Source organism: Artemia sp. Qi Xiang Cuo, chromosome 21 (genome assembly GCF_049724085.1).
Source record: "Artemia sp. Qi Xiang Cuo chromosome 21, ASM4972408v1, whole genome shotgun sequence".
Classification (NCBI taxonomy): domain Eukaryota; kingdom Metazoa; phylum Arthropoda; class Branchiopoda; order Anostraca; family Artemiidae; genus Artemia; species Artemia sp. Qi Xiang Cuo.
The window spans coordinates 6,923,905-7,068,083 of NC_142814.1; the positions used below are offsets into that span (position 1 = coordinate 6,923,905).

General features: G+C 34.4%; 1 protein-coding gene and 2 pseudogenes across 1 annotated transcript; 2 read left to right on the forward strand and 1 right to left on the reverse strand.

The window, feature by feature from the left end:
• The first annotated feature begins 7,343 nt into the window (after positions 1-7,343).
• On the forward strand, positions 7,344-86,165 carry LOC148939199 (pH-sensitive chloride channel 2-like). The gene is made up of 9 exons (XM_089106584.1): positions 7,344-7,446; positions 16,402-16,576; positions 18,221-18,450; positions 25,309-25,391; positions 34,989-35,123; positions 37,492-37,647; positions 55,312-55,477; positions 81,303-81,423; positions 85,585-86,165. Exons 1-9 carry the CDS (start codon positions 7,391-7,393, stop codon positions 85,948-85,950), a joined length of 1,488 nt encoding a protein of 495 aa, XP_088962710.1. The 5' UTR covers positions 7,344-7,390; the 3' UTR covers positions 85,951-86,165.
• Positions 86,166-87,400: 1,235 nt separating this feature from the next.
• Positions 87,401-88,344, forward strand: LOC148939200 (dual specificity testis-specific protein kinase 2-like; annotated as a pseudogene).
• A 29,806-nt stretch (positions 88,345-118,150) lies between these two features.
• LOC148939201 (E3 ubiquitin-protein ligase MIB2 pseudogene) lies at positions 118,151-121,031 on the reverse strand (annotated as a pseudogene).
• Positions 121,032-144,179: the final 23,148 nt, after the last annotated feature.

Below are 144,179 nucleotides of genomic sequence, written 5' to 3' on the forward strand. Positions count from 1 at the left end.
CCCAGCATGTAAGCTAAGTCCCTATGCTTACGTTCAACCTTCCCATTAGCTGCTGCAAGGTAAGAAGAGGTAAACCGTCGTCTAACCCCCAGATATTCTGTAATTTCGTCTAATAATTTGGCTCTAAAACATGGCCCATTGTCGCTAAGTAAAACTCTAGGGAAAACCCCGTGTTCCAAAAATAGGCGATTGACCAAAACTTTCGCAATGGTTTTTGTCTTTTCATCTTTAATTGAAAAAGCGTATAAATATGAATTAAAAAGGTCTACTATGGTGAGTACACACCTGTTTCCTTTCCTGGAAACTGGTAAACTTCCCCCGGATCCCCAAACGTCTATTTACATTATTTCTCTTACCGCTGAAGGGGTGGGGTATTGACCTAATTCAGCCCTAGGGGTTTTTGGTGGAGACTTTTGTTTGGCGCACTCTTGGCAGCTTTGTATAACAGTTTTTACTTTTGAGTACATTTTTGGAAAATAAAAATCTCACGTCAGCCTACCCGTAGTTTTTGCTTCTCCCATTTCATAGCCAATCGTTTCATGTACTATCTGCAATACTTTTTTCATCCAGAGATTCTGGAATCATTGGATTAATTTTAAGTCATTTTTTCTATATTCTTGTTATGGTTTGTGGTATCTTACTAGAAAGTTTTTACTTTCGTCCAGATCAATATTATCTAAGTCCTTTAAAAACTGTTAAAAGTGCTCTGGCAGTTCTGTTCCTTTTGATAATAAAGATTTCATTGCTAAACAAAAATTGGCTTTATTTTGATGCTTTGAAAAATTTTCATCAGACACTATTTCTACACCATCTAGTTCGTTGTGGAAGGTTGTTGTCACATTTTCTTTCGTATCTTGATTCCATGATAAATATTGTGTAAAATATTTGTACGGCTCTTTATTTATTTTTGAGATTACGAGTATCATTGCAGACGTAGTATCAACCGTTTTAGCTGGGCTGTAGTATTTTGCATTGTATGTAGCCAAACTAATGATTTTTTGTTTGCCCTTAAAATAAATTTTTTTCCAAGCAAAAATTGTCGAAAATATTCTGCAAATACTACAAGTACTAAACACTCCCTTTCAACTGTCGAGTATTTCTTTTCTGTTTCCGTCAGTGACCTACTGGCGTATTGAACTATTGATTCTACTCCTTCAGAATTAATGTTTAATAATATGGCCCCTATACCGTACCCCGAAGCATCTGTTTGCAAACAGAAGTCTTGTGACAAATCTGGAAATTTAAGTATTGGTGCCAGTAATAATTGCTTTTTATTTCATTTAGCGCTTGTTTTGCGTCCTCTGGACATTCGAATTTACCTGATTTCTTTAAAAGGTTCGTCAAAGGTTGTGCTATTGTGGCATAATATTCAATATATCGTCTAAAATAGCTTAATAACCCACAAACTGATCTGCAGCTTTTTTGATCTTTAGGAGGCTGTAAATTTTCTATGACTTTAAATTTTTTCAGATTTGGTAAAATTGTACCTTGGTTTATCAGGTGTCCAAGAAATACTAAATTTGGTACCACCATTTTTAACTTTTATCGTTTGAATTTTATGCTTGATATTTCAAGCTTTTCCAGTATTTTTCTAAGTCCGATCATATAGTCTTACAAATTTTCATTAATCAGAAAAACATCACCAAAATAAGGTAATGCATCCTTTTTCCTTCCTGGTTTGTTATCTTTCAACAACAAATTCATTTGGCAAATAAAGCAATTCGGACTAAATAATAAGCCAAATGACCCATGTTCAATTTTTTACATCCTGCCATTGTCTAAGATTACTGTAGCCCTATGCTTAGTTTTTGCATCGAAAGCGATTTGCCAATATCCTGCTTTTAAATTAAAAATAGTGTAATATTTTGAATCCTATAACGAATATAAAATCGAACTAATTTTCGGTAGTTTAATCATATCTGTAACCGTAAAGACGCTTGGTGCTCTAAAGTCCACTCATAACCTAGAGTTACTATCTTTTTTTCTGACTATCATTTATTGAAGCAACAGTCACTACATCTTTTTTTACTTATACACCTATATTCCATTTCTTTTATTATTCTATCTAGACATGGATTTAAATGATGAGTTGTTTTCTACGTTGCATTCTTGATTTGAGGGCCCTCTGTTGATATTTTGTGCGTGATTACGTGAGTTAATTCGCAATTTTTTTTTTATCTTGCAAAACTCCATTTAAATTCCCAAAGAATATTGTCTACCCTAGTTTTTAAGCTTTCTAATAAATTTTTTAAATCAAATTGTTGGAAAAAATCCGTTGCTGATAGTTCATACTCTTTTTGTAGTATCGGTTTTAATGAGAATCTATGTTTGCGGCTAAAAGTGAAATTGACTTTTAATTCTGGACTGCTCAGGGATTTTATTTTTGAATTTTAAATTTTTCCTACTGATCCAAGCTCTACCTTGTTCAGTTTTATTTTATCATTATTTAGATTTTATAGTTTTGAGTATGATATAACATTTTCAATTTATATAACTTGATTTTCCACGAAAGTCACTGGGTATTCTTTTATGGTGTACCCCCTATCACGGCATCCATCGTTTTAACCTTTCCATTTTTTTCATTTAATTTAGCTAGGACTTGAGCTGTCGTTCCCCCATCTATTGTGATTTTTCCACTTATTTTTAGTTTGTAATTCGAATCTTTACTTTTGTCAATTGTTGTTACTCAAATTTGCCTATTAATTTCATTTGCCTGGTGTATTTTGATTGTATTGGATATGGGTTCCCATATAATCCCGTATTTTCTAATGACATCTACTCCTAGAATACAAGAAAATGGTAGCTGCTTGCATATTATTACGGTTTCTGTTATTTCTGTATCCCCTGCACTAAATTTGTGAGGACATTCTCCCAAAATTGTCAGCGTGTGCCCTGCCACTGATGTCAGAGTATTTTGGCATTTGCTCATTCGATTTTTGACACTTGGAGGAAGATTAATGAAGATTTTCTATCGAATTAATGATTTAAATTCACCTGTTTCTAGTAAACCTGTAAAATTTTGAAAATACTCGATTTTAGAACGACGCATAATCGGTAAATTATTATTATTTGCATTTGTATCACAACATTCTAAATTATATAGGGGTCTTTGTAAGGAAACAGCTGAATTGACCCTTACTGGCTGGTTTCTCTGATTAAATGCCCACTGTTTGACTAAAAATTTCTGGCATTATTATAGTTTTATTCTGCGCTACTAATTTGACCCAGGGTATCGTTAACTTTTTGCCTTCTAGGCCTAAATTAAGGAATATTATTAGGTGTTTTCTAAGTATTATTTGTTCCCTGTCTTCCTAAATTTCTCCTCCCCTGTGTTCTGAATTGGTATCTTGTTTTGTACGTCTGGCCTTCTTTGCTTATTCTATGCCAGCAATCTGCTGCAGACTGGTTTTTTTTGCTACAACAATAGCAATAAAATTTTCTCTTAATTTGTTTGCTTGTGCTCGTGTTATTTGTGAATATTTTTGATCGGTCCTTGTTGGTTCCCAAACTATCTGTCTTTGGTGGGGGAGGATGCCCATTTTTTATATAGTTATTAGTTGCTAATCTCTCAAGGTCATGGAATTTATCATCTATCTCCCTAGACGGTAACCTTCGGCCTCCGTCGTGCCTTTTTGGTTCATGATTCGGCTCTTCAAAGTTCACCCTTTTCTGTCCTCTTTCCTATATATATATATATATATATATATATATATATATATATATATATATATATATATATATATATATATATATATATATATATATATATATATATATATATATATATATATATATATATATATATATATATATATATATATATATATATATATATATATATATATATATATATATATATATATATATATATATATATATATATATATATATATATATATATATATAAATATATATATATATATATATATATATATATATATATATATATATATATATATATATATATATATATATATATATATATATATATATATATATATATATATATATATATATATATATATATATATATATATATATATATATATATATATATATATATATATATATAACACAAAAATATATATATATATTATTTCCATTATTTATAGAAATATATAAATATAATAAGTATATAAAAATATATAAAAATAGCAGAATTGCAAAATCTTTTACTGATCGTCATTGTTAGTATTCAGTCTTTTGAAGTAAGAAAAACATTTTAAAGTGTTTTAACTGAACTGGACTGAGTACTGAGTGTCCTAAAATTAAACTAAAAAGTATAATATCAGAAAAAGTTCAAGCCACTAAAACTAGTTGGAACATAAGTGGAGGAAGACATTTTTGAGAAATCATTGAAATCATAGTCTATGCTTCAAGCTTTTACTTCTTATCAGGAAAATAAAAATGTCGGGTCACAACAGAGATTCATGTGGAGACGAGACAGGTGATAAGCACAAAAATGGTTTACTTCATACAGGGGTGGACCCAGGATTTTTCAGGGGGGGGGGGGGGTTGCAAAATAGGTTGATTCGATAAACTTGCGTTAGGAGCAAATTTAATTAACGCAATTGTGGTAAAGCTTTCTAATTTAGTTTATTTTTAATTGAGTAAAAATATATTAAGACGCAAAAAAAAAGTTTCAAAATACCACTTTTTAAGATAAGGATACAAATCGTGGAATGTGTGGGCTTGAAGGGAACTTGCTCAATAACCAATTTCCTGGCTAAATGCGTCAATGTACCGGAAGGACGTGGTTAGGTTTTTCGTATATATACCCCGATTTTTGAGACTGAGGGTAGACCTTTTGACTTGCCGGGTGAACCTCTGCCCGTTTATTTTCTCATTAGAAATACCTTGGGATTTTGTCGGATCATTGTAAGCGTCGGATCAAAGCTAATACAAATTAGCTTTTCCCAATATTTCTAAATACTTTTGTCTATCAAACACAGTTTTTGAGAGTATTTGCTGTTTTTTCCAGACTACATTTTGAATAGCTAGCTTTTAAAGGTCTTGATTTAGAAGAAGTCCCATAGGAATACAGTACTGGAGGCCAGCAAGGTTTTAAGAGTAGGAATATATAAAAATATAAATATATAAATTATTTATAAAAATATTATAATATTTTATTAAAATTATTAAATATATTATTTATTATATAATATATATATATATATATATATATATATATATATATATATATATATATATATATATATATATATATATATATATATATATATATATATATATATATATATATATATATATATATATATATATATATATATATATATATATATATATATATATATATATATATATATATATATATATATATATATATATATATATATATATATATATATATATATATATATATATATATATATATATATATATATATATATATATATATATATATATATATATATATATATATATATATATATATATATATATATATATATATATATATATATATATATATATATATATATATATATATATATATATATATATATATATATATATATATATATATATATATATATATATATATATATATATATATATATATATATATATATATATATATATATATATATATATATATATATATATATATATATATATATATATATATATATATATATATATATATATATATATATATATATATACAATGAAGGTTTGGCTAGACTTGAACTTATTACATTGGAATCACGACGTCACATCCTTACCATGAACTTTGGTCTCAAGTGCCTTAATTCTGACTATCATCGACGTTTTCTCCTCCCTTTAAAGAAAATCCCCCAACCCTTCCTAATACAAGGCGCAATGCTCTTAGAGCTCCAAATACCCAACTGGACCTCTATCCTCAAATGTTGACCATGAGATACAAAAACTCTTTTGTCCCCTATTTTGTTTCCTATTTTAATAATTGGTATAACTTTTCCCCTGACATCTGTTTTATTATTGATTCAATTTTTTGTTTTATGTTTATCACATAACATTTGTTTTATCATGGTAATTCTGACGTGCTTATGCTAGCTTTTGTGCTATTTTAGCCAATAAATCATATTCTATTCTATATATATAAATATATATATATATATATATATATATATATATATATATATATATATATATATATATATATATATATATATATATATATATATATATATATATATATATATATATATATATATATATATATATATATATATATATATATATATATATATATATATATATATATATATATATATATATATATAAATTATATATATATATATAATAATTATATATATATATATATTTATATAATAAATAATATATTTAATAATTTAAATAAAAATATTATAATATTTTTATAAATAATTTTATTTATTTATATTTTTTATATATTCCTACTCTTAAAACCTTGCTGGCCTCCAGTACTGTATTCCTATGGGTCTGTATTCCTATATATATATATATATATATATATATATATATATATATATATATATATATATATATATATATATATATATATATATATATATATATATATATATATATATATATATATATATATATATATATATATATATATATATATATATATATATATATATATATATATATAAATATATATATATAATAATTATATATATATATATATATATATATATATTATATAATAAATAATATATTTAATAATTTAAATAAAATATAATAATATTTTTATAAATAATTTTATATATTTATATTTTTATATATTCCTACTCTTAAAACCTTGCTGGCCTCCAGTACTGTATTCCTATGGGACTTCTTCTAAATCAAGACCTTTAAAAGCTAGCTATTCAAAATGCAGTCTGGAAAAAACAGCGAATACTCTCAAAAACTGTGTTTGATAGACAAAAGTATTTAGAAATATTGGGAAAAGCTAATTTGTATTTAAATACAAGGAAAAAATAATTAAATACTTACTTAAATCACTTATTTAATTACGTTGAAAAGTAATTAAATATGTGTTTGAATACTTGTAATCAATTACTTGACATTAACAAATTTAAACTTTTGCTAAATCTCATTGTGAACAAGCCTTGACACAAATTTCTCAGTTTGGCCTTGACAACAACGTCCATCATTTTTCATATAATTATATATACTGAGAATAACTTAGCAAGCAAACTAACGAACCAAATAATTAAAATACAAGTTACGAGATATAAATATTTAATTATCCAATTGACATTCACGGGTTGGCTTCTTTCATAATAGCTGGCGCTATATGTATGGAATAAATATTCACTTCTACGTAATAAGACGTCCTGGCTCTTTTTGGCCGTTATTATTAGTATTTTTTGCTATCGCTAGTTAAATGAATTGAGTTAAAATGAGCACTTTGTTTATCTTTGCTCTTATTTTATTTTGTTTATATTCTTTTGCTGAGTAAGTAATTTAGCTCATTTCTTTTTGCCAGAATCCTATAGTTAAAACCGGCTATATACCCATGGTTCGGTGATAGGTTGGAAGAGGAGAAGTCTTACGAGCCCTAAAAATCTGAAAAATATATGCCCTTAACTTTCTTTAATCATATGATATACATTTTATGTTTTAGGGCACATATGATCAGTGGCGTATCCAGGGGGTGAGGGGGGCACGCGCCCCCTAACATAGTTTAAAGTAGTGTAATTTACTTCATTAACACAATTTTCCGTTAATTAAACTTGCTGCTAACGCAAGTTTATCGGATCAACCTATTTTGCACCCCCCCCCCCAAAAAAAAAGAATCCTGGATCCGCCCTTGCATATGATATATATACAAGTTTTATCAATCTCGATATTATTTTGTAGATAGAAAACAACACAAATTAGATCCCCTCACAATACCAGGATATGATATAAAAGACAAAACCCACAAAACGGTAGAGAATATTTACCTTGCACCTGAGAAGGGGCTTTAAAAAAAAATATGAATAAAAGGATATCTAAGACACACTTTAAATGTCAAAAAATACAAAAGGTTCAAAAAATCTGACATCATGAGGTTAATTCCTATGCTTACAAAAATATGTTTAAGTAAAATTTCAGTTCTGGAAAGATCTTAAGATTTTCTATAAGATTCTTTTGGTCATTAAATAAAAAAAACAAGTTTTTAACTGAAAGTAAGAAACGACATTAAAACTTAAAACGAACAGAAATTAGTCCGTATATGAAAGGAGCTGTCTCCTCCTCAACGCCTTACTCTTTACGCTAAACTTTTTTATTGTTTTTAAAAATAGAGTTGTGAGAAATTAAAACTTTAGCTTAAAGATAAAGGCGGGGAGGAGGGGACAGCCCCTTTCATATACGGAATAATTTCTGTGTCATTTTAAGTTTTCATGTCGCTCCTTACTTTCAGTTAAAAAAACTTGTTTTTTTTTATTTAATTTTTGAACACTTTTGAATAAATGCAGGTTTTTATCTTGGCTCACAGTACATGAATAATTAAAACAAAATTTTCATATTAATTTACTTTTATTTGCTTAAATGGCTTTCTCGAAACTTGTTTCATTTTATTTACGTTTTTATTAGTAATAAATATACATAACTTACGAATTAACTTACGTAACGAACTTCTATATTCATATATTTTTAATACGTATATTAGGGCGTTCGCCCCGTAGTCAATACCTTGCTCTTTAAGCGAAAGTTCGAATTTTGTTCCAATTCTTTAAAACTGACCGCTTAATCACAAAGGCCGTTAATTAGAATAAATAGCTCTTATGAAAGTACTAAAAAATCTCTGGCTTAAAGAGTGAGGTATTGAGTAGGGGGTGAACCCAATCATATATGTAATATTTTCTGTTCGTTTGAAGTTTTTATGTTGCTGCTGTTGCAGTTGAAAAACTTGTTTTTTTATATTTAATTTCTGATCTTTTTTTAAATAATGCTGGGAAGTCCGGCGTCCCCTTCATAGCAATGTCCCTTCCCCCATGAAAACTTCATTCATGGAAAGATCCTCCCAAATAACCCCCGAACCCCCCCCCCCACTACCAGGAAAAATCTCCCCTGAAAACGTCTGTACTGTATACTTACCAATAACCAATACAATATGTTAACATTGGGTAAAGTTCATAAATTTCAGCCCTCCTCCCGGGAACTTCGGGGGATTAAGTCATCTTAAAAGACATACTTATAATATTTTCGAACATGCTGAACAAAATGGCTATCTCAAAATTTTGATCAGATGACTTTGGGAAAAAAATGAGCGTGGGAGGGGGCCTAATTGCCCTCCATTTTTTTGTCACTTAAAAAGGGCACTAGAACTTTATATTTCCATTCCATAGAGCCCTCCCACGATATTCTAGGACCAATGGGTCGATACGATCACCCCTGGGAAAAAAAAACACAAATAAACAGGCACCCGTGATCTTCTGGCAAAAAATGCAAAATTCCACATTTTTGTAGATAGGAGCTTGAAACCTCTACAGTAGGGTTCTCTGATACGCAGAATATGATGGTGTGTTTTTTTATTAAGGTTCTATAGCTTTTAAAAGGTCTTTCCCCCTTTTTTCGAAAATCAGCCAAATTTTCTCAGGTAGGATTATTGACTTTTGATAGGTAGGATTAAACTTGATGAAACTTATATATTTGAAATCAGCATTAAAATTCGTTTCTTTTGATGTATCTATTTTTATAAAAATACCGTTTTCTAGAGTTTCGGTTACCATTGAGACAGGTCCCAATAACCAATACTATATGTTAACATTGGGTAAAGTTCATAACTTTCAGCCCTCCCCCTGGGGGCTTAAAGGGATTAAGTCATCCTAAAAGACATAGTTATAATATTTTCGTCCATGCTGAACAAAATAGCTATCTCAAAATTTTGATCGGGTGACTTTGGGAAAAAATGAGCGTGGGAGGGGGCCTAGTTGGCCTCCATTTTTTTGGTCACTTAAAAAGGGTACTAGAACTTTTAATTTCCGTTCCAATGAGCCCTCCCACGATATTCTAGGACCACTGGGTCGATACGATCACCCCTGGGAAAAAGAAAAAAAAAAAAAAAATAAATAAACATATATATTTGAAATCAGAATTAAAATTTGATTTTTTTTATGTATCTATTGGTATCAAAATTCCGTTTTTTAGAGTTTCGGTTACCATTGAGCCGGGTCCCTCCTTACTTACAGTTCGTTACCACGAACTGTTTGATATGGGTTTTGCGCCCAACTTATGTTAATTTCTGCTCGTTTTGAGTTTCACTCGGTTATTTATTGTAATTTCTGTTCGTTTTGGGTTTTATTTATTTACCGATGCTGATTTGTGGTAGTTTCACGCTTGGTAGATTATTTGATTTTACTTCTGCTCATTTTTTGTTTAATGGAATTCTTTACTTTTCTTTGAAAAACTTATTTTGTGGAAAAAGTTTTTTTAATTAATTTCTGTTCGTTTTATATTGACATAGTCTTTTAAGGGAAAAGAAAATAATACTTCAAATCTATTCGTTTTTTAAGCCTTTATAGTTTGGCCTACTATTTGTATACTGGAGAAAAATTTTCAGCAATTCTTAACAACATACACCCTTTTAAAAATCTGGACACAAATAGTACTGTTTAAATTAGTTTCATACCTCCTCGAGTTGACCTGAAATGGAAAACTTAATGCCATTCGCAAAACAATCTGTTTACTTTCTTTCATAGCTTGGATATAATTACGCTATTTGGATTTGATTAAGTTTTAAGAGCAGAAGTAGCCCCAAAAGTTTGTATATAATAGCCTCAGTCGTTCTTGGGATATTGCTGAGATGCCTTACTGGGAATTAGCTTTAGCACAGTGCATTTTGATTTAATCTTAAGGCAGCATTTAGTTTTTAAACATAATGAAAGAATGGGAGGGTGGGCGTGGGAAGGTGAGTGGAAGGGTGATTACTTGCCCTCCAATCACTTTTGACTATTAAAAAGGGCATCAAACTTTTCTATTTTCAATGGAATGAGCCCTTTTCGAAGTTCCCACGACAACTCCTTCGATACGAAGTGCTCTGGTCTAAACAACAACAACAACAATAAATATCACTAATCACTCTCGACTATTAAAAAGGCTACTAACCCTTTGAATTTTAAATTGAATGAGCCCCTTTTCAGGTTTCTACGACAAAGATTTCAATAAAACCTTATATGCCCCCAGGGTATAACTTATAACCCTTGCCCTGAGGGTTGTGGGGGAGTGTCCTTTTAAAAAATATATTTTCTATCTGGAAATCAACTACATTGAACAAAATGGCTATCTCAAAATTTTGATTGGATGTGTTTGGGGGGATGATGGGCGGGGGGGGGGGGCTAGTTGCCCTCCAATCACATTCGACTATGAAAAAGGGCACTAGGCCTTTGAATTTCCAATCGAATGAGCTTGTATTGAAGTTTCTACGACAACGCCTTCTATAAAATCCTTAGATACCCCCAGGGCATAGCTTAAAACCCTTTCCCTGAATGTTGCGAAGGGAGTATCCACCTCAAAAACATATTTTCTATCTGGAAATCAACTAGCCTACGCTGAACAAAATGGCTTTCTCAAAATTTTCATTGGATGTGTCTGGGGGAATGATGGGCAGGGGTGGGGGGGGGGGGCTAGTTGCCCTCCAATTACTTTCTACTATTAAAAAGGGCACCAGCCCTTTGAATTTCCAATCGAATGAGCCTGTATTTAAGTCTCTACGACAACGCCTTCTATAAAAACCTTATATACTCCGAGGGCATAACTTAAAACCCTTGCCTTGAGGGTTGTGGGGGAGTGTCCTCCTCAAAAACATATTTTCTATCTGGAAATCAACTAGCCTATGCTGAACAAAATGGCTATCTTAAAATTTTGATTGGATGTGTTTGGGGGAATGATGGGCGTGGGGGGGGCTAGGTGCCCTCCAATCACTTTTGACTATTAAAAAGGGCACTATCCCTTTGAATTTCCAATCAAATGAGCCTGTTTTGAAGTTTCTACGATAACACCTTCTATAAAATTCTTATATGGCCCCAGGGTATAACTTAAAACCCTTGCCCTGAGTGTCGTGGCGGAGTGTTCTCCTCAAAAACATATTTTCTACCTGGAAATCAGCTAAGCTGAACAAAATGGCAACATAAAAATTTTGATTGGATGCGTTTGGGGGAATGATGAACGTGGGGGGGCGGGGTGGCTAGTTGCCCTCCAATCAATTTAGACTATTAAAAGGGTACTAGCCCTTTGAATTTCCAATCGAATGTGCCCCTTTTGAAGTTTGTACAACAACACCTTCTATAAAAACCTTATATGGCCCCAGTACATAACTTAAAACCCTTGCCTTGAGGGTTGTAGGGGAGTGTCCTCCTCAAAAACATATTTTCTATCTGGAAATCAACTACGTTCAACATAATGGCTATCTCAAAATTTTGATCAGATGTATTTGGGGGAATGATGGGCATGGAGAGGGGGCTAGTTGCCCTCCAGTCACTTTCGACCGTTAAAAAGGGTACTAGCCCTTTGAATTTCCAATCGAATGAGCCTGTCTTGAAGTTTCTACGACTACGCCTTCTATAAAAAATTTATATGCACCCAGGGCATAACTTAAAACCCTTGCCTTGAGGGTTGTGGGAAAGTGTCCTCCTCAAAACATATTTTCTATTTGAAAATGAACTACGCTGAACAAAATGGCTATCTCAAAATTTTGATTGGATGTGTTTGAGAGAATGATGGGCGTGGGGGGGCTTTGTTGCCCTCCAATCACTTTCGACTATTAAAAAGGGCACTAGCCACTCCAATTTCCAATCGAATGAGCCATTTTCGAAGTTTCTACGACAACTCCTTCGAAACGAAATGCCCGGGTATGGAGGAAAAAAAACACATTGTACCCACATCGTTCTTTACTTAGGCAGCACTAGCACGCTGCCTATGACAAGGTTTATTTCCCTGCCAGGACTACATCTTCTCATTTTCATATGCCCGTATTCTTTTTTGTTCGGAGGGGGTGGGGGGGGGTCTGTATCACCCACCTTTGTTGCCAGACTAAGTTCAACTTTCAACTTAGCTCAGTCGCTCCCAATTAGGAAACTTAAAAAAAAGTCAGGGTCATTGGTGTTGACTGGATTCAAATTTAATTCACCTTCAAGCTAAGCTTAAGTAATCCTAACAGTGGCACATATTTATGAAAAATTAAGGAGGAGGATATCTTTTTTTTGTTGTTTCTTAATGAAAATAAAAACAAAAGTAATTTCAAATCTAGAGTAAAATTTCAAATTTTACGATTCCTCTGGCACTCCTGAATGGTAACCTTCTTCTCCTCAAAATTCTCAAGCAATTTTCAAACAGTTTATCTTCTATATTATCCATATGTCATGTCTCTATTTTTGTTCTTTTGAATTGCATTGCTAGGTGCCCAAAATACAATTCTTTAATTAGATTCCTTTTCAATTCAGACATATAGGTGCCATGTGGCATTGTACCCAGACTAACTTCTACCAAAAAGATGATGGGTATACCATCCGTCCCTGTCTATATTCATGCCTGCCTAATACCACACCATTTTTTACCTGAAAGGCCTTTTTTAAGGCCAAATTTTTGACGATTTGTCAGATCATTATGGAAGGGGCGTAGCCGTGGGAATGTTTCATTTGGAGGAATCCATTTGGAGTAAGAGTGCAGTATTCACACTAATGGGGATTATAGCTTTCCTCTTATTGAAGAAATTGTTTAGAGTGAATTAAAGTTCAAATTCATATGTTTTGATGAATTTAAAAAAGAAATAGAATTAGTTTCTATACCCCGGGGTGGTTCCCTCTTCTTTCGAAAATCAGGCAAATTTTCTTTGGCTCTTAGTCTTTGATGGGTAAGGCTAAAGTTAATAAAACTTAAACATTTGGAATCAAACAGTTTGTGGTAACAAACTGTAAGTAAAGAGCGACCCGGCTCAATAGTAACCGAAACTGTAAAAAACGGAGTTTTGGTACCAGTATATATATATCAAAAGAATCGAATTTTTAGACTGATTTCAAAAATGTAAATTTCGTTAAGTTTAGTTTTACCCATCAAAGGTTACGAGCCTTAAAAATTTATCTTTTTTCGAAAAAAGGGGAAAACCCCCCTAAAAGTCATTGAATCTTAATGATAATCACACCATCAGGCTCAGCGTATCAGAGAACCCGACTGTAGATATTTCAAGCTCATATCTGAATAAATAAGGATTTTTTTTTATTTTCTGGCAGAAGAAAGATTATGGATGCCTGTTTATTTGTTTTTTTTTCTTTTTTTTCAGGGGTAATCGTATCAATCTAGTGGTCCTAGAATATCTTGAGAGGGTCCATTCAAACGGAAATTCAAAGTTCTCGATCCCTTTTTAAGTGACCAAAATAATTGGAGGGCAACTAGGCCATCTCTCATGCCCCTTTTTTTCTCAAAATGGTCCGATCAAAATTTTGAGATAGGGATTTTGTTCAGCATAGTTGAAAGGCCAAATGACTATGCATTTTTAGATATCATGACCCCTCACACCCCGTGAAGAAAGGTCTTTAAGTTACAAAATGTGCCCATTGTTTACGTAATAGTATTTGCTATTGGGAAGTATGCATATATTTTTGGGGTGGGGTGAATTTTCTGCTGGTGGGATTTTTTACGGGAATAATTTTCCATAGAGAGGGAAGTTTCCAAAGGGTGAATTTTTCAGGGGAAATTTTAAACTAGGGGAATTTGCCAGAATTCCTATACGACATTCTTTTTATGTCTTGCTTTCTCATTGCCGGATAGAGGGAATCCTTGTATACAAAGAAATAACAAATAGAATTCTCTGTTACCAACCTGTATGAGTAAATAACCGTTCCGTCTTGATATACTTTTACAAGGGAATTGGATTGAGGTACTGTGATAATAGAGGAGCTGGCTTCATTTGTCACAATAAGGTATGGTCTCCAAATTTTTTTGGCAAAATCTTCTTCTCCCTTTAGCATAACTAAATCTTGCTATCTCATGTCTTGCTTTCTCGTTGCCGACTCAATTTTACACTCAATTTTACACGTAGAGGGTAAATGTACGGGATAAATTTTCACTAGGATTGAATTGTCTAGAGAATAAATCCGTGGGGAGTAGGGATTTATCCCTGGTGTAGCAAGATTTCCTGGCAACACTTAAGAAACGATCAGAAACTAAATAAAAAAACAAACAAGTTTTCTCAACTGAAAGTAAGGAGAAACGTTAATACTTAAAACGAACAGAAATTATTATGTATATGGAGGGGGGTTGCTCCTCCTCAACACCTTGCTCTTTAAGCTAAAGCTTGATTTCTGTCCTAATTCTTTGAGAACGACTCCCGAAACACTGTTTATTTTTTAATTAGAACAATATGAAGCTTTTGTAAAAGCACTAAAAAACAGTAGCATAAAGAGCGAGGTTTTGAGGAGGAACAACCCCGCTCATATACGCAATAATTTCTACCCGTGTTAAGTTTTAAAGTTGCTCCTTACATTCCGTTGAAAAAACTTGTTTTTTATTTAATCAGCATAAAAATACCGCTTTCTAGGTCTACAATGAAAGAAAGGTTGAGGTGGTTAGAGCATGTTGTGCGGATGAAGGATGACAGATTGCCGAAGATTGTTCTTTTCAGCCAACCATCCAAGGCTAAACGGAAAGCAGGTTGTCTCCATCTGGGCTGGGAGGAGGTCATAAAGACAGATTTAAATGAAATGGGAACTTTGTGGGCGGGTGTAAAAAGGGAAGCTTTGAATAGAGTGGGATAGAGGAGGAGCGTGTGTAGCTGTATTAGCCTCAGGCGGCTTGGTGATGCGGTGAGTTGTTAGTAGTAGTAGTAGTACTCCTTACTTATAGTCCATTACTATAAACTGTTTGATCCTGAATAAAAATGGATATTTTATTTAATTGATGCTTAAATAAAGGGTTAAATTTTAACACCACTTAACACCATGAACGGTTTGCAAATGTTTTTATTGTTCAGCACGGTTTACTCTTTACTGAGTGTTCACTAACGTGCCCATCCTGGTCAATAATTAGTCTTAAATATGAGTGTACTTTCAAAATCAAAATAATTTTTAAATATAAAATAAAAAAAAACCTTTAGTTTATTTTTCTATTTTAGTTCTATTTTTTCCATCTATTACACCAGTGGTGAGGAGTTTTCAAGGATCGTTACACGCAATCTTTTATGCTAAGGCGACATGCTTTCAAAATAAAAATCAGTGATTATAAAAAAAAAGTTTAAAGTTTATTTGGAGTATTGTAGAATGTTGTAATATGTGTGTATACTTGAAATTCCAATATCAATAATCGTGCTAGAGGTAATTTTGACCTTTCCAAATAATAAGTAAGTAACAAGTTAAAAATATAACTAGTAACCACTTTTTCTTACTTCCATTTATATTTTAATTTATTATTTTGTAATTAATTTGATTTTAGATCTCAAAACTCAACAGATACAAAGATAGAAAAATTGAGTAGGCTGCAGTTATTTGATGCAATCACGAATGCCAATGTTTACGAGAAAGACAATCCCCCTGAAAGTGATGGCACTCTTGAAGTTGAAGTCTCAATCATAGTTAACGCTTTTGGCAATATCAAAACTCGTGACACGGTAAGATTTTGTGGTAAGCTAGTAATGAGGCTGCATTTACCAGGTGAGGTCAAAGTCCTAATCTCGGAAACCAGTTTTATTCTTAGCATTTTATTTGGGGGCACAGGGTGAGAGGCAGCATAGCTAGAAATACAAAATAATACAATTTACAGGGGGGAAACGTAAGACAATTTTCAAAACTTTGTTGTGAAAGCGTGGATGGAAAAAATAATTGAAATAAATACTTTTTGAACAAATTTAAACCAAATCAGAAATCAAAACTTATCTTCAAACTGTTTAAAATTAAAAAGTTTTAGCATATTCAGCGTATAAAAGTAATGTATAGGAGTAAAATAGCTTGCAATAGCAATATACAGCTGAATTTTTATTCGTAATTATTATTTTCACAATTGCTTACCTCAAAACAAGTTGGTTTCGGTTATGTATACTTAGGAATACTCTTTCAGTATGGTATTTTTATTCGTTCTACTTAGCTTCTAGGTATTCTTCTTCTTCTTTTATTGTGTGTTTGCTCAAGAAGACTCTTAGAAGTAATGTTGAAATTATCCACATTCTTTACTTGAATTTGGCTAACTCTCATCACAATTGCAAACGAAGAAGTTCAAATTTTGTCACCAAAATTTTCCAATTTTCAGCCTGGCTAAAATATCATTTGGTACTTTTAGCAAAGTGAATTGGTTCGAAATTTAGTAGCCGAACTCGAGTTTATCGAGTGGATAAAAACTAGCCCCATCTGGAAACGCCCAATTTTTATTCAATCAATATTGAAACTAAGAAAAGACGACTTAATTAGCATAGGCAAGCAAAGGTGTCAGATGAAAATTTTCCAGGGGGAAGGGGGGTGAGAGGCAAGCCTGCAGGATTTTATTCAGAAAGGTAAAAGTTGCAGGAATTCCTAAATTTATTATGTAAACTGCAAAAATATTTATTGCGCCTGAGCAATAATTTTAATGTTTTAATTCAAACATGAAAAATACTTGAAAATTCTAAATTAGTTTGATTTCTTGTTGGATAAAAGTGACTTGCTACGTGGAACGTAACCAGTGAACACAACCAGTTGCATAATGTCAATAAGAAGGCCCAAAAAGCGGAAATACAAAAAACAAAAATACTTTAATGTTAAGCATAACCTGCGAATTCAAATTTTTCAATTCGTTGATTTTAACGTTCATTTAGTTGATAGTGATTAACTAACTATAAATGTATGTATTTTTGTCTATAGCTGTGACATGGTTGGCCTTACTCTCTTAATGAGAATCTTTTTTATAATTCAGGTTAGCACAACTTCTAGGCACCTGCCTAAAGTGATAGAAAACATGGCTTTGAATCTCACAGACTGCAGATATCTCATAAGAGGCTTCCGTTATACCAGTAAACTCATATTGTAATAATCCCCAAGCCAATCATTTCAAGTGTTATTTCATAATTTGTAGATTCTTTTTCCTTCTTGACTCAGATTGATTTGATGAACTTTCATTGTATGTGGTATTCCTTAACATTTTTTTTTTATAACAAACCTATTGTTTTATATGCCTAAAAAAAAAAAAATGTTTTTATACCTAAAAAAAGAATCGTGAAAAGTGACACAACAGACTAACTATTATTTTGTTTAGAAATGATTTTTAGAATTTTTTTTTTTAATAGAAATTTCAAAGTCAGCTTACCATTCAACAATCATGGAAGGACAAGAGATTATCATTCGTAAATTTTGCAACGGATTTAGTTATGCTAAAGGGAGAAGAAGATTTTGCCAAAAAAATTTGGAGACCAAGCATTATTGTGACAAATGAAGCCAGCTCCTCTATTATCACAGTACCTCAATCCAATTCCCTTGTAAAAGTATATCAAGACGGAACGGTTATTTACTCATACAGGTTTGTAACAGAGAATTCTATTTGTTATTTCTTTGTATACAAGGATTCCCTCTACCCTTAAAATTCTCAAAGTTTTAGAATTTAATCAATATTTAGCTATTTCTCTCTAAATTTGTATAATAGCTCAATTTATTATAATCAGTTTCTTATTTCATGCTGGGGACACAAATTGGAGGCAAGGGAGAGCAATTGACCTGTACAAATTTTTGCCTCCCCCCTATAGTTTGAAAATCAATGTCCGTTGTTTTAGTTTGAAAAATATCTTTTCGCCATTGAAAAAAAGTCCTCGCCCCTCCTCTAAATCCTTGTGAATTGGTGACCCTGTTTTTCCAACGTGAATTTTTGAATGAAAGACTTAGAAGAAATTTCGCTTTGAAATGTATCCCAAGGAATAGAAATACTACAATTACCACAAAGAAGTCACTGCAATGCCAAGTCACTTTCGGCCAACACACTGCAAACACTCCCCCTTCATCCCAATTTATTCTAAGCTTCACTTGTTTCTCTTTTTCGTGTATTTCCAATATCCTTTGAATCCTATACTTTGACCACTTTTGACTTTAATCCGGGAATTATAAGCTCTTAGTTAGACAAATGAAACTCAGAGAGGAGAGAAAGTAACAAAATGAAAAATAAAATCAAAAAGGGTGAAAAAACGAGGATTTTGTCAGCCAGTGGCGAATCATGAAAATGACAAAATATAAGCAAATATTTCGACAAGGACCTCCGCCAAGTCGTCCTCAGTGCTAAACAAAAATGAAAAAAACACAAAAAAAACACTAAAATCTAACCTTTCGAAAATCAACCTTTCATTTGTCATGTATAGCCAGTGTGGTCTAAGAATGTTTTTTTTTTCTTAGTTAGACCCCGGATGGATTACCATCTGGTAATCCATCCATCCAGTAATTCAAGCAAAATCCATCCGGTGATCCAAGCAAAATATTTGTCAATCTGTAATCCTTATCCTAAAGATATGGCAGAGTCATTTTAATGTTTCTATTATTATAGCCATAGAGAGCAAGATTGATTCATATTGTTCACAAGCTTCTTGCTTGAAATACGGTCATTTAACGAGCACCTTAGATTATCCTTAGGCAAAACCTCTGGGAAAATATTTAACAGAGCCTCCTCAACTTTTCGGGACACCCATGTTTCAATACTATCGCAGCCATTACCCTTGCTTCCTATGTTCTAATCTCAGTTTGCAAATGTATTTCCATGTTCTCCCAAACCATTTATAAATGTGCGAAATCTCCATGCACTTAGGCTATTCTACTTTTACAAATTCACTATATCCGCCATCCGCCATCTTTACTAATAATACTAATCAGGTAATCAGAACTATCTACTTGATCCATTTAATTGCTACTTACTGTTACCTCTTTACACTCATCTATTCTTAGTCTAAGTGACTTCGACTTTGTAACACTAATGGTTAAATCAGCTCTTGCATACTGAATTCTGGAAGCATCAACAAATTTCTTCATTCTGCAAAGATTTTTATCTAGAATAAAACAACCGTTAGCAAAGTTTATCGTTACGAGAATTTTAACAATCCATTTCACGTTGTATCCTCTCATAGACTGTCACTGTTTTTTGTTCTTTTTACTAATTTCATAGAAAAAAAATTTATATAAATGGCGATAGGACGCAACCATGCTTAATTCCTAATACCACATCCAATATACCAAAAATACTGTACTGCCTAAGTTAAGAAAAATATGGCTTCAATCTATTATTGTGCTGAAATGATACCTTCAATGTATTGAACAATATTATATTGTTCAATGTACTAAAAATAAATTACATATGAAACTGTTTTCTTAAAAAATATTAATAAATACGAACTAGTAGAGACTTCCAGGAATGAATTTCATTAGCTAATATGTTAAAATATCAGTCGACTTTCATTAGTTCTTTTCACTAATTTTGGTAGATTATCTTTCTGTTTTTGTTGATGTTATGACAAATAAAGATAATCTAGAGAAATGAGGACCAAAAGGGTATTCTGTTTCAGACACTTCTCAACTGTCAATCTAAAATGAAGATTAATTTGAAGCTTCCTCTTGCTTTCTAAAACCACACCGCTCCTATCTAATAACTTATGTAGCCTACGGCATCTTCAGTGTCGTAAGTATCATTATATTAAGTAGTTTGCTTTCTAGAAATACTAGGCTAATGCATTTTTAATAACTGCACTCAGTCTTATTACCTTTCTTTAAAAGAGGTATTTTCGAAGATCAAAGTCATAACACTCAGTAATTAATATCTAGTTTTGTAATCGCAAGGCGATGTCAACCACTAACTCACCAATGAATATCCAGTTGGGGACTGAAAGCATAGAGCAAGTCACCGACTTCCAATACCTTGGTAGCACCGTCCCGTTTAGTGGCGATTCTGAAAAAGAGCTGAGAACACGAATAGTCCTGGCAAGCTCGGTATTTCAACGAGTCCTTTTCAGAAGCAACGTCCTTTCGGTCTTGACGTACGCGATGGAATGTTTAAAACTCATATCTGAGCAGGAAAAATGACTCGCTGCACATGAAAAAAACTGTCTTCGACGTATCCTGAACATTAACTGGAAGGATAGGATAACAAACTTGGAAATTCGCCACTGCACAAACCAGCCTGATTTCGCTGATTTAGTCAGGCAACGAAGAAGGCACTATCTTGGCCATGTTATCCGTATGCCAAAATCGAGACTACCGAATATACTTCTCCAGCGGCAACCAGGTGACAATCGTTGACGAGGAAGGCCCAAAAACACGCTTTGCAGGATATATGAGCGGGACAGGAGAACTCTTCATGCATCCTTAATCCCAGAGTGGGAGGACATTTCCGCCGCAGCTCATTTGCGTGATGATTGGAGTCTGTTAACAGACGCCTTGTGTTCCTCTGAACGTACACGAGGAGCTAAGGTCTAAGGTAACGAATTTTTGTAATCACCATATTTCTAAACTCATTTACTACACCATCAGTACCCGACGCCTCACTATCATTGTATCCTTTTAAAATTGTCTCTAACAAGAATTAGAGACAATTTTAAAAGGACAATCTTACAAAATAAATCTTGTTTAATTGTAATTTTTTCCCCTTTTTCATGATCATTTCATACATCTATAGCAAGTTTTGACACAATCTCAAATTGTCAAGGTCCACGAATTGTGGTTCCATCCTTGTCTTTAACTGGGACAAATCCAGACTGACAACTTCCTCTCAATTAAAAACACGCCCATACAATATTTTATTATTATACCGTCTGGCTACATCTTCCTGATCATCGATAATTCTATCCTTGGCTTCAATTTCACATCTTCCTAATTCATACTTTTATGCTTCTAAACCTCACTTTCTTTCCTCTTATTCTTTGAATATCTATCACTCAGAAAGTATTTGTGCTAACCACTTTTCTCTTCTACCAAAATTAAAGCGTTTTTGCAAGTACTCCTAGCTCCGTTTTGAATTTTTGGTCCCAATGCATTTTCTAGTACTTCACCAACTATTTTCCGAAAATTATCCCATCTCTCTTCCTTACTGTCAAATCCTAACTCTTTAATTTGATATTCAACTGTTCTTGGAAAGTTCCATTCAAAATCTCTTCCGAAACTCAATCAGTGTCAATACTACCTAGATGGTACTTATCTTTCCTTAATTTCAACTTTAGATCAACTTTAAACCCCACTTAGATGAAGATCTTTACTTTTAACATCAATAATAGCACTCACATACACCCTAGTTTCTTGTTTCAATTCTTCAAGCATTGGATTTATCATACTAGTTAGCTATTTTTAATTGGATGTCAGTTTTATTAAAGTTTGCCATTCTACCACATGTGAGGACTGTATTAATTTACGGGCCACCTTATGACTAGTTATTGTGTTGGTTATATGTAGTTTATTGTGATTGTAGAACTACAGATGTAAATTATTGTTGTTATTTTCCTTTCCACTAATCTTGTAAAGCATAGATAGTGATAAATATGACCAATTTTAATTAGATTACAGGGTGGATGTACCGTTTTTTACATAGTTTAAAAGCTGGTCCGTACAGTACAAGATCTGTTAGTCATAATCAATGTGTTAGCAGTTGTGCCGCGGCTGTTAATTTTTTATGGACGTCAAAGTATTGCAATAAATGTGAGATCAAATAAATTCTTGTCTTATAAGATTGATTATGATTATACAATAGATTATAAAATAAAAAAAATTAAAGAAAATTATTGTTAAAATTCTAAGAAACCAAATTTAGACATTTAAAAAGTTGATTTTTCATTAAAAACCGACCCAAACGATGTAAGGGGTTCAGGTTATTACATATATGTTTATATTCACTCTTTCCTTCGATGCATATAATTGACTTTTGTTGACCTAGCAAAACGGTTTTTTCATGTAATGGTCCTATTGACGCCCATCACATATACTACCATGTTATCTACATTTATCTAAATGCTATCTAAATGTAACTACTTCAACGATCTTACTGAGCAACGAAATAATCAATAGTCATACCCGATCTTAGATACGTTCAAATTCTTGGGAACCACAATTAGCAGGTTGCTGTCCTCACTTAAAAACATAACAAAGCAATCGAGGTACCAAAGCACCACCCTTAATTTTACCATGACGAAAAAAATTACTTTGTTTCAACAATGAAGTTTAATTTGTTTCTGGGAAAAGTTGCATTCGCAATCTTTTACAAAATTTTTCTGGATACACCCAACTTTCATGTCAAACAGTTCGTGGTAACGAACTGTAAGTAAGGAGCGACCCGGCTCAATGGTAACCGAAACTCTAGAAAATGGGTTTTTGATACCCATAGATACATAAAAAGAATCAGATTTCAATGCTGATTTCAAATATATAACTTTCATCAAGTTTAGTACTATCCATCAAAAGTTACGCGCCTGAGAAAATTTGGCTGATTTTCAAAAAAAGGGGGAAAGACCCCATAAAAACTATAGAACCTTAATGAAAATCACACCGTCATATTCAACGTATCAGAGAACCCTACTGTAGAGGTTTCAAGCTCCTATCTACAAAAATGTGGAATTTTGCATTTTTTGCCAGAAGAAAGATCACAGATGCGTGTTTATTTGTTTGTTTGTTTGTTTTTTTTTTCCCCAGGGGTGATCGTATCGACCCACTGGTCCTCGAATATCGTGGGAGGGCTCATTGGAACAGAAATTAAAAGTTCTAGAGTCCTTTTTAAGTGGCCAAAAAAATGGAGGGCAACTAGGCCTCCTCCCACGCTCATTTTTTTCCCAAAGTCATCTGATCAGAATTTTAATATAGCCATTTTGTTCAGCATAGTTGGAAATATTATAAAAATGTCTTTTAGGATGACTTAATCCCCCCAAGTCCCCAGGGGGAGGGCTAAAAGTTATGAACTTTACCCAATTTTAATATATAGTATTGGTTATTGGGAAGTATACAGAAGTTTTCAGAAGGTTTTTTTCTGGTAGTGGGAGGGAAGGGTGGGTGGGGGGTTATGTTGGAGGATCTGTCCATGAAGGAAGTTTTCATGGGGGAAGGGAAATTGCCATGAAGGGGGTGCCGGACTTCCCAGCATTATTTATTGGTTATTGGGAAGTATGCAGACATTTTCAGGAAGGATTTTTTTCTGGAGGGGGGGGGCTAGAGGAGGGGGTTACTCTGTAGAATCTTTCCGTGGAGGATGTTTCTTTGGGGTAAGGGAAATTTCTATGAAGGGGGCGCCGGATTTCCAAGCATTATTTAAAAAACGATCAGAAATTAAATAAAAAAAAACAAGTTTTTTCAACTGAAAGTAAGAAGGAACACTAGAACTTAAAACGAACAGAAATTATAACGTATGTGAGGGGGTTCTCCCCCAAGTCAATGCCTCGCTCTTTACGCTACAGTTTTTTTAGTGCTTTCAAAAGAGCTATCTATTCTAATTAAACGGCCTTTGTGATTCAGGGGTTTGTGAATCAAAATTTGTTTTAACTTTTAACGTAAAGAGCGTGGTATTGACTAAAGAGAGAACCCCCTCATATACGTAATAACATATACGTAATAAAAAAAACAATAAAAAAACAAGCGATACGGATCAATATTAATCTAAACTTTTAAAAACGGAATTTTGATGTCAATAAATGTATCAAAAGAATGTGTTTATAATGCTGATTCTAAATACATAAATTTTATCAAGTTTAGTATTACTCATCAAAGGCTACGCGCCTGAGAAAATTTACTCGATTTTTTAAAGAGGGGGGAAACATCCCTTACAAGTGAAAGAATTTTAATGAAAATCACACCGTCAGATTCAGCGTATCAGAAAACACTATTACATAGGTTTCAAGCTCATATCTGCAAAAATCTGCAACTTTGTATTTTTTGCCAGAAGAAAAATATACGAATATAGAAGTTAGTCATGTAAGTTAATTTGTAAAGACATCCATTTAGCAAAAGAAAGTAAAATTTTTATGCAAATTTTGTTTACTTATTTAAGGACGGTTAGCCAAAATAAAAGCTGCATTAACTAAAAAACGATCAGAAATTAAATAAAAAAAACAAGTTTTTTAAACTGAAAGTAAGGAGCGACATTAAAACTTAGAACGAACAGAAATTATTCCGTATGTGAAAGGGATTGTCCCCTATTCAACGCCTCACTCTTTACGCTAAAGTTAGACCCTTTCTCAGAACTTTATTTTTTTAAACAAAAAAAAACTTTAGCGTAAAGAGCGAGGCGTTGAGGAGGGGACAGCCCCTTTCATATACGGAATAATTTCTGTTCATTTTAAGTTTTAAAAAACTTGTTTTTTTTTTTATTTAATATCAGGTAAATCCGAACTAGCCGCTGGTAGCAATCAAAGATCTAATATTCAACTACTTTTTTCAGAATTCGTTCAGAGACATACTGCAGCCTATATTTGCTGAAATATCCATTTGATAGACAACAATGTAACGTCTTCCTAGAGAGCTGTAAGTAATATATTACATATATTAATTTTTGGAAGACTATAAATGCATGCCGTTGAAGGCCAACTGTAAGGTCTGGCCCCAGAGTCACCCAAATACCCTTTACATCTTACATTTTATAGCAAGCAAAAATGAAATTCTAGTCTTTTTGGGACATTGAAGGGGTGGTGCCACTACCCTCATTTCTTATAATTTTTCGACATCGAAGGTTTTTTTTAAGTTCATTCAGTTCTATTATTTAGAAATACCTCATTTTCGTTACTGTTTTCATCCCTTTAAATATATAGAAAACACTCGTACCAGAATAAAGCCGTCAAGTTAACTAATTTATTGTGTTTTCTGTAAAGCAAAATTGTTTGCATGGCACTGAACGCTCTGTGGGTTTAAAGGGTTTGAAAAGCACATAAACATGTATTAGCAGTTTGGTATCATTGTTCTTTTTTTTATTTTAATTGGGGTTTATTCATCCATCAAAAATAACAAAATCCAGAAGCTAAGCTTGTACAGTAGATCACTACCGCAACTAAGTCTAAAAACAACAAAAACAGAGCTATCATATAAAAATCACTAATAAGTGACTATACCACCCCTACTCATTACCAAGTCATCAATTAATTTGTTCAATTAATTTTTGATGGTTCTATTGTCTATGAAGGTCTATTTGTCAGTCATAGTGATTTTTGCTTGTTTTAGGTTCAACCACTCGTATGCTCTAATTTTTCGCAAGTTGTAGGTTCCGTCTTAAGGAAATGACCCACTTAGAAATCCAAAAGGTGTTAAGTGACATTTTACAAATGTTCAGGAGATGCAAAGATTGTTTTGGAAAATATGTCTCCATATCTCTCTTGAGCTCCAGTTGTCCCTTTCTGGCCATTTTATGGTGTGGCTTATGTGACAAACTGCGTGGTTGTAGAAGAGTAATGCACTTAACGCTTTTTCGTAAGCAAAGCTGGTCTAAATTTTACTATAACGCGTTTTGACTGGATTATAAAATCGAGAATATCTTCAGAACGAACGGACATATGCGCCTTCTGATTAAAGAATCGATCGGACGTTCTTGATTTTAGTAGAAGCGATATATAACTAATTTTTAGTTGTTATGTCGTATAACGCCTTTCGTATGTCCCCAGCCGAACTCTATGTTCATGTGTTATGTAGTAACAGACAGAAAAATAGGAGTCTATGAATCATTTCGCTAGTCCGTAATCCTACTCGAAACCCTGCTATTGGCACTGAAACAAGCAATCAAGCATTACCACCAGATAAAACAAAGATTAGAAACTTCCTTTCCCCTAATGCTTGATGACAAAAGTAGGCTTGAGCAACAATTGTGACTATTGCGGATTATAAAGACTGTAAAACAAAACTAGTGTTCTATTCTAGACAATAGAAGAGAATTTAAGAAGACTTAAGTTTCATTGTTCTCTTTCAGTTCAAGAAGCTATAGCTTCCTTTTCTTGATTCATTTCAATTTTTGCTAGTTTTAGGTTAAAAATTTTGTGCAATATAATTTCTGCTTATTTTAAGTTTTTAAGCTTAAACTTTATTTTTCATACGATTTTTTTTTGTGATTTAAGACCCTGCCACCCTAGCAGCCCTGTTTGCATATTGCAGAAAAATAGGAAAAAGGGCATAAATTTTGGGAGGCACAGGATATTTTTGTGTGATTCCATTGAAACAAATAGAAAAAAAATAATAAAAAAATACCCCCTGGCCTTGGTATAGAATAAATCGTTCTTTGTTTCTTCATTTAAAATGTAAATAAACTTGCACCTCCTCCTATATTTTTTCAAACTGGCACTCTTGAATTCGAATGAAAATTAAAGCTATTAGTACTTAATCTTGTTCCAGCCCAGCTACCGACAATCATGAAAGAAATTCCGAGAAAAATTTGGAACAGACTACAAATTTAGTATCTCAAAGGTGGATTAGAGAATTAGCTGTAACTAATGGCAATCATACACATAGAGAAGTAAACCAAGCAATTTTATTTCAGCCAGTTTTTAATGTCAAGGTGCTTTAAGATTGTTAACCCCTTCATCTGTACTTGTCTTAGGTTGATTTTCGTGATTCATGGTAGTTTTTGGTCGTTACCAATGATTGTCCTTTTCGGCCAACCGTCTAGGACTAAACGCCCTTGTCTTGGGTGGGAGGACGTCATCAAGAAAGATTTAAAAAAAATGGGAACTCCCTGGGAGGATGTAAAAAGAGAGGCTATGAATAGATCGGAATGGAGGAGGATGGAGGAGGAATAGATTGGGATATGCGTAGCTGTGTTGGCCTCAAGCGGCTTTGTGTTGCGGTGAGTTGTTAGTAGTAGTAGTTTGGCCTAGCTTCTGCTATTTTTAATCTAAAATGTGTGGTTGTTTAGTTTTTTCCAACCTGTGACGACCTAATTTTTCATTTTGTTAAAGACTCAGTCAGAGGGGCAAATAACTAGAAAAAAGATGTCTTTTACCAGAGGAGTGTTACCTGATCTAACGTATTATAATCACTAGGGTTTCATTTACAATTATTATGGGCTGCTTGATAGTTACTGCTTATTAACCTGACCTGGAATATTCACTCTTCACTTTCCATGGGGAAAAAAATTATCTTTTAACTTGACTAAGGAAAATGTACATCTGAAAACATGTTAACATTTGATAAAATATCAAACACAACAAAACAGACAAAACAAAGATTATTATTATTTTTATTAATTATATGGAAAAAATTGACATTAATAACAAACTAAAGGGCTTTTTTTCTTAATATTATAATTTTAAGAGTAAATTTGGTAGGCCTTTGTGATAGTGGAGATCCACAGAAGTGAAAAAATGAAAGCTAACGGTTTTACACTGTAAAAAAAAAAAAATTGTTTTAGATTCATCAAAAACTGTTTTTAATGTTTATCAACAACAAAATTTTAATTTCAACAGCTAAATTTGAACATTAGAGACTATTTTGAAATTCTATGAATATTATTGAGTATCCAAATTGTTGAGAAACAAAAATGTTGGATTTCCATATCCGAATTCAATTTTCAAACACATGTTTAATTTTAAGGTCCTTATTGGATTTCCATCTTGTTTGTTGAATTTCCTGTTCTTTAATTGGATTTCCATCACTAGCGTTGTTCAATTTCATATATATACTGTCTAATATCTAGTTCCCATCATTCAGTTTCCCTTTCTTCTTTCTAAACATTAATAAATTCAAAAAAAACAAAAAAACTCATTTATTGAACAAGAACAGAAAATTACAACAAAAAATTTCTCTCAGATAATATGACACCTCTTAATGGCTTCAATTTTCCATGGTGGAAATCGCTAGTTCAACGGCGCAGTAACAGGCCGACACAAGAAACTTGAGTAAGAAATATCTTCCGATCAGGAAAACAGTGACACACGGACCTGAAATGTAGATGAAATCAAATCGAGGCACAAATAAAAGAAAGATTGCCCCCTTTTTTTCTACCTCCAGAGCTGAACGGTTGCAATAATAATGCCGCGAGTCCTGTATTTTCTGAATAACTTTGACTCACTCATTATATCTCATTAAAACCAAGATTTGAGTCGAACTTAGAACGAACTGGCAATCATTACGCATAAGAGTTAAGCTACTTCCAATAATATGAAATAAATCCTCTATACAAATCGAGATGACTGGAAAAACAAATGAAAACTGAGGGTTTAACGTACGATTAGATCAATTCATGGAAATCTCAAAATCTAATTTAGCACAAAATTAATGCATAAACTAATTGTTTAGGCTATAGGAGGGGAAGGGGGGGGGGGTAAAGTAAATTCCCCTGACCTTAGAATATGTATAAGAAGGTATTTTAAACTTATTATTTTTGAGAATTTTATAGTGTTTCCTTCAGGAGGGGCAAGCCACTACATTAGAACCAAGAAAACTTTTATTTTATAAAAAATACACTATGTAAAACATTTTGGGAAACTAAAGACACAAGTTATCAATATTAATAACTAAACTAAATACTTACTATCAGAATCAGACTTCCACTAATGCACTGTCAAATTGTCTCTGTCTCTCTGATCTGAATGCCCGCTAGGCAAAATTGTTGCTCCCTCGCAGGTCTTATTTATCTACCTCTGTATTCAATTCAATTCAAACTTTTTATTTACTCCGAATACGAAGAGTAAAAAATAAATAAATAAAAATAATAACCGCTAATCAACAGGGCATAAAATTATTTTAAACTATAAAACAACAAATACGCAAAGGCCTTCAATCAAAATTACCACACAAATTAACACTTCATTCAATAGATAATAAATTAACACTTCACAAATTAACACTTCATTCAAAAATTAAATCAAATAAAATAAATTAAGCTTCGTGCGCAGCTCTGTATAAATTATGAGAAAAAACATTTAATTTGGATAAAAAATTCTTTTGATTTTTCTCCAAAACATCAACAGGGTTTTTTATTTTATATGCATTCATTAAAAAAGTATTTGATTCAGATTTAGAAAAGTGGCAAAGGAACTTAGCAAAATTAAAAAATGTGGTTTTTACATGCGCAATTTTAATAATTCTAAAAAACGGGAGAAGCGATGAAAAAACTAAAATTTGAGGCAAAGCGACTGTATTATATACCCGAGCCAGTGATTTCCGAGAAAGAAGATTGCGAAGACAAATTACTGCCCCAAAACTAGACGCTATTCAACTTTTAACTGCTTTAGAAATAGAAGCACGGCATAGAGCTAGAGTTGGTCCATAAGGCACACCAAGATATAAAAAGGATTCCAAAGGTTTTAAAATACTATCATAAATACGGACAGAAATTTCTGAATTAACGAGATCATTAGCCTTAGGACCAACAATTAAAAACCGACACTTTTCAGGGCGAAAACGAAGTCCATGCTCACTAAAAACCTTTGCTAAAAAATCTACATTTTGTTGAAGTGACTGAAGCGATTGACTCAAAAGGAGTAAATCATCTGCATAAGCAATCTACGACAGAACATAACCTTTACCATAAATAAAAGTCAACTGAATTTGATCAAATAGCCCCGAAACAGTAATATTGAAAATCAAAGGAGAAATAATGCTTCCTTGTCTCAGCCCCCTACATAGCTTAACATTATAATCACTAAACTGATTATTCCACTTAATACGAATACGAGAGGAGCCATACCACTTTTTTAAAACCAAAACTACTGGTAGTGGGACATTATTCTTCAGAAGCGCAGTCATAGCCGAAGAATGGATAATTGAATCATACGCCGCTGCAAAATCTAACGCAAGTGTATAAACTCTATCCCATTGCTTACAAAAGGATATTATTCTTGAAAGGAGGGTATGAGCAACATCCATGCTTAGACCCTTGCGGAACCCAATTTGATTCAGGCCTTGTTTACAAGACTCCAAATACTTTAATAAAACTAACTAAAAAGCTTTGCTAATCTGACACGAAACAGTAATCGGCCTGTAATCAGAACATCGATTCGTATTCCCTCCTTTTTTTGAAAGGGGTGAAGCGGTAGCACGAGAAAAGCTAGTTGGAAGAACTCCAGAAGAAAGAATAGTAGTAAAAAGAGTAGCGAGGAGAAGGATTGCTTAGGGGGATGCCCATTTTATATGGTTTGAATGTATACCATCATGATCAAAAGAATGATTACTTTTTAGAGCTTTAATTGCTACCGTTACATCATCAACAGAAACAGATATTTTACTATTTGGGCGGGGCTTTGAAATTTCTTCCGATAATAAAGAGTCAAGCCGTGATTCAACTGCCGCATCACTGGATGAAAAAACTTCATGATCTTAATGAGTTATCCAATCATCTAGTTTCAGAGAACTATTAGAATCTGGTGAACAATTATTATTACGACGTCTAGAATTAACCAAACTCCAAAGCTCATTCTTATCACTAGTAATCCTTGAACCAATTTCATCTTTTATAATTTCATTATGCAAACGCAACTCAACCCGAAAAATGCGTTTAGTTAATTTCATACCATCATACAATGGTCCTGATCATGGTTTTCCCGCGTAATTCCAAAGGTAACAAGCTTGAGATGCATTCTTTTGGCTTTGCTTTAAAATCAGGTTAATGTTCCAACCGAAAACATGAGATCCGCGACGGAAAGAATCAGTCGTAAATGCTTTATTAGCCCCGAATTTTAAACTATGAACAATTTCAAGGTAAAATAGATCAATATCAATTTGATCAACATCCTTAGAATAATTTACAATTATTTTAGCTAAAGTGCATCTGATTCTTCATGATGCTTGCACATTTTTTCCCGATCCCAGATAATTTTATTTACAATTTGACTAGAACGATGGATAATTTTAAAAGATGGAATTTGAATATTTAAATGAAAAGAAAGGTAAAAATGGTCACTAATAGGCATATCCAACCCAACATGAACAGGCTGTGGTAATAACGCTGCCTTTGAAACCAGCACATGGTCTAGATAAGAGGAAGAACCAGAATTATGGACATACGTATAATCCGCATCTTTTGAAACTAAAGTAAAAACCGAAAACAAAGATAAAAGAGCGGAGAAGCGGACATCAGAGATAGCAATGTTGCAGTGAAAATCCCCGCAAATAAGCCACTGGAAATCTGATGGAACTTTCGCCACAAATCGTGATAATTCTAAACATGCAAAATTGAAATCAAAATACGAATCAATAGTATGATAATTTGTTGGTAAATAACACGAAAAAACAATAATCCCTGGGATTCGAACAGCAACAAAATAATGATTAACGGCAAACACTGAAACTGGAATATTCTCTCGAATAAAAATGCAAACGCCTCCTGATGGGCGTCCACCTGTAGGTGTAGCTGGAGATATAAAACACTTAAGCTGCTGCGACAGGCTCCAAAGAAGACTAGTAGAGTGGTCCAGAAGGTGATGCTCTTGCAGACACAAAATATCCAGATCGCGCAGCATAGACTGCAATACATGTTGTTTATCACCAAATCCATTCAGATTCAGAGATATAATCTTTGCACTAATCATTTTTTATTCTTTGCAACTTTTTCGGTTAACCGTTTGCAGCGAAAGCTAAATCCAGTATGCTCATGAGATCCACAATGGAAGCAACAAGGTTCATTCTGGCAAGGGTTGTTCCTAGAATGAGAGTGTCCACTACCGAGGCATTTGAGACAACGTTCCACGCTAGAGCAGCCCGACAATATATGCTCTAGTGACCCGCATTTGTAGCACATTTGCGGTAAAAACTTATAATCAGTAAGCCGGAAATGTTCGTAGCCAATGTGAATCCCATGACGCAAATAATGAGACTTGGCCGTCACCGAACGGAAGTATACACGATATGATTTCGAAACACCAATGCGCTGTATCTCTTCGATACCTTGGTTAGAAGCACACACACTCTCTGGATTGATCGGAAAGTCCACTCGTGATAATAAACCGACAATTCTTGATTTGCGAACCTCAGTTTTACCGACCTTTTCATTCAAACAGGCTTTCAAGTTTTCGGCGTTTTGTCTTTTCGTATGAAAGACCCATTTCTGTTGCTGGGATCCTGACTCCTTAGAAAGTGAAATCCGCACTATACCAGCAGCTCCATCCAACGATTTCAGAAAAGCTTCATGCTTTGAGGGATCATCACAATCTTTGTGGTGGTGAATCTACTTCAAGACCCACTGTTTCTGACTCGTTATTCAGCGGAGGCCAGGATTTATCATTGAGTTTTTCTTTATTTATACAGCTCAAAACCTCGCTCTGTACTCCATCACAACACTCTTTTACCAAAGCAGGAGTCTCTGCTACCTTACTTGTGACGTAATAAAGCTTATCAATTATGCTAAAAAGATGCCGGTCCCAGGTTTGAATGGCACGGCTAAAGTGAGCATTTTGATCCGTATCTATCACAGGTATCGCATCACTTGCAGTCATAACGAAAAAAAGTTTACAGAGATGATTTTTTTGTCAAATTGACCTCAAATCATAACATTGGAAAACAAAATAAGAGATATATTAGGTCATGGGAGGACGTTTAGTTGCCCTCCAATCTTTAAGGTCTCTGAAAAAGGACACTAGAACAAATAAAAAATAAAAACGCATCCGTGATCTGTCGTCTGGCAAAAAACACAATTCCTCATTTGAAGCAAATAGGAGATCAACACCCCCACAATAACATTTTCTGATACGCTGAATCTGAAGATCTGATTAACATTAAGATTCATTGACTTTTTGGAGTTTGTTTCTCCCTTTCTTTAAATCAGGCTTCCTGTTTTAAAAATCCCTTAATCTATCAAAATACTTTTTTCTTCTGAGGCTTGTAGCCTTTGGTTGGTAATATTAAACGTAATGAAATATATACATTTGGAATCTGCATAAAAACTCAATTCTTATCAATTGTTATCAAAATTCCATTTTTGAGTTTTGGTTACTATTGAGCTGAGTCACTCCTAAATTACAGTTCAACATTATGAACTGCTTGATAAAACTAATTGGGCTAATGTCCTATTTTTTAATTAATCCCGTAGCAAACCGGAGTTTTCGAAGCACTATTCATGCTATTAAAGTGTAGTATTTCTGAGTCCAGTTGAAATGTGCACTGTTTTAGAAAATTTTCTTCTTTATGAAGCTTTTGGTTCCTTTACGCTTACGTAAATGACTGAAATACCCTTACAGGCGTCTTCTTTCCTTTGATATATTTGCTTACTTGGTTATACAGCGTAAACAGCAAATTTATGGCAAATGCAGGGAAGATTTTTTTTTTAAACACTTTTTGGGTCTCATTACAAAAATGACATTCATCGCAAAAACAAAAGTTGTTCCCAAATAAGGATTTTCGTTATTAGTTAGAAAAAATTGAATTCAGAAAGTAATATATTTTCACCATTAGTTAAGATTAGGGCAGCATGTTAAGAAATTTTCTACCCACAGAAACGCACAAAAAATATATTTAAAAAATGCGATTGTAAAAGTTAAAAGATAATTTTTGTACATAAATTTCTGCGTGTTCATTTTGCAGACAAGTAAGCTTAACTTATATCAAAGTAAAAGTATATTTACTTACTTTTATACTATCTTCTTATACACATGATTCAATTAACATCCCGTTTTTTCTGCTATAATTTGTATATTTGAATTGAATTTATACTGAACAAATTGCCTTCAATGGTCCTATAGTCAAATTTAAAATGATATTCAAGAAACTTCAAACTACTGCTGAAGTTCAAACCGTGTGGATTAATATAACCTTTTTACGTTGAAAATTAAATTTTTTCTACTGAAAGGTACACAAATCTTAATATTTTCAATAACGCGTTGCAATTCAATAAGCAAGTCACAATTCCAACAGAAAAATTGGATTTTTTATTTGACTTGTTTGAATTCGACTAAAACACTTTGCTGGAAATCAATTTTTTTTTTACAGTGCTTTCTGGAAACTATTATATGCTAAGGGAACTCCTCGGTTGCGCCAACTCTACATATAAACTTTACTATTTTGGATCCAATCTTTTACTATATAATATAATTTCTTGATATAGAATTTGATCTGGTACTTTGTATTGTTATATGTCAATGATTGTCCAATTTTATTTGTTTATTTATTAAATAGATAAATACTTAGTGTTTTTCTTGTTTGTACTTCCAGGGTCACTGCCTAATGAGAAGTTGCTACTGAAATGGAAGGAAGGCGAAGAAGTTGATTTTGTTGGTAGATTTCCCATACAAGAATTTTCAAAAACGGGTCATAACGTCAAAACACTGAACAACACGCGACCTGATGGTAAGTAACACCAACGAAAAACATCATATCTTGTAGCCCTGTCTTATTTAGTTCTGTAGCTTAATTTATGAAAAACAGTATCAAGCACCATTGGGGGGGGGGTTAAGTTTAATAAAAAAATGAGTTCTATTATGCAGGAGAGTAGAAGACGCATTGAGAATTAGAGGCAAGCATGGCCTCTCTAATCTTCTTAGGAATATAACCTATGTGGAAATGAACAACAAAAGAAGTGCATTCTAACCTGATGCACAAATAATGATTGGTTAAAATCCGCTCCCCAACAATCGGTGTAGCAGCTTCATAGGGCATAGAATCATTATGGCCTTTATTCAAGCAAATTAAGATGGGTCTTTAGGTCACTGGGCTTAGAATGCTTAAGAAGTGTTCTGTGGTGCACTTTAATCCTAAACTGATGAGATATAAGTCACGATCATATGTAGAGGTTTAATAACCTCTGACCATTGGAAACGTATAAATAATTTCTTGGTGTTATATTAATAGATTTAACTTCTGTATATGGTCTGTGATCCAAGGCTAACTATTGTTAAAAAACACGGGTTTGAGGCACGCTTGAGCTGCAATTTGATTGTAGGTAATATTTAGGGCAATCAATGATTGGGGTAATCAAAATGAATTCAAAAATTGGGGTGTGCTGTCTTTCAAGCGTGTAGAAGCAATTAGTTTTTGCCTATTAATCCTATTAAAGTGGCTCATATTAAATTGGCCGCGGTTGTAATCATCCACAGTCGTGAGTATTCACAGTTGCAGTCACAAATAGTCACAGTCGCAAGTAGTGGAGGTCAAAATTAGTGGAAGTCACAAGTAGTCACGGGCATAGTCACAAATAGTAGCAGTTATACATAGTCGATTTCGCAAATAGTCACAGTCACAGTCATAAGTGTTCACAGCAGCAGTTGTAGCGATAGTAGTACTAGTACAAATGGTAGCAGTAGTAGTAGTAGTAGTAGTGGTAGTAGTTGTATTAGTAGTGGTAGTAGTAGAAGTAGTATCATTAGTAGTAGTAGCAGTGTTAGTAGTATTATTATTATTAGTAGTAGTATTATTATTAGTACTATCATTAGTAGTTTAGCACAAAATCTCCCTCAATATGATCTGAAAGTTCTACCTTAATATCCCTTCTAACATCCTTGGATTCACAAGGTATCTTTTATTTTGTTCAATATCCCCATTATCATGTTCAGTAAGTTCTAAGGTAGTGCCATTAGCTGTCCCACGGATATTGCACGGCCGCCTGACGGTTTGCACACACGTCGTGCTTTTTGAATTCGTTTTACATTCCCTTCAACTTTCTCTTTAAGGTTCAACTTAGTGCTCCATTCTTTTCCTGAGAATTTGCATACATTACATTTTGACAACCTGGATGTACCTAAACTTTTTTGATTTAATTCGTAGACGTAGAAGTAGTGGTAGAAGTAACAATGGTAGTAAATGCAAAAGTAGTAGTTGTTTCAGTAGTAGCCCTGAGAGTTTCAGCTCAATACCCTTTGTGTTCCTTAGATACTGTCTCTGAAAACTTGCATTTGAATACTTGCATACAAATAATGTCTTTTTATTTAGTTTTACCTCCCCATCAGCTTCCCTGATAGTTTCAATTTAATACCCTTTTCTGTCCTTGAGATACTGTCTTTTTGCCATGTTGGCAACTTGAATGTGCTTAAATTCTCTTGATTTAGTTTTATAGCTGTAGTAGTAGTAGCCATAACAGTTTCTAATTAATATCCTCATTCACTCCTGAGATATTACTAATATGTCCTTTTGACAACATTCATTCTCATAATGTTTTTTTGTTTAGTTCAACATTACCCTCAGCATTCCGTTGAAGTTTCATCCTAAAACTTCAAGCCTTTTTGAGACCCAGGATTCAACATGCCCCACTGACTATTGGATCTTATGACTGTTTTGAACCAAAATGGGTATCTTAAAATTTAATATGATGTCTTTGGAGGGCGATACAATCCAAAAAAGGGTAGGGTTGGGGATCTGGTTACCCCCAACTAACCAATGACTCTTCAGAAGGGTATTAAACTTTCAATTTCCTAACAAATGAGCCCCTCAAAAGTTTTTACGACAATTCTTTCTGCACAAAGTGACCTGGCAAGAAAAAAAAAACAACGCAAAAAACATGGCATCAAAGCCATATTGCTCTTTGCTGAGGCAGTGCTAAGGTGCTGCCTATGATGTCTTAATTAGTGCTAATTTGTTTCTATGTTTTCTCACTTTTTCCTTGCATAAAAATTTTTATAGGTGGATCTTAACATCTCCGCCGTGTGAGTCATATTCGTTCACACTTACTGTCCTTAACCATCTACAGACTATTTAATCACTAATTATGTTTCAATCATTTTAGGTCAAACTTACAGTATGTTGAGTTTAGAGGTGCATCTAGCCCGAGAATATGGATTCTTTATTATAGATTGGTATATCCCATCAATAATTCTTGTTTTCATGTCGTGGGTTAGCTTTTGGATCGATCCTTCATCAGTTCCCGCAAGAGTCAATTTTGGTAAGTAAATATTTTTGGTAACAAAATTCAGAGTAGATCATGAACATTTATTTAAATCTGTTATATTCATTTATGTATTAAATGTGATAAATAATAAAGAAAGGAGTGCTGACAGAAAAAATAGCAAAAAAAAGAAAAAAAACACTTAAAACTGAAAACGCTAATAGAAACGGTATTACTAATGTTAATTGACATTCTAGAGACAACAGTAACACAGACACATATGATACAGTAAATTCTAATATGATGAATCCTCATAGTGAATACTAAAAAAATAAAAGACAGACAGAAAACTAATAAAGATTTACAATCTCTTCGAAGAAAAAACAAGAACAAAAAACCACTGTGTGAATCATAAAAATATGTATAAGACACTGCACTAGATGTGATCTTAATACATTATCACCTACTTTTTCGTAATTTTTTTTCTTATAGTAGCACGAGAGGTAGAAAATATTGGGTATCCAATTTTGTATTTTTGAACAATTAGTGTAGTTCTCTGGCAAAATGGTAGACGTAGAAAAATGCTTTATGAACCAGAAAACAACAAATAAATTTTGTTGCCTCTCAAATTATGTCAAGTAACAAAATATTTAAGATATGAGGTATGAGGAATATTCTTTGACCGCCGGCTTCCAAAGGTCAAAAAACATTTTGTCAGGCTTCCAGCCTGAATTTGAAAATCAAAGACAAAGAAATATGAAATTATGTTTAAAAAATTTCAAGTGAAAATGCAAATAATGGAATAATTCATTCTGCAGTTTCTTATGAGTTTCTTTATTGCTTGAAATGTTACTAAATCATTAGTTAGCTTGGCACTGTCTATCAGCTGTTAAAAATTTCCTCCATGAGCCCATTCTATTGAAATGACCAAATTTGGTTTGTCATTGTTTCCCCATAGTAGTAGGGGCGTAATTTCCTCAAAATCCAGGGAGAGGGGCAAAGTTCAAGGCGATTTTCACAAGTCACATGAAAATGACCAAATGAAAAATGAGGCAAATAGCACCCTAAAGGCAAAGGTATACTAAAGAACACTTTGAAAGCTTGAACTATGTAAGTCAATCTTAGTTTTGATAATAATTTTGAAGACGCTAAATTTCAGCTGGGGGATGGCCCCCCTCCACGCCATAGCAAATTACCCCCATAATTGTAGCCCCCATAATTCAAAACTAAATGGAGTAGAAATATTTGGCATAAATATGGATAATTGTTAAGATACTTTTTATTAGAATGGTTTATTGAAATGCAACTCTAAATACATACAAACAAATGCTTCACCATTCTTCAACTGAATAAATAATTATATGATCAAAGACTGTATTTCCTAAATCTTTTACAAGTTAGTGCAAAAGAATAATCTTTAATTTAGGGTACACCCTTAATTTTACCTAAATTTATTTCTATGAAAGTTAAACTGTATGAGCTATGACTATATTTTCACCAATATTTATTTTGAGTAATATTTAAATAAAGCTGAACTAAATAACAAACAAACTATAATATTTGCTGTTTCGGCTTAGCTGTTATCGCCATTTGCTTTTTTCTCTTGTCTTTTTTTCTCGTCGGATTAGTAGGAGTTTGTTTGAAAATTCTACAGAATTAGACTCCCGGAGCTACAAAAATGAGGAAGATAGCTTTCTCTCCTCTCCTCACTGTGCTGCCACTGAATGCCTCACTAAATTTAAATCTGAATCTAGATTTTTACTAAATTTAAAAGCCTTTGGCAACTTAACGCGGGAAGAAAGAGCCAAAAACTTTTAGTTCCGCTTACAGTGTCGCATCTGGCGACTTTATTAAAAGTAGAAAATTGTATATTTAAGGCTGTTTATCACCAATGCAGTAGGATTGGAGCTAAAATGTCTATTTAATGATAATAAATCAGTATTAGTCAAAAGCCAGTCCATATAAAGTAGGTATAGGTCCGCTTAGGAAAATTTTGGTATACTAAGCATGGTAGTTTACTTCATGCTACTGGTGACAAAATTCGGATTTCTTTGAATATCTTTAATCTTCTAATTAATATTTTAAAGTATCTGAAATGAGAAAAAGAATTGAACTTTTGGGCCAAACAATGTTGCCAAACGCTATGGGACGCTAGTTGTATAAATTTCTTGGCACCCAATAAATTCCCCACAAAAAAAAACCACGATTGCCTCTTATGAAATTATCCCCACATATGAATTAGAGAAAAAGAATAGAAAAAAGAAGGAGTTATGGAGATTCTACCTACGTTCCAAAATACATTTAGAATATGCATAACCTGTGGGATCACACAGTTTGCAGTAATGAATCTTCAGTAAAGAGCGACTCTTACCAACACTAATCAAAAGTATAAAAAAGGTATTAATACATCAATTCAAATTAATATATCAAAGAATTGTTTTTTGTTTTAGTTTAGCAGATTCCTAATATTTAAAGTTTATTAGGTTTAATATTATAAATTAAACGCCAGGAGCCCAAGAAAATTTACCTGATTTTTGAAAAGTGAATGAAAGACACCAAATAGCAATTAATCCTAATGACAGAAACTCCACTTTCTTGGATTTTTGGGGGATATTTTCAAGGGGGGAATTTTTCAAGTAAAATTTTCCGAAGAGGAAACTTTTTCAGTGCATTTTCCGTGAGAAAATATTCCGCCAGGGGGAATTTTCCAGAAAAAATTATCCCCAAGGGATTCCCTGGGTATTTTTTTGGGTGGAGGGATGGAATATCATGGTGGAAATACAACTAGAATCAAATATCAAAATTCCCTTGGATATTAGTATTAAACGCTGAATTTGTCATTTCCCTACTGAGAACTTAGAAAGAGACCTGAGTAAGATGTAGGCAGTTTCTAAATAGAAAAATAAAAAAAAATTAGTCTGGGGAGAACCTTTTAATTTTTTAGCTTTACAACAACAAAAATTATTTAAATCCCGCCCTAGGAAAATATCATAATTATTTAAATCCCTATGATAAATATCATAATTACAAAATTATTTGAGAAAAACGTATTTAAATGCCAGAAAATTGGAATAATTAGGCGAGGAGCTTTCGTTGAAGCGTCAACTCTCACGATTTCATAGGCAGCGCGCTAGAGCTGCCTAAGTAGAGAACGATGTGGGACAATGTGTTTTTTTTTTCTTTCTCTCCATACCCGGGTACTTCGTATCAAAAAAGTTGTCGTAGAAACTTCGAAAAGGGCTCATTCGATTGGAAATTGGAGTGACTAGTGCCCTTTTTAATAGTCGAAAGTGATTGTAGGGCAACAAGCCCCCCCCCCCCACGCCCATCATTCCCCCAAACACATCCAATCAAAATTTAGAGATAGCCATTTTGTTCAGTATAGTTGATTTCCAGATAGAAAATATGTTTTTGAGGAGGACACTCCCCCACAACCCAAGGGGCAAGGGTTTTAAGTTATGCCCTTAGGGCATATAAGAAGGATGTTGGTACAATTTACTATTTATTATTTTTTCACTTTAGAGCTGGGCACTTCATATGGAAGGGGTCGTCGTAAAAACTTCAAAAGGGGCTCATTCGATTGGAAATTGAGAGTTCTAGTACCCTTTTTAATAGTTGAAAGTGATTGGAGGGCAGCTACCCCCCCCCCCCCGCCCATCATTCCCCCAAACACATCCAATCAAAACTTTGAGATAGCCATTTTGTTCACCGTAGTTGATTTCCAGATAGAAAATATATTTTTGAGGAGGACACTCCCCCAAAACCATCAAGGCAAGAGTTTTAAGTTATGCCCTGGGGTCATATGAGGTTTTTATAGAAGGCGTTGTTGTAGAAACTTCAAAAAGGCTCATTCGATTGGAAATTTGAAGGGCTAGTACCCTTTTTAATAGTCGAAAGTGATTGGACGGCAACTAGCCCCCCCCCCCCCACGCCCATCATTCCCAAAAACACATTCAATCAAAATTTTGAGATAGTCATTTTGTTCAGCGTAGTTGACTTCGAGATAGAAATATATTTTTGAGGAGGACACTCCCCCACAACCCTCAGGGCAAGGGTATTAAGTTATGCCCTGGGGGCATAAAAGGTTTTTATAGAAGGCGCTGTCGTAGAAACTTCAAAAAAGGCTCATTCGATTGGAAATTCAAAGTTTTAGTGCCCTTTTTAATAGTCAAAAGTGATTGGAGGGCAAATAGCCCCCCCCCACACCCAACATTTCCCCAAACACATTCAATGAAAATTTTGAGATAGCCATTTTGTTCAGCGTAGTTGATTTCCAGACAGAACTATGTTTTTGAGGAGAACACTCCCCCACAGCCCTCAGGGCAAGGGTTTAAGTTATGCTCTGGGGGAATATAAAGTTTTTAAAGAAGGTGTTGTCGTAGAAACTTCAAAAAAAGCTCATTCGATTGGAAATTCAAAGGGCTAGTGTCCTTTTTTACTAGTAAAAAGTGATTGGAGGGCAACTAGCCCCACCCCACGTCCATCATTCCCCCTAACTCATCCAATAAACGTTTTGAGATAGCAATTTTGTTCAGAGTAGTTGATTTCCAGATAGAAAATATATTTTTGAGGAGGACACTCCCCCACCACCCTCAGGGCAAGGATTATAAGTTATGCCCTGGGGGCAAATAAGGTTTTTCAGGGCAAGGGTTGTAAGTTATTCCCTGGGGGCGTGTAAGGTTTTTATTGAAAGTGTAGAAACTTCAAAAGGGCTCATTCAATTAAAAATTGAAAGGGCTAGTGCCCTTTTTAATAGTTGAAAGTGATTGGAGAGCGACTAACGCCCCTTTTACGGCCACCATTTTCCCAAACACATCCAACCAAAATTTTGAGACATCCATTTTGTTCAAAGTTGTTGAAATTTCTTAAAATTAGGTCTTTTAGGATGATAACCCCCTCAGAGCCCTCTAAGGCCATTTTATTCAATGTAATTGAAAGTTTTGGAAATTCGGTCTTTAAGGATGGCAACCCCTCTCCCCCCAGCTCTTAGGGCAAGGATTGTAAGTTATGCCGTGGGTGCATATGAAGTTTTCATTGAAAGTGTTATCGTAGAAACTTCAAAAGGGCATATTCATTTGGAAAATGAAAGGGCTAGTGCCTTTTTTAATAGTTGAAAGTGATTGGATAGCGACTAACGCCCCTCTCACGCCCACCATTTTGCCAAACACATCGAATCAAAATTTTGAGATATCCATTTTGTTCAACGTAGTTGGAAGTGCTGGAAATTAGGTTTTTTAGGATGATAGCCCAATCAGAGCCCTCAGTGCGAGGGCTCTAAGTTGTGCCTTGGGGCATATAAAGTTTTTACTGAAAGTGTTGTCGTAGAAACTTTAAAAGGGCTCATTCAATTGAAAATTGAAAGGGCTAGTGCCTTTTTTAATAGTTGAAAGTGATTGGATAGCGACTAACGCCCCTCTCACGCCCACCATTTTCCAAAACACATCCAATCAAAATTTTGAGATATCCATTGTGTTCAACATAGTTGAACGTTCTGGAAATTAAGTCCTTTAGGATGATAACCCCCTCAGAGCCCTAAGTGCAAGGGTTGTAATGCCCTGGGGCGTACATACTTAGGCAGCACGATCGCGCTGCTTAAGTAAAGAACGGGGACACTGGAGAACGGGACAAGAAACGGGGTCTAAGTAAAGAGGAGGACATTCCCCTACTACCCTCAGGGCAAGGGTTTTAAGTTATGCCTTGGGGGCATATAAGAACGTTGCTGGCACAATGTATTATGTATTAATTTTTTCCTTTAGAGCAGGGCACTTATAGAGCAGGGCACTGTATTGAAGAAGTTGTCGTAGAAACTTCGATAAGCGCTCATTCAATTGGAAATTGGAATGGCTTGTGCCTTTTTAATAGTCGAAAGTGATTGGAAGGCAACTAACACCCCTTCCACGCCCACCATTTCTCGAAACACATCCAATCAAAATTTGAAGATAGCCATTTTGTTCAGGGTATTTGATTTCCATATAGAAATTATATTTTTGAGGACAGGCCCCCACAGCCCTTAGGGCAAGGGTTGTAAGTTATGTCCTGGGGGCATATAAGGTTTTTTATAGAAGGTGTTGTCGTAGAAACTTTAAAAAAGGTTCATTCCAATGGAAATTCAAAGGGCTAGTGCCCTTTTTAGTAGTCGCAAGTGACTAGAGGGCAACTAACCCGCTTCTCACGCCCACCTTTTCCCCAAACATATCTAATCAAGACTTTGAGATAGCCATTTTATTCAACGTAGTTTTAAGTTCTGGAAATTAGGTCTTTGAGGATGACGATCTCCCCCCACAGCCCTCAGGGCAAGGGTTGTAAATTATGCCAAGGGGGCATATAAGGTTTTTATATAACGCGTTGTCGTAGAAACTTCAAAAAGGGCTCATTCGATTGGAAACTGAAATGGCTAGTGCCCTTTTTAATAGTCGAAAGTGATTGTAAAGCAACTAACACCCCTTCCAAGCCCACCATTTCCCCAAACACATCCAATAAAGATTTTGAGATAGCTATTTTGTTTCACGCAGTTCAAAGTTCAGGAAATTATACATTTGAGCAGGACACTCCCCCCATAGTCTTCAAGGCAAGGGTTATAAGTTATGCCCTGGGGGCAAATAAGGTTTTTATTGAAATCTTAGAAACTTGAGTCGTAGAAACTTGAAAAAGGGCTCATTTGATTGGAAATTCAAAGTAAAAATAAAATCAAATAATCTACCAAGCCTGAAACTACCACAAAACAGCATCGATAAATAAATGAAACCCAAAACGAACAGAAATTACAATAATTAACCGAGTCAAACTCAAAACAAGCAGAAATTAATATAAGTTGGGCGCAAAACCCCTATGACTTCCCAAGGTCAGAACAAAATTTGCACTTTACTGAAAAAATACAAACGAATGTGTGTACATTGTCAGTTTAATATACATATGCTGATATTTAATAATCAAAATGTTAATATTATTTGATTTATTAAAAATATAAAAGTAAAAATATTTATATATTTTCAGTAAAGTGCAAACTTTGTTCCGGCCTTGGGAAGGCACAGGGGTTTTGCGCCCAACTTATGTTAATATCTGCTCGTTTGAAATTTGACTCGGTTAATTATTGTAATTTCTGTTCGTTTTGGGTTTCATTTATTTATCGATGCTGATTTGTGGTAGTTTCACGCTTGGTTGATTGTTTGATTTTAGTTTTGCTCGTTTTTGTTTAATTGAGTTCTTTATTTTTCTTTGAAAAATTTATTTTGTGGAAAAAGGTTTTTTTAATTAATCTTCAAAAAACAAGAACATTTAAGCTCGACTTGAGAACAAAAACAGATCAAGAATTTACCCATTTCTTAGTTCTACTGCTAAAGTACACAGGAGAATAACATAAATAATCTTTGGTGCCCACTGGACTCACTTTGTGCCCTTTAAAGGTCTAGAATACGGCAGTAGACTTTATAGTCTCTACCAGTGGTGCCGATCCCCGTTTCATGGCCCTTAAGCCAGGATGTGTAATGGCTTTTGCACACCCTTTCTCTTAACACTTCCAGATCTCTCCAGGTACTTATTTAGATCTAGGTTGACTCTGGTTGAGCTTATGGAGTCACGCCACTACACTTATCACGCCACTACACTGTTCCAGCTAAACTTAGAGGGCAGCATCATTAAACAGCATGGGCGCCCATAAGCTGAATTCCAGGGGGGGGGGGCAAACTTCGTCTAATTGCTACTTTTAATGCTATATAATATAAAGCTCAGAACAAAAATATAAAAATAAGGCAGCATCATTCAGCCAGAGGGGGGCAAGAGCCTCCCCGGCCCCCCCCCCCATATGGGCGCCCATGTTAAACAGTGTTAATAGATGGAAAGCGAAATTGTTAAAACTGACATAATCTTGTCTATAAAACTCAAGCATTAACAATATGTTTAATCCCACAGACTATCACACCCTCAAAAGAGAGCTACATCGTCTAAATCTACTGATGTCACGTATTTTGGCCATTTTCTGCTGATTTTAACTCAGGTTTCGTTTCTTTAAATTTAGGGCCAGGAACTACCAATGCTGCAAAACTAAATTTGAAAACCCCAATCAATAAACATTAAATTTCCGAATTTATCAAACTTTCAATTTATATATGGCTTTGTAATCTTCTATTGAGGCTAACTAATCGAAATAATTAGCTTTAATTTCCACTGATCTTTGGAAATAAAAGTAACACAATACAGTAACACTAAAGTAACAATAAAACAACACTGCATACACTGTAAAACGACACCTGCATCACAAATTCATGGTAAAAAACTGTAATTAAAGAGTGACTCCGCTCAATAGTAACCCAAACTTTAAAAACCGGAATTTTGATTTCAATAGATAGAATCAAACAGTTCGTGGTAACGAACTGTTAGTACGAAGCGAGCCAGCTCAATAGCAACCGAAACTCCAAAAAACAGAATTTTGATACCAATAAAAACATCAAAAGACTCAAATTTTTTTCTTATTTCAAATATATAAGTTTTATCTAGATTAGTCTTACCCATCAAAAGTTACGCGCCTGAGAAAATTTGCCTTATTTCCAAAAAAAGGGGGAAACAACCCCTAAAAGTCATGGAGCTTTAATGAAAATAACACCATCAGATTCAGCGTATCAGAGAACCCTACTATAGAAGTTTCAAGCTCCTATCAACAAAAATGTGGAATTTTGTGTTTTTTTGCCAGAAGAAAGATCACGGATGCGTGTTTATTTATTTTTTTTTTTCTTTTTTGATTTTCCCAGGGGTGATTGTATCGATTCATTAGTCCTAGAATATCGTGAGAGGGCTCATTCAAACGGAAATCAAAAGTTCTAGTGCCCTTTTTAAGTGACCAAAAAAATTGGAGGTCAAATGGGCGCCCTCCAACGCTCATTTTTTTCCCGAAGTCAGCCAATCAAAATTTTGAGGTAGCCATTTCGTTCAGCATAGTAAAAAATCTAATTAATATGCTTTTGAGGATGACTTAATCCCCCACATTTCCCAGGGGAAGGGCTGAAAGATATAAACTTTGCCCATTGTTTACATATAGTATTGGTTATTGGGAAGTATACGGGCGTTTTCAGGAGGAATTTTTTCTGGTGAGGGGGGGGGGAGTTGTACGGGGTTACGGGGAAGAATATGTCCATGGAGGATGTTTCCTTGGGGGAAGGGACATTTCTATCAAGGGGGTGCTAGATTTCCCAGCATCATTTAACAAACGATCAGAAATCAAATAAAAAAACTAGTTTTTTTTTCAACTAAAAGTAAGGAGCAACATTAAACTTAAAACGAACAGAAAAGATTAAGTATGTGAGGGGGTTCGCACCCTAGTCAATAGCTCACTCTTTACGCTAAAGTTTTTTTAGTACTTTCAAAAGAGCTATCTATTCTAATTAACCGGCCTTTGTGATTCAGGGGTTTGTGATTCGAACAAAATTCGAACTTTAGCGTAAAGAGCGAGGTATTGAATAGGGGGCGAACTCCCTAATATATTTAATAAAAACATACGAATATTGAAATTCATTACGTAAGTTAATTCGTAAGTTATGTCCGAACAAAATTTCGAGAAAACCATTTTTCGAAACAAAAAGAAAATTAATATGCGAATTTCGTTTTAATTATTCATGTACGGTGAGCCAGAATCAAAGCTGCATTAGTTCAAAAAAGTTCAGAAATTAAATAAAAGAAATAAGTTTTTTTAACTGAAAGTAAGGAGTGACATTAAAACTTAAAACGAACAGAAATTATTCCGTAAATGAAAGGGGCTGTCCCCTCCTCAACGCCTCACTCTTTACGCTAAAGTTTGACTCTGTATCACAACTTAAATTTTTAAAACGATAAAAAACTTTAGCGTAAAGAGTGAGGCGTTTAGGAGGGAACAGCCCCTTTCATATACGGAATAATTTCTGTTCGTTTTAAGTTTTAATGTCGCTCCTTCCTTTCAGTAAAAAAAAACTTGTGTTTTTTATTTAATCCATATACAAGAATCAAATTATTATGCTGATTTCAAATATATAAAATTAGTCAATTTTAGTGCTACCCATCAACAGTTACGAATTTGAGAACATTTGCCTGATTATTTAAATAGGGGGGACACGCCCCATACAAAAATCTTAATGAAAAATACAGGAAAGGTTGCCCCCTTCCAAATACCTTGGTTTTACTCTAAAAGTTGACTAATTCTCTCGTTTTTTAAGAACGGCTACTGAAATACAAGGGTCGTTTAATTAGAATTAATTAAAAAACGTTTTCCACAAAATAAGTTTTTCAAAGAAAAGTAAAGAACTCAATTAAACAAAAAAAGAGCAAAAATAAAATCAAATAATCTACCAAGTGTGAAACTACAACAAATCACCATCGATAAATAAATGAAACCCTAAACGAACAGAAATTACAACAAATAACTGAGACAAACTCAAAACGAGCTGAAATTAACAAAAGTTGGTCGCAAAACCCCTATGCCTCCCCAAGGCAAGAAAAAAATTTGCACTTTACTGAAAAAAATATAAATGTTTTTACTTTTATGACTTTAATAAATCATATAATATTAACATTTTGATTACTAAATATCAGTATATGTATATTAAACTGACAATGCACATTCATTTGTATCTTTTCAGTAAAGTGCAAATTTCGTTCTGGCCTTGGGGATGCATAGGGGTTTTGCACCCAACTTATGTTAATTTCCGCTCGTTTTTAGTTTGACTCAGTTATTTGTTGTAATTTCTGTTCGTTTTGGGTCTCATTTATTTATCGACGCTAATTTGTGGTAGTTTCACGCTTGGTAGATTATTTGATTTTATTTTTGCTTATTTTTTGTTTAATGAAATTCTTTACTTTTCTTTGAAAAACTTATTTTGTGGAAAAAGTTTTTCTCAATTAATTTCTGTTCGTTTTATATTGACATACTCTTTTCAGGGAAAAAGTCTCTCAGGGAATATTTTAGACAGCGCTAGCGCGCTGCCTAAAATATTGATTGGATTTGTTTAGAGAAAAAATGGGCGTGAGAGAGGGGATAGTTGCCTTCAAATCACTTTCGACTAGCAAAAAGGGCACTAGCCCTTTGAATTTCCAAGTGAACGAGCCTGTTTTGAAGTTTCTACGACAATGCCTTCTATAAAAACCTTATATGCCCCGAGGGAATAACTTACAGCCCTTTCCCTTAGGTTTGTGGGGGAGTGTCCTCCTCAAAAATATATTTTCTATCTGGAAATCAGATACGCTGAACAAATTGGCTATCTAAAATATTGATTGGATGTGTTTTGAGATAAGATGGGCGTGAGAGGGGGGTTAGTTGCCTTCAAATCACTTTCGACTATTAAAAAGGGCACTAGCCCTATTGAATTTCCAATCGAATGAGCCCTTTTTCAAGTTTCTACCACAAAGATTTCAATAAAAACTTATATAACCCCAGGGCGTAACTTATAACCCTTGCCCTGAAGACTGTGGGGGGAGTGTCCTGCTCAAAGGTATAATTTCCTGATCTTTGAATTGCGTGGAACAAAATGGCTGTCCAAAATCTTTATTGGGTGTGTTTGGGGAAATATTGGGCGTGGAAGGGGTGTTAGTTGCTTTCCAATCACTTTTGACTATTAAAAAGGGTACTAGTCTTTCAATTTCCAATCGAATGAGCCCTTTTGGAAGTTTTTACGACAACGCGTAATATAAAAACCTTATATGCACCCAAGGCATAATTCACAACCCTTGCCCTGAGAGTTTTTTTTTTGGGGTGGGGTATCATCCTCAAAGATCTAATTTCCAGAACTTTAAACTATGTTGAATAAAATGGCTATCTCAAAGTTTTGATTAGATGTGTTTGGGGAAAAGGTGGGGGTGAGAGACGGGTTAGTTGCCCTCTAATCACTTTTGACTATTTAAAAGGGCACTAGCCCTTTTATTTTCCAATCAAATGAGCCTTTTTTAAAGTTTTTACGACAACGACTTCTATAAAAAACTTTATATGCCCCCAGAGAATAACTTACAACCCTTGCCCAAAGGGCTTATCCTAAGGGGGACTATCCTCAAAAACATAATTTCTATCAGGAAATCAGCTACGTTGAACAAAATGGCTATCTCAAAATTTTGATTGGATGTGTTTCGGGAACTGGTGGGCGTGGAAGGGGTGTTAGTAAACTTCCAATCCCTTTCGACTATTATAAAGGGCACAAGCCACTCCAATTTCCAATCGAATGAGCGCTTTTTGAAGTTTCTACGAAAACTTCTTCGATACGAAGTGCCTTACTCTAAAAGAAAAAATTAATAACTAATACATTGTGCCAACATCGTTCTTATATGCTCCCAGGGCATAACTAAAAAACCCTTGCCCCGAGGACTTTGGGTGAGTGTCCTCCTCTTTACTTAGTCCTCGTTTCTTGTCTCGTTCTCGAGTATCCTTGTTCTTTACTTAGGCAACGTGATCGCACTGCTTATGATTTATACAACAACTTTCTATATAAACCTTGTATGCCCCCAGGGCATAACTCACAACCCCTGCCCTGAGGGCTGTGGGGGGGAGGGATTGTCATCCTTAAAGACCTAATTTCCTAAACTTTTAACTACGTTGAATGAAATGGCTGTCTAAAATTTTTGATTGGATGTGTTTGGGGAAAAGGTGGGCGTGAGAGGGGGGTTAGTTGCCCTCAAATCACTTTCGACTATAAAAAAGGGTACTAGCCCTTTGAATTTCTAATCGAATGAGCCCTTTTTCAGGTTTCGACGAAGATGATTTCAACAAAAATCCTTATGTGCCTCCAGGGCGTAACTTATAATCCTTGTCCCGAGGGTTGTGGGGGAGTGTTGTACTTAAAATATGTTTTCTATCTGGAAATTAACTACGCTGAACAAAATGGCTCTCTCAAAATTTTGATAGGAAGTGTTTCGGGAAATGGTGGGCATGGAAGGGGTGTGAGTCAACTTCCAATCCCTTTCGACTATTAAAAAGGGCACAAGTCACTCCAATTTTCAATTGAATGAGCGCTTTTCGAAGTTTCTACGACAGCTTCTTTGATACGAAGTGCCCTGCTCTAAAGGGAAAAATTAATAAATAATACATTGTTCCAACATCGTTCTTATATGCCCCCAGGGCATAAATTAAAACCCTTGCCCTGAGGACTGTGGGGGAGTGTCCTCCTCTTTACTTAGTCCCCGTTTCTTACGTCGTCCTTGAGTGTCCCCGCTCTTTATTTAGGCAGCGCGCTCGCGCTGCCTATGATTAATGCAAAAACTTTCTATATAAGCCTTATATGCCCCCAAGGCATAACTTACAACCCTTGCATTGTGGGCTCTTAGGGGGTTATCATCCTAAAAGACTTAATTTCCAGAAAGTTCAACTACGTTGAACAAAATGGATATGTCAAAATTTTGATTGGATGTGTTTTGGAAAATGGTGGGCGTGATAGGGGCCTTAGTCGCTATCCAGTCACTTTCAACTATTAAAAAAGGCACTAGCCCTTTCAATTTCCAATTGAATGAGCTCTTTTGAAATTTCCACGACATTGTTTTCAATAAGAACTTTATATACCCCAGGGCACAACTTACAAACCTTGTACTGAGGGCTCTGAAGGGGTTTTCATCCTAAAATACCTAATTTCCAGAACTTTCAACTACGTTGAACAAAATGGATATCTCACAATTTTAATTTGATGAGTCTGGGAAAATGGTGGGCGTTAGATGGGCGTTAGTCGCTATCTAGTCACTTTAAACTATTAAAAAAGGCACTAGCCCTTTCAATTTCCGATTGAATGAGCCCCTTTGAAGTTTCTACGACAACGCTTTCTATAAGAACTTTATGTGCCCCCAGGGCATAAATTACAACCCTTGGCCTGAGGGCTGTGGGGGGAGGGTTTTTCATCCTTAAAGACCTGATTTTCAAAACTTTCAACTACGTTGAATAAAATGACTATCTAAAAATTTTAATTGAATGTGTTTGTGGAAAAGGTGGGCATGAGAGGGGGGCTAGTTGCCCTCAAATCACTTTCGACTATTAAAAACGGCACTAGCCCTTTGAATTTCAAATCGAATGAGCCCTTTTTCAAGTTTCTACGACCAAGATTTCAATAAAAACCCTATATGCCCCCAGGGCATAACTTACAATCCTTGCCCTGAGGGTTGTGGGGGAGTGTCCTCCTCAAAAATATGTTTTCTATCTGAAAATCAACTACTCTGAACAAAATGGCTATCTCAAAATTTTTATTGAATGTATTTGGGGGAATGATAGGTGTGCGTGGGGGAGGGGGAGCTAGTTGCCTTCCAATAACTTTCGACTATTAAAAAGGGAACTAGCCCTTTGAATTTTCAATCAAATGAGCTTTTTTTGAAGTTTCTACGACAACGCCTTCTTTAAAAACCTTATTATACCCCCAGGGCATAACTTAAAACCCTTGCCCCGAAGGCTGGGGGGGAGTGTCCTCCTCAAAAACATATTTTCTATCTGGAAATCAACTACGCTGAACAAAATGGCTATCTCTAAAATTTTGATTGGATGTGTTTGGGGAAATGATGGATGGGGGGAGGTGGCTAGTTGCCCTTCAATCACTTTCGACTATTAAAAAGGGCACAAAATCTTTGAATTTACAATCGACTGAGCATTTTTTGAAGTTTCTACGACAACACCTTCTATAAAAACCTTATATGCCCCCAGGGCACGACTTAAAATCCTTGCCCTGAAGGTTGTGGGGGAGTTTCCTCCTCAAAACCATATTTTCTATCTGGAAATCAGCGTAGCAGGGTATAACTTAAAACCCTTGCCCTAAAGGTTGTGGGGGAGTGTCCTCCTCAAAACCATATTTTCTATCTGGAAATCAACTACGCTGAACAGAATGGCTATCTCAAAGTTTTGATTGTATGTGTTTGGGAGAATTATGGACGTGGGGGGGGCTAGTTGCCCTCCAATCACTTTCAACTATTAAAAAGCGTGCTAGCCGTTTGAATTTCTAATCGAATAAGCCTTATTTGAAGTTTCTACGACAACACTTTCTATAAAAACCTTACATGCCCCCAGGGCATAACTTAAAACCCTTGCCTTGAGGGTTGTAGGGAGTGTCCTCCTCAAAAATATATTTTTTATCATTAAATCAACTACGCTAAACAAAATGGCTATTTCTAAATTTTGATTGGGTATTTTTGGGGGAATGATGGACTTGGAAGGGGGGCTAGTTGCCCTCCAATCACTTTCGACTATTAAAAAGGGCACTAGCCACTCCAATTTCCAATCGATTGAGAGCTTTTTGAAGTTTCTACGATAACTCCTTCGATACGAAGTGTCCGGGTAGGGAAAAAAAGAAGAAAAAACCAAAAACACATTGTGCCAACATCGTTCTTTACTTAGGCAGCGCTAGCGCGCTACCTATGATAGGAAACTTTTGTAAAAGTACTAAAAGTGTGGTAGGGGAGTTAAAAAAACAAAACAAATACCGATCTGCCTACATCGTTCTTTACTTAGGCAGCGCTAGCGCGCTGCCTATGATAGGAATTTTTTGTAAAAGTGCTAACAGTGTGGTAGGGTGATTTTTATGGTATTTAAGTGATGTAGTGGTAGATGCCTTTATTCTCCCTTTATAGGGGAGATAAACTATGACCCCAAGGCAATTAAACTTTGGTAGCGTGCCTTAGACTATGACCGGACTAATGAGGCGTACCAGCTGGGTATATTCGAGAGATTAAATGTAGATTGTAGAGAGGATGGCTATAATAGAATACTTTTATTCGGTTAACATATACTGATATAAGGTTTATTAATATATATATATATATATATATATATATATATATATATATATATATATATATATATATATATATATATATATATATATATATATATATATATATATATATATATATATATATATATATATATATATATATATATATATATATATATATATATATATATATATATATATATATATATATATATATATATATATATATATATATATATATATATATATATATATATATATATATATATATATATATATATATATATATATATATATATATATATATATATATATATATATATATATATATATATATATATATATATATATATATATATATATATATATATATATATATATATATATATTCTACTAGGACCCATATTTTCTATAGTTAGTAGCTGCTAATCTCTCAAGGTCGTGGAATCTGTCAGCTATTTCCCTAGACAGCGACCCTTGGCCTCCGTCGCGCCATTTTAGTTCATGATTTGGCTCCTCAATGTTCACCCTCTTCTGTCCCTTTCATATTTTATACGTTCTTGGGCTTCTGTGTTATTTATTGACATCTGATCAAACTTTTTCATAGCCTCGTCAAGTTTTACCTCTGTTTTTACTAGGATTATAGACTGCTGTAAATTTTCAGGTTTCCGTGATAATATTAGTCTTAATAGCTTCTTCGGTAACCCTTGCGTAAAAGTTTGTAATTGTTCTTTCTGTACTGTCTCGTCATTTCCGCCTTTCTCTAATTGTAAGCATACAGATCGACAAATTTTGTCTGCATATTCCCTGATACTAGTTGAGGTATATAATGTCACTACCTCTGTTCTTAGCCTCTCGCAGATGCTTGTCTCTATGAACCTTGTTTTAAAAGATTCAATTAGAGCACTGGTGTCCTTGGGCTCTTTTTCTTTAATTGCCTCAAAATGTTTAAGAGCACTTCCCTTTAATCTGGCTGCAAAGCATTGCTCTTTGACCTTATCGTCAAACGATCCAGTTAGATCGTTGAAAATTTTCAATTTTTCAATAAACTCATCTACATCTGAAATTCCAAGTAAAATTGCAATTCCAAGTACCTTTGATAGGGAACCCATTTTTTCCTCTGGTAAAGCCATTTTATTTCAATCTACTATTTTTGTCTAGCCCTCTCGACCTAGTTTTTGCAACCGCCACCAGTTGTGGTAAGGTGATTTTTATGGTATCTAAGTGATATAGTGGTAGATGCCTTTATTCTCCCTTATAGGGGAGATAAACTATGACCCAAAGGTAATTAGACTTTGGTAGCGTGCCTTAGGATATGACCGGATTAATGAGGCGTACCAGCTGGGTATATTCGAGAGACTAAATGTAGATTGTAGAGATGTTGGCAATATATATATATATATATATATATATATATATATATATATATATATATATATATATATATTCTACTGGGACTGGTTTTCCCAAGTAGACCCCAAGTCTCAGAAAGCTACAATAATGTATAATAAGGTACTTAGACACTTACAATATTCCAACAATATTCCAAGGTATTTCTAAATCAACGGACCAGAGGTCAGTCGGGCATAAAATTAGTATCAGTCTACCCCTTCCCATAAAATGTATCTTTTATACATTTATATTAACCACACCTTCCTGGACCCAACCGACACAAATAGCTAGGAAGTGGTAGTTTCTCAATTTCCCGTTAAGTTGAGACTTGGCAGGATATGTTCCTTATCTTAATAAAAAGTGTTATTTCTAAACTTTTGTATTTGCGTCTTAATATTTTTACTAAATTATAAATTGACTTAATTAGAAAGCTCCACCACAACAGTTTTAGCGTAAAGAAAAAGGTATTGAGGAGGAGGCAATCCTTCATATACAGAATAATTTCTGTTCGTTCTCAGTTTTAACGTTGCTCATTACTTTCAGCTTAAAAAGGCTTGTTTTTTTTTTAATAACAGTATAATAAGAGTAAAACTACCAAAAAAGTGAACCAAAACCACAAAACTAACAAAATATTTATTTTTCTCAGGTATTGGAACAGTGTTTACATACGTTGTTTTACGACGGTTGATGGCAAACTTGGTACCAAGAACAGGTGTGGCAAAAGCGCTCGATTCTTATTCATTGATATGTCTTATATATATGTTTTCTACTCTCATAGAATATGCCATTGTCAATACAGTTTGGAGAAGAACGTAAGTACCATTATCTAACAAGTAAGTCTCCACAACTTACATTTGTCTCCATATTAATTTGCTTAAAATAAAGACGTAACAATGCCTGGTTAGCATAACTTCTTTCTGTGAATTCTGTACAAAATTTTTAGTGAACAAACCCCACATAGTTACAGCCTTTACTGTATGAACTACCTCCAAGTCTTTGCAGGGGGCTGAAACATATCACTTTCATTTCGTGTTCATTTGTTTTCAGTTGCTGTTTTTAGCAATGAGTAGAGTGCACAATACGGGAATGAAAAACCTAAGTTTTTTAAAGTTTTTTAAAGTTTTTTTTCCAATAGAACAACAAAATTTACTTTTACCTAGGGCAATAAAAAATTTATGTGTACAGTAGACTAATAAAAAAATGAACAGAAATCTTACAAAATTGAATCGTTTTTTTTTCCTTTATTTATTTAATATAAGTTCAATTGCCAGTACAAGTAGTCTGAAAAAAATACTATTTCTACTCAGTATTTACTGTTAATCTCCAAAATTAGCAGTTATAAGTCAAGAAACAACATTTTAACATTCCTTGACCCAAGATGAAGGCAGTGGCAACATTGATCCTAAAAAGATTTGAAAAGTAGACTCGTTGAAATCATATTTTTGACCCTGAGATTATTGATTTTAGATTCCGTTTTTTGGATAAAATTTTTGGAACTGTCCACAAACTTGTTAAACATAACCAATTTATAAATCTTATGTTAAGTAATTGTTAGGAACTCAAAGTTTAATGTAGAAGAAATATATCAGACTGTAGTCGAGTGTTTACTGCCCAGGTTAGTATTGTTTTGATTTAAAGTTGGAGCTAATTAGGGCTTTTCTAATTTTGATGGGTATTAAATTAACAAATTTCTGTAATCGAGAATGTGAGTTTCCACTTTCTGTATTTAGAAAAATGAATAAGAAAGTTCCATTCGGAAACCGGAAGTTAATTTAACCGGTTGTCTGTAAAAGAAACCGGTTTAATGAAAATTCGGTTTCCTTGAAATTTTCCTCATATGGCTTCATATGAATATGGCTTATTATTACCATATACATTTACCAGCTTGAAAATTACTCATTAATATTGTCATAAACAACAGCCTAAGTAAAGAACGATGTGGGCACAATATACAAGACATCTCAGCAATATACCAAGAACGTCTCAGGGTTTTAAGTTCAAATTTCCGGGTCTACTTCTATTACTACTTCTGCTCTTAAAATTTTACTAAATCAAAAGATTGTAATTGTATCCAGGCTATAAAAGAGCATAGATGTATTTTTTTTTTGGAATGGTATTAACTTTTATTTATCTGGTCAACTAAGGGATGTATATGACTAAATTAAACATTATTATTTGTGTCATGGTTTCAAAAGAGTTCATGTAATTAAAAATTACTGTAAAAGTTTCCAGCATATAAATAGCAGGCCAAACTATAAATTCTTAAAGAAAAACTGGAAAGATGCAAATTATTACTTTCTATTTCCCTAAAAAACACTATGTCAATATTAAAGCAAGCAGAAATTAAATAAAAAAACTGTTTCCACAAAATAAGTTCTTTAAAAAAAAAAGTAAATCCATTAACCCAAAAGTGAATATAAATAGAATCAATTAATATACCAAGCTAACAACTTCCACAAATCAGTATCAATAAATATATGAAACCCAATCGAACAGAAATTAAAATAAATAACAGTCAAACTCAAAACGAGCAGAAACTTATGAGAGTAAATAATTTATGAGACCTCACTTGCTAATCATGGAAGAAATAAAACATGGAAGAAAGGAAGAAAACGAGGAGAATAAACAGCCAGTAAAAAATTGAATTACTATTTAAGATTACGTTCAACTTACAAGTCAAACAACACATCAAAAAATAATTAATTTTCTGTACACATACCTGACATTTGAACTAAATAAAACAAACACATCACGTTATCATATTGCATATGCAGAAATTATGCTTTTAAACTTTTTTTTTTTGCTCATATACAGATACGGGCTTTTTTCTCTTGTCAAGTTGTTGGCAGACAATTTTAACTAAGTCTTTTTATAACGACGGAAACAGATTTTTTAGCTAACGGTGTTTGAAAATATAATTATTGGACTAGAAATATATATATATATATATATATATATATATATATATATATATTTTTTTTTTTTTTATATATATATATATATATATATATATATATATATATATATATATATATATATATATATATATATATATATATATATATATATATATATATATATATATATATATATATATATATATATATATATATATATATATATATATATATATATATATATATATATATATATATATATATATATATATATATATATATATATATATATATATATATATATATATATATATATATATATATATATATATATATATATATATATATATATATATAATTGACTGCCAAACAACTTGAATTCCTTAATTCGCTACCAAAAATTTACCTTGAGAGGGTAATTTGGCAGCATTACAGTTAAGCCTTGAAATTGCCTTAAGAAACAAACTTGCTTGGTGCAAGGTCAATTTTTCTACTGCAAAATTACGAGACTCAAAAAAATTACATTAAGTTGACTCAACAGAAACTCATGTAGGCTACCAATAAAGCAGATCTAGGGGTAGAAGTACCCCCCCCCCCTTTCTGTCCAGCTGGTTTTATAGGCAAACATTCTGAACTAAGTAAAAAACATTTTGTTATATATAAGATTGGAAAATACAAATTAGTAAAAGTATAAACACGTTAGAACGTAATATGAGTAATATAACAATTCTTGATTAAGATTAATTAAAAAAAACTTTTTCCAAAAAATAAGTTTTTCAAAGACAAGTAAAGAACTCCATTAAACAAAAAATGAGCACAAATAAAATCAACTAATCTACTTAGCGTCAAACTACCACAAATCAGCATCGATAAATAAATGAAACCCAAAAAGAACAGAAATTACAATAAATAACCGAGTCAAACTCAAAACGAGCAGAAATTAACATAAGTTGGGCGCAAAACCCTTATGCCTTCCCAAGGCCAGAAAAAAATTTGCACTTCACTGAAAAAATATAACAAACAGCCGGACAAACAGCCGGAATTTTCGGCGGGAGTCCATCTCAGCCATCTGTGTTCGGGGGTGCTAATCAAGCAACCCCGTCTAGACCTGCATTTGGTAGCCCTGCATTTGGCTCTACTAAATTCGGAGGTGCGCCATCTTTTGGAGGATCTCCGTCATTTGGTAGTTCAGCTGCATTTGGATCCCCTTCGGCACTTGGTACTTCATCTGGCTCTGTTTTTTCAAATGTTGCATCTACTGGCACTGGCAACGTGTTTGAAGCTTTTGCTGCGAAGAACACTCCTACATTTGGCTCCATCGCTACCAGTACCACAGAGGGGTCTCAATTTGGAGTGAGTCGCCAGCAACCCTCTACTTTTGGACAAGCTCCTGCCTTTGGGTGAGTCTCTTAGTATTTAGTCTTTCAAAATAGGCTGAACCCTATTTCAATCGACCAAACGAGGCGTTGGGAAATCGGAAACTTGAAGAAGCATTAAAAAGGTAAAAAGGTGTGATGTATTTGAGGCCAGCCTCAGACGAGTAAGCACAAGTCGATGAAGACAAAATTCAGTTTGAATTCAGGCAAGAAATAGCAATTTAACCACTTTTTTCAAGGATAAACAAAGAGCACCGGCGAGCTTTGCTCGATGAAGTGAATTTTGGTGAATTGAACTACGGTGCCCAGTCCCCCCCCCCTGCGGAAATGAATATCTCCGTATTCTGATTGGCACAAGGAAAAAAAAATATGAAAATTTTTCTACATTTAGTTTTTCAACAAGGACACAAAGGTGAAGGTATCTTCGGTAATAATTGCTTACTCTCTTCTTTGCCTGGTTTATCAATAAAAAAAGATTGACTTATTAATCAGGAACCGTTTTAAGGTTGAATCATTATAGGACTTCATTTCTGCTCGTGGTCGTCCAGGCTGACTGAAGTTATTGAGTCTACGAAGCCAGTGCCAAATATCTGCAATGACAAAAATTCTTCAGGATATTTGTCATGTAGAATCCAAGCAAAAGTTTTTCTTAATCTGAAACAAATTGAACTTAACTCAAAAGAGTGAGGGCTTGACGGGGAAGGGGGCTACCTGAAATTTAGGGAAACAACATTTTATTTGGAATTTGGCGGATTTTTTGTTTTTAGTAAAAATTGTTTCTTTGCCTTTTTTTATTAAACAATAGACCTCTCAGTTTAGACACTTGCACTTAAAAGCTTGCCATATTGATTCTGAGATTATTTTTTTCAGTTCTTGTCAAACTTCAGCTTGAATAGCGACCATTTAAGGAGTGGGGGACGCTCTCTCATATACAGCATGATTAATGTTTGGTTTAAATTTTAGTGTAATTTTTTATTTTCATTTACAAAAAAATAGGATTGTCATACATGTATCTTTTAAAAATACAAGTTTATATACAAAATGGGAATAAGTGAGGAAACTCATTATAAATTACATTGCCCTCTTGACTTACAGCCTGATTCAAATTTTTTACCATAGAGTAACTTGAGGTTCAGATAGCCTAAGGGCGCAGTAACTCCTGCAGTCACTCACAAATTTGCGGCATACCCACCTCTTTTCCAAAAAGATGTTACCAAAGAGAGGTGGACGTCAATAAAGCCGTTGATAGGGAGTAGAAAGGGCCTCGTGATCTTGTCATGTCATTGCATTCTTGGATTCTATCACCTTCCACGACCCTTTGCTCAAGTTCAGCTGCTCCGGTATTGCTGCGTTAAACACATATTTGCTGGATTTTGTCTCTTTACTTGTTCCTCTTTAGACAAAAGCTTGTTTGACCTTCCTTTTACTTGTGCTGAAAATGAATTTTGTAGGGTTTTCTGTCCGGGCATTTGCTTTTCTATTGTGCATATTTCTAACAAAAATAGAAATGACCTCTTGTCGAGTCCATCCTAGTATTTTTGTACGTTGCTCCTTCTTGTTCGGGCCTTGTGTCGTCCCTCTTTAGTAGTGTCCCAGGAGGTTCCACCTCTCTTTAATATGGTCAGGTTATCTAGAGTCTGTTCTAGACAAATTCGATTGAAGTTCGTTTTGTTCATGCATCTCGCGTTTTCAGGCATTAACTCTTTCTTTTAAGCGATGTTCTGACTTGTTCTTTGTCGTGACATCACCAGGCGATTTGAACTTTAAAGTTTCTACCAAAACATCAACCAGAAAATAGAATTGCTGACTGTGAGGAAAATAATCATCGAAAGCACGAGAAAAACAACAGTAAAAAAAGATTGACTGGATTGGTTTTTGAAGAAGCTGAAATTCAGCAATCCTTTATTTTTTCAAGGAATGACTTGTTTCGCTATGGGGAATTGAATTGAAAGAAGGCATCCTCAATGTTTTCAGTACACGTCCCAAATTTCAGTCATCCTTACTTCACGCCAAATATCAACAGCCTCTATAAACTATTCCTTCCATCATTTAGGAATAACTGCTTACATTCTTACTTGGTCAAAGGAAACCCAGATGGAAATTAAATTAAAGGTAATTTATTAAAGTCGGATAGAGTAAAGCTCAATTCACCCAATGCGATTAACCTCTGTCCAAGTTTTAGTTCAATTCATGCTAACGAACCGGATCCAGGAAGGTCAAAGAGACTCGCTTACGTCTTTGCTTTGAAAAGAATAAGATTATTAAACAATATGTAGTTATTTTATTTTACCTATAAATTATTGTTTTTAATTGTTTTAGTTTAGTATTACTACTGATGACGGTCCTTGCAAATGTGACCGAAACATCTAGTATATTTTGTGAATTTATCACTGTCTATTAAAAGGAGTTTATCCCTATTTTAACTTTTATTTATTGTCATGGAAAGGCAGTGTGGTCTTCGAAATTATCTAGAACCCTTTTAGCCTTTTGGACAATACCTATTGTGGTGTTCATTAAATAATAGTTAGGTACATAAGCGCCAATTTCCATAAGGTTTGTGCATTGTGTGGTAAAAGCACAAAAATTGGCACACGTATGTAGAAAAACACGGAGAATCTGACAGGGGACAGAACCACATTTTCTGAGCGCGTTTTTCCGGGTTTCATTGCGTTTTTCCACGCGGAAAATCGTGTATTTTTGAAATTGAAGGATATGGACGTATGAAGGGTCGTTTCTGGTTGATTAGGGTCTGCTGATTCTGAACATGTGCCCACTTTTGAAATCTAATCAGCAGTTTCCAAGTCATCGTCATTTTCATCATCGCGGGTCGTATACTTTTCTGTATAATATGGTAGTAGATGTGCTTAGGGTATCTTTTATGGCTAAATCGAGTATGCTGAGTCTGAAAATTTGCTTCATTTTAACATCCAACCATCCGTTACTGAGTTATTATCACTTTCATCATCGCCGGGTGTATATGTGTCTTTCATACTTCTGCATTACAAGCTCTGGTTCACCTTAATGTGCAAGTGACGACTGTGGTCTGAATGAATGGCCAATTTGTGGGTTTGAAAACGTGACTCGAAATACCTTAGATTGCTAACATGTTTAACAAAGATAAAAGAAAAATCCACGTGGCACGTACTTTCTAAAGAGAAAGCATATGAGAAGAAAACAAATAACGTACAATTTACCTTTAATAAGTGCTGTTTTCTTTTATAAATGTCTTCATATCATGTTGTCCATTCTTTATTCCCACCGCCTGGCAGAAGATACGGCGATACAGAATCTGAAGCGACTTGAAGACTTGGGAATTGCAGGGTACAAAAAATTTATTCAAGAGCGTATAGTTTCCCACAACAAAGCAATTAGCGACACGTTACCGACACAGAACATAGTCCTGTTCGTTACGCCAAAAAAAAAAACTACCTCCGAGTCTCAGCTGCAGGTAAAGTACATGCAGTCAAACTGCATCCTCTTCAGCCGTTTGTACATTGGCTGCAAGGGTAGAGGGGCAGACCTGGCCAACTTTTTCAAGCACGAGAACCAGCTTATCTCACCGTCCCTGTCCGAATACGGCAAGCTACGGTGTGGAAAAAAAATCTGACATAGTTGACTGTTTGACGGCAGAGCTTGAAGAGTCACTACCCAGCAGTCTCCCAACCGTCGATTTAATTGTACTATAAGGGTCTGTTCTAGTACACCTCATCGTTCCTTAGCCTGGAATTAGTTTCGGGGAATACGCTCGCTTGAACTTCGCTACCTACATTAGAAAGCAACAGTCCCAAACCGACGCCCAAAGGATTGATTTCGTCTTTGGCATCTACACTGACGACAGCCTAAAAAAACGGAGCGCGTGAACACAAAGGAACTTTGTCTTATGCCGTGAAAATCATAGACTGAACCCCCGTTCCTCGGATTAACTGGCGTGACTTTTTGAAATCAACTGAGAATAAGAGTCGACTCTTCCATTTTTTGGTGACGATGGTAGTCCAGGAATTGCAGGACATCTTTGTAGTGGCTGCTCTTGGAGACACATTTATTTCAACACGCGATATCGTTTTTCGCGAAGGCCTCACACTTACCAACCACGAAGAAGGTGACACTCGTGTGCTGCTCCATGCCTTACATCAGGACCAGTGTGACTATAACATCATAGCCATCAGAACTGTGGATTCGGATGTAGTTGTGATTGCAACAGCTTTGTTCCAGCAGCTTCAAATTGAAAACCTGTTTGTCATCTATGGCCATGGAGCAAAGACGAAAATACTGCCCATTCACGATATTACTTGTCGTCTAAAACCTGACAGGTCTCGTAGCCTTCTCTTTTTGCATGCCTTCTCTGGATGAGATACAACTTTTTCTTTTGGCTTTCATTGAAAGCATGGTGTTTGTAAGACCTGGAAAGCTGTGGAATCTATTCTTCCGACTTTCGTTACTCTGAGCCATCAGGAGCCCCAGTCCTAGATTGTCACTTTACAGAGATCCAGCAATTGGTCATCGTTCTTTACGAAAAATCAAGCAGCTTTTCTGAAGGGAACAGTCTGCGGAAGGAGCTTTTCAGATGAAAAACAACTGAAATGAAAAAACTTTCCCCAGCAGCGGCTGCTCTTGAGCAGCATACCAAACGCGCTTAATTGCAGGCCCAGATATTTGCATCATCGTGTTGTCCGGAACTTTCCCCACTGGATCCAGATTTATACGGCTAGGTGAAGCAAGACGAAAGCTGGGAGCCTTTCTGGACTAATCTTCCTGAGGCAGCGACAATTTGCAAAGAACTGCTCAAATGTGGCTGTAAAACAAAGTGCAAATACAGGTGCAAATGTGCAAAAGCTCCTCTTAAGTGCATATATCTCTGTTTGTGCAAAGGTTGTGATAATCAGTACAATCAATAGTGCACTTTTTGTAGCTTTATTTGTCAGAAGCCGATTTCGACCTGTATCCTGTCCGTGAGAACCTCATTTTCTTTTTTAGCTATCTTTATGATGAAACAAGTTGAAATCGGCTGTTTCATTCCTATGGTCCATGTGATTGTTTAACTATTTTGAAATACCTGAAATAATTTAGTATTCTACATTTTTTCATCATAATAGTATGCTTCTTACCTCCGAAGTTCCTTAAGTCAAGCTGTTTGAGTTGAATAAATTATTTTTTTTTTGTTTTTTTACTGAAAGCTTATTGAGGAGGTCTGAAAGCGTAGTCCGTGAGAACCTCATTTTCTTTTTTAGCTATCTTTATGAAGAAACAAGTTGAAATCGGCTGTTTCATTCCTATGGTCCATGTGATTCTTTAATTATTTTGAAATACCTGAAGTAATTTAGTATTCTACATTTTGTCATCATAATAGTATGCTTCTTGCGTCCGAAGTTCCTTAAGTCAAGCTGTTTGAGTTGAATAAATGATTTTTTTTTACTGAAAGCTTATTGAGAAAAGGGTAATTAATTACTTACAGTCAAAAACGTATGATCTCCTTCGGAATGTTATGGGGAGGTATGAGTTCTTGTTAGAGTATGGCATGGAAACAATGGTTATGAAACCGGTAAATCCTGAACCAAGAATCCGATTGCAAAAATAACCACATTTTTGGAATCGAGAGACTCGAATTAGTTAGGAAAGAGATCTTAAACTCGGTCATTGCTGATTCATAAAATTTGCGTTTTTTTTGTCGCGTGGAAAAACGCAAAGTAGCGCGGAACCGCGGAGACAAATTTGAATTTGCGACTTAGTCGATTCTTCGCATTTTCCGTAACATGTTCACCAGTTTCTATGCGACTACGATGAAAAATACAAAGTCAGAAAGCAGAAATTACTCAGAAGTGCATGGAGCGTAGTGATGAAAATGATGACAACTCAGTAACCAGGAGTCACACGAAAAAAGTAAGCTCATTTTTGGGATCAGGACAGTAGTCCCCGAAGCCGCGCCACGGCGACATGACGGCGGCGAATGTGTGATTTAGTGTCGGCGACGGCGCGCCGAATTTTTTTTGGCGGCGCGCCGCCGATTTTAGACCGGCAGCGCGCCACGGCGTGCCGATTTTTTGATTAAAAATAATAATAAAATTCCACTTCACCAAGCACGTTCAACCTTGATTATAGTAAGGATTTTTAAATGGTTGGCTAAAAACATACAGGAACAACATGACTTACTTGACTTACTTACTTGTTGTGTTTATGTTTAACATCGCATTGTTTATATAAAATCCCGTGTTTAGTCATTTCCTTCTTGTTAATTATTTGGGCTAATGTGTGTATAACTTTCAAAGTTTGAAGTTCAAACATCTCCTGTTCATCAAATACATACGAAAAGGAAGTGAAAAAACAACAACAAATAACAACATCGGAAAAACACTGTATACAAGTCAGATACCATGGCTTAACAAGACCAACAATTTTAAATCAGCGGTTACATAACTTCAGTTACAATTTATGTAACAAAAGTGAGTTTGTTCACTCTGCCTGGATCCATTGATCGATTTGCAGTCACTATCAGTCCTGTCGTGCTAAAAAGTCGTTTAGCCGGGGCACGTGTGGCCGGTATAGCCAGAACTTGACGAGCGTAAACTGCCACTCGCGGGATCTGATGCTAGTATTGGACCTTGGGGTCCCACAGAATGCCGCAAATGGGCTTCTTCTTTGTATCTGCTGAAATAAGTTGTTTTATAAGGGAGAACAAACCTGCACCTTTACCATAGGGCTCCTGTGCCCTACACTACAGGAAGAACTAAACTGCACCTTTACCCTCTTTTCTTATCAACACCGAATAACCCTCCAAAATTCTTTTCTGAAAGAAGTGGTCAAGTTAACGTTTCAAGTCAAAGTTTAAGGCTACTTAAACTTCAGTGTGCTCTGCTAACTGTGCAAAAAAATGTAATTGATTTCGTTAGATATATTTCTATACTAGCTCTAGATAATCTACCAAGCGGGAAACTACCATAAATCAGCATCGATAAATAAATGAAACCCGAAACGAACAGAAATTACAATAAATAATCGAGTCAAACTCAAAACGAGCGGAAGTTGACATGAGTTGGGCTCGGAACCCCTATGTCTTCCCAAGGCAGAGCATGATTTTCACTTTACTGAAAAAATTTAAATGTTTTTACTTTTATAACTTTAATAAATCAAATATTATTAACATTTTGATTACTAAATATCAGTATATGTATATTAAACTGACAATGCATATTCATATGTATTTTTTCCTGTAAGGTGCAAATTATGTTCTGGCCATGGGAGGGGGTGGGGGTTTTGGGCCCAGCTTGTGTTGATTTCGGCTCGTTTTGAGTTTGACGCGGTTATTTAACCCATATAATGGGTTTTTTAACCCATGTAATGGGTTAAATTACATGGTGATGCAGAACACCATCGCGGGAGGATCCTCTATAGGAGGACAACTGTGGCAGGGTGTAAGATCCAGATCTATGGACAATGGCCTCTGTAAAGGGCTGCCTCGACCTTTTCGGGGTACCTGCAAGACTGGGGACCTTGCGGTCAACTCTATTCCCACTTGAGGAGTGGCACCCCTCGAGGAAATTATAGCCTAGTAAACGAAACAACATTCGCACGGAATTCTGACTAATGGACAACAATTCTTCTGGGATCGGTATGTTTTGATGGGCGTCTTTGGGCTGAAAACCTCTTCCGAGCTAATTTAGCTATTACGGGTTGCCTCCCCGTAGTAGCATAATATTTGTAGGCATGAATATATAATGAGTCGGAGGTAATAGGCTTGAGATTGTCTGTGCAGGATTTCGACTCTTGTTGATAGAAGAGCATCGCCAAGCGCTGAAAAACATGTTGTGACCAAGATTGGCCCAGGATTGCACAAAGCCTCCATTCTTGGAGGTCCCAGGGACTTCTTGCTGTCCGCTTCTAAGCCGGCTTAAGCACTTCGGTGCAGACTTGAGAAGATATGTGATCTCCGTCCTGCACTGGTATCCGGGATCATTGCTTTTCCTGAGGCGAAAATAATTTCAATGATTTAAAGAACATGAAAATTGGAATTTGGAATGTTACGACATTAAAAAATGACTATCGTATCGACATTTTAACTGAAGAATTCAGACGATTTGAACTGGATTTATTAGGAGTTTCAGAAACTCATATCCCAGGGGTAGGAAGCATGAAATTAGGGTATATAGAATTTTTTTACTCAGGCAGGAAGGATTGGGTACATAGACAGGGAGTTGGGCTCATGATGAATAAGGAAGCTGCTAAGTCTTGCTTAGGCTGGGAAGGTATTAATAATAGAACACTAATTGCTCATTTTATGACTAGAAAGTTCAAGGTATCAGTTATAGTTGTATACGCCCCTGTAGAACCGACTGATGGAGATACTAGTGACTCATATGAATTTTACTTACAGTTACAGGAGCAAATAGACAAGGTCCCAGGTAGAAGTATGATGTTATTGCTGGGAGATTTTAACGCCCAGGTTGGTAGAAATAAGGATAGATGATATCCCAGCTTAGGTAAATTTGGTGTAGGAAAAGAAAACAGTAATGGATACAGACTTTTGCAATTTTGTAGGTATAACAATCTAGTTATAACCAATACGGTGTTTGATCATAAAATGGCTCATAAGCTAACATGGTATTCACGTGATGGTAAGACAGCAAACCTTATTGATTATGTTATAGTAAACCGAAGACTGGCAGGATCAATACAAGATACTAGGGTATATAGGAGTGCTGTTATTGATGTTAAAAGTAAAGATCACCATCTAGTAGAGTCAAGGGTTAATTTAAAGCTGAAATATCGGAAGGGTAATTACCTCCCGGGAAGTTATGATGTTAGTAGACTCCAGGATGAGAATTTGGGAGAAACTTTCCAGGAACAGTTGAATACTAAACTTGAGAGTTTAAAATTTGATAATGTGTAAGATGGTTGGAATAATTTTAGAAAAATAATTTGTGAAGTTGCTGAAGGTGTATTAGGGAAGAAAGCTAGCACTGAAGCTAAGAATATTAGTGAAAAAGCTTTAAGTTTAATAGAAAGGAGAAAGGACTTGTACAAGAATTATCTGAGTGATAGATCACATGAAAACAAAAGAAATGTAAAGAAAGTGGAGAAAGCATTGAAATATGAACTAAGGAGGTGTGAAGTGGAGGCCATGGATAAACTTGTCGATGATTTAGAAGATGCAGCGAGACGTCATAATATTAAAATATTGTACTGGCACTCTAACAAATATAAAGGGAGGAGTCAATCCGGACTTGTGCCAGTTAGAGAGAGGACTGGGGTGGCAATTTGCGATAAAGCGCTAACTAAAGTAAAATGGGCCGAACATTTTTATAACTTGCTTAACCGATATAGAGTTGCAGGAAAAAATATAGAGGAAAATGAAAAAGTTTGTGATACCTTGAATGTGAAGGAAGATTTGTTTTGTGAGGAGGAATTAGAAACAGTACTAAAAGGATTAAAGAACAATAAGGCTCCAGGTGCTGATAGGGTCGTAAATGAGTTTCTTAAATATGGTGGCTCTGAGGTTAGAAATAAGTTACTGAAGATTATGAATATGATTTTTGAAAAAGGGGAAGTACCTAACGATTTTAGGAAAACTTTAATTAAGCCACTTTATAAAAAGGTGATAAAAGTGAGTGTGGTAATTATCGAGGCATTAGTCTGGTCTCGTCTGTAGGTAGCAAATTGCTTAGTAATATGATACTTTTTAGACTGAGAGATGCCGTAGACAAAGTTTTAAGAGAAGAGCAGTGCGGTTTTAGAAAAGGTAGAGGATGTGTTGACCAAATTTTCACTCTTAGGTTAATAATTGAGAAGTCCCTGGGTTTTCCAACACCTTTGGTCCTCAGTTTTATAGATTATATGCAAGCGTTCGATTCTGTTGATAGAGGAGCTTTAGTAAAGGTTTTCTTCTTGTATGGTATACCAGACAAATATATTAAAGTGATTAGTGCTATGTATGAGAATAACACTGCTGCGGTTAAGGTAAGAAATGAGGTTAGCAGCTGATTTTGTATTAAATCAGGAGATAAGCAGGGTTGTGTTCTATCCCCCTTTATATGGATTATTTTGACGGACTTTGTTTTAAGGAGCTCAGGAAATGCAATGGGAGACCACGGAATCAAATAGGGAGGAAAAAGTCTCCTGGACTTGGATTATGCTGATGATTTAAGTATCCTAGATGAAAGTGTGAGCAAAATGAATGAAGTTTTAGAGGTTTTGCAAGTTCAGGGCGCTAGGATTGGTTGGAAAATTAATGTAAGGAATACCAAGTCACTAAGGCTAGGAACAAGTGAAGATGAAAAGGTGACGTTGGGTAATGAATAGATTGATCAGGTTGACAGCTTCACTCATCTTTCTAGTATCATTAGTAAAAATGGTGGGAGCAGTGAAGATGTTAAAAGTAGAAGCGACAATGCTTTGAGTGTTTTTTTCACATTTAAAAACAGTCTGAAAAAACAGAAAAACAAATCGTAAAACCACTATAATAATATTAAAGGCTACAGTGATGCTAGTAGTTGAGTATGGTTCTGAAGGATGGGCGGTCCAAAAAGCGGATAAAGGTTTACTAGATATTTTCCAAAGAAATTGCTTAAGGATTGCTCTGGGTACCCGGCTGACTGACCGTATTTCAAACACTAGGCTATATGAAAAATGTGGTTCAATACCGTTTTCTAGATCTATAATGAAAGAAAGGTTGAGGTGGTTAGGGCACGTTGTGTGGATGAAGGATGACAGATTGCCGAAGATTGTTCTTTTCGGCCAACCATCTAGGGCTAAAGGGAAAGCAGGTCGTCCCCGTCTGGGGTGGGAGGACGTCATAAAGAAAGATTTCACGGAAATGGGAACTTCGTGGGTGGGTGTAAAAAGGGAGGCTTTGAATAGAGTGGGGTGGAGGAGGAGCGTGCGTAGCTGTGTTGGCCTCAGGCGGCTTGGTGCTGCGATGAGTTGTTAGTAGTAGTAGTAGTAGTTTATAAATTTAATAAATCAAATAATATAACATTTTGATTACTAAATATCAGTATAAGTATATGAAACTGACAATGCACATTCATTTGTATTTTTTAAGTAAAGTGCAAATTTTGTCCTGGCCTTGGGAAGGCATAGGGGTTTTGCGCCCAACTTATGTTAATTTCTGCTCGTTTTGAGTTTGACTTGGTTATTTATTGTAATTTCTTTTCGTTTTGGGTTTCATTTATTTATCGATGCTGATTTGTGGTAGTTTCACGCCTGGTAGATTATTTGATTTTATTTTTGCTCATTTTTTGTTTAATAGAGTTCTTTACTTTACTTTGAAAAATATATTTTGTGGAAAAAGTTTTTTTTAATTATTTTCTGTTCGTTTTATATTGACATAGTATTTTCAGGGAAAAAGAAAATAACACACTAAATTTTTCGTTTTTTAAGACTTTATAGTTTGGCCTTCTATTTGTGTACTGGAGAAAAATTTTCAGGAATTTTTAACAACAAACACCCTTTTAAAAATAAGGACACAAATACTACTTTTTAATTTAGTTTCATACCTCCTCTAGTTGACCTGAAATGGAAAACTTGATACCATTCGCAAAAAAATCTGTTTACTTTCTTTGATAGCATGGATACACTTACGCTATTTTGATTAAATTTTAAGAGCAGAAGTAGCCCTGAAAGTTTGAACATAATAACCTCAGTTGTTCTTGGGATACTGCTGAGATGCCTTATTTAGAATTAGCAATATCAGAGTGCATTTTGATTTAATCTTAAGGCAAAATTTAGTTTTTAAACATAATGTTCAAATGGGAGGGTGGGCTTGGGAGGGTGGGAGGGGAAGGGGGATTACTTGCCCTCCAATCACTTTCGACTATTTAAAAGGGCATCAGCCCTTTTTATTTTCAATCGACTGAGCCCCTTTCGAAGTTCCTCCGACAACTCCTTCAATACGAAGTGCCCTGGTCTATTCAACAACAACAACAAAAATATCACTAATCACTTTCGACTATTAAAAAGGGTACTAGTCCTTTGAATTTCAAATCGAGTGAGCTCTTTTTCAAGTTTCTACGAAAAAGATTTCAATAAGACCTTATATGCCCCCAGGGTATAACTTATAACCCTTGCCCTGAGGGTTGTGGGGGAGTGTCCTCCCCAAAAACAGATTTTCTACCTGGAAATCAACTGCTCTGAACAAAATGGCTATCTCAAGATTTTAATTGGATGTGTTTGGGGGAATAATGGGCGCCGGGGGGGGGCCTAGTTGCCATCCAATCACTTTCGACTATCAAAAAATACGATAGGCCTTTGAATTTCCATTCGAATGAGCCTTTTTTGAAGTTTCTAAGACAACGCCTTCTGTAAAATCTTATATGCCCCCAGGGCATAACTTAAAACCCTTGCCCTGAGGATTGTGGGGAAGTGTCCTCCTCAAAAACATATTTTCTAGCTGGAAATCAACTACGCTCAACAAAATGGCTATCTCAAAATTTTGATTTGATGTCTTTGGGGGAATGATGGGCGTGAGGGGGGGGGGGAGGCTAGTTGCCCTCCAATCAGTTTCGACTATTAAAAAGGGCACTAGGCTTTTGAATTTCCAATCAAATGAGCCTGTTTTGAAGTTTCTACGACAACACCTTCTATGAAAACCTTATATGCCCCCAGGGCATAACTTAGACCCTTGCCCTGAGGGTTGTGGGGGAGTGTCCTCCTCAAAAAAATATTTTCTATCTGAAAATCAACTAGCCTTTGCTGAACAAAATGGATATTTCAAAATTTTGATTGGATGAGTTTGGGGAAATGATGGGCGTGGGGGGGGGCTAGTTACCCTCCAATCACTTTCGACTATTAAAAAGGGCACTAGCCCTTTCTATTTTCAATTGACTGAGCCCCTTTTGAAGTTCCCCCGACAACTCCTTCGATACGAAGTGCCCTGGTCTATTCAACAACAACAACAAAAATATCACTAATCACTTTCGACTATTAAAAAGGGTACTAGTCCTTTGAATTTCAAATCGAATGAGCTCTTTTTCAAGTTTCTACGAAAAAAATTTCAATCAGACCTTATATGCCCCTAGGGTACAACTTATAACCCTTGCCCTGAGGGTTGTGGGGGAGTGTCCTCCTCAAAAACAGATTTTCTTTCTGGAAATCAATTGCTCTGAACAAAATGGCTATCTAAAAATTTTTATTGGATGTGTTTGGGGGAATGATAGGCGTGGGGGGGGGGGCTAATTGCCCTCCAATCACTTTTGACTATTCAAAAGGGCTCTAGCCCATTGAATTTCCAATCGAATGAGCCTTTTTCGAAGTTTCTACGACAACACCTTCTATAAAAACCTTATATGCCCCCAGGGAACAAATTAAAACCCTTGCCCTGGAGGCTTTGGGGGAGTATCCTCCTCAAAAACATATTTTTCTATCTGGAAATCAACTACGCTGAACAAATTGGCTGTCTCAAGATTTAAATTGGATGTGTTTGGGGGAATAATGGGCGCGGGGGGGGGGGCTAGTTACCATCCAATCACTTTCGACTATTAAAAAATGCACTAGGCCTTTGAATTTCCATTCGAATGAGCCTTTTTTGAAGTTTCTAAGACAACGCCTTCTGTAAAATCTTATATGCCCCCAGGGCATAACTTAAAACCCTTGTCCTGAGGATTGTGGGGGAGTGTCCTCCTCAAAAACATATTTTCTAGCTGGAAATCAACTAGGCTCAACAAAATGGCTATCTCAAAATTTTGATTGGATGTGTTTGGGGGAATGATGGGCGTAAGGGGGGGGGCTTGTTGCCCTCCAATCAGTTTCGAATATTAAAAAGGGCACTAGGCTTTCGAATTTCCAATCAAATGAGCCTGTTTTGAAGTTTCTACGACAATACCTTCTATAAAACCTTATATGGCCCCAGGGCATAACTTAAAACCCTTGCCCTGAGGGTTGTGGGGGAGTGTCCTCCTCAAAAAAATATTTTCTATCTGGAAATCAACTAGCCTACGCTGAACAAAATAGCTATTTCAAAATTTTGATTGGATGAGTTTGGGGGAATGATGGGCGTGGGGGGGGGGCTAGTTACCCTCCAATTACTTTCGACTATTAAAAAGGGCACTATCCCTTTGAATTTCCAATTGAAGGAGCCTGTTTTGAAGTTTCTACGACAACGCCTTCTATAAAAACCTTATACGCACCCAGGGCATAACTTAAAACCCTTGCCCCGAGGGTTGTAGGGGAGTGTCCTCCTCATAAACATATTTTCTATTTGGAAATCAACTACGCTGAACAAAATGGCAATCTCAGAATTTTGATTGGATGTTTTTGGGGGAATGATGGGAGTGTGAGGGGGGGGCTAGTTGCCCTCCAATCACTTTTTAATATCAAAAAGGACATTAACCACTCCATTTTGCAATCGAATGAGCCCTTATCTATGTTTCTACGACAACTCCATTAATACGAAGTGCCCGGGTGGAGAGAAAAAAAACACATTCTGTCCGCATCGTTCTTTACTTAGGCAGCGCTAGGGCGCTGCCTATGATAGGAAGAAAAGCTCTTCATTATTCAATGTGCTTTGTCAAGAAAACAGTAGAATATACTGAAAATTTGGACTTCCCAGTCATCGATAAGGTAAATCACTTCATCTCTAAAATTCTCAAAATAATGTAGATCTTTTCTCTGATTAAATAAAAAAAAACGGGTTTTTTCGAAAAGAAAATAAGGAGTAACACTAAAACTTAAGACGAATAGAAATTATTCCATATATGAAGGGGGTTGCCTCCTCCTCAACGCCTCGCTCTTCACGCTAAAGTTTTTAGTGCTTTTGACGAAAGCTTCTCATTGTTCCAATTAAACAGATATAGTGAGCCAGAAGTCGCTCTTAAAAAATTAGGAGAAACTTTAAAGTTTATTGGAAAGAGCGAGGGGTTGAGGAGGAGGCAATACCCTTCATATACGGAATAATTTCTATTTGTTATAATTTCTAATGTCACTCCTTAGTTTCTGTTAAAAAAAACCTGTTGTTTTATTTAATTTCTGAACGTTTTTGAATTAATGCAGCTTTCGAAATTAGCTAACCGTATATGAATAACTAAAACAAAATTTGCATATTGATTTTACTTTTTTGGCGAAATGGGTTTCTAAAAATTTTGGTCGTACGAATTTGAGAAAAAACGGCGAGGGAGGGTGCCTAGTTACCTTCCAAGTTTTTAGGCTCCTTAAAAAGGGCGCTAAAACTTTTAATTTTATTTACGAACGTTTTTATTAATAGTAAATATACTTAACCTACGAATTTTCTCCCAATTCTTTGAGAACGACTTCTGAAACACTATCTTCGTTTAATTGGAACAATGAGAAGCTTTTTTTATTATAATGCTGAATCTGCATTATAAGCCTATTCTTTTGATATATTTATTGACATCAAAATTCCGTTTTTTGAAGCTTCGATTACTATTGAGCCGTATCACTTGTTTTGTATTGTTTTTCATTACTTATGTGTTATTACGTATATGAGGAGGTTCGCCCCCTAGTCAATACCTCGCTCTTTACGCCAAAGTCCAAATTTTGTTCAAATCACAAACCCCAGAATCACAAAGACCGTTTAATTAGAATAGATAGCTCTTTTGGAATTACTAAAAAAAAAACTTTTTTGTAAAGAGCGAGGTATTGACTAGGGGATAAATCCCTTCATTTTACGTATTAATTTCGGTTTGTTTTAAGTTTTAACGTTGCTCCTTACTTTCAGTTGAAAAAACTCGTTTTTTTATTTAATTTCTGATAGTTTTTTAAATAATGCTGGGAAATCCGGCACCCCCTTCATAAAAATATTCTTTCCCCCAAGAAAACAACCTCCATGGAAAGATCCTCCCACGTAACGTTTTGCAGATATGAGCTTGAAATTGCTACAGCAGGGTTTTCTGTTACGTTGAATCTGATGGTTTGATTTTCATTAAGATTCTAGTACTTTTAGAGGGTGTTTGCGCCTTTTTCAAAAATCAGGCAAATTTTCTCAGGTAACTTTGGGTTGGTAGGACTAAACTTCATGAAACTTGTATATTTGAAATTAGCATAAAAATCCTCTTCTTTTGATGTATCTACTGGTATCAAAATTCCGTTTTTTATAGTTTCGGTTACTATTTAGCCGGGTCGCTCCTCACTTAAAGTTCGTTACGACAAACTCTTTGATTAAGTAATTAGTCAAGATGGCATACCAACCACCATTGGTAAAAAAAAAAAACTACTGCAGTTAGTCTGCTGGATTCTTTTATTCGGGTTCAAAATTTATATTCAAACAAACTCTGCAACGATATCACGGTTGCCAGATCTTTGTTATTCTTGGTCTGAACCTTGCCCCCATCTAAGATTTGAAAGTACCCTTTTCAGGTATTTTCATTAAAAAATACTTTTCCAAGTATTATTATTGAAAAAATCGAAAAAAGAGTGGCCGTCCTTAGATGTGTAAAAAAATATTTTGCCCCCCTCCCGGCGAAATTTCGTTAACTCCGTAAGGGATAGATGAAGTTTTTTTTTTCAAACACTTCATTTAAAAATTAATATACGGCAAAATGTATATTTTTTTCAGCTCTAATGCAATAAAAAAAAAAATGGCTTGCTTCTAAAGTAAATATTACCATGTGGATGTGGATGTTACCATCCTAAAACTATCATTAAAAATAAATCCATTAAAGGAGAGAACGACCTTAATCTCTAGGGAATTTCTCTGCTCACCTTTTTGTGAGTACTCACTTTGATTGTAGCTAATTGTCATGGGCTAAAAAATGGAGAGCACACGTACAATCCTATAAAAACTCTGAAATCTTTGCACAGAGGGGGAAGGGGCTTTTAACCAATTTCCCCTGTCGGAATCCCAATATTTATTGTGTTTCCCTATATTTCTTACATCTGTCACATAACTGACATTTATTTGTTTGCTTCTGGAATGAACTGTGCGCATCTTATTTTTTTGTTGGTTTGTTTTAGTGTAAACCAGGGGGGGGGGGCTGTACTCTTTTTTATTATCTTAGGAAAGCTTAGAAGTCAATTACCGAACAGTGAAAAGGCACATCTCAGATGGAAGGGTGTCAGTTCATGAAAATTTGCGAAGAGGCATTTTTATTTTTTAATCTAGGTGAGGAAATTATTTTTTATCAACTTAAAGAAAACACCAAAAAAACATTTCTAAATAAATAACAAAAAAGATTTTTTTTTAAATCTAGTGGGATACAAAATAACCCAGGCCTGTACCTCTAAGTGATACTCCTGATTAGATAGATAGAATCAAAAAATCTGAACTTTATTCATGGCCCTTATTGAAGGTCTGTCCTGAAAAACAGAAGTCGTATAGGTTGCCATCCAAACAAAAATTCAAAGTATTTTTCTTGCAACGTTTTGCATATATTATGTCATTAACACTAATTTGTTTTCATTTTTAGAATTTAAACAACTGAAATAAATCTGTGTGAGTGTTTGTGTGTGTGTGTCTTAGCTTTGGTTCTCATGTCTCTGTGTTAGAGGGTTTCCCATTCACAAAGATGGGTGGATATCTTTTTTTTAATCCAGGAAAGATTTTTTTTCCGTTGTAGCAGCACAAACAAATATTTTTCGGTACTGTTCTATTAGCTCAAATTCACGCCAGAAGTGAATTTTGGTTAATGCTAATGAAATAAAATAAAATATGATAAAAATATAATAGTCTAGAAAAAAACTTGGGCTATAGATTTGCACATTTGGGGATGGGTGGTAAAGCATTGCATATATATATATATATATATATATATATATATATATATATATGCAATGCTTTACCACCCATCCCCCAAATGTGCAAATCTATAGCCCAAGTTTTTTTCTAGACTATTATATTTTTATCATATTTTATTTTATTTCATTAGCATTAACCAAAATTCACTTCTGGCGTGGATTTGAGCTAATAGAACAGTACCGAAAAATATTTGTTTGTGCTGCTACAACGGAAAAAAAAATCTTTCCTGGATTAAAAAAAAAAGATATCCACCCATCTTTGTGAATGGGAAACCCCTCCTAACACAGAGACATGAGAACCAAAGCTAAGACACACACACACACAAACACTCACACAGATTTATTTCAGTTGTTTAAATTCTAAAAATGAAAACAAATTAGTGTTAATGACATAATATATGCAAAACGTTGCAAGAAAAATACTTTGAATTTTTGTTTGGATGGCAACCTATACGACTTCTGTTTTTCAGGACAGACCTTCAATAAGGGCCATGAATAAAGTTCAGATTTTTTGATTCTATCTATCTAATCAGGAGTATCACTTAGAGGTACAGGCCTGGGTTATTTTGTATCCCACTAGATTTAAAAAAAAATCTTTTTTGTTATTTATTTAGAAATGTTTTTTTGGTGTTTTCTTTAAGTTGATAAAAAATAATTTCCTCACCTAGATTAAAAAATAAAAATGCCTCTTCGCAAATTTTCATGAACTGACACCCTTCCATCTGAGATGTGCCTTTTCACTGTTCGGTAATTGACTTCTAAGCTTTCCTAAGATAATAAAAAAGAGTACAGCCCCCCCCCTGGTTTACACTAAAACAAACCAACAAAAAAATAAGATGCGCACAGTTCATTCCAGATATATATATATATATATATATATATATATATATATATATATATATATATATATATATATATATATATATATATATATATATATATATATATATATATATATATATATATATATATATATATATATATATATATATATATATATATATATATATATATATATATATATATATTAAATACCTTTTTTCCCCTAAACCCCAAAAAACTAAAGTTTCAATATTGTAAACGCAGCGATAAATCAGTGTTTGCAATCCTCAGCATAGGAAATCACCGTTGAAAAAAACAGTTAGACTAGTTTCTTTAGCATCTTCCTTGAACAATATATAGCGTGGATTCGAGCAAATAGAGCAGTAGCTATTTTTCCGTAAATTACTATCATAGTAAATTTTCAAAATATAAGGGGGAGGGAGGTGGGGCAAAAATAAGTTAGGTCCCTAGCTTGAATCTGTGCCCCTGTCCTGATGTATGTATTCTAAGAGCTTAAAAATTTTTCTTGGCTGTTCTTGAGGATCAAATCTCGAAAAAAAATCTACTATCCTATAGACTATCATCTATAACTATAAAAATGTACATCTTAAGCTTGTAATGTAGATGACTTCATTAAGTTTCCATTACCAGGAATCTACCTTTCAGAGTACCTTTTGTTAAAACTCATACCAGGAAGAAGAAGTCTCTTGGAGGAGCATTGAGTGACATTTTGAATGATCTTGCAAGACTTATTTTCTATGACTGTTTCATTTTTGGTATCAGTTAAAGATTTTGAAAACGTAAGGTGTTACGTTTATCTATATATAAATAAATATATATAATGATATTTATAAATATATCTTTGTTGATTTGACTCATCTTTAAAATTTAGATGGGAGAATTTTTTTTTTCTGTGAGAACACCAAAGAAAGGCAATTCACCCCCCCCCCTAATTTGCACCTCTGCAAATAAACATGTCCAAAACCACTCTAATTTCTTGATTTGGGGAATTGTGTATCAGTATCAGAAAAAGGAAAGGAACATACATAATACTATTTGCAAGAAAATTATGAAACAAAAATCTTTTGAATTCTGAGAGTATATCAGTTTAAGACAGATGTGTTTTTTCAGAGTAATATAATCTTTTTTCTATTTATAGCTTTTTTAAGGTTTTGTTCATATTTTTTACAAAAAAAAGAATATTAGATAATATTATACCCCTTAAGACTATATTAAAATATATTCCGACTAAATCTACTTAATAGTAAAAAAATAAGCATCAAGACTAAAGCCTTTTTCACATTAGTATTTTGGATTAATGCGCTATGATTTGAGTTGTGTTTGCGATGCATACATGGTGATCACATCTAAGTGAAAAGCATACTGGATATGCTGAATATATTTCTTTTCTGATTCTTCTGTTAAATTCTCAATGGATCAAAGAAAATTGTATTCCTTCACAATAATGTAGTTTCTGGTTAAATTCATTTGTATTTTATTAGATAAATTTGTGCTACTTTTTTTAAAACTAATTTTAGGAGGCATAGTTCTAACAATTTCACACATTGAGCCCCATGCATTACAAGATTGAAGGTGAGAGAACTGTTTATTGCACAGTCCAGGTTACTCTTAAATTAAAATTGCCAACCTTTCCTAAAAAATTCCATCGAAATACAGTAAATGTGACTTTAACGTCTATGTACTAACATAAGAATAGATTTAAGATAACATATTTTCGTAGATACCATAAGAATAGATCATATCAAAGAGTTAAATTGATATAACTGGAAAAGAAAACTAATGCTTTACAAAACTAGAGTGCCTGCATAAATGATTAAATGATACGAAAAAGGAGCATAAAATGATTTTTGGCATTAATTCCCGTGAGGTCGGGAATCCCGTATCCGTATCCAGATAGTCAAGGGGCATGGGATATGTAATAATTTTTTTCTCCAAATTATTGAGAGAGAAAATTTCCACCCATTACCCTCATCCCAAATGACACCCCTAAAGAGAAGGAAAAGATATTACAAATATACAAAAGTTTTTCACTCTGCCAGCTGGTAAACCATATTGACGATCTTGATTTGGCAGATTAAAATTTGAAACTTATTATACGTTCGCATTCATTGATGACTGAGTTACTTAGATTATGAGGATTTCTCCCCTTCTCAATACCTCGCTCTTTAACCTAAAGTTTGAATTGTTGTTCCAATTATTTAAGAGTGACTCCTGAAACACAAGCACCGTTTAATTAGAATAATAAGCTTTTTTAAAAGTTCTAAAAACACTTTAGCTTAAAGAGCGAGTTGTTGAAGAAAGGAAGACCCCCCTAGTATACATAATAATTACCGTACGTTTCAATTTTAATGTTGCTCCTTGCTTTCAGTTGAAAAAACTTGTTTTTCAAATTTAATTTCTAGTTGTGTTGTTTAAATAATACCAGGTAATCCAGCTTCCCCTCAATGGAAAATTCCCTTCCTCCCACTAAAAGTTCCTCCATGGATAGACCCTTCCTCTTAGTCCCTCTCCACCAGAAAAATCCCCTCCCACCCCCAAAAATATCTGTATGCGTCCCGATAGCCAATAGTATATGTAAACAATTGCGAAGTTCATGGTTTGCAGCCCTTTCCCCAAGAGCTCTTGGGGGTCAAGCCATCTTCCAAGACAAAGTTATTAGATCTTTCGACTATGCTGAATAGAATGGCCAACTAAAAATTTGGATTGGACAACTTTGGGCTAATTTGATTTCCGATCAATTGAGCCCTCTTCTAACCTTGTTGTATCACCGGTTTGATGCGATCACCCTTGGGAAAAAAAATATTAAAACAAATAAACACGCACCTGTCATCCTACTTCTGGCAAAAAATGCAAAATTCAATATTTTCAAACAGTTCGTGGTAACAAACTGTAAGTAAAGAGCGACCCGTCTCAATAGTAACCAGCCCTCTAAGAAACGGAATTTTGATACCAATAGATATATCCAAAGAATTGGAATTTCATACATATAAGTTTCATTATGTCTAGTCTTACCCATCAAAGGTTATGAGCCTGAGAAAATTCGCCTGATTTCGAAAAAAGAGGGAACACTCCCTAAAAGTCACAGAAGCTTAGTGAAAATCATACCATCAGATTCAACGTATCAGGAAACCCTACTGTAGAGGTTTTAAGTTACTATCTACAAAAATGTGCAATTTTGTGTTTTTTGCCTGAAGAAAGATCACGGATGCGTGTTTATTTGTTTATTTTTGTTTCTCCCTGGGGTGATCGTATCGACCCATTGGTCTAGAATATCAAGAGAGATCTCATTTGAAGGGAAACTAAAAGCTCTAATGCCCTTTTTAAGTGACCAAAAAAATTGGAGGGCAAATAGGCCCCCTCCCACACCCCTTTTTTCCAAAATCGTCCAATCAAAATTCTGAGATAGCCATTTTGATTAGCACAGTTCAAAGGCTGAAAAACTTTGCTTTTTGAGATATCACCACCCTCCACAGCCCCTGGGAAAAGGTCTTTAAGTTACAAAGTTTGTGCATTGTTTACTTAGAGTATTTATTGTTGGGATGTACGCATACATTTTTCGGGTGTGGGGTGGCGAATTTTCTAATGGTAGGATTTTCTACGGGGATAATTTTTGACGGGGAGGGAATTTTTCAGCGAAAATTTTACACTGAGGAATTTGCCAGAATTCCAATATGAAACTTCCCCGATTCAATCTTTGCCGATTCAGTTTACGCGTGGAGATGTTAAGGGCAGTTATCCAGGGTAAATAACATTACTTTTTCTAGCAGCAATTCTGTTTTCCTTGGAAAAATCAGATTATATGGTGTGTGTATTTCATCCATGTCTCTCTATTAATTTTGTTTTAGCAAGGAGTTGGAAATCAGAAAGTTATCAACAAAAAATGTTTTAAAAGGTGCTATGACTCACCCTTCGAGTAGACGACAATCTTTGTGCACTGGTATGAGCACCTCTAGCGTCTTCGATCTCGTAAGTGCACTTTCTATGTTCAGTATACAGTTTTCAGATCAGGGCTGCTACCCCTAGGAATTTATCACTATTTTTAGCAATTTGTTATAGACTTCTAAAGATTTTATTTTTGCAAGCGAATTTTAATGGTTTTTCGAAAAAATATAGCTCTTGTTTAATTTTATTTTTTTTTTTTTAGAATAAAAGCTCTTGTCTATAGAAGCCTGTGTCTTTTAGAATAGAATAAGGCTTTATGTTTAAACTTTTCACTAGCAATAAATCGCCGAATATAAGTTCGTGTTACTTAAAAAAAGCATAAAGTAAACAACAGCGATCACAAGCAAATCAATGAAATTAGAATCAGGGACACTCAAACATTAAGAAATATAAACAGATAAAAATATATACGAATAAAAAAAATATTAAGTTGCTAAAATAATGTCATATCAAATCAAATCAGGTGATAGGGAGTACGTAGTCCCTGAGTCCCGAGTTCAAGGTCAAGGGGGAAATCCAGAAATGTTTTTGTCAATAGAAGGGAGACCTTGGCAAAACCTTAGCTACATAAAATGTTTGTGGACAATTTAAGCTTTTGGGAAAACCTAGCTAGTTTCTCAAAAAGGGAAGACCTTGGGGAAAAACCTAGTTACTTAACTGATTTGTCAACATGGTTTGGGGAAAACCCTTATTGTTATTATTGATTTTATAATTGGAGGACAGATAGAGGAAAAACCCCATAGCCTTGGAAAATATTCTATATAAAGTGGGAAAAAGTTAGTTAGTATCACAGTTCTGAATTGAATTTTGTTCGATAGTATTACTGTGAATATTATTTTGTTTTCTTTGGAATATTGCAAGAATGAGTAATTTCATTGTATTGAACATTAAGACACAGGAGGAAGAGAATAGTGATGAAGTGAAAATAAGAACTGCAAATGTTGCATTAGAGATAGCACCAGGGAGCAGATTAACTTTCGATTGGGATATGATGTTAAGTAGATACGTAATATCTCTGAGTCGATTTAAGATGGATGAACGGTTATGTTTTGCATCCAAAGTGAATATAATGAATGTATCTATCTATATATAAATTTGTTGAATAAACATATTCATGATAATTTTTTTTATTTTTTTTTTTAGTTAAACATTTTGGATAATTGTTTACTCTTTCCAGGAGAACCAATAGGTGATGAGAAAGAGTATATGAAACAAAGTATGTTTTTTCTTCAATATTTGTTAGTTAGTTTGTAATCAGCAGTGTAAACATCAAGAGTAAACAGAAAAAATGAATGAATTTGAGAAACAAACAATCATGCAGAATCATGTCGCTTTGGAAAAATGTTTAAATCTAAATGATCAGTTTAAGAAATTGTCGGTGCAGAGGAGAATCTTCAGTCAAAGAATAGTTGATGACATAATGAAACAGGACTCTCCAGCCTTGGATTCTTGTATGATGCTTTTACATTGTGGTCCCAATGCATTCACTCAATTTATTGACATGAAAATTGAAACAAAACAAAGTAGTATTGTAGATTTGCTTTTGAGCATTACCTAGATTTTCCAAAAACAGTAGGAACAGTTTGTGTGGAAAATCTAAAACTTCACATTCCAATGAAGCGACGAGAACGGGAAATAAATCCCGATCAAACAAGTTTAATCAGCTTAAAGTGTGACGTCACCTGTTTACTCCTCCTCCTATTCTGGCTTTTGAAAATCTGAAGCGAGTACTCGAAGTAAAAAAAATATTCTTTCTGGGAGGATGACGTAGACAAGGACATTCAAGCCGGAGACTTTGTTCTTGTCAAGTTCGAGTATGGAAAGAAGAAAGCCCTTGTGTATTATGTTGGCAAAGTTCTTGATGTTGTAGAAAAGCAGTTTGCAAGGGTTAACTTTCTTCGGAAACAAGGGGACAAATTCATGTTTCCTCAGCTTCCCGATATTGCTGAGATAGACATTACCGACATAGAACTGAAGCTTCCTGTCCCCTCTTCAGCTGGTGGAACCTGTCGTGCAGTTCAGGGGCTTGTCTTTGGTTGTGATATTTCGATGTACGCTTTAAAATGACAATTCTAGTTGAAACCCGGATGCCCGTGCAATGTTCCTGGCTGATTTGTTTATGCGATTTTGAGTTTTCATATGATTTTGAGTGATTATATATCATTTTACACGAAAATTCTGTATTTGGATAAAGTTTAATTGCTTAAAATTGTCTTGTCCAAGGTCGTCCCATGCCTGTCCAATTTCACCCCGTGTACAGGGCAAAACTGGACACTTGACAAGGTCCTACTTTCATGGTACTTATGCTTCAGGGTGATCTTTAAAAAATCTGAAAAAAGACTTTACCTTTCCACCTTTACCTTTACCTTTTTACCTTTTTACCAGACTTTTACCTTTCTAACGACCCACACTAAATTGTTTTATGTCAATCCAGTACCTAGTTATGCTTGGAAAACTAAAAAGTGTCCAAGTTCGCCCCGTTCTCCCCTAATTACAGCGGTTTAGCCGGTTAAAGGGCTGGAATCCCCCGGACATCGGGGGGTTCCGGAAAGATTTTAGGATTGGGTAGCCACCACTTGCTAGCCACTGCTTATTCGTAGGCAATTTGTTTGTAAAAAGGCTTTTCTAATATCAAGGGTCGATTTTAAGTGCAAGAGAAAAATTAAGTACAAAAAAGTTAAGTTTACAGAACAATCAATTATAAATAATTGCTGTGAAATATTCGCAAAACCCAAAATTTATGCAATTTTTCTGTATACTTTACGTAAGATACCTTTTTCTGTGTTTTATAGAATTTCCTTTTCTTTTCCACATAACTTCCCATGTTTTATCGATTATATTTTTGATATATATATGGGATATGAAAAAAAAGAATAGTATAATTACAACCATAAATAGGAACCAAGAGAACCTTGATTAAGACAAAAAAAATATATATAGAATACACATTCGGTTGTATTGATTCCTGGCTTCCTGAATATTCAATGATTCTTAGATATTTAGCAAAAATTATGATTATATATTTAAATTTGAATATAGTAACATTATAGAATTAAACTTCAGTATTTAAATCCTAATTAAGAGAAACAGAAAATAAAAAATACAATTGCTCCTGACATTAACCAATACTAAAAATATTTAAATTACAAATGAACGGATGTTTCTTCAAGGAAATATTTTTGAAACAATTAAATTTTCAAAGAAAGTAAAAATCCACATTTTATTCAAAGACAAGCAGAAATAAATGCATATAATAATTCAAATTGAGGACGAACTGAACTAAAATTGACAAAAAATTTAACCCAAAACTAATATAAATTGAAGCGAATAATAAAATCAGATATAAATTTGACAGACTCTGATTTAGAATAATAAAGGAAACTTAAAGCGAGCAGAAAGTAAAATAATAATCAAGTTGAACCTAAATCGAATAAAAATTATCACAAACAGGAGGAGGGTTACTGCCCCTTAAAACTTGAGGTATTCTTTTAAGGCCCATAGTAGCTTGTACGAAAGCCCCCACATCCAATATTTGGAAATGGTTATGTACAGCCTTAAAACTTGAGGTATTGTTTTTTATACTATCACCCTCACACGGTTTTTCAAAGGTCTTATCTTATATTTTTACACGTCTTTTGTATTTTTTGGGAGCTATTTAATAGTTAGTTTCGAAAATCAATCTTTTTACACTTCTGATCTACATTATGCAGCCAATCTTCCCCAAAAGGGTCACAAAAAAGGGTCAAAAAATAGAAAAATCTCAATCATTTTTTTAAATATGAAAATAATGAATTACTGTTTCTTAACTTGTTTTATTTCTCTTTTTGTGATTATGCTTCCAAGAGCTGTAAATACTACTGGTCAATATTACCCCCTCCCCCTATTTGAGTGTCAGACCCTTGTACACCTATGGTTTGCATAGCCCATAACTATCATAATATTTTATTATCATATACTCCCTTATCACATCAAGGGATTAAAGCTGATCAATTCGCCTTCTTATTAAAGCGATTTAAATAGAAGCGGGAAAGGTAAGAAAGGCTCGGTATATTGTTTTGTGTATAATCTCAGAACTTTGAGATTTTAAGCTACCTTTTGCTTTTTGTCTTGACATAGGTGATATTATCGTAGACGTTGCAAGAAAACAAACCACAAGTAACACACAAATAACTATCTTATTTTTAGAACCAGTTGAGCATGGACTCATTAAATGAAACTGGACCCCGTACACGTACTGGAGTACTAACAAACGATTCACAGCATCATATGTCAACATCAACACTCACAACAAGCTGTAACAGCTTTCCAGACCTGCAAGAGGCTGAAGGTCGGCGAAATTCAATCAGCAATCCAACTTCATCAGGCGAGGAAGCGAGTAGACGAGGTCCATCTTTTTCTAGTCCGAATATGATGAACGGTAATTCAGAGAAACCTGTATATTACCTGAAACCTCATCAAGCTGGCAAATATATCGACAGAAGAGCCAGAATTCTTTTCCCCGTATCCTTTCTTATAGTAAATGCAATCTATTGGACATGGGTAGTCCTATAACATGCTGAAAAAATATCAGTACAGAGCTATCTAGTAAACGTCAAGCTGAGAGAAATGCCTATTCAGGGCCAGATTTTTTTTTCCCTTTTGTTTGCTTGGAGTAAATCAAGTTGACTTGACTTGGGTAGCTAAAGAGAGGTATCTTTATTCAATATAATTATGACACATTTATGAAAATCCTGTTTCCTAAATCTAAATAAAATATCTAAATAGTGTCTTCCAAATTGTGTTTTTCAGGACATAGTTTATTCTAATACCTCGTGCCTATAGCTAAATTAGTTAATAAGCATCAAGATAGATTGTGGATGATAAGCAAAAGCATCAAATTTATAATTCTTTTTGACACAACACTAAATTTAGGCAAATAGATGTAAATTGAAGAAAAATATACGAAAAACAAATTATAATTGCGAAATCTCCAATTCTTACATTAATGAGCATAAAACGGCTTCATCTTGTGTTAGGCTCCCAAAAAGCTCAGAAGACTATTATGATGGTGTATGCTATAAATATTATGTTCAAGAAATCAAAAAACAATACCCACAAAACATAAATTTATCACCCATGCTCTCTGCATTACAAATAAAAAGAGGATCAAGAAAACAAGAGGAAAAGAAGACCAAAATAAGAATTAAATTAAGACACTAGCTAAGATATGCGTCAAGATTATAAACTTAAATTATTGAATTCTACTACTACTACTAACAACTATTCACCCCAGCACCAAGCCAAATGAGGCTAACATAGCCACGCACGCTCCTCCTCAATTCCAATCTATCCATAGTTTCCCTCTTTACACCCTCCCAAGAAGTTCGTCTATCACTTAAAACTGTCTTTACGACAGCCTCCCACTCCAACGGTGGACGACCTGCTTTCCGTCTACTCCTAGACGGTCAGTCCAAAAAGGACAATCTGTGGCAATCTGTTATCCTTCGTCCGTAGAACTTGCCTTAGCCATCATAACCTTTTTCTCATTATAGCCCTAAAGAGTAGGATTGAACGAAATTTTTCGTATTGCCCACTGTTTGAAATACGATCAGTCAGTCGGATACCCACAACAATCCAAAGCCAATTTCTCTAGCAAAAATCTAGGAAATTATCCTCCTTTTTTCAGAGTTCCTATGCTTCAGAACAATGTTTGACCACTGTCGTCACTGTAGCTTCCGATATTCTAATCTTGGTTTGCAGGCTTATTTTCCTATTCTTCCAAACTTTTTTATAACTGTGAAAAAACACATTGGGCCTTGGATTTTCTACTTTTAAAATCTTCAATACATCCACCGTCTTTACTAATAATATTACCAAGGTAAGTGAAGCTATCAACCTGATTAATCTTTTCGGTACCCAACGTCAAATTTTCATCTTCACTTATCCCTAGCCTTAGTGACTTAGTCTTCTTAACAGTATTTTTATGCTGTTATTGTGCTACACAATAACAGCATACAGCATAATGTGCATACAGCTCGTTATTGTGGTAACGAGCTGTATAGTAAGAGCAACTCATCTCAGTAGTCACTAAAACTAAAAAAACTGAATTTTAATATCAATAGATACATCAAAATAATTGGATTTTTATACTAATTCTAAATTTATGAGTTTCATCAAGTTTACTCATATCCATCAAAAGTTAAGAGTCTGAGAAAATTTGCCTTTTTTAAAAAAGGGGAAAATACCCCCTAAAAGTCATAGAATCTTTATGAAAATCACACCATCAGATTCGGCGAATCAGAGAACCTTACTGTAGAGGTTGCAAGCTCCTACCTGAAAAAATATAAAATTTAGTATTTTTGCCAGAAGTATTTAGGATCAACATCCTTGAGCTCAATAGTACAGGGAGAGCAGCATGTTTTTGAATACTGCCCTGGAACGGTGAAAAAAAGGCTTGAAAGCAATGAGCAGTTGTCAATTTCAAAACGTGTAGCGATTGCTAGAGATGTAGCCTCAGAAATGTCCTGATTACATGAAGCAGATATTGTTCTCAGGAATCTTAGTTGCGCCAATGTTCCTCTGAAAGCTAATGAAGTTGCATTGGTGTCTAATTTACGATTAGCTTGTGTTATGCCCAATAGAGAAAAAAAAGAGAAATTTGGAATAGTAAAAGACTTTCCTAGGACAGCGCCAGAAATTACTGCTGGTGAGGAATATGATCAGTCTAGTGATGTTTATTCCTTTGGAGTTATTCTTATTGAGTTAGTTTGTCATAAGTTTGTCATAAGTTCGAATGATAAAAATTCGAAAAATCTATATAATGTAGCAACAAACTGTTTAAATAATAACCCTAAGAAAAGACCCACATTCAAGTCGTTAATAGTTGAATTAGGATCAATTTTTGCCTGTATTGGAGAAAAAGATTTAGTATCATTTAAGATTGATCGTTACCACAGCGTGATTTGAGCTCAAATCGTTCTTAGCTGAAAGACAAGTCCCTCTCCACAGTACCGTGGTAAGCTCTAATATAAATATACCATTAAGTTTACGGTATCTAAGATTTCTAACAACGATTTCTACTAAGCTTCATACTTTTGATTTTCTATTTTAAGGTTTTGAAATTGTTGTAATCCTTTGTCAAAATATATAAAAAATATTTTTGCAATTACCGTTTTTTTGCTCTTTAAGTAATTTAATGTACTTCTCCATATTTGAAAATTTTCAATTTTTCCACATAAGTATGACAAGTTTGACAACGTCATTACAATAATGAGTTATATAAAAATAATGTCACTCACATAAATAATTTTATCCTAAAAAAGGCTCTTAACGAATTTTCTCAAAGTTCTGACCTATCTAAATAGAAATGGCAAAAACCCTAAAAAGTTTGGGTTTCTCTATTTTTCGTCAACGGAATGTTGACCTATTTAGAAATCTAATCCTAGACCAAATTAAAAAGACAATAGATGAATTTGTCAGCAAAGACTTTACTGAATTTGATTGTTCACTAGTCTACGTGACCACTCACGGAAACTACCCCGACAGACTTGCAGCCTTCAACATGATGTATGACAGCGAATCAGTTATAGAGCCTTTTTATGCCGCCAACAAATTTTTGGGGAAACCAAAAATTTTCATCTCTGATGCGTGCAGAGGGCCTAAGAAAGATAAAGGTAAAATTTTAAGATTTGACCCATATGAAAATAATCTTAGTCTGAAACTAAAGATTAATAAACAAAACGAAGAAGACAATTATTTTAATAATTGTCTGCAAACCTTAAGAAATGCAGAAACTCTTGTTATATCATTTAAGATCGATCGTTACCACAGCGTCATTTGAACTCAAATCTTTCTTAGCTGAAAGACAAATCCATCTCAACAGAACTGTGGTAACTTTTAATATAAATATACCATTCAGTTTATGGTGTCTAAGATGTAATAAAAACGTGTGAAAATTATCCCATACGATTTTGGGATACTCCAGCCAATAATAACCGATTTCGAAACAAATCTAAAAAGTAACTGCCAACTGAGGAAGAATCATAATTTGAAGCTGATCTATGAATGGTGAGTGTTATTTCAACTAATTTTATTAGTAAAAATTTATTGTAAAAATTCTTCATGGAAAAATATTGGAGAACGAATGTTCAACATCATGTTGGCCTTATTAAAACTGCAAAGATTTGTAGTCATAAATCATACTAATGATAGGAGTTAGCATCTTTTTAAGCAAACTTCTACCCAAGACAAATTTCACTTAAATATGCTCTACTTTGGTATCTCACTTTAGTATTCAAAAGACAGTATGTGCTAAGTTATGCCAAAGTGGAATTTAACCCCAACTTCCTTAAGCACAAAGACGTCCCTATAGATTAGTTAAAATCTATTTTCCTTCAAGTTATAGTAAGGACTGTACTCTTGCCCTTAATAATACATTTCATATGAAATTAGTTAATCAATTTCTTAAGCTTACGTTTTAAAAATAATTCCCAAGCCGAGATTCGAACCCGAGCCGGTCGGTTGAAAGCTAATTATTCTAAACCGCTAGATTAGATAGTATATGTATTAAAAGCTAATTAATTGTTTTATGTCCTCTTCTAGTATTACCGATTGTCTATTAATAACCATATATGACGCATTTTGTTGAGTGACGTTACGTAAAAATTGAAAAAATTAGTTTTTATTTTATTTTATCCGGGTTGCGGCGGCACCTATGAAGAGACGATCACTTCCAACGTTAAGAAATATAAAAACCCATAACTCCTAAAAAAGAGTCAAATCAAAACAAAAAGTACACCATTAGAACCGCCTTGTCCGAAACCCTTGTAGAGGAAACTCTGTTCCTTGGCTTGAACAGCAAGAGAAATATATTGGCTTGAAAATCAAGAAAAGTTTATAGTAAGGAACGAACTCTTGCCCTTAGTAAGTTAGGTCTTGTCAAATTATTCAATTAATTTCTTCATAAATTGCAAGATAACCATATGTGACGTAATAAATGAATGCAATATTCATACACGTTCATCTTCCGACAAGATACTGTTGTTTTATATTCTTTCATAGGCAGCGCAATACCGCTGCCTAAGTAAAGAACGATGCTAGCACAATGTATTATTTATTTTGTTGTTGTTTTTTTTTCCATACCAGGGCAGTTCCTATCAAAGGCGTTGCCGTAGAAATTTCAAAAAGGGTTCATTCGATTGGAAGTTTAAGTGGCTAGTGCCCTTTTTAATAGTCGAAAGTTATTGGAGGGCAACTAGCCCCCCCCCCCATGCCCATCATTCCCCCAAACACATTCAATCAAAATTTTGAGATAGCCATTTTGTTAAGCGTAGTTGATTTCCAGGTAGAAAATATGTTTTTGAGGAGGACAATCCCCCACAACCCTCAGGGCAAGGGTTTTAAGCTATGCCTTGAGGGCATATAAGAACGATGTTGGCACAATGTATTATTTTTTTTTCTTTTAGAACAGGGTACTTCGTGTCGAAGAAGTTGTCGTAGAGACATCGAAAAGGGCTCATTCGATTGGAAATTGGAGTGACTTTTGCCCTTTTTAACAGTCAAAAGTTTAAAAGGCAACTAACACCCCTTCCGAGCCCACTTTTTCCCGAAACACATCCAATCAAAATTGTGAAATAGCCATTTTGTTCAGAGTAGTTAAATTTCCAGATAGAAATTATGTTTTAAAGAAGAATATATTTACACAACCCTCAGAGCAAGGGTTTTGAATCATACCCTGGGGGCATCTAAGGTTTTCTAGAGATGGCGTTGCCATAAAAACTTCAGAGGAGGCTCAGTTGGTCGGAATGTAAATGGGATAGTGCCCTTTTCAATGGTCGAAAGTGATTGGAGGGTAACTAGCCCCCCTCTCACGCCCACCTTTTCCCCGTAGTTTTAAACGTAGTTTTAAATTCTGGAAATTAGGTCTTTGAGGATGACACCCCCCACAGCACTCAGGGCAAGTGTTGTAAGTTATGCCCTGGGGGCATACAAGGTTTTTATAGAACGCATTGTCGTAAAAACTTCAAAAAAGGCTCATTCGATTAAATATTGAAATGGCTAGTGCCACTTTTAATAGTCGAAAGTAATTGGAAGGCAACTAACACCCCTTCCTCGCCCACCATTTCCCCGAACACATGCAATCAAAATTTTGAGATATCCATTTTGTTTCACGCAGTTTAAAGTTCAGGAAATTATACATTTCAGCAGGACACTCCCCCCACAGTTTTTCAGGGCAAGGGTTATAAGTTATGCCATGGGGGCCTATAGGTTTTTATTGAAATCTTTGTCGTAGAAACTTCAAAAGGGGCTCATTCAATTGGAAATTAAAAGGTCTAGTGCAGTTTTTAATAGTCGAAAGTGATTTGATGGGAACTAACCCCCTTCTCACGCCCATCTTTTCCCCAAAAACATCCAATCAAAATTTTTAGATAACCATTTGTTCAGCGTAGTTGATTTCCATATAGAAATTATGTTTTTGAGGAGGAAATTCCCATACAGCTCTCAGGCCAAGGGTTTTAAGTTATGCCCTGGGGGCATATAAGGTTTTTATAGAACGCGTTGTCGTAGAAACTTCAAATTATTAAAAAGAACGAACTATTGCCTATACTAACTTTTATAGGCCACTATAGTATAGTATAGGCAAGTGAAGTTTTATCTAAAGTCAATATATTAAAAATTCCCTCCAACGGGGCATCGTACTTCCGTCATCCACTTGACAAGCGGATTTGATTACCATTGTACTATCAGAGGCCTATGAAAAATATGTTACATAAAAGACATGATATTAGATTCGTTAATACACTAAAAAAATTATATAAGGATTCGGGCTGGTTAATAACGAACTGTATAGTAAGAGCGACTCGTCTTAACAGTAACCAATACTCTAAAAACGAAATTTTAGTATCAATAGATGCATAAAAAGAATCGAATTTTTATGCTGAATTTAAATATATAAGTTTTATCAAGTTTGGTTTACTCATTAAAAGTTACGAGCCTGAGGAAATTTGATTAATTTGTGAAAAAAGGAGAAAATACCCCCTAAAAGTCACAGAATCTTAATGAAAATCACACCATCAGTTTCAGCGTATCAGAGAACCTTACTTTAGAGGTTTCCAGCTCTTATCTTCAAAAATGTAGAATTTGGTATTTTTTGCCTAAAGAAAGATCACGGATGCATGTTTATTTGTTTGTATACATAAAAGCTAGATCTAGTTCATTAAAACTGGGGATTTTATAAGTTTCATCAGTATCATGGTTGTAGAGGTAGCTGAAACCTAGTAAAGAACAAACCATGGCATAGTAAGTAGAAACTTTACTAGGGGTTGTGGTTCGTCCTTTACAATTTTGAAGCTACCCCTGCAACCATGATGGTTGCAACATCTGGTTATGACGTCACACATTAGCTTTTAAAAGTTTAATTGAATTTCTTTTATAGGGGTATTGGACAATGCGATTCTAGTAGTGTACTTCTATTTTTGATCTGACTCTAGTAAAGACTAAATTCGGGTTGCAGCGGCAGTTATAATAAAGAAAATCAATATCTCCTGTTTTTAATACCAATAATGGTTGCAGTGGTACCTAGCAACCTAGTGAAAGACAATAACGTCCTTTAGTAAAATCCGGGTTGTAGCGGTGGCTAGAAATCCAGTAAGAGACGATCACGCCCTATAATAAAAATTGAAATAGGTCTTAACTTATAGTAACGAACGACATCTAGCCCTTGTTAACTGAGACATAAATAGGGACTATGTAATTTTCATTTGTATCATGGCTGTAGAGATGGCTGAAACCTAATAAAGAACAAACCATAGAACATATTAGAATAAGTCAACTGCATGACTCTCTGTAGTTCGTCTCTTAATATTCCAAATAAGAAAAAGCCATAGGCTTTTTCCAGTTTTTTTTTTACAATAAAGAACGAGCAGTAAAGCTCATAATAACTGAATCTGGGTTGCAGTGGTAGCTAACATCCAAATAAGAGATGAGCTCGTCCAATACTAAGAAATGTAATGGCCAATAACTCCTGGAAATAGTGTCATATCAAAACATGAATTACACTATTAGAACCGCTTTGATCAAAACCCCTGTATAGGAAACCTACCATGCCTTGGCTTGAATAATGTGGAAAATTTTACTAACTTGAAAAGCAAGATAAGGTGCTTGAACCAAAATAATCTGCATATACGGCATCTTTTTATCCTCCTCAGATAGCTTGGCACTGGAACATGGTAGAAAGCTGTTTAAGGGATCATTTTAAAGAAATACTATTAAGAGAGTAAATTTTTTAAATAAAACCTTACTTTCCTAGAAACAAGCATCATCCATTTAATATTAATAGAAAAAATTGCTTTGTCTGAGGCTCGAACTCACGATCTTAGCATTATGTTCTCCGTGAACCTGGGTCTTTATCAGTGCCACAAAAAAGTTTAGTAAAGAGTTTTGTTTCTGAGAATAATCGGTTTAACCTGGAAGAACCTTGCAATTCAAGATCGCGTTCTGGATCTTCATCCTCAATTCAATCTTTCTTTAGTGTAGTGGAGGAGCTTAGTAGTGATAACGAAATAAATGGGGTGAACAGTGAAACTCCTGTTATTAAAAAATGCTCCACATCAACTTTTGTCGGGCCTGTGGGGGCTCCCAAACGTAACAGCCAACAAACTATTAGCCCAGATGACCACCTAAGACAGAAGAGCAAGTCGGTTAGAGCTGACGACCCTAATAAAATGGAGCCTAGGTGGCTATTTAACTCGTCACAACCCATTGGCTCAAATAGTGGATAGGATAAGCAGGGCCATGGTGCAATTTACGAGTGTCATTTAGCGCATTGGAATGTTCAGGGCTTTTCGTATCTTAAATTAGAGTGTCTTCTTAAATGTTGTGATTTTTCAGTTGTATCATTAGTAGAAACGTGGCTGGAAAAAGAGGAGAGAATAGAAGGTTTTTCTTATTTTGGATCACAAAGAAAGCGATCGCAGAATGGCAGAACTTATGGAGGAGTGGCATTATTGATAACGAATAGATGGCGAAATTTATCTCGGTCGAAAAGTGTCACATGTAATCTAGTATGGGTGCGAGTACCTTTAGTTAGTAACTCGTTTATCTTTTGTTCAGTGAATTTACCGCCGGAAACTAGCACTTTTAGTGATGAGGATACCTGGGAGATATAAGAAAAAGATATGGATCGTTTTTCAGAACAGTTTCCGTCCGATTATTTTATTTTTCTAGGGGATTTTAACGGATATACAGGGGAGGACGAAGGAGCCCGTGAGGAGGAGGTGGGTCTCGAACTAGGAAAAACTAAGGGAGTTTATATGATTGAGCCGTCGGTTAGGAGGAGGACGAGTAAGGACGGTCAACGGAGAAAGAATAATTGGAGGAAAAAATTATTAGATTTTCGTGGTAAGCAAAATTTGGTTATTTTGAATGGGAGGACAGGGAAGGATAAAGGAGTGGGGGATTTTACATGTTTTTCGGGTAGATCTCCAAGTGTTATAGATTATGGGGTTGTTAGTCTGGGGCTTCTTTCTTGTTGTGTGGATTTTGAGGTGATGGCGCTGACTGGGTGTGATCACATTCCTATTAGGGCATAATTAGGAGGGGGAGGATGGGCTGAGAGCCGGAATTTGGGGCTAAGGGAAAGATGGGTAATGAGCTTGAATGGAGGGAAGGTTTAAGGTTTGATAATGATAGTGAGGAGAAGTTGAAAAAGGCACTAGTTGAAGATAGAGGGCTGGAGTCATTTATTCAGAAGAGTGAGGATATGGCAAGGGAAGGGGAGATAGCAGGTTCTGTTGATTTTTTGTCGGGGGTTTTGTATAAGATTGGAACTAAGGTGGCATGTAGGAGAAAAAATGGTATGAGTACTGGCTTGATGAGTTTTTTTTGATAAGGAATGTGAGGGAAAGAAGTAGGAGGTTTTAGTAGCTCTTAGATTGCTTAAGTCTAGTAGTACAGTTGATCTGTAAAATAATTTGAATGTTTTTAGGGACAAGCGAAGGGGATATAAAAGGCTAGTTAAGAAGAGACGTTCTGAAGAGGAAGAGAGCCAAAAAATACGGGAGAAATTTAGCGTGAATGATACAACGGAGTTCTGGAAGTTAATTAGGAAATCAACAGAAAATATAAAGTTGACTGATTCAGTCCCTCACGCCGATACCTGGCCAGAATACTTAGAACAAAAATATAAAGAGATATACACCGAAGAGGACGAAGAGAGAGCTGATGAGGAGATGAATAGTTTAGAAGAAACAGCCGATTTTGATTTGGATTCAGAGAACGCTAAACTACTGGAACCGGTTGGACAGGAGGAAATATGGCACGCCTTGAAAAGCATGAGAGGGAATTCAGCACCAGGCATCGACGGAGTACCAACTAAGCTGCTGAAATGGTCAAGAGCATGGATACTGCCAGTGCTTGCATTGATATTCTCGGCAATTCTAAGTACCCCTCTATAGCCTCAAAATTGGCAGATATCGATTATGATCCTATTATTTAAGAAAGGAGAAAGAAACCTGCACAAGAACTACAAGGGGATAAGTTTATGAGGTTCTATCAGTAAGTTATTTTGTAGAGTTCTTTCTAATAGGATGGATAAATGGTTGCATTATAAAGGTATATTAATTGAATGTCAGGCAGGGTTTAGAGAAAATTATAGTACAATTGATCAAATATTTTGTTTACAGGCTTTAGCTAGTAAATATACGAGGCATAGGAAAAATAGGCTATATAGGGCGTCTTTGGACATTAGGGGAGCATTTGACGAAGTTTCAAGGAGTTTGTTGAAAGCGGTGTTGGTGAAATTAGGATTGCCAATTAGGTTAGTAGAAGTTATAATCAAAATGTATGAGGTGGTTAAAGTAGTAGTGAAGGTAGGTATTTCTTATTCTAGGCCAGTTTTAAGTAATGTAGGCCTCAAACAGGGATGCACTTTATCACCGCGTTTGTTTTCTCTTTTTATTAACGATATTGAGCAGTATTTTAGAAATAGAAATGTCCTTACGTTAAACTTAATGTCGTTGGAGCTGTTTTGTTAATTATTTGCAGGTGACATAGTATTGCTTGCAAAATTGGCTCCGGATTTGCAAAAGATGTTAGAAATTTTAGATTGTTATCTGGAGAGTAAAAAATTAGTTTTAAATATTAAAAAATTAGTTAAATTGGTTTTTGGAAATGATGAAAGGGAAAAGAATAAGTTTTATTTTAAAGGGAAAGAGATGAATGAAGTTAAGGATTATATTTATTTGGGATGTAAGTTCACAAGTTCAGGGAAATGGAGTGATCAGGTGCAAATAGCGAGTTGGAAGGGCCAAAAGGCTTCATGGGCGTTATTGAAGAGTCCCCCTAGGCATCTAGGACCGGCAGATATTAAGCTACAGAAGAGAATTTTTGAGACGAAGGTAGGCCCAGCATTGAGTTACGGTGGGGAAGTTTGGGGTTTTGAAAAAGGGGAAAAAATAGAGAGAATTTATTTAGGTCATTTCAGGAGACTTTTAGGGCTAAGCGGGAAATTTAATAATCTGGTGTTAAAGGGTGATCTAGGATTGTTTTCATTGAGGATAAAAAGATTTGTTAGAATGATAGGATACTGGGAAAAGGTGATTGGTTTACAGAATAATAGGTTAGTAAATGCAGCTTATCTGGAGGCGTTGCAGTATAGAAGGAAATGTCCATGGGCTTCCCAGGTGAAATCAATCTTAAATAGTTGTGGGTTATCAGGTGTTTGGACTGAAGGGCAGGGGATAGGGCTGGAAGTAGGAAATGTAGCAAAACTAGTAAAGGGAGTGCTTGAAGATCAGGAGATTCAGAAATGGCAGTGTGAGGTCGCAGCCTCGGTGTCCCTCGGCGTTTACCGGCAATGGAAGGAGGTCTGGGGATATGATAATTATTTTAAAGCGGGTTTAAATAGTGGAGAAATTAAGTGGTATATATCAGGGAGGGGTAATTTTCTAGCACTTGGAGAAAGGAGGAAATATTTAGGGAGGGTAAGGGTAAAGGAGGGTCCTTACTCATGCCCTATGTGCGGAGAAAATGGTGAGGATCTGCTTCACTTCATGGCCCTTTGTCCCGAATTACAGGATTTAAGGAAAGATTTATTTTTTGTTAATGTGGGGACAAGTGAGTGGTTGGTTTCAGTAATGCGATCAAAAAATTATGGGACAATAAGAATGATAGCAAAGTATATAAAATTGGGTATGTCACATAGAGATAGATTTTTGTAAAAGGGGTGGGGTGAGTTTGGAAAGTATTGTTGTATGTGTGTAAGTTGTTTTCTTGTTTGTTATTTTTGTAATCATGGCCCTTGATAGATGTAACATACATCTATCTATTTATGTTAGTTTAATGGTATCGTGTGCTTTATTATGTTTTTGTAATGTTTTGTAATTTTGCATTGTTATTGTTATGTAGGCTACCATACTTTGCTATGAGTGTTATAATCATGTTATTATTTTGTTTGATTTTCCTTTTTTTTGCCACGGCCCAAAGTGGCTTTTACTGCAATAAATATCTATCTATCTATCTATCTATGAGATCTACGTTCTGCCAACTGAGAAACCGAGGCTTGTATATTATGATCGATTATACATTTTGAGACTCTATAAAAAAAAAGTACGCTAGCATGGGTGAAAGATCCAAGATACAATAAATTAGAACCTTAATGTCAGGGTTACAGCGGTAAATAGGAACCTCTGTGTTGCAGCGGTAGCTAGCAACCTAGTAAGAGACGATCACGTCTAATATTAAGAAATATAATAATCACTAACTCCTCAAAATAGACCCAGATAAAAAAAAGTCTACTATTAGAACCGACTTGTCCGAAATCTCTATATCGGAAACTTACCATCCCTTGGCATCGCTTGGCTTCGCTCTGACGCTATGGGCTGGTCCTTAATAGGTGTCAAAAGATGTAGGAAGGGGTGATTTTACTGAAGTTGCCATAAGCCAAGCTTCATCGCTTATATATGTCTATTTTTAGAAGTTATAGGTTATTTAATTTTTACTATGGGGCGTGATCGTCTCTTACTAGGTTGCAAGCTACTGCTGCAACCCAAATTTATTATGAAATGATTGTCTCTTACTAGATTGCTAGGTACCACTGACACCCAGCTGTATATCACTTATAAAGAAACATGATTACAAACAGGAAAAAACCTACGGCTTTTTCTTCTTTGGAGTAGTAAGAGATGATCCTCAAAGTATCAGGCAGCTAACTAACTCTGACATTTTTTCTTTAACTTAAATTTTATTAATCAGATATTTCAATATATCCTAAGCGTTCAGTGGTAGGGGTAGGTCGCTGTCACCCAGTTGGCTCGATTTCGATTCCCGTTATGGGAAATTTTTACTGATGATTATTTCTTAAGGAATATAATTAAAATAATCATTTATATAATGATTCCTTTTACTACTTCAGTCACTATGGACTACAGTGCGTTTCTTAATGTAAGACCTGGCTACAACTTAAGATTGTGATATCATTGATCAAGATTGTACATAAAAATACAGTTTTAGCAGAAAAATTGACTCTTTTTTTTAATAATTTGTTTTAATTCCTAAATGTTTTTAACTCCATCCATTTTCTTTAAAATGAGCCATTGAACAACACTCTACGATATTCCAGTGCCAAGCTATCTGTGGAAAAGAAAAAGGAAAAAGAAAGAAATAGATGCCGTTTATGCAAAGTATCGTCAAATAAAGATGCCGTATATCAGGCAGCTAACTCATTTCTTTACTAACGTCCTTAACTATATTTCAGCTTTATCTGAAGATCGAGCCCTTATGTACTACAACCTACGATTATGACGTCATTGATCAGTATTATACATAAAAATAAAGTTTTTCGTAAAAAATGATTCCATTTTATAAATATTTGTTTAATTACAATTGGCACTAGATCTAGCAATTTCCTTGAAAATGAGCCATCGAACAACTCTCTACGATGTTCCAGTGCCAACCTGTCTGTGGAAAAGAACAAAAGAGGGAAAGAAAAATGATGCCGTTTAAGCAGAATGCGGTAGTGGCTGCAACTTTTCTTGATTTTCAAACCAATATATTTCCCTTACTGTTCAAGCCAAAGGACAGAAAGTTTCCTATATAAGGGTTTCGGACAAGGTTAGTCTAATGGTGTACATTTTGTTTCGATCTGACACTGATCTTAAGAGTTATGGGCTATTATATTTATAACATTGGACTTGATTGTCTCTTACTAGGTCTTACTAAGCTAGCTACTGCTGCAACCTGGATTCAGTTTATACAACCACCCCTTCCACAGAAACCGTATATTACCCTTAAGCATAAGTCGCAAACCTTGTCTTCTGACTCAAGGTAGATGTGTTCATCCCGGAGGCACTGTTAAATGATTTTTGGACTATTGTTTACAAACTGAATCACTCGAACTTTGAATCAGATACATTTGGGAAAAAGAGGGTGTAGGGTGAGTAGATATTGACTCAAAATTTCCGGCATTTTTATCCTTATGACAATGTCAACTATATCATCATAATCTAAATGCTTCCAGATTGTATCTCGGCAAATTGAACGGAGTGAAGTGTCATATTTTAAATGCTTCCAGATTATATCTCGGCAGATGTAATGGAGTGAAGTTTCAGAGTCATCGGAGGCCAATTTCCAAAGTCCCCAAAACCATTTTATCTTGTGTGATATTTCTAGAGTGTTATCATTCCGTTTTAGTACTTGCTTGAGAATTTTTCTATATTCTCTTTTAACATCTATAGGTATGTTTGTTAATATGTTAATATCTACATTTTCTAAGAAATGTTTGGCTATGGCAAAATGCTTTTTGATTGAACTGTTTGCGATATATTGGGATTTTTTCAACACAATCATTAAGGCTGTATCACATTAGGGCCACCCTATCACATATGGATCGGCTCCATGGCTCAGCAGCTGTTGACAAATTTTCAGCGTTCCTTTTTTAGAAGCATAATGTAAAGCTGTTTCGCTGAACGAGCCACCTTTCATGTTTGGGTCGGCTCCATGGCTCAGCAGCAGTTGACAAATTTGCAGATTGCCTTTTTCAGCAGCATAATGCAAAGCTGCTTTGTTGTATAAGTTTTCTTTGACATTTGGGTCAGCTCCATTGATCAGCAGCAGTTGACAAATGTCTACACGGCCAAAAACATGGCCAAAATTAGAGGGGTTCTCCCGTCAAAATCTAAGGCATCTACCCTGGCACCATATGAAACTAGTAGATTAAAAATACCTAGTTCACCTTTTTCAGCAGCATGATGTAAAGATGTATATTCTAGGTCTTGTTTTCCATCTTTCAGATTTGGATTGGCCCCATCGTTAAGCAGTTTTTCGCATATATAAAGTTTCGGGTTTGGTCTTTTAATTGCTTTTAGTAAGGACTTGCTTGCTTTTTTAGCATATTCAAGCATATTCATTTCTTAATATGCTTCTGTTGTAAGAAATCTATCCATGAAATGACGTATCGAGTTCATTAAATCTAACAAAAAATAAAACTAAATCAAAAATTTTCAGATATTTTTCAAGTTTGAATTGAAAAATTAAAATTATTGCTCGGACACCATAAATATTTATGCTGTTTACATAATTGCCTTAGCAAATTTGAACTAAGAACTAAAATATATCAAATTTATTTTGAAATTTTCTTTTTTTGCTATGGAAAAATAGCAGAGCGTTATAGAGATGAGCACTTTAGGAGATAAGCCATAAAATGTTTGGTTCCAGTTGATAGTTATTTATAATATAAAGAGAGTTTTAGAATATATAGCTATGCGGCATCTTTTTTTCTTTTCCAAAGATAGCTTGGCACTGGAACATCGTTGAGAGTTGTTCAATGACAAATTTTAAAGGAAATTACTAGATCTAGTTCCATTTGTATATTTAGGAATTTTTTTTAAATTTTAAATTTTCAGTAAAGCCCGAATTGTGTTCTAGTCTTCAGAAGGCTTAGGGAATATCAGCCCTACTCATTTTATTTTTTGGCTGGTTTTGAGTTTGACTTGGCTATCTATTGTAATTTCTGTTCGTTTTGAGTTTTGAGAAAATTTGCCTTAGTTTCGAAAAAAGGATAGAATACACCCTAAAAGTCTTAAAATATTAATGAAAATTGCTCCATGAAATTCAGCGTATTAGAGAACCTTACTATAGAGCTTTCAAATTCCTGTGTGCAAAAATGTGGAATTTTGTGTTTTTTACGAGTTAAGTGAAAAAAGTTTGGTTCCATGATACAATAATAACTTTGAATTAAGATGATATAAAATTAATGGTGTAAAAAAATGGCGTTGCGAGTCAACTGAAGCAAAAGGAAAACCAAACTAATTTTAAAATTTTCGGGTTTTTTTCTGGTTTGAATTCAAAAATGGAAATTATTTATCAGACGCCATGAATAATTTTGCACTTTGCAGCTAAATAAAATTATTTTACTTAAAATTTTCAGGGATTATTCTAGTTTCAGTTGACAAATAAGATTTGTTTTTAAGGAATCGAGCAGCTAACTAAGTCCAATATATGCATTGGTATGTTCTTCGAATGATCGTCTTTTAATTAGGTTTTTAGTTACCGCTGCAACCCAGAACTATTTTAATAACATTTCATCTTTAATTACAGAAGGAACTAGATGTAGTAAGTTACTGTTGAGACGAGTCTCTCTTACTATACATTTCAGGAATTAATCTAGTTTCAGTTAACAAATAAATTTTTTGTTAAAACCCCCCAAAATTACTGCATTTTACATATTAATGGATAATTATATAAAAAACCTAATTGACAAACACTGTTTAGGATGAACTATATCGGTCCTTTATGTAAACAAAAATCCAATATCTTTGAAAAGACTGCAGTATGAAAATACATCGAAAATGCAGTTTTTTGAAAAAATTAATTCTACTTTAAAAAATATTTTATTTCGAATTAATAAAGGCACCAGATGTAGCAATTTCCCTTAAAATGAGCCATTATACAGATGATTTTCCAGTGCCCAGCTAGCTGACGAGTCAAATCAAGCGGAAAGAAAAAAGATGTCGTTTGTGGAAAATATCGTGGTTAAAGTCAATTTTCTTGATTTCAAGCCAACATATTTTCCTTGTTATTCAAGCCAAGGGAAGGTAAGTTTGCTATATAGAGGTTTTGGACAAGGCAGTTGAAATAGTATATACTTCTTGTTTTGACCTGAATCTTTTTTCAAGAATAATGGGTTACTTTAGTTTTTACTATGGGGCGTGATCGTCTCTTACTAGGTTGCTAGCTACCGCTGCAACCCGGAAAGTTTGAATTTTGTTCCAATTCTGTAAAAATGACCCCTTAATCACAAAGGCCTTAGAACAAATAGATCTTATGAAAGTACTAAAAAATGTTTGGCTTAAGAGCGAGGTATTGACTAGGGGTGAACCCAATAATATACGTAATATTTTCTGTTCGTTTTAAGTTTTGATTTTGCTCCTACATTTCAGTTGAAAACTTGTTTTTTTATTTAATGTCTGATCTTTTTTAAATTATACTGAGAAATCCGGCAACCCCTCCATAGCAATGTCCCTTTCTCCATGAAAACTTCTTCCATGGAAAGATCCTCCCATATAACCCCGACCCAGCCCCCCTCCACTACCGGAAAAATCCCCCCTTAAAACGTTTGTATACTTCCCTATAACCAATATTATATGTTAAGATTGGGTAAAGTTCATGATTTTTAGCCCTCCCCTAGGGACTTTGGGGGATTAAGTCATCCTAACAACATAATTATCATATTTTCGACCATGCTGAACAAAATGGTTATCTCCAAATTTTGATCGGATGACTTTGGGAAAAAATGAGCGTGGGAGGGGGCCTAGTTTCCCTCCATTATTTTGGTCACTTAAAACTTCTTCTAGGGCACTAGAACTTCTAATTTCCGTTCCAATGAGCCCCCCGCAACGATATTCTAGGACCATTAGCTCGACATAATCACTCCTGGGGAAAAAACACAAATAAACACGCATCCGTGATCTTTCTTCTGGCAAAAAATACAAAATTCCACATTTTTTCAGATAGGAGTTTTAAACCTCTACAGTAGGACCTAGTAAGAGAAACATGCAAAAAGTTAGGTTCATTTAGGATTACTTATCGTGGCGCCACGATAAGTGAACCTAAATGAACCTAACTTTTTGCATGTCTCTCTCGCTAGGCCCCTCTGCTTGAGTTGTTGCGCTGCCATCTATAACTATAGGGGATAAGAGAGCAGCAGATGTGGCAGTGAAAATGTGCCAGTATCTTTACTTTTTTAAATGTGAATAAAGCTATTTGACTGCAGGTAGTCGGGTTGTCTATTGTAACCTAACCTTAATGAATCTAACGTAAAAGCAGTTGACTTAATGCAACCTAAGCTAGTGATGATATGACAGCCCTTTGATGGAAATGATATAATAATGTCTTTTGAAAAGTATTTTGTAGAATTAGGGTATGCATAAAGGTTCTTATATCTGGAAACTAAAACCCCACTTTATTAGTATTTCTTCAAACTAAGACCCAACTTTATTAAAAAATCAAATATTATTAATAAAATCAGATTTATTTTAAACGTGAATGCTCATTTTTCTGAAAACTAAAATCCAACTCTATTTAAAAAAAATCAAATGTTATTAAAATAGTGAGATGTTTTTTAAACGTGGATCTTCATATTTCTGAAAACTAAGACCCAACTTTATTTAAAAAAAATCAAATATTATTAATAAAATCAAATGAAGTTTAAACGTGGATATTTTATTTCTGAAAAATAATAGCCAACTTTATTAGAAAATCAAATATTATTATTAGAATTATATGTATTTTAAACGTTGATGTTTTTATTTCTTAAAACTGAAACCCAGCTTTGTTAAAAGAAATTAAATATTATTAATAAAATTAGATGTATTTAAAACTTGGATGTTCTTATTTCTGAAAACTCAAACCAAGCTTTATTCAAAAATCAAATATTATTCATAAAATCAGATGTGTTTTAAAGAGGAATGTTCTTTTTTCTGAAAACTAAAACCCAAATTTACGTTAAAAAATCAAATATTATTAATAAAACCATAAAAAATCGTATATTATCAATAAAATATGATGTATTTTAAACGTGGATGTTCATATTTCTGAAAACTAAAACCCAACTTTATTAAAAAATCAAAAATTATTAGTAAAATGAAATGTAATTTAAACGTGGATGCTCTTACTTCCGAGAACTAAAGCCTAACTTTATTAGAAAATCAAATATTATTAATAAAATCAAATGTATTTTAAACGTGGACGTTCTTTTTTTGAAAAAAACCCAACTTTATTAAAAAAATATCAAATTTTATTTAAAAAAAGATATGCGTTAAACGTGGATGTCCTATTTCTGAAAACTAAAACCCATCTCTATTAAAAAATTAAATATTATTAATAAAATCAGATGTATTTTAAACGTGGATGTTCTTTTTCTGAAAACTAAAACCCAAATTTATTAAAAATAAATATTATTAATAAGACCAGAAAAAAATTATATGTTATCAATAAAATAAGATGTATTTTAAACGTGGATGTTCATATTTCTGGAAACTAAAGCCCAACTTAATTAAAAAATTTAATATTATTAATAAAACCAGATGTATTTTAAACGTGGATACTCTTACTTTCGATAACTAAGACCTAACTTTATTGAAAAATCAAATGATATTAATAAAATAAACTGTATTTTAAACGTGGATGTTCTTATTTTTTAAAAATTAAAACCCAACTTTATTAAAAAAATCTAATTTTATTGAAAAAAACAGATAGGCTTTAAACGTGAAACCCAACTTTGTTAAAAGAAATTAAATATTATTAATAAAATCAGATGTAATTAAAACGTGGATGTTCCTATATCTGAAAACTAAAACCCAACTTTATTAAAATATCACATATTATTAATAAAATCAGGTGTACTTTAAACGTAAATGTTCTTATTTCTGAAAACTCAAACCCAACTTTATTAAAAAAAAGGATCAAATATTATTGATAAAATCAGATGTATTTAAAAGTGGATGTTCTTAGTTCTGAAAACTAAAACCCCACTTTATTAAAAAATAAAATATTAATAATAAAAACAAATGCATATTAATCATGGATCTTTTTACTTCTTAATATTAAAACCCGATTTAACTAAAAATCAAATATTGTTAATAAAATCAGATATATTTTAAACCTGGATGTTCTTATTTCTAAAAAATAAAAACCCAACTTTATTAAGATAAATAAAATATTAATAATAAAATCAGATGTTTTTTAAACGTGGATATTCTTATTTCTGAAAACTAACACACAACTTTATACAAAAATCAAATATTATTAATAAAATCAGATGTATTTTAAACGTGGAGGTTCTTATTTCTGAAAGCTAAATTCCCAAGTTTATAATCAAGTATTATTGTTAAAATCCGATGTATCGTTAGGCAGTTTTTTCCAAATATAAAGTCTCAGGTTTGGTCTTTTAATTGCTTTTAGTAAGGACTTGCTTTCTTTTATATTCATTTCTTAATACGCCTCTTTTGTAAGAAATATATCCGTAAAATGACGTATCGAGTTCCTTAAATCAAACGAAAAATAAAACTAATTCAAAATTTTTCAGATATTTTTCAAGTTTGAATTAAGAAATTAAAATTATTGCTCAAACACCATATTAAAAACCCAACTTTATTAAGATAAATCAAATATTATTATTATTGTTATTATTATTATTATTATTATTATTGCTCAAACACCATAAATATTTATGCAGTTCATGCAATAGCCTTAGCAAATTTGAACTAAGAACTAAAATATAGCAAATTTATTATGAAATTTTCTTTTTTGCTATGAAAAATAGCAGAGCGTTATAGAGATGATCACTTTAGGAGAAAAGCCAAAAAATATTGGGTTCCAGTTGACCGTTATTTATAATATAAAGGGAGTTTTAGAATAGATAGCTAAACGGCATCTTTTTTTCTTTTCCAAAGATAGCTTGGCACTGGAATATCGTAGAGAGTTGTTCAATGGCTCATTTTAAAGGGAATTACTAGATCTAGTGCATTTCGTATATTTAGATTTTTTTTTTTATTTTAAATTTTCAGTAAAGTGCGAATTGTGTTCTAGTCGTTAGGAGGTTTAGGGAATATCAGCCCTACTCATTTTACTTTTTGGCTGGTTTTGAGTTTGACTTGGCTATCTATTGTAATTTCTGTTCGTTTTGAGAAAATTTACCTTAGTTTCGAAAAAAGGATAGAACACCCCTAAAATTCTTAAAATATTAATGAAAATTGCTCGATCAATTTCAGCGTAATAGAGAACCTTACTATAGAGCTTTCAAACTCCTATGTGGAAAAATGTAGAATTTTGTGTTTTTTGCCAGAAGAAAAATCACGGATGCGTGTTTATTTGTTTGTTTTGTTGTTGTTTTTTTTCCTCTAGGGTTGATCGTATTGAACCAGTGGTCTTAGAATGTCAGAACAAGGCTGGTTCTAACGAAAATTAAAACTTTTAGTGTCCTTTTTAATTAAAAACCAAATTTCACTAAATTAAATAACATTTTTTTAAATTTCACTAAAACTATATTTTTATTGCCAGTCTTGATGAATGCAAGCTATTCTAACCACTAGTAAGCTTACGATTGTACCGTTAGAGGCATATGAAAAATAAGTGGCATATAAGACATGACCATAAATTAGGTAATCAAATAGTTCGTGGTAACGAACTGTATAGTAAGAGCGACTCGTATCAATAGTAACCGAAACTCTAAAAAAGGGAATGTTAATACTAATAGATACATCAAAAGAATGGATTTTTTATGCTGATGATAAGTTTCATCAAGTTTAGTCTTACCCATAAAAAGCTAAGAGCCTGAGAAAACTTTGCCTTATTTTCGAAAAAAAGGAAAACACCCCCACAAGAACATAGAATCTTATTGAAAATCACACCATCAAATGCAGCGTATTAGAGAACCTTCAAAAATGTGGAACTTGGTTTTTTTGCCAGAAGAAAGATCATGGATGCGTGTTTACAAATTTTTCCTGGGGTGATCGTATCGACTCAGTGGTCCTAGAATGTCACGAGAGGCCTAATTCGAACTGAAATTAGAAGTTCTAGTGCCTTTTTTAATAAAAAAAACAAAAAATTTTAAAATAGATTCACTTTTTACGAAAAAACTGCCTTTTGATCTCTTTTCGTACGGCGGCCTTTTCAAAGATATTTGATTTTTGAAGCAATCTGGGTTGCACTGGTTACTAGCAATTCGAGTTGAAGTGGTAGCTATCAAACTGGTAAGAGAGGATTATGTCCAATGTTAAGAAATTTAATAACCCATAACTCCGAAAAATAGAGTCAGATCAAAACAAAAAGAACACCATTAGAACAGCCTTGTCCGATACCCCTATATAAGAAACTTTCTGTCCCTTTGCTTGAACAACAAGGGAAACATATTGGCTTGAAAATCAAGAAACGTGGCAGCTACTACAGCATTCTGCCTAAACGGCATCTTTTTTTATTATTTTTTTATTTTCCACAGATAGCTTGGCACTGGAACCTAATAGAGAGTTGTTCAATGGCTCATTTTAAAGGAAATTGATAGATCTAGTACTATTTGTAATTAAAAAATATGTTTTAAAATAGAATCAATTTTTTCACTAAAAACTGCATTTTTCTTGTTTATATACAAGAACGAGGTTTAGGCTATACTAACTGAAATGTTTAATTTAAATCATATAACAATTGCAAGTTTGAGAAGTTGGTTCTCTTGTGTAGTACCATTTATGACTGATTTTGTTACCTGATTTCCTATGGTTCATTCACACTTTCTTCCTTATTTTAGCTAGGAGGCATCTAAATTGAGTTTTTTTTTAACTTGAAATTTAACTCCTATCTGCAAAAATGTGGAATTTTGTATTTTTTGCCAGAAGAAAGATCACGGATGCAAGTTTATTTGCCTTTTTTTAAAAGGGGTGATCGTATCGAACCATAGGTCCTAGACTTCTGTGAGAGGGAATTTTTGAGCGGAAATTAAAAGTTCTAGTGCCTTTATAATCAAAAAGCCAAAATTTCAAAAATAGAATCACTTTTTACAAAACAACTGCATTTTTGATGTCTTTTCATACTGCAGTCTTTTAAAAGATGTTTAATTTTTTAAGCAACCATAGCCATATATGAAGTAATAAGTGACGTGACGTAATATCTAACACCGATTAAGTACTAATTACCATATATGACGTAATGAGTGACGTTATGTAAAAATTGAAAAAAATAATTTTATTTTATTTTAGTTTTCAGTTCAGAATCGCTAAAGCTATAAACTGCATTAAATTAAGGAACGAACCGTAGCCTATAGGAACTGAAATAATAAAAGGGATAATTATATAGATGATCATTTTAAGTATAAAATAAAGAAAAAACAGTATAGTCTATAAAGAGACTAAAATTTTGTAACAAAGCCTTAATTTGCTAGAAACCACCATTTTCCATTTGAAATTAATTCAAAATAAATCTAGTGCCTTTTGTAATTAAAAATAAAATAGTTTAAAAAATTTAGCAAATTTTAACAAAAAAAAACTGCATTTTCGTGTAAAAGCTTGATGAATGACGTTATAATCATATATAGGTTATAACCAAATATAACGTTCTAAGTGAATGCAATATTTATACACGTCCATATTCCGACAAGATAATTTTATTTTATTTTAGTCGTAAGTTCTTGATCGCTAAAGTTATTATGTAAACTGCAAAAATATTTATGGTGTCTGAGTAATAACTTTAATTTTTTTTACTAAAACTAGAAAAATACCTGAAAATTACACTAAAAGACGATCATTGGAATGACAAACCATTGTTTACTTTGGACTTAGCTGGCTACATGAGTGTCTGAGGTTCGGTTCTTACTATTTCAAAGAAGAAAAATCCGTAGGCTTTTTTCTGTTCGTAATTATATAGCATCCGGGCTTCAGCGGTAGCTAAAATCCTAGTACGAGACTATCACGCCCAATGTTAAGAAGCATAACAACCTATAACTCCTAAAATATCGATCATCTCGTGCTAATAGTATTAGAACCGCCTTGTCCAAAACTCCTAAATATAAAAAATACCGTTCCTTGGCTTGAACAACAAGGGAAATAAATTGGCTTGAAAATGAAGATAAGTGACCGCAACCAAGATATTCTTCATAGGGGGAATCCTTTTTCTTCACAGATAGCGTGGCATTGAAACATTGTAGAGAGCTGATTAATAGCTCATATTAAAAGAAATTGATGGGGTTGAAAACCTTGCGTAATTAAAATAATTTTTTTTAAATATAATCAATTTTTTACGGAAAACTGCATTTTTCTATAGCACTGCAGTAGATTTCAGTATTATATCATCAGGAATCTGTCACCTCTATGTGCTTTTGATTATAACATTTGAACAAAAATGTTTTAGAAATATTTAAAACAAAACCGATGTTTCTATAGAGAACTGCATTTTTATATACTAGATAATAAATATCGTCATAGTTTTATTACAACTATAACAGGAATAGAAAAACACTGCATTATTACGTTACCTCTGACAACATTGGATATGACACCATAATCCGGGTTGCATCGGTAGCTTGCAATCTAGTAAGATTACGTCCAATACTAAGAAATAAAGTAGCCCATAACTCCTAAAAATACAGTCTGATCAAAATATAAAGTATACCATTAGAATCACCGTGTCCAAAACATTTATGTAGGAAACTTACAGCTCTTTTGCTGGAACAACGAAGAAAGTCCATTGGCTCGAAAAAAAGAAAAGTTGCTTGAACTACGATTTTCTTTATCGAGGATATTTTTTTTAATTTGTCTCCGCAGCTAGCGGGGCACTGGATCATCATAGAGAGCAGTTTAATGGCTCAATTTAAAGGAAAATGATTTATTTAAAAACTTTTTATAATTAAAAAAATTAGTTTTTAAAATAGAATCAATTTTTTACAAGAATATTATATATTCATGTACAAGATTAATGAATGACGTCAAAACTTAGGTTGCAACCATATATGGCATAAAAGCAAATGTAGTATTAAGTTGTGCTATATTTATATAAAAACGATCTATTTTCTTATATTTTAATTTTAAGTTCAGAATCACTAAAGTAATTATGTAAACTGCAAAATTATTTTGGTGTCTGAGTAATGATTTTAATTTTTTTATTATAATTTGAAAAATACCTTAAAATGTTCAAATTAGTTTTATTTTATGTTAGGTTTAACTACCTGACGCTCGATTCAATGTTTATTTCCCTAAAAAAAAAACATATTAGTTTCCAGTTCAGAATGGCTGAAGTTATTATGTAAGCTGCAAAAATATTTATGGTATCTGAGCAATTATTTTAATCTTTTAATTCAAACTAGAAAACACCGGAAAAATTTTAAAATTAGTTGTTTTTTTTTGTTAGATTCTAGCTACTCGATACGTGTTTATAGTAAAGAAGGATAAAGAAGCTTATGAATAAGTTTATTATTGATGGAAAACTTGATATTGAGCCATTCTTATAATATAAGGGTTTTTGTATGTGAATATAGAAAATTTGAAGAGAAATTGCTTGAAAATTGGCTGAGAAAACAATTTAAGATTAACAATGATGAATCTAATGATAAAAGATACAAATCCAAATAATTTTTAACATTACTTTCTATCTGGGGAATGTGTCAGCCTGATTCCACTCTTAGATCGTTAAAAGAAAAATGTTGTAAGAAATCAGGGAGGGTACTGATTATTCCAGAATATATGCCGATAGGAAGAATTTAGGCCTAGTAAGAAGTTGTATGGGGGATTTTTTCCGGTAGTTGGGGGGGGGAGCTTGGTCGGGGTTATGTGGGAGAATATTTCCATGGAAGAAGTTTTCATGGAGGAAGGGACATTGCGTCTCATACTAGGTTGCTAGCTACCGCTGCAACCCGGATGAACAAATCTCTACGATGTTCCAGTGCCAAACTATCTGCGGAAGAGAAGAAGAAGAAGAAGAAGAAGAAAGAAAAAATATTCCGTTTGTGGAGAATAACGTGGTTAAAGTCAATTTTCTTGATTTTCAAGCCAATATATTTTCTTTGTTACTCAAGCCAAAGGGTGGCAAGTTTCCTTTGTAGGGGTTTCGGACAAGGCGGTTCTAATGGCGTACTTTTTCTTTTGATCTGACTCTTTTTTTAGGATTTAGGGGTTTTTATATTTCTTAACATTCGACGTGATCGTCTCTTACTAGGTTGCTAGCTACCGCTGCAACCCGGATAATATTTTCATCTAATTAATACTTCTTATGACCCGTATCGAGTATCCATAACCTAACAAAAAGTAAAACTAATTTTTAAATTTTCAGGTATTTTGTTAGTTTGAATGAAAAGATTAAAATTATTGCTCAGATATCATAAATATTTTTGCAGTTTACATAATAACTTTAGCGATTCCAAACTGAAAAATAAAATATATATTAAAAAATGGAATTTTTTGGTCTGAAACTACACAGTCAGTCCCACATCGGGTAGTTAGAACCTAAACAAAAATAAAACTAATTTTAACATTTTAAGGTATTTTTCTAGCTTGAATTGAAATATTCGAACTATTGCTCGGATACCATGGATGTTTTTGCAGTTTACACAAGCTGCAAAGAACGCACAGGCTGATCTTTGTAAATTGAGAAAAATTTTACGAATGTTTTACCGGGATTACGAAAAATATTCAAAATTAAAGATTAAAATTATCTCTAAAAGAATAGATTTTAGTGAAAAGCTTCCAAGGTAGAGACCGGCAACTGTGGAACAGTTTACAGATGTAATGTGAAATCTTATACATCACTGTGAATATATGGAGGCATAATTGTCCTTTACCTAATTTCAGCTTAAATTCGATGATCGAGCCTTTATGTACTACATCCAACGACTATGACGTCATTGATCGATATTGTATATAAAAAATTAAGTTTTTCGTCTCACTAGGTTGCTCTTACTAGGTTGCTAGCTACCGCTGCAACCCGGAATAAACTTATTTAAATATAACCTTTATGTACTGCATTTAGTATAGACTAGAGTTCGTTCTTTATTATATACTCTTTTCTTTGGAGTTATTGGTTTTTATATTTCTTAACACTGGACGTGATCGTTTCTTACTAGGTTGCTAGTTACAACCGCAACCCGGATTTTATTTATAAATTATATTACAGCTAAAGCTGCAACCATGATACTATAATAACTCCACATGTTAACTTTAAATAAAACTTTACCAGCCTATAATATAGTTAAGTTGCCTATGTAAGCTAGTAAAGGCAAGAGTTAGTTCTTTATTGTAACTTTTAATATAATATTTTTAACCCCATTAATTTCCTTTAAAATGAGCCATTGAACAACTCTCCACGATTTTCCAGTGCCAAGCTATCTGTGGAATTACTAACCTATACTATAATTAATTGGCGTATAAAATTTAGTATAAGCAAGAGGTCGTTCTTTATTATAATTAATTATAAATCAGTAGCGTGATACACATTTGCCTCTTTTCCAGTAGAGACGCATCCGTTAATTTGTTCTATAAATCCACGACTCATCAGTTTAAATAAAATCATACGAGTTCGAGGATCCATTACTTGCTCTGACGTGGCCCTATCTTGTTTGTCCCGAACACGAGACCTAAAAAAAGGAGAAATATGGGCTTTGGTACTCGGACCAGCTATCAACTAGCTAAGTTTGGAAACCAAAGGTATCTGAAGAAGAGGATAGTAGCCTCCCAATCCAGATCAGCTAGAAGAATCCATAAATAGAATAGATGACATTGTTACTGGACCATTGTTTTTGTTAATGGCTTCTTTATCTACTAAAAAACATGAAAAAAATAATAACAATAGCAAACGACCAATCCAAGTATACACAATTTTTAATCCAAGACACAAAATGGAAGTATATATATATATATATATATATAATCGGCAGGCTTCTATATACGGATTCTCACTGTTGCTTGTCATCTAAACGCAGACAATTTGAGCCTTTTCTTGATGTCATGACATCCAAATAGACTTTAAATTAGAGTTAGTGCCTTCGTAAAATTCGTAAAATCACCTTTTTTTATTGGACCTTTAGCTTTTGCCTCAGCTTGTCTTTTGTCATTGTGAAAGACATATTGCCGAACCTTTGTTTCTTTTAATTGTTCAGGTGGAGGGACAAAAACTTCTTCGTTTGCCACGGCTTGTCTTTTGTCAATATGAAAGACATATCGCCTAACCTTTGTTTCTTTTAATTGTTCAGGTGGCGGGACAAAAACTTCTTTTTCTTCCAACGACTTATTAAGTCCAAATTATAGATTTTCAAAGGTATGGTAGGCATCAATGACCACCCTTATTTCTTTTAATTATTCAGGTGCTGGGAAAAAACTTCTTCTTTTGCCTTGGCTTGTCTTTTATCATTACGAAAGATATATCGCCAAAACTTTGTTTCTTTTAATTGTTCAGATGGTGGGACAAAAACTTGTTTTTCTTCCAATGATTTATCTAGTCCAGGTTTCTGATTTTCAAAGGTATGGTAGGCATTTATAACCTTATCTATGTCATAATCCAAAACCCAATCATCATCTCTATCATTTTCAATTTGTTTTGTTTGTTTTAACTCGGTTTGTCTTTCGTCATTATGAAATACATATCGCCGAACCTTAGTTTTTTTTTTAACAAAGGTATGGTAGGCATTGATGACCGTATCCATGTCAAAATCCCAAACCCAATCATCATCACTATCATTTTTACTTTTGACACGTTTTGATTCTTGCTGCCCAGTTTGATTTTCATTGACTTGCTCACGTGTTCGGTTTCCCATGTCACATTTTTAGATTTTGATTGCTTCAGATACTTTAACAATTGCCTTTTCTTTAGCTGCCCGCATTGGTGTTGTCGCAACTGATTGTCTAGGTTGTCGATTTTCACTTTTATCACGTTTGGTAGTTTAGGTGTTGGTTCCAAAGAATCATCATCCGGGTTGCAGCGGTAGCTAGCAACCTAGTAAGAGAAAATCACGTCCAATGTTAAGAAATATAATGACCCATTACTCCTAAGAATAGTCAGATCAAAACAAAAAGTACACCATTAGAACCGCCATGTCTGAAACCCTTACATAGGAAACTTTCAGTACCTTGGCTTGAATAGCACGGAAAATATATTGGCTTGAAAATCGAGAAAAGTGGCAGCTACTACAGCATTCTGCCCAAACGGTATTGTTTTTTTTTCGACAGATAGCTTGGCACTGGAACATCGTAGGGAGTTGTTCGATAGCTCATATTAAAGGAAATTTCTAGATCTAGTGCCATTTGTAATTAATTTTTTTTAATAGAATCAATTTTTTACAAAAAACTTCTTTTATCATGTACAATATTGATCAATGACGTCATAAGCGTAGGCTGTAGTACATAAAGACTCGATCATCGAATAAAGCTGAAACTAAGTAAAGGACAATTATGCCTCCGTATATTCACGGTGATATCTAATATTTTCCATTACATCTGTAAACTGCTCCACAGTTGCCAGTCCATACCTTGGAAGCTTTTAATTAAAAATACAACATTTCTTTTTGATATTACTATGAAGTTTTCCCAAAGCATTACTAGCCGACTTTTCAACAACATACGCTCTTTCAGAGAGAATTTTAATGTGTAATTTTGAATATTTTTCGTAATCCCTGTAAAACATTCGTAAAATGTTTCTCAATTTACAAAGATCAGCCTGCATTTTTGCCATCTTCTTGGACTTCTGAATGTAATTTTTAACTCTGTCCTTATGCGTCCTTTGCAGCTTGTGTAGACTGCAAAAATATTTATGGTATACCAAGCAATAGTTAGAATCTTTTAATTCAAACAAGAAAATACCTTAAAATTTTAAAATTAGTTTTATTTTTGGTTAGGTTCTAACCAGAACCTTTTTGCTTAATTTCCAGAGCAAAAAATTCAACTTTTTTATATATTTTATTTTTCAGTTTAGAATCGCTAAAGTTAATACGTAAACTGCTAAAAATATTTATGATATCTGAGTAATAATTTTAATCACTTAATTCAAACTAAAAAATACCTGAAAATTTAAAATTACTTTTATTTTTTGTTAGGTTTCTGGTAATTGATACGAGCCATAAGAAATATTTACATTAAGGCAGGGACTGTAGCCCCTAATAACTGAAGTAATAAAAGGAATCCTAATATTGCCCATACCGGGAATCGACCTCGAGCCAAGTAGTTGACATTTGAAGTCTTTTCATACTGAATCTATTCAAAAATATTTGATTATTACAGCAAGCAAGTCCGATTTCTAACAACGATTTCTGCTGGGCTTCAAACTTTTGGTTTTATATTTTAAGGTTTTTGAATTTTTATAATCCCCTGTTAAAATATATACAAATGTTTTTGCAAATACCAGTTGACTTTGCAATTACCATTTTTGATTATTACAGCAAGTCCGATTTCTAACAACGGTTTCTGCTAAGCTTCAAACATTTGGTTTTATTTTTTTAGGTATTCGAATTGTGGTAATCCCTTGTTTAAATATATACAAATATTTCTGCAATTGCCCGTTTTTTGCTCTTTCCGCAATGTCTTTTCATACTGCAGTGTATTCAAAGATATTTGATTATTAAAGCAAGTCCGATTTCAACTAAGCTTCGTACTTTTGGTTTTCTTTTTTAAGGTTTTTGAATTGTTTTAATCCCTTGTTAAAATATATATAAATATTTTTGCAATTACCAGTATTTTGTTCTTTAGGCAATTTAATGTCTTTTCATACTGAATCTATTCAAATATATTTGATTATTACAGCAAGTCCGAATTCTAACAGCGATTTCTACTAAGCTTCAAACTTTTGGTTTTATTTTTTAAGGTTTTGAAATTGTTGTAATCCCTTGTCAAAATATATACAAATATTTGTGCAATTATCAGTTTTTTGCTCTTTAGGCAGTTTAGTGCACTGAGTCTATTCAAAGATATTTGATTATTACAGCAAGTTCTATTTCTTACAACGATTTCTACTAAGCTTCAAACTTTTGGTTTTCTTTTTTAGGGTTTTTAAATAGTTTTAATCCCTTGTTTAAATATATACAAATATTTTTACAATTACCAGTTTTTTGTTCTATAGGCCATTTAATATCTTTTCATACTGAATCTATTCAAAATATTTGATCATTACAGCAAGCAACTCCGATTTCTAACAACGATTTCTGCTAGGCTTCAAACTTTTGGCTTTATATTTTGAGGTTTTTGAATTTTTGTAACCCCCTGTTAAAATATATACAAATATTTTTGCAATTACCAGTTTTTTTGTAATTACCATTTTTGATTATTACAGCAAGTCCGATTTCTAACAACGATTTCTGCTAAGCTTCAAACTTTTGGTTTTATTTTTATAGGTATTCGAATTGTGGTAATCCCTTGTTTCAATATATACAAATATTTCTGCTATTACCCGTTTTTTGCTCTTTCTGCAACGTCTTTTCATACTGCAGTGTATTCAAAGATATTTGATTATTAAAGCAAGTCCGATTTCAACTAAGCTTCGTACTTTTGGTTTTCTTTTTTAATGTTTTTGAATTGTTTTAATCCCTTGTTAAAATATATATAAATATTTTTACAATTACCAGTTTTTTGCAATTACCATTTTTGATTATTACAGCAAGTCCGATTTCTAACAACGATTTCTACTAAGCTTCAAACTCTTGGTTTTATTTTTTTAGGTATCTGAATTGTGATAATCCGTTTTTTAAATATATATAAATATTTTTGCAAATACCAGTTTCTTGCTCTTTACGCAATTTAATGTCTTTTTATACTGCAGACTATTCAAAGATATTTGATTATTACAGCTTTTTTTTCCAAAATTAAGGTTTTTAACGAACTTTCCCAGACTTCTGACGTATCTATATAGTTTTTTTATGCGAGAATATCCAAAGATACCAATTTTCCCGAAAAAATATGGAGCCATTTTCGGGATGGCAGGCTTCTATATACGGATTTAGTTTTAAAAGTTTTTTAATTTAATTAAATTTTGTTTTTCAGTTAAGAAAGGCACTAGAACTTTTCATTGCCGTTCAAATGAGCTCTCTCACGACAATATAGGACCACTGGGTCAATATGAGCACCCCTGGAAAAAAACAACAAATAAACATGCACCCGTGATCTTTCTTCTGGCAAAGAATACAAAATTCCACATTTTTGCAGATTTGAGCTTGAAACCTGTACAGTAAGATTCTCTGATACGCTGAATCCCATGGTGTGGTTTTAAATAAGATTATGTGTGACCATTAGCGGTTTTTTCTCCTTTTTTTCAAGGCAAATTTTCTCCGGATCGTAACTTTTGATAGGTTAGACTAAACTCGATGAAACTCAAATATTTAAAATCAGCAAAAAAATCCGATTCTTCTGATGTATCTATTGATATCAAAATTCCGTATTTTTAGAGTTTCGGTTACTATTGAGCCGGATCGCTCTTACTATAGTTTTTCTTACTATAGTTTTTTCACCACGAACTGCTTGATTCTTATTGTCGCTTGTTTTATAACCACAGACAATTTGTTAACTTTTAAAAGATATTTGATTATTAAATCATTGAGTCCTCTAGTAAACAGACACGCACTTACAACAAAAAGTGAAAACTAACGAAACTGACACAAAAAAAAATTAAGCAAGAATCGATCCATATTAACTTTTTCAATCCAAATATGCAACATATCTTGGGAAACACTTTCCGTTTTAATCCTTTGAAATAAAGCCTTTCAAGAAATGAGATAAGTGAGACTCACACCTTACTGCAGGTAAGTCAATTTTACCGAGATATAGAATTCGAATTTCTTCACCTGCCATAGCCTAGTAGAGGCTTGTCCGTTTAAGAATCGGTTTCCGGCACATATGGCACGTTTTAAGGGTTTGTGCACAGCTTTCACAAGTTCCATGACCGCAAGAAAATGCGACATTTTTTCTTTTTTCTAAGCAAATTGGACACCTAGTGGCCTCTTCCATCTCAGCAACACGTTTTTCCAGGTACTGTAAACGTTCCACAGCCCGAGAGCTACTTCCAGCATTTAATGAAATGCCATCTTTTTGTAATTTATGCTGAATAGCCTCTTTACACGTCAAACATTTTTTCATCCTAATTGCACAATCTAAGCAAGCTATTTTATGTCCACACGGAATAAACTGTACTTGATCACGAATTTCACAACAAACTATACATTCTGAGGGTTCTTCCACTGCCTCTTCCAAGTTCAAACCAGACATCAACTTCGCAGCAGCATCAGGAGCATAGGATGTTGATGGCTTGCATTCTTTAGCCTCTAATAAGGGAGATTGCTTTTTCGGCATGAATGACCAAAGAATGATTTTGACTTCGTTTTCAAGAACAAAATCCAGAGGCAAGTTCTTGGCTTTGTTTGGTTTTGATGAATCGGCTCCTTTCTCAATTAGATGGCAAGCAACTGCAAGGCCAATAGCATCTAATCGACCTTGCTCAGCTAAATCGCACCATATCCGATAGATCAAAGGAGATTCTTCTTCTGAAACGGCACCAGTCGTCGTGGCATGTTTCTTTAGAGCATAGTGCAATGGAGTGTTGCCTTCTTCATCTTGAACGTTTAGATTGGCCCCATGGGACACCAACATTTGAACTATAGATGGATGTAACCGAGACACTGCCAGATGAAGAGGAGTCTGACCTTTGGTATTCGTAATGTTAGGATCAGCTAAACCCCAGACTAGGAGAAGTTCGGCAACTGGACTGTGATTATTCAGTGTTGCCAAGTGCAATGGCCCAAATCCATCGTCTTTAAACACATCAACCAATTGACGGGATTTTAAAATAATTTTATCAGCTGCGAAATGGTTTCCTCTCAAAGAAGCGTAATGGAGGCTATTAAAGCCACGAGAATTTTTTATAAAGAGATCAATACCAGGACATGCCAATAATGACTCAACTAATTCATCATTCTTTCGACAGATGGCGTCATGTAAGGGGGTGTCGCCAAAAGAATCCTGCATATTTAGACTACAATTAAACTTGATCAGCAATTTGACGCAAGCCAAGTGTTGTTTATTAACTGCTATATGAAGCGGCGTACATTTCCCTTTGTTGATTGCGTCGATTTTGGCACCTTTCATCAACAGCATTTCCGTTAGCACCTCCTTATTTCCGAAAACTGCATAATGCAAAGCTGTATCTCCTTCGTCGTCTTGAATTTCCATTGAAGCATTAGCTTGTAAGAGCGCTTTAACAACCTCGACATGCCCTTCGTGGGCTGCAACTTGCAACGCTGTCTTTCCGTTACTTTTTTCGTCAATCTTCTCCATATTTTTTGCAAGGATTTCCTTAACTTTATCAACTTTCCCTTTGGCAGCTTCATGAACCAGCAAATCAATTTCGTTCGACTGGACTTCAGGCACCCTTCGTACCAAATCCATTTCAGGATGAAGGCTTTCCCTATTTTGATTCGTCCCGGGGAAATTGTGAGATTCCGTACTGCCAGAGACATTGACAAGGCACAAAGGATTGAATGTCCATGATTGAACACGACTGTGTTCACGCGAATACGTTTGAACACAAACATCACCATCCATATAAATATGCATCACTTTCCCTACTTTTCCAAGAGTCGTTTCCAAAGCATCAATCCATTCACCATGTCCACGTTGTAGCTCTTGAACCTTATTCTTGTCCTTAATAATCATAACTTCCTCGCCTATTGAGAACACGGTAACACGGGAAAGTGCTTTAGGATTTATAGTCCAGAGATTGCCGCTGTAATCATAGGCCACTCTTATGTCTCCAAATTCTATGATGCGGTGAACAACTCCCACTCTCCCGATCAATTTAGTCATACTTGGACTCCAACCTCCGTGGTTTACTTGTAGCCTTTTCAACGCTGTAATATCAACATCGACCTGTACATGGTCACCAACAGAAAATGTATTTGTTTCCTCCGTTGCCTCTCGAGAGCCTTCAGGGGCTTCTAATGACCTTGGTATTACGGGACCAACTAGTTCTGTTTTCCCGAGTATCGCTAAATGGTCTATATAGCAATAAGCTCCAATTGCTTCTGATACACACATAAGATCTACTTTTCCTTTGTGTCCGATTCTATAAATGTTGGTTTCTCCTGAAGGCCAATTAACGGACGCAACAGAGAAATTGGTTTCGTTTACCCAACCACGGACTTCCTGAACACGACCAACTTTACCATCGCCACCGTCTTGATTTCCCCATTCCCAATCTGGCCCTCGAACAACTTTGGCACCAAAGAATATCCCTTTCAGAGGTATTTTTTTAGAATACTTCCTTGGTGGCATCACACTCCCGTATCTAACAAAGGCGTGTGAAGTATCATGTTTATCGGCCATATAACAAAGGGTACAAAGATCATTGTTTTGGCAGACATTACATTTCCATAAGGTTCCTGGTATTCCATGCTTCCGACAATTATCACAGAAAGATTTTGGATGACTTACAGCTGTGGGAGCATTATCCCAGACCCTTAAATCATAAGAATTCTGATATCCAATACGGTAGTTAGTTCTCCAGCCCATATCCCACTGGACAACAACAGTTTTATCTGGGAGATTTCCACTACCATGCGTTCCTTTGTCAATCACTGTACCAACAAATCCTTCACCACCATCTTGATTACCCCACTTCCAGTCTGGTCCTCTTACCACCCTTATACCGACATCCATTCTTTAAAAAATTTCCTTTGTCGTGTGTCTGTTTGTAAACGTAACGAGTCACTTAAAGCAAAAGGAAAACCAAACTAATTTTTAAATTTTCAGGCATTTTTTCTGGTTTGAACTAAAAATTAAAATTATTGCTCAGACACCATAAATATTTTTGCAGTTTGCAGTTAATCATTTTATTAGAAAAATTTCGGAATAATTCTAGTTTCAGTTGAAGAATCAGATTTTTTGTCTAAACCACCAATTTTTTTTGTTAATTACAACAGCACGTAGATTAGAACCTTACAAAAAACAAAACTAATTTTAAAATTTTCAGATATTATTCTAGTTTTAAATTTAAATATAAAATTATTCCTGAGATACCATAAATATTTTTTCAGTTTATATAATAAATAAAGCAGTCCTGAAAACTAAAATAAAAAATATTGAATCTTCTTATGGAAATACACACTAAATGACGCGTCGTGTAGTTAGAATTTATTAAAAAATAAATCTAATTTAAAAATAATTCTGAATAATTCTAGTTTCAATTGAAGAATCAGATTTTTTGTTAAAACCATCAATTTTTTTGTTAATTACAACAGCACGTAGATTAGAACCTTACAAAAACAAAACTAATTTTAAAATTTTCAGGTATTTTTCTAGTTTTAATTAAAAAAATAAAATTATTCCTCAGAAACCATAAATATTTTTGCAATTTACATAATAGCCTTAGAAATCCTGAACTGAATACTAAAATAAAAAAAAATTGAATCTTCTTATGGAAATACACAATAAATGACACGTCGTGTAGTTTGAATTTAACAAAAATAAACATAATTTAAAAATTTTCCGGTATTTTTCTAGTTTTAATTAAAAAATTAAAATTATTGCTCAGACACCATAAATATTTTTGAAGTTTCCATAATAACTTTAGTGATCCTGAACGGAGAAAAACAGGAAAAAGGCTACGGCTTTTTCTTCTTTGAAATAGTAATAGACGAACCTCAAACAATCAAGTAGCTAACTAAGTCCAATGTATACAATGGTTTGTTATTCCAATGATCGTCTTTTAATGTAACATATTTTCGAGAACTGAAACACTTATACAACTATTGCTCGCATATAAAGATATTAATTGTGAATGACGTCATAAGAGTGGGGTTAAAGCTATAAATTATGTTATGGTAAAATTTTATGATGATATCAGTTGCAACTGGGGTTCGTTCTACGCTATATGATTACAAACAGGAAAAAGCCTACCGCTTTTTCTTCTTTGAAATAGTAAGAGACGAACCTCAAAGAATCAAGTAGCAAACTAATTTCAATGTATGCAATGGTTTGTTATTCCAACGATCGCTTTTTAATGTAATAGTCTACTGCAACTGCAGCTGTTGTCTTAGTTGTCTGCAGCTGTTGGCTTTATTGCACTTGCACCTGTTGGTTTTGTTGTTCCTTTGACTATTGGGCTAATTGTCTACAGCTGCTTGCTATATTGTATCTTTAGCTGTTGGATTAGTTGCTTGCAGCGATTGTCGTCAACTGTTTGCCTTATTGTAGCTAGAGCTATTGGCTTAGTTGTTCCTAAATATTGTATAAGGTACTATGGGCTACTGTTCGTTCCTTAATGTAATTCTTTCTTAGAAATAATTTATTTTAGTTACAAAAGATTTTTAACCCAATTAATTTCCTTTAAAATGAGCCATTGAACAAATCTCTAAGATGATCCAGTGCCTAGCTATCCGTGGAAAACAAGAAACAAAAAAGAAAAAAAGAAAAAAAAGTATCCCGTTTAGGCAGAATGTTGAAGTAGCTGCCACTTTTCTTGATTTTCAAGCCAATATATTTCCCTTGCTGTTCAAGCCAAGGGACAGAAAGTTTCCTATACAGGGGTTTCGGACAAGGCGGTTCTAAAGGTGTACCTTTTGTTTTGATCTGACTCATTTTGTAGGAACTATGGGTTTTTTTATTTCTTAACATTGGACGTGATCATCTCTTACTAGGTTTTTATATTTCTTAGCATTCGACTGATCGTCTCTTACTAGGTTGCTAGCTACTGCTGTAACCCGAATTCACATATATAGTTATGAGAGGCAGCGTGGCCAAGTGGTCCAAGGTACTTGTGTTGGCCACCAGTTGCTTCAGAGGCATGGGTTCAAATCCTACCGCTGGCATACGATTATGATTTATGTACAAAAATCAAACATCTTTGAAAAGACTGCAGTATTAAAAGACATCAAAAATGTAGTTTTTAGTGAAAAAATTTATTCTCTCTTAGAAATAATTTATTTTAGTTACAAAAGATTTTTAACCCAATTAATGTCCTTTAAAATGAGCCATTGAACAACTCTCTACGATGTTCCAGTGCCAAGCTATCTGTGGAAAAGAAAAGAGAAAAAAAGAAAAAAATATCTCGTTTAGGCAGAATGTTATAGTAGCTGCCACTTTTCTTGATTTTCAAGCCAATATATTGTCCTTGCTGTTCAAGCCAAGGGACATCAAGTTTCATATATAGGGGTTTTGGTCAAGGCGGTCCTAATGGTGTACATTTTGTTTCGATCTGACTCTGTTTCTTAGAATTTATGGTTTTTATATATCTCAACATTGGACGTGATCTTCTCTTACTAGGTTGCTAGCTACCGCTGCAACCCAGATAAAACCTATACTATAATTAAGTGGCGTATAAAATTTAGCAGAGGCAAGAGTTCGTTCTTTATTATAATAGCTACCGCTGCAACCCGGAAAACACTACGGCTTTTTCTTCTTTGAAATAGTAAGAGATGAGTCGCAAACAATCAAGTAGCTAGCTAATTCCAATATATACAATTGTTTGTTATTCCAATGATCGTCTTTTATTATAAAGAAAGAAAAAAATATCCCGTTTATGGAGAATAACGTGGTTAAAGTCAATTTTCTTGATTTTCAAGCCAATATATTTTCATTGCTATGCAAGCCAAAGGGCGGTAAGTTTTTTTTTGTCGGGGTTTCGGACAAGGCGGTTCTAATGGTGTACTTTTTGTTTTGATCTGACTCTTTTTACAGGAGTTAAGGATTACTTTCGTATTTACTATGGGGTGTAATCATCTCTTACTAGGTTGCTAGCTACCGCTGCAACCCGGACTAGGCAATTTAATGTCTTTTCATACTGAATCTATTCATAAATACACAGAACTGTTTGACTATGTAAACCCTTATTACAAACAGGAAAAAGCCAAAGGCTTTTTCTTCTTCGGAAGAGTAAGAGACGAAGCTCAAAGATCTGGTAGCTAACTAAGTGCAACATACGTAATGGTTTGCTCTTCTAATGATCGTCCTTTAATATAAAATTTTCTATTCACGTCATAGTTCTAATAAAACTATGACGACATTCATTATTATCTAGTAGGATTTCAGGCAAGATGGTTCTAATGAGGTACTTTTGTTTTGATCTATTTTTAGGAGTTCTGGGTTTTTATATTTCTTAGCATTGGGCGTGATCGTCTCTTAGTAGGTAGCTAGTAAGTGATGCGCCTCAAAAGAGACCACCAGTCTCTTTGGAGGCGCGGGTTCAAATCCCACCACTGGTATACGATTATGACGTCATTGATCAATCTTTAATATGAAATATGCAGTTTTCGTAAAAAAGCTAATTCGATTTTAAAAATAATATTTTTTAATTACAAAAGACTTTTAACCCAATTATTTTTTTTCAAAATGAGCCATTGAACAACTCTACGATGTTCCAGTGCCAAGCTATCTGTGGAATTACTAACCTTAGCTATAATTAAGTGGCGTATAAAATTTAGCATAGGCAAGAGGTCGTTCTTTATTATAAATATAAAACTATGATGACATTCATTATTTATCTAGTAGGGTTTCAGACAAGGTAGTTCTAATGATGTACTTTTGTTTTGATCTGACTCTATTTTTAGAAGTTTTGTTATATTTCTTAGCATTGGACTGATCGTCTCTTACTAGGTTGCTAGCTACTGCTGCAACCCAAATTCACATATATATATTTATTTATGAGAGGCAGCCTGGCCGAGTGGTCCAAGGCACTGGTGTTAGCCACCAATCTCCTCGGAGGCGTGGGTTCAAATCTTACCGCTGGTATACGATTATGTTTGAAAGACTGCAGTGTGAAAAGACATCGAAAATGCAGTTTTTGGTGGAAAAATTTATTCTCTTTTAGAAATAATTTATTTTAGTTACTATAGATTTTTAACCCAATTAATTTCCTTTAAAATGAGCTATTGAACAACCCTCTACGATGTTCCAGTGCCAAGCTATCTCTGGATACAAAAAAAAAGAAAAGAGAAAAAAATATCCCGTTTGGGGAGAATAACGTGGTTAAAGTCAATTTTCTTGATTTTCAAGCCAATAAATTTCCCTTGCTGTTCAAGCCAAGGGACAGAAAGTTTCCTATACAGGGGTTTCGGACAAGGCGGTTCTAATGGTGTACTTTTTGTTTTGATCTGACTCCTTTTTTAGGAACTATGGGTTTTTATATTTCTTAACATTGGACGTGATCGTCTCTTACTAGGTTGCTAGCTACCACTGCAACCCGGATGATACTGCCTTATATACAATGTTGTGCTTTTCTAATGATCGTCCTTTAATATAAACTATGGACTAAAGTTCGTTCTTTCATGTAAAAATTCGATGATCGAGCCTTTATGTAACCCGGATTAAAAAATTATTATCATATCTTATATGTAACTTTTATTTTATAACTCATCGATAGTCTAATGGTAAGTATGCCCACTTTTTACTTGGGAGAAGGGGGTTCGATTCCCCGTCGGGAAGAACTTTTAATATGTTGAATTAAAAGCACTATCTTTTCAATTTAAAATTTAAAAAAGAAACTTGTTTATTCACATTCTAGCTAAAATAATGAAGATAATATGAATGAACCACAGTGTTCAGTTTCTTTGGACTTGAGTTTGTTTTTTAACTATAAATACAAACAGGAAAAAGCCTACGGCTTTTTCTTCTTTTAAATAGTAAGAGAAAAAACTCAAACAATCAAGTAGCTAACCAAGTCCAATGTATGGAATGGTTTGTTATTTCAGTGATCGTCTTTTAATGTAAAAAATATAAATACTGTAATCTTAACTATAGTGAAGTTGCGTATGCAAGTTAGTATAGGGAAGAGTTTGATCTTTATTATAAAATTAAGTACAAATAGCACTAGATCTAGAGATTTCCTTTAAAATGAGCCATTGAACAACTCTCTACGATGTTCCGGTGCCAAGCTATCTCTGGAAACAAAAGAAAGAAAGAAAAAAATATCCCGTTTGTGGGGAATAACGTGGTTGAAGTCATATTTTCTTGATTTTCAAGCCAATATATTTTCTTTGTTATTCAAGCCAAAAGGCGGTAAGTTTCCTTTATAGGGTTTTTGGATAAGGCGGTTCTAATGGTGTACTTTTTGTTTTGATCTGACTCCTTTTTTAGGAGTTATGGGTTTTTATATTTCTTAACATTAGACGTGATCATCTCTTACTAGGTTGCTAGCTACCGCTGCAACCCGGATCTTCTTTGAAATAGTAAGAGACGAACCTCAAACGATCAAGTAGCTAACTAAGTCCAATGCATGCAATAACTTTTATTCCAATGATCGTCTTTTAATGTAACACATCAGTTACTATGGGAGAGAGATCGTTCTTTATTGTAAATACTATAATTCAGTGACGTATAACATTTAGTATAGGCATGAGGTCGTTCTTTATTATAATAGCTGAGAAGAATAATCAAGCGGAAAGAAAAAAATATCCCGTTTGTGGAGAATAACGTGGTAAAAGTCAATTTTCTGGATTTTCAAGCCAATATATTTTCTTTGTTATTCAAGCCAAAGGGCGGTAAGTTTCCTTAATAGGGGTTTCGGACAAGGTGGTTCTAATGGTATACTTTTTGTTTTGATCTGACTCTTTTTGTAGGAGTTGGGGGGTTTTATGTTTCTTTACATTGGAGGTGATCGTCTCTTACTAGGTTGCTAGCTACCGCTGCAACCCGGATTGTAGCTGATTCAGGATTGGTAATTATTTTCTAAATTAGTCTTCATAGTAAAACGACCTAGCTACAAATTATGATTATGGTATCATTGATCAATCTTTAACATGAAATGTTCTTTATTGTAATGGTTTGTTCTTTACTAGGTTTCAGCCATCTCTACAGCCATGCTACTGATGGAAATTACATAATCCCAATTTATATTTCAGTTAACATGGGCTAGGTGTCGTTCTTTATTGTACATTACTGTAAATACAAACAGGAAAAGCCTACGGCTTTTTCTTCGTTTAAATAGTAAGAGACGAAACTCAAACAATCAAGTAGCTAACTAAGTCCAATGTATGGAATGGTTTGTTAAGTCAGTGATCGTCTTTTAATGTAACTGTGGGCTGAAATTCGTTCTTTACTGTAATTCAAACATTTGAACCTTTTATTATAATATGGAATGGTTTGTTATCAGTGATCGTCTTTTAATGTACTTACTGTAACGTCAATATAATGAATAGTAAATTGTTCATTTTTGGCTTTGAAGACTCTTTGAGTAATGCGATATAATTCTTCAATCGTGTCGCATTCTATGACACATACTTTTCCATTATCATTTTGCAATGGTGCTCTTCTGGGTCCGCATGAGTGAGAATCTGTAAAATGGTATTTTTCATCATAATGCATAAGACCCAGTGATTTAGAGTATGCAACTATTATTCCAGCATTATGTTCTCTAAATAATTTTCTTAAAGTAGCCAATAATGTAATTCCTAATTCTTCATTATTCATAGAATCCAATAAGCTTCCGCTGCACAACCAAATATCGTCATAATTTAGGGACAATACTGCGTCATACATTAGAAAATAGTCCTTGATGACATCTAAATTTTTCAATACCAGATAGCCACTAGGAGGAATCGGAAAAACTCTTGGAGTTCTATTATTATTATTTTCACGTATGAGAGCATAAATAGTATCCCCTTCAATCATATTTCTGTTCAGAATATTTTTATTCCATTGCCTTGGAGGTATAATAGCGGCTCGGACAATATTTGTGAGTACCATGGCAAAGCATTGGCTGCCTGCGTATCCAGATAGAAATATATTAGCTTCTGCTTGATTCCAGTCAGCATGTATAATTCTTGATACCTTTCTATTACTATCAAGAGTAACATATGCACTTGCTGGTGCATTTGCATTATTATCATTTTTGTGTTGTTCTTGACGATCTTGGGCCGGTGGAATGACACGAAATATATCACTGTGATCAAGCTTCGCATTAATATTTAATTTTTTCTCTTTTATTGACACCACCGGTCCGACACTAGTTTTCCTTTTCCTATTTTTGGGATAAATTTCTATTAATACGGGTTCTTCAACTAAAGGGCTTCTCATTCTTTTTCTGGGACCTCCAACAATGGAAATTTTTTTTCCTTGAGTCTGTTGTCCTTTAGAATTTACTTCATTTGTTATACATACTTCATCTGGTGTACCTCTGAGTTGCCTTTCTGTGAACTCAAACAAAGGAAGATCTGTTCTATAAATCTTCCTCAAACGGTTGTACTCAATTAAAGCATCAACATAGCAATAAATCTTTGTCTTATCAAATTCTACTAGATGTAAACCTGCACTAGTGGTCACACGGGAAAGAGCAACGTACATCTTACCTTTACCAAAGCAACGATTACCTGCGTCAACAATTGCACACTGTAAACTTAGTCCTTGGGACTTGTGTATTGTAATGGCAAAAGCCAGTTGAAGAGGAAACTGTCTTCGCGTGTAAAAGACGGTTCAAAACTTCAAAGCGCACGGTTTCTCTGCCAATTTCAACCGGAAGTTCCAGTCCATCAAAAGTTCCAGTCCATCAAATTTTACAAAAACTCCAATTATTTCTCCGTTTGGTAGCAACTTAAAGCTTGTTACTGTTCCCATTGATCCATTTACTAGCCCCTTAGCAACACAAATATTTCTTTGCAGCATTACACGTGCACCTACTGCAAGTAACAAGCTCATGAAAGAACCGGCTGTTCTTTTTCTGTCGTTGCCAAAGTTTAAAACAGTGTTTGCTGCTTTCTGTTCGATTCGTTTGTCGTCAACAACTGAAGAGAGTCGATCAACTGCAGAAAGTTTAACGTAGTCTGAGCAGCTTTTTGTAAGAATTAACTCGTTAATTACCATACAATTTTCATTGGTGGGCATAAGAATGACAGGTCTATTTCCCTCTTCATACAATTTTGAGTAAAGATCTATTATTTCGTCATTTGAAGCTCTGTAGGAGCTCCCAATTTTTCTCTTGTAAAGACTATTCAAATTTTCACCAGTGCAAAACCCTTGTCTAATTTCAGAAAGTGTATTAGCATAACTCTTATCCATCATTTGTCTCACATTTATGCTTAGTTCCTCATACTCAAATAGATGCCAGATGTTGAAAGTACCAACTGATCCGATCCTGTTTTTTACTTCTAGTCGTGTGAGAGGTATATAAGGAGGATTACCACTTACTGGTCTTAATTGAAGAAAATCTCCCAAAAATACGCAGTTAGTATTACCCATTGGCAAATCAAATGCCATTATTTTTGATAGTCTTAAATGAATGTATGTTAAAAGAAGAGACGAAACCATACAAATTTCATCAATAATAAAAACTCTTGTCTCCTTAAGTGTCTTTCTCAAAGTGAGAAGTTTTTCAGTGGAGAGAGGTGTGTATTTTGTCGTGTTTTCCTGATCAATTGCTAAACTTAAACAACTATGTATTGTTAAACCATTTATGCTATGTGCAGCAATACCAGTAGGTGCCATAACTACAACGGGACAATCTTCATTCTTGAACTTGTTGCAAAGTAGTCTTCTCACGACACTGATAACCCTAGATTTTCCTGTATCCCCACTTCCAGATACAATCAACTTCAAAGATGTTGCACCATTGCACTTGGTAACTGAGTCTAAAATTTTGTCAACAACTCTCTTTTGATCAAAATTTAGCGAATCATAATCATTTTTCAACCTGTCTTCGGTGTCACCATTTAAAATCTGTATGTTTATGTCTAACAAATCCTCCATAGCATCTGCTGCTCTGTCAATGACTCCTCCCTGAATTGCATTTTCTGGGTCATCTTCAATGTTTTCATCAATATTTTCTGCCTTCAGGATTTCTTTTGCACGTTCTCGGACCCTTTCTTCAAATTCTATATCGCTTTTCCTCTTAACAACAAATTTTTCGTGGTAAGCTACCATGTCGGAATAGTTTACACTTTCAACACAGTAGGTTTCGTAGTTGCTATTTCCACTGACTACTAGTTCATTTTCATTTCGCCAAGGTTTAAACAATTTTAAAAGATCTCCATAGTAAGCATTTTTCTTCTCGTCAGTTTCAAATGGGTTTACCTTTCTGTTCTGTATGATATATGGTTTAAAAAGCCATTTTCTGTGGTAGAAGGACCCGTCAATTAACATAATATTATCATCAGTACCATTAAGCTCCCGTTCATACCAAGACAATAACTGAAAAAGACTGATATTTTCCATATGTTTCGGTCTTTTAGGGTAGATATCAATAACCCAGTGGGCAATGTACAAATCACTACTCTGTGGATCGTTTTTAGTAAGCTTTTCAAGCTCCTCATACATTCTTAGTGTCCTCTTCACCTCGCTCTTTTTCGCTAGGTCAATATATCTAAATTGCCTAGAAATACTATACAATTTAGTACCAAGAAGCCTATCAGCAGCTTCAACTGCTCCAACTTGACGGGTTTTTATGGGCTTCAACAAGTAGGACATAGTTCGTTGACCAAGACTTTTGCATGCATTATTTACTTCCTCCCACATTGCTTCTATTTTGACACTCTCTGCTTTAGTCATGTAATTGGTAATGTAAAAAGGTAATTTAGAGCCCAAAGGGCCAATATATTGAACATCAATGTTTGCTTGATTAGCAATAAGTAACGGAGGAGAATAGTCATTTATATAACGCTCGTCATCTCTTCAAAGCAGATGATATATTCTTTTTCTTGGCTTTTTACGGTTTGTGCCATGAGCCAAGCAGTCAAGGATGTCATATAATTCTGTTCGTTCCTTTGTAGGACGAGGAAAGCCAAAGTTACAATACGTAACCAATCTTTCTATTTTTCTTTTATATTTTCTTTGACAGTATTTATTACAGTGGTGCACTTGATGGTCTTTGACCAGTTTGTGAAGAGTTCGACTAGTCAATCTATTTGGTATTTCACAAGTTATAATACTATTGATATACTGAATCACTTAAGACGCTGTTGATTTCCCAATAATAGGAGCAACTTCAATCCACAATACACAATGTACATGAGGCGCACATCGTTTCTGATACTCGATACGCCAGAAATGATCCTTAATTTTACCAAACAAAGGATTTGTCTTTGAACAAATTAGCTCATTAAATATAGGTGTCCATTTTTTGTCAAAGTGCATGGAAACTGCAACTGGATCTAGACACGTCAACTCTGCTGGCGTCATTTTTGCTACACCAGGTAAGTTCTTATGGACAGTCCGTAAATAGTCAATAAATTCAGGAGAGTACCACTCAGCACATGAAACTGTCAGAAACAAAGTCGGTGGACCCAATTGCTCAATCATTGACTTTATTTTATAGGAAAGAGATTGAAAATACTGCTGAGATCCTCTGATTTTTGACTGAACAGAAAACAAAGGCGCTTCCATCTCTCCATCACGGGAATGAAGCCTGTCTATAAATTGACGAGCATTTTGGTTTGGTTTCACAGTCCGCAACATATGACCGACGCTATTACACATGTAAGAGAATTCTTGCAATTGGAAGCTGTGAAAAAGAAACTCTTTGTCAAGACGAAACGTAGGATGTCTGCTAAGAAGCCTTGATTTAAAATATTCTGCATTCCTAATCCGAAAAGGTCTTGCGTTGTCACGCAAGCCATATTTGCCTTTCAGGAAAAGATTTGGAAACACTTTTAGATCAAGTTCTTCCTGAAATAAGTCTTCGCTCTCACCTTTAACGTCATAGATCTAATTTATCTAGTAGGGTTTCAGACAAGGTAGTTCTAATGATGTACTTTTGTTTTGATCTGACTGCATTTTTAGGAGTTTTGGGTTTTTATATTTCTTAGCATTGGACTGATCGTCTCTTGCTAGGTTTCTAGCTACTGCTGCAACCCAAATTATGAGAGGCAGCCTGGCCGAGTGTTCTAAGGCACTGGTGTTAGCCACCAGTCTCTTCGGAGGCGTGGGTTCAAATCTTACCGCTGGTATACGATTATGTTTGAAAGACTGCAGTGTGAAAAGACATCAAAAATGCAGTTTTTGGTGGAAAAATTTATTCTACTTTATAAATAATTTATTTTAGTTACTATATATTTTTAACCCAATTAATTTAATTTAAAATGAGCAATTGAACAACTCTATACGATGTTCCAGTGCAAAGCTATCTCTGGATACAAAAGAAAAAAAAAAGAAAAAAATATCCCGTTTAGGCAGAATGTTGTAGTAACTGCGACTTTTCTTGATTTTCAAGCCAATATATTTCCCTTGCTGTTCAAGCCAAGGGACATAAAGTTTCCTATACAGGGGTTTCGGACAAGGCGGTTCTAATGGTGTTCTTTTTGTTTTGATCTGACTCCTCTGTTAGAAACTATGGGTTTTTATATTTCTTAACATTGGACGTGATCGTCTCTTACTAGGTTGCTAGCTACCGCTGCAACCCGGATGTTTGTTATTCTAATGATCATCTTTTAATTTGGCGTTTCTTACTAGGTTACTAGCTACCACTGCAACCCGGATTATGTAATTAATAGGTTGCTAGCTACCGCTGCAACCTAGATATTCTTATTTCTGCTACTATGGGCTAAGGTTCGTTCTTTACTGTAAATTATATCATATTGTTAATTTTACAACTTTATTTAATGACGCCATAGTGCAAGTGGCTAATACGATCGGCCGATAACCGAAATGTTGGTGGTTCAAAGCCACCCTGGGCTGATTCCTTTAGTTTGTAATTCAACTATAAATAAAACCATGATACCGACGATACTTACAAAATTTCAATTTACAGTATCGATCTCTTATGCATGATCTCCTAATGAACATCTTTTATATAACTTCAGTTACTAATGACTAAAGTTCATTCTTTAATGTAAATTAATGTAATTACCGTAATGGTTTGTTCTTTATTAGGTTTCAGCCATCTCTAAAGCCATGATACTGATAGAAATTACATAATCCCTATTTATGATTCAGTTAACATGGGCCAGGTTTCGTCCTTTATTGTAGTTGCTAGCTACCGCTGCAACCCAGATAATCGTCTTTTAATGTAACTCTTACTAGGTTGGTACCTACCGCTGCAACCCAGATTCCAGTTACTATAGACTATAGTTCGCTCTTTAATGTATGAACAACTCTCTGTGATGTTCCAGTGCCAAGCTATCTGTGGAAACGAAGAAGAAGAAGGAAAAAAATATCCCGTTTGTGGAGAATAACGTGGTTAAAGTCAATTTTCTTGCTTTTCAAGCCATTATATTTTCTTTGTTATTCAAGCCAAAGGGCGGTAAGTTTCCTTTATAGGGGTTCCGGACAAGACGGTTCTAATGGTGTACTTTTTGTTTTGATCTGGCTCTTTTTTTAGGAGTTAGGGGTTTTTATATTTCTTAACATTGGAAAAGATCGTCTCTTACTGGGTTGCTAGCTACCGCTGAAACCCGGATACCGGGATTACGAAAAATATTCAAAATTAAATATTAAAATTATCTCTGAAAGAATGGGTTTTGTTGAAAAGTCAGCTAGAGATGCTTGCACAAAACTTCATAGTAGTATCCAAAAGAAATGTTGCATGTTTAGTGAAAAGCTTCTAAAGTATGGACCGGCAACTGTGGAACAGTTTACAGATGTAATGGGAAATCTTATACATCACTCTGAATATATGGAGGCATAATTGTCCATTACTTAGTTTCAGCTTAAATTCGATGATCGAGCCTTTATGTACTAACTACATCCAACGACTATGACGTCATTGATCAACATTGTATATAAAAAATTAAGTTTTTTGTAAAAAATAATGAAACAAAATCAAGTACAAATAGCACTAGATCTAGAGATTTATTGCTTCAAAATTCAAATATCTTTGAAAAGACTGCAATATGAAAATACATCAAAAATGCAATTTTTTTGACAAAATTGATTCTACTTTAAAAAGTATTTTATTTTTAAATACAAAAGTGACTAGATGTTGCAATTTCCTTTAAAATGAGCTATTATACAGCTCTCTATGATTTTCCAGTGCCCAGCTAGCTGAGGAGAAAAATCAAGCGGAAAGAAAAAAATATCCCGTTTCTGGAGAATAACGTGGTAAAAGTCTATTTTCTTGATTTTCAAGCCAATATATTTTCTTTGTTATTCAAGCCAAAGGGCGGTAAGTTTCCTTTATAGAGGATTCGGACAAGGCGGTTCTAATGGTGTACCTTTTGTTTTGATATGACTCTTTTTTTAGGAGTTGGGGGGTTTTATATTTCTTAACATTGGAGGTGATCGTCTCTTACTAGGTTGCTAGCTACCGCTGCAAGCCGGATATCAGTTACTATGGGAGAGAGATCGTTCTGTACTGTAATTATATTTCTTAACATTGGACGTGATCGTCTCTTACTAGGTTGCTAGCTACCGCTTCAACCCGGATGTAACATATCAGTTACTATGGGAGAGAGATCGTTCTTTACTGTAATAGGAGTTATGAGCTTTTATATTTCTTAACATTGGACTTGATCGTCTCTTACAAGGTTGCTAGCTACCGCTGCAACCCGAATTGCTAGCTACAACTGCAACCCAGATTGTTCTTTACTAGGTTTCAGCCATCTCTACAGCCATGCTACTGATGGAAATTACATAATCTCTATTTATGTTACAGTTAACATGGGCTAGGTGTCGTTCTTTATTGTAATGTATGGAATGGTTTGTTATTTCAGTGATCGTCTTTTAATGTAAAAATGTAAATACTGTAATCTTAACTATAGTGAAGTTGCGTATGCAAGTTAGTATAGGGAAGAGTTTGATCTTTATTATATGACGTCTTCAGAAACAACAATATAATTTCGTGTTTTTCTATTCACGTCATAGCTCTAATATAAAGCTATGACGACATTCATTATTTATCTAGTGGGGTTTCAGACAAGGTAGTTCTAATGATGTACTTTTGTTTTGATCATACTCTATTTTTAGGAGTTTTGGGTTTTTATATTTCTTAGCATGGGACTGATCGTCTCTTACTAGGTTGCTAGCTACTGCTGCAACCCAAATTATAAGAGGCAGCCTGGCCGAGTGGTCCAAGGCACTGGTGTTAGCCACCAGTCTCTTCGGAGGCGTGGGTTCAAATCTTACCGCTGGTATACGATTATGTTTGAAAGAGTGCTGTGTGAAAAGACATCAAAAATGCAGTTTTTGGTAGAAAAATTTATTCTCTTTTAGAAATAATTTATTTTAGTTACTATAGATTTTTAACCCAAATAATTTCCTTTAAAATGAGCTATTGAACAACCCTCTACGATGTTCCAGTGCCAAGCTATCTCTGGATACAAAAAAAGAAAAAAAAAAGAAAAAAATATCCCATTTAGGCCTAATGTTGTAGTAGCAGCCACTTTTCTCGATTTTCAAGCCAATATATTTCCCTTGCTGTTCAAGCCAAGGAACAGAAAGTTTCTTATACAGGGGTTTCGGACAAGGCGGTTCTAATGGTGTACTTTTTGTTTTGATCTGACTCTTTTTTTTAGGAACTATGGGTTTTTATATTTCTTAACATTTGACGTGATCGTCTCTTACTAGGTTGCTAGCTACCGCTGCAACCCGGATTTGATTGCTTAAAAATTCAAATATCTTTGAAAAGACTGCAGTATTAAAATACATCAAAAATGCAATTTTTTTGACAAAATTGATTCTACTTTAAAAAGTATTTTATTTTTAATTACAAAAGTGACTAGATGTTGCAATTTCCTTTAAAATGAGCTATTATACAGCTCTCTATGATTTTCCAGTGCCCAGCTAGTTGAGGAGAAAAATCAAGCGGAAAGATTAAAATATCCCGTTTGTGGAGAATAACGTGGTTAAAGTCAATTTTCTTGATTTTCAAGCCAATATATTTTCTTTGTTATTCAAGCCAAAGAGTGATAAGTTTCCTTAATAGGGGTTTTATACAAGGTGGTTCTAATGGTGTAATTTTTGTTTTGATCTGACTCTTTTCTCAGGAGTTAGGGGTTCTTATATTTCTTAACATTGGACGTGATCGTCTCTTACTAGGTTGCTAGCTAACGCTGCAACCCGGATACCTCGTTCTTTAAGCCAAAGATTTTTTTAGTACTTTCATAAGAGCTATTTGTTCTAATTAACGGCCTTTGGGATTAAGGGTCATTTTTATGGAATTGGAACAAAATTCGAACTTTCCGGGTTGCAGCGGTAGCTAACAACCTAGTAAGAGACGATCAAGCCCCGTAGTAAAACCTAAAGTAACATATAACTCCTGAAAAAAGATTCAGATCAAAACAAGAAGTACACTGTTAGAACTGCCTTGTCCAAAACCTCTATATAGCAAACTTACCGTCCCTTGGCTTGAATACCAAGGAAAATATATTGGCTAGAAATTCAAGAAAATTGACTTTAACCACAATATTCTCCACAAACGGTATCTTTTATTCTTTCCGCTTTTTTTGACTCCTCAGCTTGCTGGGCACTGGAAAGTCATAGAGAGCTGTATAATGGCTCATTTTAAAGAAAATTGCTAAATCTAGTGTATTTTTTAATTAAAAATTAAATATTTTTAGAAGTAGAATCAATTTTGTCAATAAAACTGCATTTTTGATGTCTTTTCATACTGCAGTCTATTCAAAGATTATTTGGAAAAAAACTACGTTTTCTAAAGAGTTAAAGCGGCTGAGTTACAAGGTCGAACCTTAAAACGTACAGAGATTAGAAGGCACAGTTGGGGGGCCACCGCCCCCCAAACCCCCTGCTTTCGCAGCCTTTAAATAAAAAAAAAGTTCTTTAAACTGAAAGTAAGGAGCGACATTAAATCTTAAAATGAACAGAAATTATTCCGTATATAAAAGGGGCTTTGCCCTCCTCAACGCCTCGCTCTTTACGCTAAAGTTTGACTTTCTCACAACTCTTTTTTTAAACAATAAAAACTTTAGCGCAGCCTTTAAATAAAAAAAAGTTCTTTAAACTGAAAGTAAGGAGCGACATTAAATCTTAAAATGAACAGAAATTATTCCGTATATGAAAGGGGCTGTGCCCTCCTCAACGCCTCGCTCTTTACGCTAAAGTTTGACTTTCTCACAACTCTTTTTTTAAACAATAAAAACTTTAGCGTAAAGAGCGAGGCGTTGAGGAGGGCACAGCCCCTTTCATATACGGAATAATTTCTGTTCGTTTTAAGATTTAATGTCGCTCCTTACTTTCAGTTTAAAGAACTTTTTTTTATTTAAAGGCTGCGAAAGTGGGGGTTCGGGGGTGGCAGCCCCCCAACTGTGCCTCCTAATCCCTGTACGTTTTAAGGTTCGACCTTGTAACTCAGCCTCTTTAACTCTTTAGAAAACGTAGTTTTTTTCAAATAATTTCTGCACGTTTTTGTACAGTTTATTATTTATTATTGCTTGACTAACTGTTAGCTGATCGTGTCAGGAGTTAAAGTTGGGGGGCTGCTGCCCCCAAAACCCCCGCTCTTGAAGATACTTGTGTTAAGGCTTTTAATTCCTGAATACTCAAATCACGTCGTACAGGGTGCCTCCTAATCCCTGTACGTTTTAAGGTTCGAACTTGTGACTCAGCCTCTTTAACAGCCCCCCAACTGTGCCTCCTAATCCCTGTACGTTTTAAGGGTCGACCTTGTAACTCATCCTCTATAACTCTTTAGAAAACGAATTTTTTTTCAAATAATTTAAAAAAGAAACTGAGTTTCTTTTTTAAAGTTTAAATTTAGTATATAAAAAATTTGCTCTGACGGTGAATCGAACCCGGGTTTTTCGCCTGACAGGCTGGAGTATCAGCCGCTGGACTAAAGAGACACAATTGTAATTGTATTTTAGTAAATGGAATCTATTTTTGACGCAAGCAAATTCCCACAAAACTTGATATTTGGTTTTTGGAAAACAGGGAAGGAGTGATCGTATTAAGCTGAAATTTCGAGAATAAGCTTCCAGGCCCCAGGAAAGCTTATCACTTTAAATTTCAGCCCGATCAAACAACGTTAAAGGGGGTTTGTGGTGGGAAAATTAACATGGGCTATTATATGAAAACGAGGTTTTTCGTAAATGTTAATTCGGTGGATAATTTTTTCTGTCTGAAAATATCAAAAGGCACTAACAGGTCAAATTCTGCTTGGAATGAGTCCTCATTTACCTGGATCAGTTGCCAACTGTGGCCTGTAGACGTGGATAACAAAAAAAAATGAACTTTAAGTGGCTATATTTAGTTTTTGGAAATAGGGAGGGAGTGATCGGATTGAGCTAAAATTTCGAGGATAAGCTCCCGGGCTGTAGAAAAGCTTAACCTCTAAATTTCGTTAAAGGGGAGCTGTGGTCGGAGGGTCCAAACTTCCGGCCCAGTTTACCCCATGAAGATAAAGTCGGAGGAGGATTCAATTTTGCAAGTTTCTTAGTTTGAGCTTGGGCTACAAAATGCGATTACCGCCGTCTCTCTGCGACCTCTAGGACCTGAAATCACTTAACATTGTGGTGGGTCGCCTCTTTATAGAGGCACAAGTGTGCCTCCTTGATACTTAATTTTTGTTTACATAAAGGACCGATATAGTTCATCCTAAATGGTATTCGTCAATTTGGTTTTATTTATATAATACGGGTTGCAGCGGTAGCTAGCAACCTAGTAAGAGACGATCACGCCCCATAGTAAAAACTAAAGTAACCCATAACTCCTGAAAAAAGATCAGATCAAAATAAAAAGCATATACTTTTAGAACCGCCTTGTCCAAAACCTCTATATAGCAAACTTAAAGTTCCTTTGCTTGAATAACAAGGAAAATATGGTGGCTTGCAAATCAAGAAAATTGACTTTAACCACGATATTCTCCACAAACTGGCATCTTTTTTTCTTTCCGCTTTTTTTGACTCCTCAGCTAGCTGGGCACTGGAAAATTATAGAGAGCTGTATAATGGCTCATTTTAAAGAAAGTGGCTACATCTAGTGCCTTTTGTAATAAAAAAAAAATACTTTTAAAAGTAGAATCAATTTTGTCAAAAAAACTGCATTTTTGATGTACTTTTATACTGCATTCTTTTCAGATGTTTGATTTTTGTTTACTTAAAGGACCGATATAGTTTGTCATAAATGGTATTTGTCAATTAGGTTTTATTAATATAGTCTGGGTTGCAGCGGTAGCTAGCAACCTAGTAAGAGATGATCACGCCCCATAGTAAAAACTAAAGTAACCCTTAACTCCTGAAAAAAGATTCAAATAAAGAAAAAGTATATACTATTAGAACCACCTTGTCCAAAACCTCTCTATAGCAAACTTACCGTCCCTTGGCTTGAATAACAAGGAAAATATATTCACTTGAAAATCAAGAAAATTGACTTTAACCACGATATTCTCCACAAACGGCATCTATTTTTCTTTCCGCTTGATTTGACTCCTCAGCTACCTGGGAACTGGAAAATCATAGAGAGCTGTATAATGGCTAATTTTAAGGGAAATTTCTACATCTAGTGCCTTTTGTAATTAAAAATAAAATATTTTTACAAGTAGAATCAATTTTGTCAAAAAACTGTATTTTTGAGGTTTTTCCGTACTGCATTTTATAATAAAGAACGATCTCTTGCCTATATTAATTTATATTAAAGTTATTATATTTAGCTAGGAGCTAGCTAAACTGAGTTTATTTTTTAAACTTTAAATTTAAGAGATAATACTTTAAAATCAATATGTTAAAAATTTTCTCCAACGGGGAATCAAACCCGGGTCAAGACAATTATTTTAATAATTTTCTGCAAACCTCAAGAAATTCAAAAACTCTTCTTATATCATCTAAGAGTGACCGTTACCACAGCGTGATTTGAACTCAAATCTTTCTTAGCTGAAAGACAAGTCCATCTTAACGGGACCGTGGTAACTTTTAATATAAATATACCATTCAGTTTATGGTGTCTAAGATGTAATAAAAACGTGTGAAAATTATCCCATACGATTTTGGGATACTCCAGCCAATAGTAACCGATTTCAAAACAAATCTAAAAAGTAACTGCCAACTGAGGAAGAATCATAATTTAAAGCTGATTTATGAATGGTGAATGTTATTCCAACTAATTTTATTAGTAAAAATTTATTGTAAAAATTCTTGATGGAAAAATATTGGAGAATGAATGTTCAACATCATGTTGGCCTTATTAAAACTGCAAAGGTTTGTGGTCATAATTCATGCTAATGATAGGAGTTATCATCGTTTTAAGCAAACTTTTACCCAAGACAAATTTCACTTGAATATGCTCTACTTTGGTATCTCACTTTAGTATTCAAAAGACAGTATGTGCTAAGCTATGCCAAAGTGGAATTTAACACCAACTTCCTTAAGCACAAAGACGTCCCTATAGATATTTTAAAAGTCTATTTTCCTTCAAGTTATAGTAAGGACTGTACTCTTGCCCTTAGTAATACATTTCATATCAAATTAGTTAATCAATTTCTTAAGCTTATGTTTTAAAAATAAGTCCCAAGCCGAGATTCCAACCCGAGCCTGTCGGTTGAAAGCTAATTATTTTTTTCCGCTAGATTAGATAGTATATGTATTAAAAGCTAATTAATTGTTTTATATCCTCTTCTAGTATTACTGATTGTCTAAATAATAACCATATATGACGTAATAAGTGACTTGAAGTAATATCTAACACTGATTGTGAACTAATAACCATATATGACGTAATGAGTGACGTTAAGTAAAAATTGAAAAAATTAATTTTCATTTTATTTTATCCCGGTTGCAGGGGTATCAAGCAACCTATTAAGAGACGATCACTTCCAATGTTAAGAAATATAAAAACCCATAACTCCTAAAAAAAGAGTTAGATCAAAACAAAAAGTACACCATTAGAACCGCCTTGTCCGAAACCCTTGTAGAGGAATCTTTCTGTTCCTTGGTTTGAACAGCAAGGGAAATCTATTGGCTTGAAAATCAAAAAAAGTTTATAGTAAGGAACAAACTCTTGCCCTTAGTGAGTTAGGTCTTGTCAAATTATCCCATTAATTTCTTCATAAATTGCAAGATAACCATATGTGACGTAATAAATGAATGCAATATTCATACACGATCATCTTCCGACAAGATACTGTTATTTTATATTCTTTCATAGGCAGCGCAATAGCACTGCCTAAGTAAAGAACGATGCTGGCACAATGTATTATTTATTTTTGTTGTTGTTTTTTTTCCATACCAGGGCACTTCGTATCAAAGGCGCTGCCGTAAAAATTTCAAAAAGGGCTCATTCGATTTGAAGTTGGAGTGGCTAGTGCCCTTTTTAATAGTCGAAATTGATTGGAGGGCAACTAGCCCCCCTCCCACCCGCATCATTCCCCCAAACACATCCAATCAAAAGTTTGAGATAGCAATTTTGTTCAGCGTGGTTGATTTCCATATAGAAAATATGTTTTTGAGGAGGACACCCCCACACAACCCTCAGGGCAAGGGTTTTAAGTTATGCTTTGAGGGCATATAAGAACAATGTTGGCACAATGTATTATTTTTTTTCTTTAGAGCAGGGTACTTCGTATCGAAGAAGTTGTTGTAGAAACTTCAAAAAGGGCTCATTCAATTGGGAATCGGAGTGACTTGTGCCCTTTTTAACAGTCGAAAGTGACTGGAAGGCAACTAACACCACTTTTGAGCCCACTTTTTCCCGAAACACATCCAATCAAAATTGTAAAATAGCCATTTTGTTCAGCGTAGCTGAATTTCAGATAGAAATTATGTTTTTGAGGAGGACACTCCCCAACAGCCTTCAGGGCAAGGGTTTTAAGCTACGCCCTGGGGGCATATAAGGTTTTTATAGAATGCGTTGTCGTAAAAACTTCAAAAAGGGCTCATTCGATTAAAAATTGAAATGGCTAGTGCCATTTTTAATAGTCGAAAGTAATTGGAAGGCAACTAACATCCCTTCCATGCCCACCATTTCCCCAAACACATCCAATCAAAATTTTGAGATATCCATTTAGTTTCACGCAGTTTAAAGTTCAGGAAATTATAAATTTCAGCAGGACATTCCCCCCACAGTTTGTCAGGGCAAGGGTTATAAATTACGCACTGGGGGCCTATAAGTTTTTATTGAAATATTTGCCGTAGAAATTTCAAAAGGGGCTCATTCGACTGGAAAGTAAAAGGTCTAGTGCCCTTTTTAATAGTCGGAAGTGATTTGATGGCAACTAATCTTTTCTCACGCCCAGCTTTTCCCCAAAAACATCCAATAAAAATTTTTATATGACCATTTTGTTCAGCATAGTTGATTTCCATGTAGAAATTATGTTTTTGAGGAGAAAACTCCCATACAGCCCTCAGGCCAAGGGTTGTAAGTTATGCCCTCGGGGCATATAAGGTTTTTATAGAACGCGTTGTCGTAGAAACTTCAAATTATTATAAAGAATAAACTATTGCCTATACTAACTTTTATAGGCCACTTAACTATAGTGTAGGCAAGTAAAGTTTTATCTAAAGTCAATATATTAAAAATTCCCTCCAACGGGGTATCATAACCCCGTCATCCACTTGACAAGTGGGTTTGATTACCATTGTACTAGGCTTATGAAAAATATGTTACATAAAAGACATGATACTAGATTTGATAATACACTAAAAAAATTATATAAGGACTCGGTCTGGTTAATAACGAACTGTATAGTAAGAGCGACTCGTCTTAATAGTAACCGATAGTCTAAAAACGAAATTTTAGTATCAATAGATGCATCAAAAGAACCAAATTTTTATGCAGATTTTAAATATTTAATTTTCTTCAAAATTAGTTTACTCGTTAAAAGTTACGAGCCTGAGGAAATTTGTAATATTTTCGAAAAAAGGAAAAAATACCCCCTAAAAGTCACAGAATCTTAATGAAAATTGCACCATCAGTTTCAGCGTATCAGAGAACCATACTGTAGAGAATTCCATCTCTTATCTGCAAAAATGTAGAATTTGGTATTTTTTGCCTAAAGAAAGATCACGAATGCGTGTTTATTTGTTTGTATACATAAAAGCTAGATCTAGTTCATTAAAACTGGGGATTATATAAGTTTCATCGGCATCATGGTTGTAGAGGTAGCTGAAACCTAGTAAAGAACAAACCATGGCATAGTAACTAGAAACTTTAGTAATTAGTTTTTAAAAGTTTAATTGAATTTCCTTTATAGGGGTATTGGACAATGCGCTTCTAGTAGTGTACTTCTCTTTTTGATCTGACTCTAGTAAAGACTAAATTCAGGTTGCAGCGGCAGTTATAATAAAGACAATCAATATCTCCTGTTTTTAATACCAATAAGGGTTGCAGTGGTACCTAGCAACCTAGTGAAAGAAAATAACGTCCCTTAGTAAAATCCGAGTTGCAGCAGTAGCTAGAAATCCAGTAAGAGACGATCACGCCCTATAATAAAAGTGAAATAGGTTTTAACTTATAGTAAAGAACGACATCTAGCCCATGTTAACTGAAACATAAATAGGCACTATATAATTTTAATTTGTATCATGGCTGTAGAAATGGGTGAAACCTAATAAAGAGCAAACCATAGAACATATTAACTTATAAGGTGCTTGAACTATAAAAATCTGCATATACGGCATCTTTTTATCCTCCTCAGATAGTTTGGCCCTGGAACTTGGTAGAGAGCTGTTTAATGGCTCATTTTAAAGAAATACTACTAAGAGACTATTTTTTTTTAATAAAACCTTACTTTCCTAGAAACAAGAATCATCCATTTAATATTAATAGAAAAAATTACCTTGTCTGAAGCTCTAACTAGCGATCTTAGCATTATGAGACCTACGTTCTGCCAACTGAGAAACGGAGGGTTGTATATTATGATCGATTATACATTTTGAGACTCTATTGAAAAAAAAGTACGCTAGCATGGGTGAAAGATCCAAGATACAATAGATTAGAACCTTGATGTCAGGATTACAGCGGTAAATAGGAACCTCTGTGTTGCAGCGGTAGCTAGCAACCTAG

What these genes read in the sequence shown, in the direction of transcription:
- LOC148939199 (XM_089106584.1), top strand. Translation starts at nt 7,391, where the DNA reads ATGAGCACTTTGTTTATCTTTGCTCTTATTTTATTTTGTTTATATTCT. An exon ending in TAACGTCTTCCTAGAGAGCT is followed by an intron (nt 25,392 to 34,988) that starts GTAAGTAATATA and finishes TTGTACTTCCAG; the next exon opens with GGTCACTGCCTAATGAGAAG. An exon ending in AATACAGTTTGGAGAAGAAC is followed by an intron (nt 55,478 to 81,302) that starts GTAAGTACCATT and finishes ATTTTGTTTTAG; the next exon opens with CAAGGAGTTGGAAATCAGAA.